The sequence below is a fragment of the Stegodyphus dumicola genome, chromosome 9 (genome assembly GCF_044657685.1).
Source record: "Stegodyphus dumicola isolate Sdum_Otavi_A_Nest chromosome 9, ASM4465768v1".
NCBI classification, from domain to species: Eukaryota; Metazoa; Arthropoda; class Arachnida; order Araneae; family Eresidae; genus Stegodyphus; species Stegodyphus dumicola.
Genome location: NC_140776.1, coordinates 132,305,800 through 132,449,978, shown reverse-complemented (window position 1 = coordinate 132,449,978; position 144,179 = coordinate 132,305,800). Strand labels below are relative to the sequence as shown.

The 144,179-nt window shown below is 32.2% G+C and overlaps 1 protein-coding gene across 1 annotated transcript; it reads right to left on the bottom strand.

The window, feature by feature from the left end:
• Positions 1-32,918: 32,918 nt before the first annotated feature.
• On the bottom strand, positions 32,919-135,788 carry LOC118201133 (nose resistant to fluoxetine protein 6-like). The gene is made up of 15 exons (XM_035373169.2): positions 135,425-135,788; positions 82,359-82,603; positions 77,523-77,634; positions 74,583-74,670; positions 65,137-65,246; positions 60,104-60,283; positions 58,349-58,442; positions 55,031-55,126; positions 54,580-54,745; positions 51,293-51,372; positions 51,047-51,169; positions 50,763-50,886; positions 46,460-46,646; positions 43,002-43,144; positions 32,919-40,881 (listed from the first exon to the last, which is right to left on the bottom strand). The coding sequence occupies exons 1-15, from the start codon at positions 135,699-135,701 to the stop codon at positions 40,624-40,626; spliced, it is 2,283 nt and encodes a 760-aa protein (XP_035229060.2). The 5' UTR covers positions 135,702-135,788; the 3' UTR covers positions 32,919-40,623.
• Positions 135,789-144,179: the final 8,391 nt, after the last annotated feature.

Genomic DNA, 144,179 nt, shown 5'->3' with positions numbered 1-144,179 from the left:
AAAAAGGATTTCAAATAATTAAATTTGCTTATAGCGTCAAGCGTTTTATTTTGGTGTATGGCTGATGAAAAAGTGTTCCAAAATGTCAGCCATTCGCAGCTCTCGCCATAAAACTTCGGAATCGTAAGTTTAGGAAGCTTCATATTATGACTTTCGATTTTAACGTTTTCTATAATACTTTCACTTAACTGTTCAGTGCTTCGTAACACATTAAATTTTTGTTGTTTTATATTAATTTCTTTCAATTTTTTGTTAGCCTTGTATTTAAATGTAGTTATTCTTTCACGATATTCGTTAACACCGTTTAATTCCTGATCAAGATAATTTATGTCTATTAATTTTTCTATATCGGCATCTATTTGTTTTAACTCGTTCGATTTTTCATTTAAGAGTTCTAAGGAAATTTCTAGTTCCTCTGCATTCACTTCTGTTTTTGGTAATTCAGTTTCGATTCGGCCAATTAATTTTGTAACGGCAGCCCTTATGTGGCCGCGTTTCCTTTTCAATGTATCGATGAATTCCGTCATTGTTTAATATTCAACAATTCAACAACTATCAGCAATCACTAATTATTTATGCTTATGTATCCTCTATATAACTGATATCAATTTAGACAGTTTCAATAGTTAGGAAAATAGCAGTTACTGGCAGTCCCTGTTCGGGCGCCATGTTAAAAAATTTTATCAACTTTGCACTATTAAAATTTTTTGATCATTAAATAGATAAGTGAAAGTTCACTTACCTTCTAAATAGGGCTGCCCTGAACTGCCTGCTTTTCCTTCTTCTCGGTATCTGTCTCTATGATGAACTTCGATTCACTTCGAAACACAGCTATAAACTTTTTAAGAAATTTTAATTCATATGAAAGATATCTACAAAATATTTACAAGTTATAATGATTACAAGCATAATTTATACGGAGACGGTCTATCGTTATACATCCGTTAGACGCGTCAGCCGTTCAACTGACTACTTTTTGTCTCTTTCGCCAGAGGGCGTTCGTGGAAGTAAAGTTCTAGTAAGCAAACGCGACAATAATTGCGAAATATATGATTCGTTGCATGTTTCGATCAGCTTGTGTTACTTCTGATGTACCGTTCCTAACCACATCACTATACCTTCTTCGGGTCTATTTGGTTGGAATTATTTTTGCAGAATTCTTTGTCAGCACGAGAAAATTTTCGTGTCATTTAAATCTGTCTTACTGTTTGCTTCTTCTGTTCTCGAGATTTTGGAAGATTATTGATGTATCCGCGATACACCCTATAACTGCTCAAATGGGGTCTTCGGCAGTAAAAACAAGTAGCATTTTCTTCTTTCTTCAGACTACAATCAGCACTTCTGTAGTTTAAACTACATTTCACAAATGTGTAGCATTGAAGCACAGATGCTATGTGCGGCCAAACAAACCTCTGACATTTATAGTACTGCATTGGCAAATTTTCTTCAGTTTAAATTCCTATGTCCTCACATTAATACCCAAAATATTGTTATTATAGATAACTTTCCGTGCTTTATTTTTCTCAATATCAAGTAGCTGTATTGGGAGGTTTTCATTATTGTCTCCATTTTGCTCGTATTATGAGGACGCGTTTGTTTGCTAGGTCGTCTTTGACGGTTTCTTCTGAAATCATCTTTGGAATTCTTTTAATAATAACTTTTAGTGGTTTTTCGCTTTTACTCTTAGATGAATAAAAAGGAATGTTTCATCTCTGCAGACTTTGCGCCACAAGAGATAGGTCAGTCTGATTTTTACTTTAGATGAAAAAATGTTTAATACAATTCAACAGCAAAATTGCAAAATATTTAAAAACAGCATTTATTTAACATATCCAATAGACAGTTTCACGCGCTGAAGATAAGTGTTTAATAACGTATAGAGTGCTACCGGTTATAACTAACTCAACTATTTTTAAATAATTGAGTTAGTTAATAAAAATTTATTAAATTTTTTACGTATGCATTTTCATTATTTACATCAATCCTGTTCAAAGGTAAGAAACGAACATTTTTAAGAATTACATCTATGGTTTTCAAATAGCGTAATTTGTTAATACACAACAGACAGTGTCAGTTAAAAAGGTAAATATCTTACATTTTGCTGAAAGGCAACAAACTCGAATGAAAACTGAAGCATCCCATTTAAAGTGATTAAACGCAAAATTTCATTTCCAGACTAAAAGCCCATTTTGGGCCGATTATTTTGAACATTTTACTGTTTCTCTAAAACATACATTATTTTTCTTCCGTTGTCTTATTTGGAAACATCTTTATTTAGTTCATACACGTCTTTTCTCTAATATATGATTTTTTGTACTGCAGATTCCAAATTCCTTTCTCCACACAGCCATTAAATAATTACCAAGAAATTTTATTTTGAATTTTAAATGTATTCAAATTAGTCCTGAGGTTGTCCATAAAGAAATTTCACAGAAATCAGAAAACGAGGAAAATGTCTGTTTATGGGAAATAATAAATTATTTTTCCTGATGAAAAGAAATTTCTTTAAAATCATTTCAAATACGCGAATAAAATATGAAGAAGAGAGAATTTGTTTATTTTCATTTACACGAATATCCTCGAATGAGATGAAAGTGGCAAAATTGACGATACCAATGAACATTAGTAATTCAGTTCATTTCGAGCAATGCCTTTAGTTACCGACTAGGCCTTAAGATATTCCGAATTATTGCCTCATATTTTAGAAGACTCTAGAATCATTTGGTAAAACGTTATAAACTTGTCTTTCATGAACACATGGAATACAAATGCTAGGGATCATCCGAGAAAACATCTTACCTGGCCTTACGCTATGGGGGTATGGCTCCGAATATTATTTACTGTGGTTTGTGGGTGAGCTACTTGGTCTTTCTGGATTTTCCTCATGTGTAATATAAATACGAGTTAGTTTCTGTTTGAAAATCCAGCACGAAGGCATCCGTCTAGCGACAGGCAACATTCTTGGTCTTTTATAAAAATAAATAATATAGTCTTATAACACAACTGGGAGCATTTCTAATAAAAGATTAATAAAAGCATTCAATATAATAATACTTAATAAAGAAAGTAAGAACAAAGGGCTTACCGTAATTATTGACGGAGAAAAATTAAAATAGATATTAATAATTTCTAATTTTATAGACTTTATTTAATGTTATTTATGATTTTTAGTAAAATAATTCTTCAAAACAGCTTATCATGATAAATCAGATGACTAAGGTATCATTTCTAAATTGTCTGTGAAAATTGTTTACTTAATCATGCTTCTCTTAAAATATTCGTATCATTAATTTGTCTTACGTTTTGGCGCAGCATACAATAAATTGGCAAAACATTGGTGAGAAAACTGAAGTTAATTTCATTCTAGGAGAGATGAATGAACTTGTTTTTCTTTTATTCCCACGAATAAGCATTTTGTAAAAGGGGGGGGGAAGTCGAGGTCATCGAACCTTGTTATCTGCAATGGGAGTTATTTCGGAATTTCTGGGCCTCAGATTTGAGAACAAGTTTCATAAAAAATGGATGGTCATGCCTGAAATTCTGAAACATCGGGCGCCAGCTTTCATTGGTAAGGAATACTGTTTTAGAATTCTCAGACGTACTGTCATAAATATATTTCAAGTTATTTCGAAGAGCAGATAGCGTTGGTATTTTGTTTTTGAAATAAAAATATACAGAATTTCGTAGAAGGCAGACAGACACTTCGGTTTCAGCTAAGTGTGATAAAAATAACAATTTAAATCAAATACCATATAGTATCAAGTCATCCGTTAAGTAATGCCATTTTTCGAAACAGGTTTTGAAAAAATTTTTTAAAAATGACTGAGACGCTAATTTAATTAATTATATATGTTCACATTCTAAGCTAACAATATACGTCTGACGCTATAGTAGATTTGTATGCTATTTCTTAACAAATCAGCCGGTTTATTTGGAGAATAAATCTTCCAGGTTGTTTCAAGTGCCTTACGGGAATTGTATTCTTTTCCATCAATCAAATTTTGCAAGGTTAACACCACAGTCATTTTTCATCACAAGGCACTAGATAGATACAATTGCAACTACTTCGCGCCAAGCACATAGGCCGCAACGCGGGGTTCTTTAATTCTCGATTTCTACCTCCGCACTCGCGAAGTAAGAATAACTCTCTCACCGAACTCGTTTCCTTCTATTTAAATCATACTACTTCCGCTGATAATTTGAATGCTTGCGCATTCTACTCAAATTTACATATTCTGGCATTGGCAGTTCCAGGGGAAAGTAAGGCTTGACAGGAAAGATAGTTTAAACTTAAAATAAATGTTAGTTAAAATAAATATAAACCCTACATTTGCCGCTGTCAGAATTTGGAAAACTTGGAAGCAGGTCCTACAAACGACCTGTTGTAAGTTTATCTAATTCTGAACTAACTGGCGAAAGCCTCGTTTACACAAAAAAATCTTATGTAACAATTAAAATTCTGTTAGTCGTTACAAAGCTTTCTTCTTACAGCAACTTTTCCTGGACTTCATCAATCAATCTTGGTTTTTCCTTCCAGCATCTGGAAGGAATAAGTATCAGTATCTTTCTACATACATTATAATTTACACTTTCTTGACACAATAAATTTTTGTTTTTAACGTTTCGTTTTTCTTAGTTATTGCTTACTTCACATTCATTCAACTTTTCAAGCATTAATTTAACTTTACCCTGGCTCTCCACCGTGTGTGGTGTCAAACGGGAATATTCGTGTTTTAGTCTTACAACACTTCCCCTAACCACCATGATTTGTTAGAATTCAGCAACCAAATAGACACACCTTACTCGACATTCTACAACTCAATGAGCTACTTTAACAGTCTTAAAAATTCAAATGTAGGTGGAGAACCCTACAAAACACATTCATTCTAGCTTCCCCCTCATTCATCTTTAAACATGCAGGCTTTCGCTCTAAAGCATGACTTTACAGTTTAATACTTAAATTTTGACTTCATTGCTTTTAAGCATTCACTTTTAGCATCTACAATTTTATGCTTCTAGACTAAATTCTACTTTTACATAACATGCAAGTATTTACATACATTTACAAAAGTTTAATACATATGCTTTTTACAATTTACCATAAAATGAATAAGAGAAAATAAATTTTTACTTTACTCATTCTTCGCCAAGCTGGCGGCACTGGAACTAAAATTCTTATTAGTACATACAAGAATACGAAGTTATTTTTATCTCCGGCCAAAGTTTGGCTTTAACATAACAGAATTAGTCTTTCGACCAACAGAAAATGCTTGTTTTTAGCTTTTACACTTAAAGAAAATAATACTTTTGCCTTAGCTAAATAAAGTAAAACAAAACTAAGTCTCAACCGAGACATATTGACTTTCGTCAAAACAAAGAACTTCGTACTTATGCATAACATTTCGGAACCAAAGAGAAAAAAAAATTTATAGAAGGTTTTAACTTATCTTTGAGTTTTCGATGCTTGAAACTCCGTCATCCGTTTTTGACAAAATTGACCCCAAGTTAGAGGTGTCATGGATGTCAATCTTCTCCTTGTTGATCTCCGCGTGTCGTCCCCGTTGATCTTTCTTTTGCGTCCTCTACATGCTGGTCTCTTGACGGAGTAATCGTCTGGTTGTTGGCCTTTGCGTTTCTGCCTGGGACGGCTGGTCTTGACGTCCTGCGGTCTGGAGTCCTTGAATTTCTTCTGTTCCTCGTACTTCTGTGCCTCCTGTTGGCGTTTCAGTTTCCGGAACGGCGGCCTTGCTGGCACCTGACTCTGTGGCCGTGTGCGCGTTCTCCTTGATGTGTAATTTCTCCTGCCATCTTTTATAGGTGGTGTTTTCGTCTTTACCACGGTTTCTTTACCCGGTTCATCTGTATTTTTGTTTTTCTTAAACGCCGGAGTTTGAAAATCCTTTTTTCTTTTTGATACCGACGTCCGGGTTGTAGAAGTGCTAGGTCTCTCCTCAGTTCTTTGTTTCTTGGGTGGTGGAATAGTTGTTGCAGTCTCTGGCCCTTCTATTTCGTTTAGACTTGAGTCCTGCAAGAAACTTTTAAGGATTTCAAAATCATTTGGATTATAGTATTTTTTCACCTGGTCGGGACTTGCTTTACAGATTTCCCCTCTCTCGTTTTTAAGATATAAGACTACTCCTTTGATTTCCTGAATTACATAGGGGCCTTCAAACTTTGGAGCTAGCTTTGCCATAAAATTTTCTGGGGCACTTGATAAAGAAAATTTCCGTTTCAATACTTTATCCCCAACTTTAAAATCTGCTTCACGGCGTTTTCTATCGTAATATAACTTTTGTCTATTTCTTGCCGTATCCGAAGTTTTAAGCGCCTGATCAATTAGTTTTTGCACGTCCTTTTGTCTAAATTCCTGCTCTCTTTGTTGCACAAAGAATAATTTATCTAAAGGCGTAATTAACTTTCTGCCTAAAAATAATTCTGCTGGAGTTTTTCCCGTAGTATCATGATGTGCCGTTCTTAAAGCATAAGCTAATTCATTTATGTAGCCATCCCAGCGCTTGTGATGTGTGCTAACGTAACTGCGAATTATTTTTACAATGTTTTTATTAACTCTTTCTGCTATGTTAGCCTGTGGTCTATACGGAACCATTTTGATATGGCGTATATCAAGTCCATTGCATATGTTTTCAAATATTTGACTAATGAATTGTTTTCCGTTATCGCTAATGACTTTTATCGGTGCACCGTATTTTAAAATGTATCTGTGTAAGAATGCATCTGCGACTGTTTTGGCTGACGCGCGTTTAAGTGGAACAATTTCTATCCATTTTGAAAAATGATCTACTATTACTAAAAGAAAACGATTTTTATTTAACTCGCTCTGGGGGAAGGGACCAAGGAGATCTATGCCTAAAATTTCATTCGGAAATGTAGCGCGAATGCTATTTAAGTACCCGGCCGGGCTGTAATTAATATCATTTATTAACTGACATTGATTGCAGGACCTGACATACGCCGTTACTATTTTGTATAATTGCGGGAAATATACCGCCTCGCGTACCCTTTTTAAAGTCTTTCTGACCCCGAGCTGGCCCGCTGTTTTTTTTTCGTGCAACTCCTTCAAAATGCTTAATCGAAGCGAGGCTGGGATGACTGGCTTATACTCAAGATTTTCGTTCGTTGTTTTCGTATAGAATAATAAATTATCTATTATTTCATAGTTTTTTGCTCTATTTCTTATCGCATCGATATCTGTATGCTCAAAGCTTTCGGGGTCTTTCAAATAAGCATAGATATTTCCAAATTCAGGATCAGCTTTCAGTTCAGTAATAACCGTATCTCTAGAATCTAAAATTTTTGAAGTCAACACAGCGCATTTAAGTTCATTACCTTCATCGTCCAGTTTTTTACGAGAAAGTGCGTCAGCTACATTGTTTTCCTTACCCGGTTTATATTTTATTGTGATATTATATTCTTGGAGTTTTAAAGCCCATCTTATTAACCTGGGCGTTAGGTTTTTTCCCGAGTAAAGTCTACCAACAGCCGCATGATCCGGAAAGACTGTTACTGGCGATTTGCCGAAATAAACTCGAAATTTGTGTACAGCCATTAATACGGCTAATGTTTCTCTTTCTGTAGCTGTATAATTCCTTTGTGTTTGATTCAATGTTTTACTAAAAAATGCCAGCGGATGGTTATTTTGCATAAGAACCGCACCCACCGCATAGTCTGATGCATCTGCCGCAATTTGCAGGTTTTCGTCCCCCTCAGGGAATTTTAAAACAGGGGCATTAATAAGCGCTTCTTTTAATCTTTCAAAAGCCGTGTTAGCTTCCGCTGTCCACGTAAATTTACTCTTTTTTCTTTTGATTACTAAGAGTGGTTCAACAATATTAGCGAAATCTTTTATGAAAGATCGATAGTAAGAACATAGTCCAAGGAAAGACGAAAGTTTCTTGGCGGTGTTGGGCGGTGGGAAATTCTTAATAGCTTTTATTTTTGAATCTTGCGTTTCTATACCCTTTTGCGAAATTTTATAACCGAGATATTTAAGTTCTTTAGTTGCGAACTTGCATTTTGAGGCGTTAATTGTAAGACCGGCCTCTTTTAATAATTTAAAAATTTGTTCGAGGTCACTAATGTGTTGTTCCAACGTACTACTCGTTATAATTATATCATCTAGATAAATTAAAGTTGATTTTCCTAGGACAGGCTTTAGAACAATGTCCATAGCTCTCTGGAATGTTGATGGGGCCCCACACAACCCAAAAGGCATGCGTAAAAATGCATAAGTGCCCGATTTTGTTATAAACGCGGTTTTATGTATATCTTCGGGTCTCATAGCTATTTGATAGTAGCCAGACGTTAAGTCCAAAGTAGACATATATCTCGTCGATTTGATCTGTCTAATGATCTCGTCTATAACCGGCAAAGGGTAAACTGGGAATTTAGTTATGCTATTTAGTTTTGTATAATCGATAGCAAACCTCCAAGCCCTTTTATCCGAAGGAGGAAACTCGTTCTTTTTCCTACATAATACGACTGGACTCGCGTATTCACTATTTATGGGCGTTATTATTTTATTCTTTAACATCTCCTGAATATGTTCTTCGATGATTACGTCTTTTTGTTTGTCATAGCGGTAAGGTTTAGTCCTACAAGGTTTTTCGGCATTTAGTTGAATCTTGTGAGTCACGATCTGACAGTTTCCCGGTTTTTCTGAAAACAAATGAGAAAAATTACTCACCACTTGCTGTATTGCTTTACTTTCCTGGTCATTCAAATGGCTAAGGTCCAATTCAGGTGTCTCCACCGGTTCCACCACCCTCTGGTCCATCTCCAGCACCACGGAATTATCTTGAAAATTTAATTTGGCCCTCGCGGCCCTTAAAAAGTCCATACCTAAAATAAGAGAGTGTTGGAGGTGTTTCACCACAAAAATTAATACTTTGAGATTTTCCTCTTTTACCTGTATGTTTAATGATACTTTCCCGATGCAGTGACATGTTTTTCCTTGCGCCGCTATAATTTCCGTATTTCTGGTTTTAAAGAGTCGTATCCTATAAAAATTCTTTTTGAAGAACTTTTCACTCATGAAATTTCCTTCTGCTCCTGTATCGATGAGGGCTTCTACTGGTACATCGCCAACCAGGACTTGTATAATTGGTAGCTGTGAGTTTTTTACGATGACTGTATTTAGATGTCTATTTGAGGGTTTTTCTAAAACTTCCGGGGTCTGGACCCTCCCTTTCACAGGCCCCTCTAGTCGTTTAAAGTTTTCCTTTCAATCTGTGTCTTCTGGGTACGCGGATGCTTATTTTCAAATTTTCTTTTTGGGCCTTGCCCTTCAAGTTTCGATGCGTTACCTTGATAGTTCTTTCCCCCATATGAGCGATTTCCATTTCTTGTTTCCTCCTTCCTTCTGGTACTTTGAGAATATGTTTCCCCTCTCGCTCTTTCCGCGATTCTGCGATTTTGAAACTTCACCGCCAATTCGAAAAGTTCCTGCAATGTGGTTGGGTTTCTAATTTCAAAGTAGTCTTGGACAGCGGGTAACAATCTTGGTAATATTATTTCGATAATCTCCGCATCGGGTTTCTTGCCATACAGCATATCCGTTAGCTTGATTTTTCGTAAAATAAAGTCCGTCAATTGTGCTGTATCCCGTTGATAGAAACTATATAGCTCGGCTTCCAGCCGTGCGCGATCTTTCACTATGGGGAAGGCCTTTACTAACGATTTTTTGAAATTTTCAAATGTATACGTCGGGCTTCCAAATTCACCTAGAAGAAATTTGCCTATATTTTTCCACCATAGCGCGGCCTGTCCTCTTAGTGCTGATGTGGCGATGGCAACTTTTTGTCTTTCAGGCACAGGGTAGAGCTGAAAGTGGTTTTCTATACCTTCGAGAAATACCGCCACCGAATTTTTTCCGTCGAAATAGACGTTTGGCTTGATTGATGCTCTCAAATTCTGGACCAGGTATCCAAATCCTTCTAACTGCGTTGTCATTTCTTGGTGTTGTCCAGCGGCTTCCATCCAATTTTCGGCCATTTCAGTTCGATAAGTGTTCGGGCGCCAATATAACGTTGCGCGCCTCTAACTAGCACGCAACCAAGAGGTGACTGTGAAAGCTTGTATAAACCACAGAGTCTTATAAAGGGTTTAAGTCCCTTTTTATTCAACGTACTAAATTACAATTGCGTCCTCTTGACGCTTACAAACTTTGCCAACTAGGCAGTCAAAATAAAATAATAACCTGAACAGAAAATAAAGACAAGATTCTAACTACGAGGCTCTCTAAAATAACTAACTCACCGCGTTTTACAAATACCGCAGCTAATTCAGCAGACTTGAAGCTCACTGGAACAATTGCAACTACTTCCCGCCAAGCACATAGGCCGCAACGCGGGGTTCTTTAATTCTCGATTTCTACCTCCGCGCTCGCGAAGTAAGAATAACTCTCTCACCGAACTCGTTTCCTTCTATATTTAAATCATACTACTTCCGCTGATAATTTGAATGCTTGCGCGTTCTACTCAAATTTACATATTCTGGCATTGGCAGTTCCAGGGGAAAGTAAGGCTTGACAGGAAAGATAGTTTAAACTTAAAATAAATGTTAGTTAAAATAAATATAAACCCTACAAGTTGATTATATTTAGAGCAAATAGAGATTCTTTCCTAGAGATGGCAACAAGAATTAAAATTCAAAACCTAGATGTAAGACTTCAGCAGTTTTCTATTATTGTCTTACATTCTGTATTCTGTGTGCCGTATGTGTATTTAGTGTGCATTCTGGTCTATTAAAATGTCCTTCTAAATCAAGAAGCCCCATAAATTTAATTTCTTCCGCCCACATGGACTCTACGCATATATAATATTGATCTTATTTCTACACATATAGAATATTGATCTGATATTCCGTTTTGTTATAGAAGGGTCATTAAGATAAATATGCAGGTTTAATCTCAAAGAATTGAAAAAAGAAAGAAAATGAAAAACAAAAGACATTGACATCACAGAAAGAATACTTTTAATACGTCACCTTCAAAGAATGAGAGTTGCAAAAGATGGCACGAAATGATCATACTATATGCCTAAACTTTACATTGCTTATTTCTCAAAATACTTCATTATTGGTATTTTCCTTTTCGACCTTTAATTTTTAATTGCTAATTTCTCAAGGTACCACTTAGTTTGTATTTCTTTTTGGACATTCTTCACTATGTATTTACTTTTGGTTTTGACTTTTATCCTTGCTTGCAAGAATGACGAAACACGAATTGAATGACTGAAGAGTTAGGTTAGGAGGCAACTTCCCCTTGATAAGTCTGTCTCCTGCCTGCTCAACGGTCATCCACTTATGCATTTAAAAAAAAAGTTTTTTAGATTAATTTTAATTTGCTAAATTAGTGAATTTATTTTCATGGTTTGGTTTTGCACTTGATTTACTTATGCTATCTGAATGTAAATGATATTGTAGATTAGTTCGAAAATTAAATCTTTCATATGTTTGCACATTATTTTACTTTAAATTTGCTTTTTTACGTATATACATGTTTGTTAATATATATATATATATATATATAATAATTTATTTCCTAAACAGTATTGATTAATTGATTATATTATCTCCTAAGTTTAATTAAAGTAGAATTATTTTAAAAGTGTGCATCCATACTGGTAAGTTATATTTTGAAAGATGTTTTGAAGTAATTTGAAAGCAAAATGTTAATAATGTTTTAACGGGGACTGGAGTTAAATCATCACGAGGAATAATATTACAATTGTAAAAGTAAAAATTAAAACATGTAATTATTGTCATTGATCGGAAATTAGTCGACTTTTCAAGGGGAACAAACCAACTCCCGTTCAATGATCAATAATTGATAAAAATACGTAAATATGAAAGTGTTTCATCTTTACTCGAGTTATAAGTTAAAGCCAAACCGGCAATTCTAGTCAGGCCAAATATTTCCGCGAATAGTTGTTACTCAAAGAACTGATTCTCATGAAGCATTTTAGTCAATTCAATTTGGAGTAAAAATCAATTACTGTAGAGAAATCTTGTAAAACTCGAGTAATCGTCCCCGACACTATCATCTTTATGTATTTGAGTACTATATTATTTGTAGAAATTAAACATTGGAAATTGTCATTATGAAATCGAAATCAAAGTAAAGTTGAAATAAACATAGAAGATTATAAAAAAGATAAATAATGCAAACTTTGCAAAAACAAATCAAAGAGAACATAAAAATAATATAAAAATAAAATAGAAAATAATATAAATAAGATCAGTGAATGTACATGAAGATATAAAGGCCAGAAAGGTATTAAGTAACTTACATTCTTTCTAGTGGGGGAGTTGGCAGTGTGTTCTCTTCGTGTCTGACTCAGAAGTGTAGGGTGTCCGAAAATTCTTAGCGGCAGTAGGGGCTTTGAATTATATCAGTCGGTAAGACTTGGTTGAAGAAATTTATGGTAGTGGGTGGGACTTTGAATTCTTGAGGGATGTATTTTGTGGAGTTCTTATCTGAGAGAGACCGTCTGTTAAGATTTTTTTAAAAATACTAGTGAATGGAAGTTAATTAATTTCTGGCTAATTGTCGTGTCGCAATGATTAAGAATTTAAGAAAGGAAAAAGGCATTTTCGCTATCCAAGAGCTAGTAGACAGTCTAAAGGCAGGAAATAGGCCCATTTTTTTAGTAACAGTATAGTAACAGTATATGTCTGAAGACAATTAGCTTTTTACAATATATACAATTGAGTAATTACACTATATACAAATCTTTCAACTGACAGTCATCTAACTTATACCGCCTTCTCAGGTTTAGGAATAAATTATCATATCCCTATCAGTTAAATGATTTAGAGTGAGTATTTAACGCCTGCTCTTTTAAGGCAATGGTTGATAAATTGAAAGGGAATTAGATTATTTTTGAGAATTTTGATAAGGATCAAAATTTCGCGTTGTAAATCTATTGTATCTGTGCATATAGTTTTAATTCGTTGTATTTGATTAATTATAGTATTGTTAATTACTTTTTTGGATATGTTGGAGTTCCAATTTATTAATTTGTTAGTATTGAAATTGAAGTTTCTTGTTTTGTCAAAAAGTAAAATTTTTTTGTAGTTAATGATTTGAAGATCTAGAAAGTCTATGCTATTTTGTGAATTATTAGTTTTATTAAGTTTAAGACAATTCGGATAAATGTCGGAGTTTTCAATTTTACCAAAATTATTAATTGTAATAAGGTCATCAATAAATCTGTAGGTGTGTTTGTAGTAATTTAACTCTTGTGGTTGTAGATTTTTTTGGAAGTTAAATTCTTTGACAAATAAAAAGATATTACAGATCGAGGTGCTGGAATGTAAGCCCATTGGCAATCCTCTGACTTGTTTAAAAAGTTGATTTTGAAACTTGATGTAGTTATGAAAAAGTGTGCATTTTAGGTAGGTTTTCCATTTGTCAAGAGTCATGATATTGAGTATATTAGGGAAAAGTTTTGGTAGATCAAGTAGACTGGTATAGATTTCTTCTAGAGGAAGTGAGGTATATAAGTTTTCAAAATCATAGCAGTTAATGTTTTGGATGTTAATGGTATGAATGGTATTAATGACAGGAGTGTTATTATGAATGATCCAGCAATAGTTATGATTAGTGTTACAATCATTGAAAATAAATTTACAGATTTTATTAAGTTGAATTGAAAAATAATAGTCTATATTTTTCTTGTAATTATTAGTTCCATTAGCTATAAATCTAAATTTTAATGATGTTTTATGGAATTTGGGAATCGCATAAAGATTAGTAAATCTGTTGTAGTTTGCATTGAAAGTAATATTGAGTTTCTTATGAAAAGTTTTAATCATAACTATTGCTAATCATAACTATTGCTGGATCATTCATAATAACACTCCTGTCATTAATACCATTCATACCATTAACATCCAAAACATTAACTGCTATGATTTTGAAAACTTATATACCTCACTTCCTCTAGAAGAAATCTATACCAGTCTACTTGATCTACCAAAACTTTTCCCTAATATACTCAATATCATGACTCTTGACAAATGGAAAACCTACCTAAAATGCACACTTTTTCATAACTACATCAAGTTTCAAAATCAACTTTTTAAACAAGTCAGAGGATTGCCAATGGGCTTACATTCCAGCACCTCGATCTGTAATATCTTTTTATTTGTCAAAGAATTTAACTTCCAAAAAAATCTACAACCACAAGAGTTAAATTACTACAAACACACCTACAGATTTATTGATGACTTCATTACAATTAATAATTTTGGTAAAATTGAAAACTCCGACATTTATCCGAATTGTCTTAAACTTAATAAAACTAATAATTCACAAAATAGCATAGACTTTCTAGATCTTCAAATCATTAACTACAAAAAAATTTTACTTTTTGACAAAACAAGAAACTTCAATTTCAATACTAACAAATTAATAAATTGGAACTCCAACATATCCAAAAAAGTAATTAACAATACTATAATTAATCAAATACAACGAATTAAAACTATATGCACAGATACAATAGATTTACAACGCGAAATTTTGATCCTTATCAAAATTCTCAAAAATAATCTAATTCCCTTTCAATTTATCAACCATTGCCTTAAAAGAGCAGGCGTTAAATACTCACTCTAAATCATTTAACTGATAGGGATATGATAATTTATTCCTAAACCTGAGAAGGCGGTATAAGTTGGATGACTGTCAGTTGAAAGATTTGTATATAGTGTAATTACTCAATTGTATATATTGTAAAAAGCTAATTGTCTTCAGACATATACTGTTACTATACTGTTACTAAAAAAATGGGCCTATTTCCTGCCTTTAGACTGTCTACTAGCTCTTGGATAGCGAAATTGCCTTTTTCCTTTCTTAAATTCTTAATCATTGAGACACGACAATTAGCCAGAAATTAATTAATTTCCATTCACTAGTATTTTTAAAAAAATCTTAACAGACGGTCTCTCTCAGATAAGAACTCCACAAAATACATCCATCAAGAATTCAAAGTCCCACCCACTACCATAAATTTCTTCAACCAAGTCTTACCGACTGATATAATTCAAAGCCCCTACTGCCGCTAAGAATTTTCGGACACCCTACACTTCTGAGTCAGACACGAAGAGAACACACTGCCAACTCCCCCACTAGAAAGAATGTAAGTTACTCAATACCTTTCTGGCCTTTATATCTTCATGTACATTCACTGATCTTATTTATATTATTTTCTATTTTATTTTTATATTATTTTTATATTATTTTTATGTTCTCTTTGATTTGTTTTTGCAAAGTTTGCATTATTTATCTTTTTTATAATCTTCTATGTTTATTTCAACTTTACTTTGATTTCGATTTCATAATGACAATTTCCAATGTTTAATTTCTACAAATAATATAGTACTCAAATACATAAAGATGATAGTGTCGGGGACGATTACTCGAGTTTTACAAGATTTCTCTACAGTAATTGATTTTTACTCCAAATTGAATTGACTAAAATGCTTCATGAGAATCAGTTCTTTGAGTAACAACTATTCGCGGAAATATTTGGCCTGACTAGAATTGCCGGTTTGGCTTTAACTTATAACTCGAGTAAAGACGAAACACTTTCATATTTACGTATTTTTATCAATTATTGATCATTGAACGGGAGTTGGTTTGTTCCCCTTGAAAAGTCAACTAATTTCCGATCAATGACAATAATTACATGTTTTAATTTTTACTTTTACAATTGTAATATTATTCCTCGTGATGATTTAACTCCAGTCCCCGTTAAAACATTATTAACATTTTGCTTTCAAATTACTTCAAAACATCTTTCAAAATATAACTTACCAGTATGGATGCACACTTTTAAAATAATTCTACTTTAATTAAACTTAAAAGATAATATAATCAATTAATCAATACTGTTTAGGAAATAAATTATTATTAACTAACTTTGCAGCAATTGCGCAAGTAATAATAACTTGTATTCGCACTAAATGGATTTAAGTTCATACAACATATATATATATATATATATATGTCATAATAAAAGCACAAGGAAAAGACGGAACACTGTAGATGCTTGATTAGACCATTACTGAAGAAGAATTTGATTGCGTAGTATGCTAGTAATGCTAACTCGGTAACATCTTGGCAGTCGAGGCAGTTTTAATTCCATTTTTATTTCCAATTGATATTTGTGGCCACAATCATTTGGCACTCTAGTCGTGCCTTTCCACAGAAGATTTACATTTTTGATATTGTTGAGCTAGAAAGCAAGCCAGCGAAATTACATCTTAGCACAGCACAGAGCAAAAGCTGAAGTGCGTAGTTATGCAAGATGGAGGCACGCGAGGAGAAAAGTTTTGGTTTACAAGGACAGTTTCAGTTCCCAATGATTACGTCATCAGAGCTGCGCCGATCATAGAGTCATCTAGAAATGACGCAATGCAAAGAAGTTATTACGATTTTAGAATAGAGAGGAAGAATTAATGTTTTATAGTTTAATCTATAATTTTGATTCATATATTTTATCTTACATATATATATATATATATATATATATAATATTTCATATGTATTGCTGAGGAACTGCGTTCTTCACCCAACCAAGATGCTAAGAAATAATGAGTTAGAAACTTTGACAACATGTCTAGATTCAGTCATCCTCTTTATACAACTTCTACTTACAAGCAAAATCATCACAGTTTACTGGATAAAAATGCCAAAAAAAAATGTGTTCTTCATTAAACTTCTTATGCAAATGATAATGCCAATAAGGTGCCCCAAAATGTGGTATTTTATATCTCTACGAAGTATGACATCGACGTAGTAGATCCAATAGCTGAAATAGTTTCATCGGAGTTTTGAAATAGCTAGTAATCGTGGGGAAACTACGAGTGAAAAAAAAGATAAGTAATTATCCATTTATATAATCGGAATAAATCACTGAAAGAAATTGGGGAAATAGTGAATATAATTTGAGACAAAGTAAGAACTGTAACAAGAAATTTTAACTTATCTGATAGTGTGGTAAATGCACCAAGAAGTGGCCACTTAAAGAGGCTGACTCGTAGAGAGAAGAGAAAAATTGTCACTATTGTCAAAGTGAATTCCAAAATTTCTTCAAGAGATATCCTAACAATATTCAAAGAAGACTTTTACAAAGCAATTTATCAAAAGCTATCCACAGAATTCTTTATTGGACCGGTTACAAATCTAGTGTAGCAAGAAAAAAAAAAAAAATATTCGTCTGGTACACTAATCGAAAGGAAAAAGAATACACCCTTTAGTAAGGTAGCATTTGGAATAAAGATACTGCATACTGGTCGAAGGTATTATTAATCGCTTAATTAATTAATTAAATTCTTATTAATTCGTTTCAATGGATGGGATTTAGTTTGGAGACAACCGAAAACTGAGCGTCGAGAAAAGCATGCTCAAGCAACAGTAAAACACGAGGGGAAACTGTGATAGTATGGGGTAGGATATCGGCTGTAGGTGTCGGAAATCTTGAGCTCACTAATGGCACAATGGACAGTCATGTATCTGTGTGAATATCCTTAAACGTAATCTTCAACAAAGCGCCCGCAAGCTTCATTTATGCAACAACTTCTGCTTCCAACAGGACAATAATCCCAACACAATATGGCACGTATTTACCTTCTGTGGTTGTTCTCTCATACGCTGCACACTCTAGGTCATTCGGCGCAATCCCCTCACTTAAATCACATCGACGATTTAGGGAAAGAGCTTAACAGCAAGTAAGGAAACATGATATACTGAATGTGGATCACTTAAAAAGACTTCTCCCAGAAGAAGGAGATAACATTTCTTCTGAAACAAAGAAAATATTGGTGAATTCCATGCCAAATAAACTCAAGCCTGTTATCAAAAATAGAGGTGTTTAATATAAAATGCGATGAGTTACGAGAGATAATTGGCGCTGGTTCCAAAATAAAACGAAGTTAGGCCACACAAATATTTAATTATTTACATAATGTGCAAGGTTACAAGTTAGGTGCTTCATTAGCACAGACAAAGTGGAACGAACGAACGCACCATAGGTCCGCTGCATACCTTCTTCAACAACCAACTCCACTAAATTTGGCTCCTCTCACAAGAGGGCGCTATATTAAACCGAACATTCAGGCCCCCGTTGAAACATGTTTCAATAATGCCATAAAAGTTTTACAATCAAATTCAAATTTAGACATACATATGAAATACAATGAAATGCAATTTAACACTAATTATTTCAATTACAATTGACTTCAATATCATATAATATAAAAAATAAAAATATTATACTTGCAATACAAATACATACAAATTATACACATACAAATATTATGCTTGCACGAAATGAATAATGTAATAATGTGCATTCATAATATAAAAATTTTATATTTGATAGTTGTCTGGTATGGACAAAATACTTAATTTTGCGACAGGCCTTTTAAAGAGACCCCCTTTGCCGTGCGTACACTAACTACTATAACTCTTTTATAAAATCCGGGTATAATTTCTTCAACTCAACCTAAAAATATAGGCAAATTGGTTTCCTTCACGAGCACCATAGTTCCTGATTTAACGTTATCTTTTTTAAACTGCCATTTCGTTCGCTCATGAAGTTGCGATAAATAATCCCGTTGCCACCTTTTCCAAATATTTTGAGTCATTTTGGTGATTCTTTCCCATCTGGACAATCTGTTGTCAGACTTATTTATAATTTCTGCTTTACAGGGGCTGTTATAGAACGTCCAATTAAAAAATGTCCAGGTGTTAACGCATTAAAATCCATTGCATCTGAAGAGAGAGGAGAAATTGGTTTGGAGTTTAATATTCCCTCTATTTGTGTTACTAAAGTTAAAAATTCATCCATAGTTAATTTTGAATTCCTAACCGTTTTTTTAAAATGCGTTTTGAACGATTTAACGCCTGCCTCCCAAAGAGCACCGAAATGTGGAGCCCTAGGGGGTATAAATTTCCACTCAATCTTCTTCTGACAACAGATAGTCGGATAATCCTTGTTCTGGTACTTTGGCTAATTTAAACAGCTTGCTTAATCGTTTCGAGCTCCACGAAAGTTTGTAGCGTTATCGCTAAATATGGTTGAGCTTTTCCCTCTCCTAGCGAAAAATCCCTTTAGGGTAGCAATTAATGCTTCCGAAGATAAGTCTGAGACAATTTCTAAGTGAATTGCTTTCGTAGCAAGGCACACAAATACTGCAACCTACATTTTTTGAAAAGCTTTTATTCTTTGATTTTTTGCCTTTATAAGAAACGGACCACAAAAATCGAGTCCACATTTGTTAAAGTGTGTGTGTGTGTGATTATGGCAAAGCCTCGAGGGCTATCTGCCTAAAGGGAGGGATGCCTTTCGTGGAGGACTTTCTAAGGGAAACTGGCTCGTATACACGTTACACATGGGGAAAACCACGAAAACGCCCATGCAGCCAGCCCGTTCGCGGGATTCGAACCTCGGACCGAACTACCAGTGTTCAGCGACTTTACCGCTCGCCCGCTGGTGGGCCCTCTCCACATTTGTTAAAGGTTGATTCAACTGACACTCGTTCAGCAGGCATATCATCCATTATCTGATTTACTGGTACAGGTCTGTGTTTAAAACACTGTACGCATTCATGTACTATTTTTCTAGCAAGATTCCTGCCACTGATGGGCCAAAACGTTTGTCTAACAGTAAATAGATCTTCTGGTCCAAGATGCAAATATTTCAGATGATAATAGTACATGATCAAATAAGTCAACCTATGTCTAGCTGGCAAAATGATTGGATATTTACAATCATAACTTACCTGAGATTGCGCAAGTCTGCTACCGACGCGCAAGATTCCATCATCATCGATGAAGGGATTTAACGACTTAAACTTGCTCCTACCAGGTACTTGGCTATCCCTCTTAAGTGACTCAATATCAGAACAAAACTCACCTTTCTGCACTTCCCGAATCAATGTTAACTCGGCCCCTTTCCGTTCCTCTAAGGATATAGGCCCTGAAACCCTTTCCTTATTCTTAATGATTCTGAAGAACCTAAAAATAAAACTACAAATTTTGATTAATTTCATATAATTATTTGTTCGATTTAAGAGAGAGGTTAAACTAGAATTATTTTCTAATATTGCAAAATTAGAGTCTGATAAACATTTCAGTTCCTTGACATAGTCCTTGTCAGTGCTAGGTTCAAGAGATTGTTCTGGATAATGCATGTCCTCACAGAGAAGGTCTGGTCCATTCCACCAGATATCACATGTAAGAATGTCGTTTGCATCCAGTCCACGTGATATGACATCAGCTGGGTTACATTCAGATGGCACATATTTCCATTGGTATGACCCCGTAAGCTCTTGTATTAAAGCGACTCTGTTAGTCACGAAAGCTTTTAGTAAGTGTGGTGATTTTCTAATCCAAGCAAGAGAAATAGTAGAATCAGACCAAATAATTACTTTTTCTACTTTAACATTCAACGAAGATATCACTTTATCCATCAATCTGGATAATAGAACGCAACCTGACAGTTCCAATCTAGGAATTGATAAGGTTTCTATAGGTGCAACTCGTGACTTGCTACACAAAAGTCGAACGGTGGGCAATCCCGAAACTGGCAAAGCTTGAACATAGATTGCAGCTCCGTATGCCGAAGATGACGCATCTGCAAATCCATGGAGCACTATGTGATTTTCCTGGAATACAAATCTAGGAATCTTAAGATTACTTAGTTCAGAGAGCGTGGATACGAAATTAATCCACTCCTTGGCCATATAATCTAGCAATGTGTCATTCCAATCGAGTTTAACAAGCCAGAGTCTTTGCATGAATATTTTGGCCTTTGTGACCACTGGCCCAATTAAACCAAGTGGATCGAACATTTTCGAAATTAGTGACAGAACATCTCGTTTACTATAACTGTTAGAGTGAGGAACGGTCATTGTAAACAAAAAACAGTCAGTCTGAGTATTCCATAAGACACCAAGAGTTTTTACGGACGCAGATTCTTGTTGCTCTGCAAAAGTGTATTCTGAATGAGCGGTAATCTTATTTTCAGACATGAGCAGATCTGGATGATTTGCACGCCATTTATGCAATTCCATTTTACCTAATTTGAACAAAATCTATTAATTGGGATTGTAGAATTCTAGCCTTTTCGAGTGATGATTCTCCGGAAAGTATGTCGTCGACATAGTAAGAGCGGCGGACGATGCTAGAGGTAAGTTTTGGCTTTCATCTATAGCTAACTGTTTAAGAGCTCGAGTTCCTAGATAGGGAGCGTTTGACGTCCCATACGTTACTTTGTTGAGCTTATAAGTTTGCACTGGTGCATCAACACTGTCTTTCCATAGAATTCTGAGCAAGTCTCAGAATGCAGGATGTACTAGAATCTGTCGATACATTTTTTGTACATCTGCTGTGAAGGCGTAGCGGTGTTTCCTAAATCTAACCATTATAGAAAATAATTCCTGCTGTGGAATTATTCCCTTCAACAAAATATCGTTTAATGACAATCACGATGTCGTGGCAGTTGAGACGTTAAAAACCACTCTTAAACGTGTACTACTTTTGTCTGGTCTGTAAACCCCATGGTGAGGCAGGTAGTACGAATCAGTTATGGATTCAGATCCCTCAGCTAGTTTCATATGCTTTAAATCCTTGTATTCTTGCATGAATTCAGAATACAATCGTTGTAAATTCGAGTCCCGACCCAATCGTTCCCAAACCTGATTAAGTCTTTTCTCTGCTAAATATCTAGACTCGCTCAACAATTCAGAGTCCTTCATGAGCATGCATACGACGTACTCACCTTCCGAGGTTCGATAATGAGTTTCATTAAAATGTTTTTCGCAATATTTCTCTTCAGGACTAAGTGCTGAATCCGGAAAATTAATATTTTCTACCTCCCAAAATTTTTGCAACGTTTCTTCAATTTTTTCATTTTGCGTAAGCAGACCACAGTATCGTGATTCAAGTGGTGAATTTTGCACAATACCACTAACTACGAATCCAAAAACCGTTTCCTGGAACAATAAGTCTTGTCGCGCTGCGAACTTGACCCGATTTTAATAAGTCAGAGAAACCTTCTGCACCCAGTAATAAATCAGTTTCCTCAGGTGTGTTAAATCTGTTATCAGCTAAAGAAATATCCCTGGGGATGTCAATATTTTCAATAGGTATGGGGGTAAGGGGAGTCATTTCTGTAATTTTGGGAACAATAAAAAAATCAAGTTCTCTAGAGAATGCTTTTTCCCTATTGGCAATTGAAGTCCTCAATTTATAATTTAAAGTAATATCAGTTCCATTTAATCCTGAAGTCGGAGCGAAAAACTTCGTTTTTTTAATCCCTAATTGTTTTGCAAAATGAGCAGACACGCAGTTAATCTGTGAACAGCTGTCAAGAAGAGCCCTTCCTTTGATGAATGTCCCCTTCGAAGTTTTCATCATAACAATCGCAGTTGGCAAGATAACGCTTTTATTCGTGGCTAATAAACAATTTGAAAGACTCGTCGCTTTGCCATTAGGCGCCGGAGAAATATCCTTCCCCCCAGCTGTCTTCTGCTCTATCGTCTGCGGATATTTATTTGAAACAGAATCCGAATTCGATGACTCATTCTTATGAAGCAATGTATGATGTATTGCAAAAATGATTCGATCGACATTGCGAAGCAATGTGCTTTTTTACCAAACAGTTTAGACATAAGTTATTTCGTTTTACTAGCGTAAATCTTTCACCAAAATTCATATCAAGGAATTTACTACATTTAAAAAGGGAATGTGGCGAATTACATATAACGCAGGTTCTTTCCGAATTATTTGAATGAACAAGAAGGTTTTTTGGTTTTATTTCATTCGTTTGTTTTGATTTTATTGTGTTTTGTTTTTATATTTTCCAAAGTTTGACATCTTTTTCCTAAGAATGTCATCAAGTTATCGAAATTAGGAACATCTGAAGCGTTTACCGATAATTCGAATTGTTTTCGAGTTGCCTTGTTTATTTTGTCTAAAATGACAGTAGTAATTAAAATATCAGAGAATTATTTAAAGCTCTAATGTTTTTATTCACAGCATCTACTAGACGCCTTAATTTCTTCGAATTCTAAAATAGCTTTAACGTGAATGTTAACAAGAATTCTCTTGTTTTCGAAGCGATTTTCTAAAGCCCTACATAATGATTCAAAAGTATCTTCCTGAGTTTACAACAATTTTGCTTCTCCCTTAAGAGTGGCATGCAGATAATGTAGCTTTTGTGCATCTGTTAATTGAGTATTCGAGGTAACAATATTATTAAATTCAATTTTAAACATGCTCCATTCTTCATACTTTCCGCTAAATTGCGGAAGTGGAATTTCAGGTAACTTTATTTTGCAACCACTCTTTGCGATTCAACCTTATTAATATTAGCATTCTTGCTTCTTTTCTTCGATTCTTGCTTCTAGATCTAATAATTCCTCTTCTAATTCAGAAGTATCATCCTTTTCAGGCACAGCAATATAATATTCCGATCGAAGTGTGTCCAATGCAACAGACATCTTTTCCAAGGCCTTGAGCTTGGCATCTATTACGATTTTAGTCCATGTGCTGGTACTATCCGTTATGACAGTCTCTATTCTAGTTAGCTGGGCTTTCAGTGAGCCCTTCTTTTGATTTAAAGCAACTATAGTGGCCATTCTATACTAATACGAACTTAGTTAACAAAAACAAAACAACTCCGCGAGCGGACCATAAATTTTGTTTGATATAAAATTCGATGAGTTACGAGAGATAATTGGCGCTGGTTCCAAAATAAAACGAAGTTAAGCCACACAAATATTTAATTATTTACATAATGTGCAAGGTTATAAGTTAGGTGCTCCATTAGCACAGACAAAGTGGAACGAACGAACGCACCATAGGTCCGCTGCATACCTTCTTCAACAACCAACTCCACTAAATTTGGCTCCTCTCACAAGAGGGCGCTGATCCTAGAGGGCGCTATATTAAACCGAATAAGAGGATTCATCAAAAAATTATTGACTATATTTTATTCTGATATTTCCGTCACTGACTTTTCTTTTGTACTTTATTTCGATAGCCTGAAATGTTCTATTTATTTTTGTATCTTCATTAAGTTTATTTTAGCATTTTGCAACTCTCTTTATCATATTCCAAAGATTATGTAAATGATACATATTTTAATAAAATTAAAAAATTTTACAATTCTTTCCACATTTCCTGAGAAACTGCAAAGTGTGTCTTCACTTATGTCTATCACTTCATACCTGTATCCTTGGCACCATAAACACCTTTTGTTGATGCTCGAAAATATATTCTACTGACACTGATTTCTGGTACTGACGAGCCTTCTAATGAGGTGCTTTTGTTTGGGGAGCAAACTGGATGGTGGTTTGTGGCGACCGTGCTATGGACTTAGATGACTACTTGGACGAAGTTCTGATATGAGCATTCTGATATTATGCACTTATCGATCAAGGAAGGATTAAGTTATCGAACTAGCTATAGGAAGATGTCGACGTTACGAAGACAATTTTTGAATATCCATGTCGAGAGACATCAAACATTATGTATATTTGAAAAACGGCGTGAGATTGCGTTAATAAAAATCTCTAAAAGTTAATATATCAAAATATCTCAAAATATCTCATTGTGCTACAGAGATGACGGCGAGAACTGTCAAAGGTATAATTGCTTTTGCATCTTGGCAATTTGTCGGCGTCGCTGAAACGTCATGATATGACCGCTATTAGACGTGGTCGTTTTAGCATTTTTTTTAGTTCATCAGCATTACTTTTAGAATGAAAAGAGACTAAATCTGCCCTTTCAAGAATCTGAAGTCCGCATAAGATTGACTTTGCAATGTTTCTGGCAGTTACTCTAAACTCTGGAACTGTTCCACAACAAAAGCAGTTTCAAAGCCTTAACATCCTAACACAACCTATTTCGAAGCAGATTCGTGTGGATCGTTGACCGCTGTTGCAAATTATATCTCATTAGTAAAGACCAAGGGCTAGCTGGACGTTATGTCATATGAGTATGGATTAACACAACTGCAAATAGTGCCACTGCAAGTCCTTAAACCTTCAGCGGTTGCGAATTTAAGCAGTTCTTTCTTTCCAAATACACGCATTGTCTGTGAATCTTAGATTTATACTCTGCTGTTTGTGCCTACTGCGGTGCGTAACTGAAATGGGAGGTGAGCTGGCTGATGACTATCAAAAGTTTAACAGGTGGCTTTCTGCGATTCAGTTCTTTACTGTAAATCGTATCATAATTGTTCAGATGAATATATTTTTGTTTATTTTGGTATCAGATGGCCTCGGATGGCGAAAAACGGCAGGACTGATGTCGTAAGTAGTTTTCATAATCCTTCTGATTTGACAATATGTCGTTTCCTTAGCAATCCAAAAAGTATATTGTGCGTCTCCGAATTTCTCGAAGACAGTGCCTTCAGTATCCTTGAACTGCTATGTTTATATGTACTAAACGATATATCAGTTGGATAATCGTCTTTTACAGTCTAATTATGCAGTTCTCTGAATTGTGCTATGTGTTAATGTAAAATAATACCTTATACAGGGATTCACGCCGTGGAATATACTATCCGAGTAGCCCTTATCATCTGCCTTTTTTTATGTTATTATATACCCTTTTTAGACAGCTCCTCAGTCGTCCTATAAATGGTCTTGCTTGTTGCGGTCTTTGCGTGTGTTTGCGTAATGTTTTTTTAAATTTTACTGAAGGTTTGAAATTCATTGTTTTTTCTCTTTGTTTTGGTAATAATGGTCAAATGATTCACTTGTTGAAGCCTTTGATTTAATGTTGTAATTATTTTGTTATTGGGTATTAAATTCAATGTTTTTATAAAAAATATTTCGAATAATTTGAATTTAATGCTTGGTGTGAACCATTCAGTGCTTTTTTAGATTATTTTATTCAGAGCTGAATGCTGTGCTGTGATTCGATGGCTTTTACCGACAGACCAAATTTTATTCAGAGCTGAATGCTGCACTATGATTCGATGACTTTTACCGAAAGAGCAAATGCCTTCATGTTCGTATTTGATGTGTGCAAAAATACATATGCAAGGGTTCATCGCTTTCTTCAGGACTTTGACGAAAAAAGAAGGGATGGTAATTTTAATAATTATTGATCATAGAAATAAACTAAACGATTGTTTTCAAAGGTAAGAATTTTTATTTACAAAGTTAATTTTATTTTATTTTTAAACTTTTTTTTAAAAATTACGTTTTTACTGAAGATTATTTAAACTGAAATTGCATTTAAATGATAATGCATAAATTCAGCCAATAAAATCACAAAACCTTAGAATACGTTTTTAGGTGGATCTTGGAACACATAATAACAATTAAGACCTTCAACTTCTGAAGCAACTGAAATTTTTTAAAGCAAAAATTATGAAGGAGAAAAGAGTTAAAAATTCATGATTTTTATGATGCAGCGATGTATTAAAATTCAGTTGGGAAATCATATCAGCATATATAATTTGAAGTACAACGGACATTTAATTTAATGAGTTTTTTTAATTCATTTACTAAAAGAATAATTTATCTTCTTTCTTTTGTAATATTAGAACACACATTTTTTGACTGGCAAAATAAATATGTATTTAATGCATATTTATAAAATTATTTAATATATATTCAAATAAACGTATGTTTAATATACATCTATAAATACATTTTGGAAAACAACAAAAATATTCGCATGACAAGATTTAAAGCACATAATTAGGTAGTCAGGTTTATTTACGTTTTAAATTTTTAAATGTATTTGAAGGTTAATTTTTAGTTTTAATTTTTGTATATACATTTTAATATGGTTAATGTGTGGCTACAAACAATACCTAAATTTTCTTAATCTATGATAAAAATAAATATTTTAATGTGTATTAAGTTTAATTAGTGCCGTAAAAATGCTGCTGCTTATATGTAACTAGTATTCTAATGAAAGACGTTACTTTGCTAAATTTAATATTCAGTTGAATGCTCTTATATTGAGGTCGCCGAGTACGTAATTTTCGACATTTCTCAAGTGCCTTAAGGAATCTTGCAATGGTTAAATCATTGCTTGCTGTATAGCTAGATTGGAGAGAATGCTGACATCCGCTTAGTAATAGAAGACAGGTCAGTTAGAAAAGTGATCTGGAAACTAGGTGTTGCGAAATCTCAGCTGGATATATGATGGCACCAGAGTTCATTGGACGATTCGCCGTGAAGACATGGTTGTGAAAGCCCTTTTCGATCACTTACGTTTCACCTTTTCAGAACTATGACGTCTTATGATCCCTCCTAATTAAGTCAAATGGACTCCCTGAATTTTCACCTTGGAATCAAGACTAAACGTAAGTGTTAATTATTTTCATAATTAATGCTTTTTCCTTATTCTCTTTTGAGAGAAAGATGTACATTGTACTTATATTGTACTTTTGAGAGAAATATGTATATTTACGTCTTCCTTTGCAAAATTTACTCGATATTATTTAATAGTATTTGAATTACGTTTTTAATGTTATTATCCGAATAACTACAGAAAGATTTAAATTTAATATTTTAAAGTCAACCTAAAATTGTTAATTTATTGCAGAAGCACTAAATCAGATTCGCAGTCTAAAGGAAATTCCCGACTAACTGTCATATAAAAGAGGAAAGGTTCTCTTGTTAAACATAATACTAGCAAATAAAAATGAATATCCAACAATTTTGAAGCTGTTAAATATAATACCAATGGATGGTCACTACTTTAATGTCTGACATTTCAATATCTCTTCAAGTTGCTTGCTTGCTATCACAATGCAGTGCTACAAGAGTGACTGCAGTTAGAATGGTCTTCATTATGTCGCTCGTAATTCTTAATGAAAATGCATAAAATATCATTCCGTGTATGCTAATTCAATCAATATAGTAAACTATTTCACTGGAATGATCGCACATACTACGCTATTTCGCATCTTAATAAGGATTCTTTTTGATATTACTATTTCGTAATGTGAGTAATGTGCTTTTATAATCGGAATTTATATGTAATTTATTTAATTTTTATGTTAATGCAAAATATTGAGGCATGATCGATTGACACGAGTTAACGGTTTTTGGTCCTAAATCCTTTTGAGTATATGATTTTATTCTTATGAGCATATATTTCAATAAACATGTGAATGTCGAATATACAGTGTACCGTTAATTTATCGGAATGTATCATATTACTATATAAATACATACCATTAATTGATCGCAATGTAAGGTCATGCTTGTATCTTAGAAAGAAGCTATGGAAAGCTTCCGTTTAAAGTAAGATACCGAAATAAAACTTTGAATTCTTAAGAATTACTTCAAAATATATACATAATTTAAGATATAATATTTGACTTATTTACTATTTTATTGTTGAAGATCAAGTTATGTAATCAGACCATTTAGGTAGAAGCATTTTTTTCCGATTATTTGTTTATAAAGGACTGTGTCTTTGGGGAAGAAAGATTGTTATTTTATCCATAACTAATTATCCTCGCTCTTTTTAATTATAACTGCAACGGATAGTCTAAGTAAATTTTATACCGTGGTTATTTATACGGTTTATCAGTTTACAAATAATTATTATATACATTGTAGTAAAAGTTTTCAAATTGGTATATCTCTTTATCTAAATACCTTGTTACGATAAAAAATATCTTGTTTAAATCTTAAATTCTAAAAGTCCTAAATTGTAGTAAAGTATTTGAATTCCGGACATTAACCAACTTATAAGACTAAATGGATGTACCTATGAGAATAAGCCTGAACCAACAAACAGGATTTACTGAAACTGGTGACTCTGAACTGGTGAAAGCTAGTCCAAACCAGTTTCAGACTTGTCTTGGACCTATATATTCGGTACATTGTACAATCTCGTATTTGCAATAGCTGTTTCGTTCCGGCAAGGTAAGTAAGGAGAATAAAAGGGTTTTATGAAGTTTTATAAATTTATTTATAAAGACAGGAAAATAATATTTTATGTAACAACCTTAAATGTTATATTCCGTTGATTGACGTGAAAAAAGGCTATAAGAACATCGTGTTTAAAAATGTTTGGAATGATATGTTGATTTTGGTTTCCTTGTTTTAAGCATTTTGAGATTGATTACTAATTAAATTGCGATATATCAAAGGAACATAATTAAGAAAATTTTTTGATAAGTTTAAATTATTATATTTAAGAATTAATATTATTTATATTAATTTGCTATAATTTTAACCTAAAAAAACTGCATGTGATCTATTATATGGGCCGATCGTTAAATACTGTTGGTTAAGGAAGTTCGAAACATAATTTCGCTTATTTAACTTAACCCGAAATTTATAAATTTTTACAATATTGTGATAAATTTTAATATTTATCGGTCTGCTGATGTATTAATACTTTATCGGCACATATGCACAATTTCATATTAATACACACTCCCCGAATAACATGAGTAAATAAAAAATTATCCAGCTGGAGATTATTAATGTAGTGCTTTTCCTTATGTTTAAATTTTATATAGCTTATGCGTATATTATTAATAATTAGATATTTTTATATTTGTATTTACTAATATATATATGATTTATTTTGTATACTCTTAAGAATTTTCCTCATAATATAATAATTATGAAAATATGCTTTGAGATGAAAAAACTTCTAAATCAATAATCACGCGTTTTATAAATTACTTCTATGCAGCATTCATTTTTTAAAAATACATAGCATGTATTTCCTTTCCCTCATGGTCTGCTTTTTCATTGCTTAGTTACGATATCATTTCAGTTCCCAGTGTATTGCAAAGTGACGGAATTCTATAATACGAGGGCTATCCAGAAAGTAGATTACGTTTTGGAATAAAAAAATAAACAAAGTATAGGAAACAAATTTTATTATATACAGATGAAAGCCACACTCAAATACTACTTTTCTACATAGTCACCATACAAATTAAGGCATTTATCGTAGCGATGTACGAGCTTGGAAATTCCTTCGTCGAAAAATTCGGCCGCCTGCGCCTTCAACCACTTCGTTACCTCTTCTTGCCTTCCATCTTGCACAAAACTTGTGGTAACCAAGCTTTTCGCTGATGATTTCGTGCAACAAACTTCGCGAAATTTGTGGAAAACTCAAAGAAAGTTCCGTTATTGTGAAATTTCGATTTTCACGGACTTTAGCATCGACTTTTTCCAGAAGTTCGGCGGTCACTATGCTGGGTCTCCCACTTCGATCTTCGTCGTGAACATTGGTTCGGCCATTTTGAAATCTTATGACCCACTGACGCACTCCACCTTCAGTGATAATGTTGTCCCCATACACTTCACGAAGCTGCCGATAGATTTCTATCGGTTTACAGTTTTTTGCAGTCAGAAACCTTATTACTGAGCGCACCTCGCAGGATTTTCAATTAACGCAGACATTTCAAACCGTCACAGTATCTGAACGGAGCACAGCACGAACCTCTCACTAGCACGGCTAGATGCAGACTGAGCTGCGCAACGCTCTGACCCCAAGATGGCCGCGCTAGCCCCGCCCCTAGCGGACACAGACGGAAACGTAATCTACTTCCTGGATGGCCCTCGTACATAATTTTCTATTTTTGAAACTAAAATGTGTAGAGCAGTGCTTCGAGAAATAAAATTTGAAATTGTCTCAATCCGTTGAGGGTAATTGTATTCTGCATTAAAAACTGAATTATTATAATTTTCATTTATAGATCATAAACAGTTATAAAGTTGATGAAATACAAATTTTTTATCAGCGTTTAAAGAAGCCTGACGACATTATAGTATTAAATATGTAATCTAATGCAGCTAGTACACTAAATGGTTAACCTTAGATATACGTGCTGAAAGCATTTATTTAATTCATAAAAAATATATCATGTGCGACATATATTCACGTGTACTTCTGCAATTTACGTAGCAAATTGATTAATATTGGCTTTTCGAAATTAGTTCTTTTGAGAAAAACTAATTCGAAGTTATCGAATTAGTTGAATTCGAACGAAAACTCAAGAATTGTTGATAAAGCAAAAATTCAAGAATGATAAAATAAAAAAAAACCTGAATTAAAAAAACATAAAACGTCAGATACGGTGCGTATTCGGAAACTAAGTACCCTTTCATTCTAGCGCCATCGCAGCACTGCGGTAGGCGTCCCGCGCATGCGCACTAGTCCTTCTTGTTCACTGACTTTCAATTGTCACCATTTTGGTTGCTCTATGTTGTGTTTTCAGTTTGCTGTGCACATTCAAAATGTTTAAGACAATTGGTTCTCCCGCTGACTGTGAGATTCGTGCCGTGATTAAATTTTTGAACGCGAGGAATGTTAAACCGGCCGAAATTTATCGTGAAGTGACAGAAGTTTACGGTGAATACGCGATAAGTGATGGAATAGTGAGAAAGTGGGTAAGAATGTTTAATGCAGGTCGAACAAATGTCCACGCCGAGGCTCGGAGTGGTCGGCCTTCTGTTGTCACCGATGATTTGGTAAAGAAAGTTGATGAAGCAATTCATGAAAACAGACGCTTCACAATGACAACTCTTTCAGAGGCATTTCCACAAATTTCACGTACTGTTTTGTTCGAAATTGTGTCTGACCGCTTGAATTATCGCAAACTGTGTTCCCGATGGGTTCCAAAAATGCTCACTGATGTTCACAAAACAAAGCGACTTGGTAGTGCCCTGACATTTCTCACGCGGTACAGTGATGAGGGTGAAAACCTTTTAAACCAAATTGTGACAGGTGATGAAACTCGGGTGTGTCATTTCCCACCAGAATTGAAACAACAATCGATGGAGTGGAGACACATTCATTCTCCAAAAAAAAAAAAGTTCAAAGTGACAATGTCATCACAAAAAATCATGTGCACTATCTTCTGGAATAGGAAAGGCGTTTTGTTTACTGAATTTCTTCCCAGAGGTGAAACCATTAATGCGGCACGATATTGTGGGACTTTAAGGAAACTAAGGCGTGCCATTCAAAACAAACGAAGAGGAATGCTCAGTAAAGGAATTGTGTTGCTCCATGACAATGCTCGGCCCCATACTGCTGGTGTCACTCAATCGTTAATTCGACAGTTTCAGTGAGAGCAGTTCGATCACCCGCCGTACAGCCCGGACTTGGCGCCGTCCGACTATCACTTGTTCCTGCACATGAAGCGCGAGCTTGGTGGCAAACGCTTTGGATCTGACGATGACACGAAAAATGCTGTGGAGTCGTGGTTATCGAAACTGGCGGGAAGTTTCTTTGACGATGGTATACAAAAACTGGTCACCCGCTATGACAATTGTTTGATCATTTGCGGAAACTATGTTGAAAAATAGTTTAAGACATGTATTTTCATGTAAAAATAAAATTGGATTCGAAAAATTGTTTTACTATTTTTTTTTTCAAAACGGTACTTAGTTTCCGAATACGCCTCGTATTATAAAATACAAAAATAGACTCATGATGATGCGAAATATGCAACGAAGTGTTATTAACGTTTATTTTTTTCTATAACGGCAAAATGAATATAATTTATAGTATTTTACTAAATTCATTTGCAATTTTTATGTAATAACAATAATGATAATTCGCGCAATAAAATTAAGAAAATACATGTGTTATGTAAATAAATAAATAATTGTTACTAATTATAAACTGAAATTATTTATTATCATAATTAATAACAATAATAATAAAAGTAAACTCATCATCATTTTCAACTTTCATAACTTTTGACGCATTTAAAATTACGAGAAATTGAAAGTTGTCTATTCGTAAAACTTCTTGGTATGGTGTCACCATTAAACATGTACTTTTTAGTATTTTGTTGAAAGTAATATAAATTTCGCATATATGAAGAAAAACTGGTTGCTTTGTAGAAATAAATAAGAACCACAAAAACGACTGATTCTATTTGATAAATTTTTTATTAATAATAGCATAAATAACTATTAGTTTACGTTTATTACCAGTAAAAAAATTATAAAAGCAAAGAATGAACATCAACTTGATTTTTGCTAACCGGAGAAGTTCAAACGTTTAGGTATTGATTCAAATATTAAATTCATCATACTTTAAGAAACAAACAATCAGGTCTCTCTTTGATTTCAGATTCTATCGTACTACCAGCAGAAAAACGTACACTTTTCTTAATATTTTTAAAATTTCAAATAAAGGAGGATTTATACCAGTCTCTCAATCAAAGATTATAATTTTTAGAGTAACAGTGTTACGTTCTACATAGCTATTTTTTAATGCTTAGAATCACGCAGTATTCAACTTTAGGTTGGCATTAAGTAAAACTTTTAGTAATTACGCAGAACTCATTGGTTCTGTTGCTCCAAGGAGTTAGTATAATGTGAGGAATATAAAAATGCATTTCATAAAATATATTGCTTGGAATTTTTGTCACATCCTCTTCTGTTTTCCTTTAAACTAATCTACAATTTAGGTTTAGTTCTACCATACTTTAAGGTTAATTTCTTCTCCTCATTTCATTGTTCTTGAATATCTAGCTTGAATTTAGATCCTAATTTTCAAATGACTTTGTTCATTTCTTTGTGAGATATGAAGAAACATAAAGGTTGCTTAAATATGAGAAGCTATCAAAGACTCTAATTGCTTACCATATATTGATTAAAGGTCACAATTTCACTATTGTAATTTAATATGTTTTACTGCAACGTAGATACTATAGCCATAATTTAAACCTTCAGATAAATTAATCAATAAATTCTACTATTCAAATCTGCTGGTATATTTTCTCATCGAAATTAATAACAAAGTTTCTTTAAATTAATTAAATTGCATAATTTTGCTATCATATTACACACCAATACTTTTACTAACGAAAGATAGTATTACTAATGAATGCATGAAAAATTTATATTTAGTAACCATGTATAAATAAAATCTTAAAATTATTTCTACTTCTAAATGTTTCTTAGGAAATATTTCTAATATAAAATTCAGTTTGTAAATTATTACTATCCGTTATGGATCCGAACAGGGAAAGGTTGTTAACTGCTTGTAAGCAAGCAATTTTGCGTTCAGTTAGTACTTTAGTAGCCAGCTAAAATCAGAAGAAGTTGTAAGTGATGTATATATTCAAAATTTTTATTCAAAATTTAGTACAGTGTAAAACCATTTGAATAGAATTATTTATATACAAACGCAATAATATGTTGGATAATACTGGATTCAGCAAGATAAACCGAACCCAAAGTAAGTGAAGTCTTCCATGTCCGGTTAAAGTCTTCGGTTTATCTTGAGTCACCTTATACAGTGATGGTGTAAAGTCAACCACGTGGAACACTGAGAACTCAGCATTTTCATAAACTGAAATTTAAATCATATGGCAAAAAAATCAATATATCCTTAATAGTCTCTTAAAAAATTTCTTTCCTCACTAATTTCCTATGGCAGGGAAATACTATTTTGTTTCTTTGGAGTACATGTATTGAAATGCTTTATGTCTTAAGCTCCTGAGTACTGTAGATATGTTCACAAAAGGCTGAATTTAAACAGCATTTATTAGTTAGATTTGCATAAATACTTATGACTATCTTTATATTCGTAAACTTTCTTATTCCGATATTAGGGCTAATAAAGAAAATAAGAAAACATCATATTTTAAAACAATATTATAATATACCACCTGACATCAAATTTGGTGATTGGATAAAAGCAGTCATGCTGGTCAGACAAAAATGAAAGAATTAATCACAAATAATTTACAAAATCTTTCGGAATGGTATATTGGAATAAAAGGTATAAAATTGGTATGCTACCAACACTTATTTTCTCAAATTGTGTTTTGTTTCTGCATGCTTCAAATTGGAAAATAAACATTTAAATCTGAGGTCATTCGCTAAGCAAATGATATATCAGAATGTAATATAAGTTACATCACTTGTGTTATGAAAGCAAATTTATTATGCGTATTAATATTAAAATTTCTTCGTGTTTGAAAAATAAGATTAAATCAATATTTAAATTTCTCATTTTAAAAAACAGATGGCATGACTTTATTTCTAATTTGTAAGTAAACACGAAGCAGATTGCACTGCACAGTATTTAAGAAAGAATTATTGCCTAATGAAGGTATTAATATTTGCAGAATTCAATTCAATTACTACAGAAAAGCCATAAAATTATACCAGGACTTATGTAGAATTAATCGTGCTTTCAATAAAACTAAGGAGACATAATTTTTTTCTTTTAACTTTAGAAAGTTTAAATGTATTAGGATTTACAATTTCACTTTTGTCTTTGCACAGCTAAAAGATTATGTCTAAAATAGTTGTTGAATCATTAGGTGAAATCAATGTCAGGAAATTGAAGAAATTCTCAATGCCCTCGAATTGAATTCTAAATTCCCGAATATGTTCGAACAAGTTACCAGTTACACCACGAAGGCATGCGCAGTGAGGGAGAAAATACCTTGTATAGTGTTTTCAAAAAATATTAAAACGTCCATATAAAGCATTTATTCCAAATTTATATGCTGTTTATTTAAATGCCTACTTACATGCTCCTTAAGAAATTTCTGTCTGCATGCTCATTAAGAAAATATTTTGATAAATGATTCCATTGTTATAAAATATTAACTGTTCGTTTTCAGTTTAAATATTTTCACTTAAGTGTGATCATTATTATATTGTATACAACTATATATACTATAAACTAATGATATCTTAAGTTGCTTTTACTTGAAATTGACTTATATTAATTATTGCGATTCAAAGTTTCACGGTTAACGCAAGAAAAATCTGCTAAAAATTGTCACAAAAATCCATTCTTTTTCTCAAGACATAAACGGAATTGGTCAAAATGGTTTACTTAATTTTAGATGACCTAATATCATGCCTTAATTCTGAATTGATTACTTATGCTTTAAATGTAAACGAAAACTTAACTTTTAGAATGTCATCAAAATATTAAGAAAGGTAGTATTTTCTTAATAGAGTGCTTCTTTGGCCTGCTTGAATTGAAACAGCTTAATGTTCTAGAGTTAGCCTCCTAGGTTACCGGATGTAACGCCATGCCTTTTTTTGACTTCATTGAGGGTTATGTTATGGATGTTACCGTGTAATTAAGGTCATACGGATACGTGCATAGCATCCACCAAGTCTTAGAAGCCCGGGTGATTACTGATGCGGAGACGCTTTTTTCCTTTGCTATTATCCCTTAGATATGTTCTAGCAACCTTAACCTATAAGGAGAGCTAATCTTGAAAATAGAATTGCTACTGCCATGGAGACAGTTACAACATATGTTGTAACTTATGTTGAACCAAGAGAGACAAACATATGTTGAACCAAGAGAGATGTTAACAACTTACATATGTTGAACCAAGAGAGACAAATTTAATCATCATCTTGGCACTGTTACTGAAACTAAAGGAAATAACATTAAAACACTTTGTAAGTAAATTTTCGACAGTTTTTCTTTCATGTTATGTATCATCCATTAATTTGTATTCGTTGATTTAAGAACAGAGATTATTTGAAATTGAGTCAACTATTTTTTTGACCCTAACTAATATTTAATTCACTTTAAATTCACATTTGTTCTTTGGTAAGAAACGGTCATGTAATATCTATTTTCCTGCTTCTTGAAGTTAAAAATTTGTTTCTTTCTTCCCCCCCCCCCGTTTTTAGAAAAGGAACTTAAATTTAATCTTCTCTCTCCAATATTAATTGCATCCTTTTCAGCTAATTGGCAGGGTTTATTTTGTACTTTACTTTGGTGTACCCAATTCTATTTTTCATTACATCCGGGTTTTCTGCCCGGTGAAGTACATATAGATTTATCTTTTTTCTGTATCCCGTTTCGTCTGCTGCACTAACTGTCTTATAAATGTGCAATAGAATTATTTAAAACAAAGTGCCACATATGTATTATTGATTTCGGTACTGTTCCAGGTATCGCATTAAAAATAGTTAAATCCGAATTTTCTTGGTATAAGAGCACAGAGTAACCATATAATAATAAAAGCAACTCACTTGTTCGACAGTTCTTAGGAGTAGAACATCGGTGATACAGAACTGTTTCGTTGCCATATACGAAACAGCATTATTATTTTCTTCTAAATTGTTGCGTTGAAAGACATCTATATTCAAACTTCTGTTACATATTACATATATTTATTTTAATTACTTTATTTTCTTCGCACATTTTCATGGTTTTAGTTAATACATTTGCGAAAATTATTAAACTTGAAATGAATTGCACTGAATATTCCTAACTGATTTTATTTATTTATCAAATGTCTGGCAATTGACCAGCACGTCATTAGGCAAATACTGCTAACTGATGAAAGAATTCCCATGAATTATAAACGGCCCAGACTTTTTTTTTTATTTTCTTGGCTGCATACCTATATGAGATTTTCTTGAAATGCATAATGCTATGTGATATTCTTGAATAAATTCTTGAAGTACTCCTTCTTTCATGTGCAATTTCTTTATATTGTTTGAAAAATAAATGATGATTTAATATTACATAGATTTTTTATCCAATATGAAGAGAATTCGAAATCTGTGTAAAGTTACTGTCTAGTTATAAAATAATTTGCAACAATATAATATTGAAAAGCTTAAATTTTATTGCTTAATTTATAGAATTTAGTGAATTTAGAATATTCCTTCAGTTTTCCAACTCCTAGTTCAACTCTTAAGTTTTTGCAGAGGTTATTTCTTTGACTCTATAGTCATTCTCTAGGTATGCATGCAAATTAAAAACGTCCGTTAATGTATGTTCACAGTTTAAAGGAAAATTGCTCTTTAAATGTTATATTTGTAGTATTCTTTTGATTTGAATAGAGCATTCGCTCATAATGAAGATAAACTTCTGTCTAAATCCATGTTTAAAGCTTAAAAACTATAGTATGTTTCTTTTTATTACAGTTTCAGTATAACTTTCTTCATGAAAAATTAATAATATTCAGATTTAGTTATGGAAGAAAATATGAGATCAATAAAGGTACATACGTCAGTTTTATTTAATTGTTTACCGAATTGCTTTTCAGTTTGAAGTTATTAATTTCAAAATATTTAGTTAATAAAACTGTCTGTTAAATATGCTGTGATGTAAATTGCTTTGAGTATTGTATCCGTATGTTGTGAACGCATAGATAATTCTCTATTCTAATTTCAAATTAAATACAAATTCATTATACTGTAAAGCATTATTATTGTTATGAAAGAGAGAACGAGAAATAAAATCAGAATACGATTATAAAAACGAAAACAATATTGTACTGCACACACAAATGTACTAGAAGAACATACACGTTCATTTCTCTTCAGTAACTGAAACACATATTTATAACTAGATGACATATCAGAGTCTACGCTAAAAATACATAACATTTAAAAAATCTCAAAAAGTAAATGAGCATTTTGTACATATGGCGTATAAAAATAATATAATACTTATTTACAGATACATTTGAAAACTTCTTGTTGCAATACTGATTTGTAAACTCAGAATTAGCTCCAGTAAGCAATTAAAGAATTACACTGTTGATTCAGGTTTTCTAAAACATTATAGAGGTAATAATACAATGAGAAAGGTAGCTGGGCGTGCACTGTCTATTATGTAATTATGTAGATTTTTTGATTGCTTTATTATAATTAAATTTCTTGAACAATTATATATAGTTTTGTTTTAAATGCTCTTTGAGTTCATTTTGCTACTCTTTAAGATCACCATTAACTTAAATCAATAAACATATACTTTTTTCATTTACTGTACAAAAATAAGTTAAAAATAAGTTAATTTCTTTTCCGAATTGTTATCCAAAATAATTCGTATCCGTGTATCAAATATCACTTTGAGACATTCAAATGTCCGGATCTATGTCCTAACAGATATTCCTCAAGTGCATATGCCACAAATTTCTTTAATAGCACACAAACTTAAACTATGTGCGTTTTACATAAGGCACGAAACCTTAACATTTGCTCTCCGACATAAAATTTTCTTTCGAAATAAGTAAGTCTGAATACATTGTAAATAAGAGTAAACTACCTCAAAATACTAATTGAGCACTTCATAAATATCACAGTCTAAATTTGCAGTAATACAGTAAGCTTCCACATATTCTGTCTTTAACAGTGTTAATAATAATTATACTGTGATTATTACTTTATTTATTCTAAATATAGAAATTTTACTTTTAAATTTTGTAAACCATGAAGTTTATTTCCCACTATGAAACGATAAGCTATTGTGATCCTTGATAAGTGTGGTTTACATAATGACTTAACAATTCAAGCTTCTGTATCTTATCACGCAATTCAATTAAATAGTTCAATTAAAATGTTAAGACTGGTCCGAGTTTTAGTTAATAAACATGTAAATTTTGATAATAAAATGTGCAATTTTTCACTTGTTGCGCAGCAAACTCTTAAATAATAGCCGAAAATAAGTTTAGGAGCCCAACATTTGACAGTTTTTAGTTATGCATATGTGTGTGAGAATTTTAAGATTATTCGAACTTTGTAATAAAAGATTGAATAATTGTGAAGAAATTGCCTCAAATTACACATTTTAATAAATAATAAATAATTATAACGATGAAAATGAGTTTTCCTATTTTGAAAGTAAATTAAGTTGTTGTAACAGATATATAATATCTACAATTTATGTTCATTACGATCTGCTTAATTATTTTTGGCATTGCTGCTTATCCTTTTACATACTTATGTTTTATAGTTCAACGCATTATGTGTCTTCTAAAATTTACAATCAAAGCGAATTATACTTTTTCTCCTATCTGGGGAAAAAATTGGATACCGTTTATTAAAAAGTCCACTTTCAATATTAATTAAAAGTAAACCTGTTTAAAAAACTATAATTCTCGTATCTCGGTTCGAACAAGAAAATTTTGACTTAGCACTGGAGCATATGAAGATACAATCTCAACAGTCACAGAAAATGATGTCATTACGACACTAAAAAACAACAAGAATATTCAGTGAGCCATGTAAGATTCACAAATCAATATAAAACACAAAATTGCTTAAAAATCATTAGATTGGCGTAAAATTTTATATACAACTCTATTGACTTTGAGAGCAACTGACTTAGAGGCCTCTTTTTGAAGACTGTTTCAAGGAAAAAGATATTTCGGATTCGAAGAGCAAAATTCTGTTTAAAAGAATTTTTTAAGAATTTTTTGAAAAAGAGAGGTTTACGTTAGTCGTTCTCAAGTTGATAGAATTTTATACCAAGTCTACGTTTATCTAAAGTTGTTTTGTTTCATCTAATTTTATAAATGAATAATATTTATCAGAACTGTCCTTATATAAATGATCTAGTCTCAAGATATTCAATCAGCGTTTGGCTGATATTCACCCAAAACACATGGTGAAAGCGCAATACCTTTAGCCCAAAGTAAGTCCTAGATCTTGGATATTTAACAGATTTACTTGGAAATGGCTGCATGAACGACATTTATCCGAATGGTTGGAAAACTAAATGATCTAGTTCAAAGATGCTGATTCAGCATTTGGCTCATATTCACCCAAACTGATGAATATGCAACACTTCTAGTTGAAGGCTGTTCTAAAAGATTATTCAATTATTCTACTTGAAAATGTTTCCTAGAGACCATCCAATGTTTTGGAATATGCTAGATTTATACATTCATTTTTCGCAGTAGGTGTATCTGTCGAGGAGCCGATGACTTGTATTGTTCCAACGGTTCTCAAATTAGTGTTTGATTCGAAAGTCACCTTATCACTTGGCTGGAAACACGACCAAATCTTCTCTTCTATGGCATAATATGGCTGCACAAATATGATGTGCAACAGGAAGGACACGAAAAAGGAGATCACTATGTATCCAATAGCCATGAACAGCTGAAATTCCAAATGAAATAATTAAGCTTATATTTTAGTTTAATAACATAGAGCAGCATTCAAGATTAACTATTTAGAAAACAAATGCTTTGTTTATTTCTCAAAATTTAAATAACATAAATTTAACACTTCATGTTACATTATTAAGCGAATTTAGATTGAAGACCTTTGTACATATTTAACAATATAAACACTTTAAAATCTATGCTTATGTTGAAGGTAATCTGCTAAAAATGCAGCTTTAAGTTAATTTATTGTATAAGTTTTCTTTACAGTATTTTATCTTTTAAAATGTTAAGCAAATACAAAATTTTATTCATTTTAAGTTTATTAAATAGGTTCACTCTTGTGCTTTCCTATCGTAAGTTATGCACATTTGAAACTGTGCTCTACATATTTATAATTTTCTGTCCCAGTGATAACATTAATCAAAATACCACTATGTTAGGAATTGTTTCTTAGCCAAAGCGATGCTTTTGAATACATAATTCATTAAAGTTATTAAAACATAATAACGTTGTAAACATCTTATTAAAAATTAAATATTAAGGAATTATATATTTCTACTTATATTAGAAATTATATTTACGTTATATTAAAGAATTATTGCCGCCCAGACGGTATAGTAAGTAATAGTGGTAAATGGAGCTTACTGCGGTACCGAAGGACACGAGTTCGAATCCTGGAGAAGGCATGGGTGTATGTAAATGTATAGTATCCGTTCGGCATGGGGGCACTCTAAATATGGGCCTAGCCGAAAGTTCTCTCGTGTAGTTTGGTGGCAGGGGAGAGGAATGGGGTGTTCTCCCTTAAAACTGGGTTGGGAGTAGAAGCCCAACCTCCTTGAGGCTCTGATTCATGGAAGAATGGTTACCAGAGCCTCCAACAATATTAGAAAGTTGTCGGAATAATGATGTTTCTCATTTAATTCATATAAAATTAACTTTGGTTTTTCTAGTGTATTATCTTCCTCTGAGGCGTTATTTAGCAGTAAATGTATCATATTTATTCTGTTTATTGATATATTTACAGATTGCTGATACATTCTTTCTACTGAGACATTCCCAAAAATCATTATATGAGTTTCCTGATGAAATAGCTTCGAAAATATATTTACGTTATATTATCTTCCTCTGAGGCGTTATTTAGCAGTAAATGTATTACATTTATTCTGTTTATTGATATATTTACAGATTGCTGATAAATTCTTTCTACTGAGACATTCCCTAAAAGCATTATATGTGTTTCCTGATAAAATAGCTTCGAAAATATATTTACATTATATTATATTCCTCTGAGGCGTTATTTAGCAGTAAATGTATTACATTTATTCTGTTTATTGATATATTTACAGATTGCTGATAAATTCTTTCTACTGAGACATTCCCTAAAAGCATTATATGAGTTTCCTGATGAAATAGCTTCCTGATGAAAATGTTCCTTCTTTATTAAAAAAATTAAGTAGAATATAACATTAATTTAATGTCTCAGAAAATTTATCCTACCAGAGAACTTGAATTGTAATTAAGCCTAAACTCACGCAACACACTGCCTTTCTAATATGCATGGCATAACTGTTTTTAGAGTATCAAGTTTTAATTTTTTTAATAACAAATACTAAGAATACCCACTTTTGTTTCTTTCCAATGGCAGGCTCTAGCCTTTATAGGCGTTGACCACTATTAAGGCCGGAAGCTATGGTCTTTTTATTATGGAGGCACCTAACAGATGGGCCACCATTGCCTCTTATGAAAGGACGGCCAAATTACATCTGTGTCTACTCTAGTATTCCAAGCTGGGTCCTTCGGTAGGGCATCACTCAGAGGCATTAACTACTTTCCCGTCTGGGTGTCCCCCCAAAAAATATTAAATAGAAAATATTCCTATTCTTCGTCTTGAGAAAATGGATTGCATGAGTTAATACTTATTTTAAATACTGACAAATTTAATTATCTTTAAGAAATACTTCATAAGTTTAATAAAAGACGCTTATAAATTATGATAACTCTTATTAAAGGGTATTTTCCGTGGTATTTATACAAGTTTTAAATATAATATGATAAAATCATTCGTTTAATAGATGTGATTTTCTAAATAAATGGTAGTATTAATTGACTTACAAGTTCTGTGTGTCCCATAAACCAACGTTCTCGAAGAATACCACTGTGGTAAAACATGATAGGAATGTGCAACAGAAATGCCATGTAACATAACCGATCTAGAGGAAGGAAGATTCTTGACTCAAGCACCCGAGTCACAACTCCTGTAATAGATATATAACAATATTTTCAAAAATAACTCATAGAAAGAGATGAAATAAAGTTAACTATTTAATTAATTAAAATGAAGACAGTTTTTCTAAAAGTACTGCTATTACAGCGAGACTAAAATGGAAAATATTCACCAAAACATGGATTTTCCCTCCTTTGATAACAATTCGAAGACATTTCAAAGATTAATATCCTTTTTTTTTTCATAACAGATGTGCAGGTTGAAGCTTGATTTCCGTGTGGCAAATTCAGTTATCTCAACACTATCTGAAGAAAATTTCATCAGTTTTCTATAAAAGACTCTTTATTAACTTCAGGAGAAACATACATCAAAAGATTTTCTCGAGGACGGTAATGTTGTAGAGCACATTTTCTGGAGTTATATCGTCTTTCAATACCTTCAACTCTGTCATACTAAGCATGGGTATTCATGCGGCACCAAACATGATAACTAATTAGTTGCAACCAGAATGTAAAATACTAATTACAATTCATATGTTAATATTTTGACTCTTCTCTTTATATCTCATTAATTATACAAAGTTTTCTTCAAATATTTACACTTTCCAGAAACACAAAATACGAATTTGAAATTAATATGTATTTCGTGTGATAATGCAGTAGTAAAGAGAAGACTTCGGAATCCTCTCAAGATTGTCATTTAAACCTTTCTAATGCTAAATATTTATTATATTTCTTTCAACCAGTCAATATTTTCCCACTTGGTTTTACAAAGCCTTTTGAAATATGGTTTCTTTCAAATGAAGATTAATAATTTAAATTGGTGATCTTCCCAGAATAAATATTACTGTGGGGTTCCCTAAACGTTTCTCTTCATTCTGCATGAAAATGTAATTAGATGAATTACCACCATGGAAAATAACTGGTACGCAAATTTCTTGCGAAAAAATGAATCAGAAGATTCAAACCAATTTATCAAACACACACACACATATATATATATATACTTTGGGAAATAAGTTAGGTTTTTACCTTTAACCATCTACGTGCGCCTCCTGCGATTTGAGCGTGATTATGAAGTTAGTCCGCCACGAAGATTTACGTGAAAATCGCAGAAGATTCTTTCCTTTTATTTCAATAGGAATCTCGCTCTCTCTCTGTGCCGGGCAAAACTGTTTTAGTGAGTATTATTTCGATGCTAGCTAGCTCTACAGTTCATTTCATTGTAAAGAATTTGTTGAAAAGTCTCGAATTTGGTCATCAAAAGGTTTCAGTGTTGCTATTAAGGCTGAATTTGCATTGTAGAAAGGCATTTCTGCAGTCATATACCACCAAATACTATAAAAAAAGACCTAGAAGACAGTATGCTCTGTATTGCTTCAAAAAATTCAAAATCGGATATAAATAATAGTAAAGAGACTCGCATATAGTGCGAAAAGTGTGAAGTTGGATATTTGGAGCCGAACTTCAAAGTTCATTGCACACAAAAAGACTTTGCATACCAATAACAGGTGAATAAAAATGACAGTGCTAGATTTATTTCTAAGGTCAACATAAGTAACTTATAATTAAAATAAATAAATAAATAATTTATAATTAAAATTTTTTGGTATGTATGTAATCTCTACATATAATAAAAGAAAGAGTCTGTCTGTCTTTTCGTTTGTGCTGCGCGTAAGCTAATAAACCCAGGACTACGAAATTTGGTATATAGGTGCATCTAAACAAGAGCCAAGTGCAACCCGAAGCTATATTTTCAAAATTCGAATCGGAATTTTTTTATTTTATCTTTTCGAATTTATCGCATCATTTTAAATAGTTTTATTCTTTTAGAAATGTGGTTTTGGCAACAGTTTTTCGTTCAATTGTATACTGGACTGCTGACTGTTGAAAATCGCCACTTGGAAAAATCAGGGCGATAATTCTGTGCATTTTTTAAATTTAATGTTTCTCTTGGATACTGGACGTTTGTTGAGAGAAGGCAACGGAAAGTTCGTTAATTTATTTATTTGGATAATTAATATTTTTATTAAGGGATATTGCTTATTTCATTGTAATTTTGTTATATGTAATGCACTTTTTATTTATTATTTTTTTATTTATTCTTATTTATTTATTTATTTATTTTTTGATGACGTTGATCTGCAGAGTAAAATTCTGCGCAGTTTTTAAATTTAACGTTTGATTGTTCCCTTCAGGGATTTTTTCGGTACATTTGAAAGCCAGACGAAGGCTGGCCGCGTAACTGCTAGTTTAATGTAAAGCAATACTGCCTCTTTTTACAGTTTATATACTTCATATTTATTCTATTGAAAGAGTTCTGTAAAAGGATTTGCAACAATTGGTTTAAAAATTAAATTCATCTTAAAAATAAAACTATCCTGTGCATTTTTTAACTTGATTATTATGCCTGCTGAAATCGTTTGTCATATATTATTACACATAATCTGGAATTGCAAAAAGCAATTAAAATTCTTATATTATTTAAAAGCTGTTGATAGAGTTGTGAATAGTAACAAATGCAGCCGAAGAAAATATAGAAAAATCATCTTGTGTTTCAGAACCAGAAAGTATGAAAATCCAGCCGAATGCGATGGGTTAAAATAATTGATGTCAGTTAAAGAAGTAAATAACAGTTTGCGTAGCAAAATGATGGAAAAACAGTTTCAGGGAACTGTAATACAGGTAATATTGAGTTATAAATAATTGCAAACTATATATATAAATGGCAGTGTTATTCTTAGACGATGTTATGTAGTATATTAGCTGGTAAGTGAAGTTGTGATGATATGGAATAATATTAGATGTTGTGATGGTATGGCATGAAATAAATCAAGAAACGCTAAAGGGATAAAAACCTTTAAATTAATTACATTTTCTGTAACACACGGCATTATGATTAGCAATTAAAGGTGCATTTTAATAAAACACCTGCAAGGAAGCAACATAAAAATTACTGATCTTAACAATAAAATCTGCTGAAAATATTGGATCTGAATTTTAAAAGCTGCTGCAGAATAATTGCTGCAGCTTTTAAAATATAAACCTAGCTTTGGTTTAAAATTTTTTGCATAATTAAAACAATTATAATTTCACTTTAAAATTCTGTATCTTGAAATATCACATGATTTTGTTTCGCTTTGATTTATCTAAATCATGTAAGTTTGCTTTTCTTGAAGAACTAACAAATGGTAAAATATAACTTCAGTTGAATAAAAAATATTTTTAAGCATTTTAATTTTGGATATTTGAATAATATTTTTAAAAATCTTTATAATATTTATTAATTGAAACATTTTTGCTAGTATGTCGTTTAAAAAATAAAAACAGTATTTAAAAAAAATTACCTCCATGCTTTGTTGCGCATGCAAAAATAAGCCATCCGATGCCTAATGCCCATACATTTCTATGCATGACTGCATAGAAAGCTGACAGAGAAAGATCCATTTTATCACCGTGCCTGTAACTGTACAGACCAAACATCACAGCAGAATTACAAGCAATAGAAGAACACCACAAAATTACAGTTGTTGTCTGGAAAAGATTAAATAGAATAATTAAGAATTATGCACTCAAACATAAAGTATTTTACTTAAAATGCTAAAAATTTAATATTTAATATTAATATTAAAATTATAATATTCTGTTTTCGATTAATTTAAATAGAAAATCGTGTATTTTAAAAGCCCCAATGATTTTCGTCAATAAAATTAATAAGAGAACAAATTAAATATTGAAAGTAAGTATGTCTGACATTTGATGCCATGCCTTCGGTAAACAGATGGAAAACAGAATTATGAAATCAACTATTAGAAAACTAAAATATAAAGTTTATATTAGGTAAAGTTATTTATTAAAAATAGTGTCCTATTATCGTTATCTAGAAAATATTTTTGTGAGCAAGAAAAACTTCAAGAATTCTAAATCACGATTTGTGAGAATTTTGGTAAAACAAATTATGTGTATAAAGAGGCCGACAATGATAGGTGATGATGGATAAACACACTTTTTTCTAGAATATGCTTTATAATTAATTGTAGAGCGAATTTTATATGTATAGTGTAACAGTAGATATAGTTATATATTTTGTTAATAGATGGCAGTAGTAGTAGTGCAGTCTTCATTGCTTGAGGGAAATCATATTTGCAATCATGTTTTGTCCGCAATTATAATGTTCTCCGTTACATTTTTATGTCCAATAAAAACACGTTTAAAAAAAGAGAGTATTAATTATTAATTTCTTGCTGTCAGTACAAGAGGTAGATTCTAGATTGCGATACAGCCAATGAAATTTTTTCTCGGCATTAGACCTCGCCCATATTTTTTCGCCTCGGTCATTTGAATTATTCGTCATTACATAATAAATGTAACATCGTAACAAGCAGTCACGTAAATAATATCATGACTCTATAATAAGTTAAACGGCGTCCTTTGAAATTAATTATAACAGTTTTGTTATCACGCGCACTAGAAAATTTTATATGGTTATTCACTTATTAAACATCCTCCATGTTATATTTTCTCCTATTAAACAAAATTCATCTTAAAAGGAATTGCTTCAATTTAAAAGAGGAAATTTACTACATTTCTTCCCAAAGTGGTTTGTTGTGCGGTGTTTGATCTAAATATGCTGTAAATTTACTTAAAATACAAGTTGAAAACAGTTCCCGTTTAATATTATATTTGAAAACTCAAAATACTAAGCAAAAATTCTATTATATGATTGCGAAACTGTGTGAACATTATTACACAGAATCAAGTAGAAATAATTACATAGAATCAAATTAAGAATTGCATAGGATTAAATTCATCATACTAAGCTATATATTATTTTAAGCACCGGCGGATGTTTTCGACATAATATTAAATAGAAATAATTTATTCATAATAATACAGATTATAATATCCAAATCAGAAAGGGATACGTAGTTAATTATTTATTATAATTATGAATAATGTATTGCAATGAATTTTTCAGCTTTCTTGGTAGACTTTTTATGGGTAAAAAAAAGGTTCGTATTCACGTTATAGGTGTGAAAAACCGCAAAAGCACCCTTCCCAACCTGGCCATTTATAACTAATTAATTAATTATTCTCATACTATTCTTTAATTTAATTATTGCATTCACTTATGTTTCAGTTTTTTAAAAAAATTATTTTATTTCCCATGAATATTTTCGCACATAAAATACTATTTCGCTATTTTTCACAATTCATCGTTTGCTGAATAATGATGTAGATATTTTTTCAGTTCCTTAAGTTTTTATACTGTGTTTTTGATAGCATTTGTGTCTTTAAATAACATCTGAACCTCCCCCTTCATAATAATTCAATTACATTTATGCATTTAAACCATTAACTTCATCCACGCTATCATATATATATTTAACTGAAATAAAAATTAAATAGTAAATTTCTACTATAGTTAAGAACTCCTTTTATCCTCAGTTTTTTTTTTTTTTTAGTAAAATTCAAAATTTTCTGCATTTAAAATTTTTAAGCCATTTTAAATGCTAGTGCAATCATTAACCAAAATATTCAGATTAAGATTTCTAAAAGACAAATCTCAACTATTTCTACCATGAAATCTTACATAACAAATAACTTGAAGCAAAAAATAACAACTTCTTTGCAATTTTATTTAACATAATCTTAAACAACAGCAGCTGTCGTATTTATTAAGTAGATACATTTACAAATTAAAATTATTTTAATTTTAAAGCATTGTTAGGCTTTTCGATAATGCTATAGAAAAACACAGTGCAGGATTTAGTACGAAACTGTTATTTAAATATAAGTTACAATATCTATAACACACTTTAAGAATAATTTTAATAAATGGCTGCATAAGTTTTAATACCTAATCAATGTATTAAAAAAGAATTAATTTTTAAAGTTTCTAAAGCATTTATGTGTAAGATCCGGGTAAAAAGCATAAAATTTTCTAAGTATGCAAAATTAAAACGTATCAGAATTAAACAGAAAACTTAATATGAAAAATTGCACAGCACTTTAATACGTTTCTTATACAAGCGCATCCACACAGATTTATACTAATTACATATGTCATCAATGGTCAAACTATTTTGTAGTTATAGTGCAAACTTGAAATTGGCTATACGGATGTAAAAAAAGCTTTATTCTAAGGTGTAGGTTAATAAATAAAATGTGAATAAAGTTTATGAGCAACAAAACTCTTTACTTAAAAACACTTGCGCTAGCTTTCGCCAAATAAGATATTTTGTCAAATGTGATAATTTTGCCTTGAATAAATTATTTTGCCTGATGGCTATGATTTTCAATAGCGAGTAAAAAATTTCTCATTCATAAAAATTCCTCGTAAATCTCAGCCGCATTAAACGTGTCCGCTAATTTAAAACTACAGTTATATGCATAATGAATTTTTATTTTTCTACCTTGATTTAAATGAAATTTCAGGCAATATTTTGGATTTATAAGACTTACTGTAAACATTAGATAGGACTGTAAACATTAGATAGGAATATTAATGTATTTTAGTTCAACGTTTTGTTCACTACAGATAAAAGCTCGAAATGAAATGAAAATGTAAGTGACGTGTAAATTATTTAAGGCTTTGTCATCAGACGGAGAACAATTACTAGCATTAATTTCTATGTAAAGTTAATTAATGCAGAAATCTGTAAATTTATCTTCAATCCATACATGACTGGAGATTGATATTATAATATTCTGTATTTTTGAGAAAATCAGAAGTCATGTGTTAACACAATTCACCTCAGGTTGGCAATACAGACATCATTTTTACAATAGTGCGGGCTACAAGAAAAACAAATGGTATTTCCATACTTAATGAGGCATTTAAAAAGTACGTAAATACATAAAATCTTACCTAGTATTGTAGTTCTTTGCAAAATAGAAGGAACACAAAGAATCCAGGAAGTAAATAAATACCTATTTTTCTTTTACCGATATCAAGTGTATTTTTTCCTGCAACTAGCTTTGCAGATGTATGTAGACATGTTGCTCTCACTAGTGATTTTCAGAAGTCAAATGAACGTTTATTAATTTGTACCGGATTGAAGATTCGTTCCTTTTCATGAGTGAAAAAAAAAACAGACATAGAAATGACGTAGGATGCAAATTTACATCTTTCTAGGAACCACACAAGCAGGCGTTTTTCAAGTCCACAAATACCTACTTCACTAAAATTTTGCTTTATTGCTGGGTCACACTGAAGTTCTGTTAATTTCGTTTATTTCGTTAACAATTTGCCAATGTCAGAAATACTTTTGTAAAGAGACCATCTCAAGAGCTCTTTTCAGAAACCAAGTTTTGTTTATATGCTTCGATAAAGGAATTTGAATTTTTATCACTATACTGCATTCTAATTTAGTGGAACGGTAGCTTTTAGTAATACTGTATTACTATATACTTTTTGTTATTTTCTCAGGGAAGTAAAGAGCCGCATGAGACCGGCAGGCTGCGGGTAGTATGCCTGTATTTATGTAAAGCTAAATGAAGTACTTCTAATGAAAATAATAATTATTTGCAATAAAACACAAAAGAGGAAAGTAAAATGAGCTAATGCAATATAAGAATGATAATTAAAATTGTATATTTAAACAGAAAGTATTTAAAAGGAGTTCGAAATGCTCTGCAGTATCTTACCCGACTGATTTCGAGTTGATCTTTCTTCAAAGCAAGAAAATATCCAGCTAAAAGGCCTATGCAGAATGGACCCATATGGTCGTATGGTAACGTATAAACATCCCTCCATGTAATGGGTGCAGTTCTGTTAAAAATATAAAAATAAGTACAATAAAATAAAAAGCTGAAATCTGTAATATTTTATATTACACCCAAAGGCAAGTTTTTTTCTATTTACACACACACACACGTTTCGAGAGTATTTGGGTTCAAGCCCCTTAATTTAAATAAAAATAGTAGATTACCTGAAATCCAACATAAAGAACGCCATACTTCCTGGCAATTCATTAATGACTGTAATAACAGCGACACCAATTATACCAGCCAAGATGATTGCAAGCATACAGAAGATTCCATATCTGGCTGATCTATGAAAAAACATAATTAAACACAAATGTTAAGCAATGAGTGAGATAAAATAAGAGATTTTTCAATAAGTTTGAAAATAAATATTTTAATAATAAACATATATATTTTCTAAGATCTCTTACTTTTTAAGTATCCATATTATTACAACAGAGAGAAGAGTTAGTTGCATGATAACAGCCAATATCCATGTGTGGTATAGGCACTAGAAGAATGTAGAAATCATATATTAAATTAATCCGTTAACATCGTTATTTCAAACAATAAAAATTGATGAAAATAATCAAAATTATACATTAAGAAATTGCTTTTTTTTTTTTTTTTTTTTTACCTTTTATAAAATTTGTATAATTAAAAAATCTGAAAGATTTCAGATTTTAACGGTCGCCCCTAAGGTATTGTTAAAGTTTTTACGATCTTTCTGAGTTCACAGTCTACAAATCTGCTACTGCATTCAACTTCTGCTAACCAATTTTTTTTATAGTTTTAGCTTTATTATAAAGCACCGTTTTCTACGCACTTACAATATATATAATTCAGCAGCAAAATCACAAAAATTTAAAAGCAGTATAACAGCTATGTTTAGAATTCCCAGTGCAATGCAGTATTAAGTGTTGACATACATATTTCTATACTTTTCAGTACTTTCTGAGTTTGCATCATATAAATGTTCAGTTTTCTTAGTAAGAGGGCTTGCAAAGCATTTTTTTTTTGTGTGTGTTTTTGTCATTAACGTTTTGTGTGTTAAATTTATTAATTAAATATCATGTTTTTCGCACTTACGCCACATCAAATTCAATTCAACAGCAGTATCGCAAAATATTTAAATACAGCCTGTCTTCAGAATTTCCGACAGACAGTCTGGCGAGCTTTAGAATTTGGATGTACAATTGGCATTTAACTCATTAAGCTTTAACCAGTGTTGTTTAACCAACGGTGGCAGATAATTAGTGTTTAAACTTCCAAGCACGTCGCCGATAAGATGAAAAAAAAAATAAATTGGCGAACCATGTGCTACCATCTAATGGCACAAAGAAGGGCTGTTGGTTTCGATTCCATTTGTTGCTGCTGTCGAGCAGGTAAGGTAGCAATAGGCACTTATTCTTCTCCTGCAAAATCTATGATTATATACGCTTTCAAAAATAAATTCATAATATCAACCAGTTACTTGACCTTCCTTATTTCTTTAGCAGGGTGAGGATTTCCTTCTGACAGTCGTGAAATTCATGATTAGTTCATTGGTTGTACATTTTCATCAACTTGTGTTGCTTCTGATATGCTATTCCTAAGCATATCACTACAATTCCTTCAGGTATTCCTGGTTAGGATTTATCTCTTTAGAATTCTTCGTCAGCGCGGGAAAATTTTCGTCTGTCATTCGAGTATGTTTATCTGCTTCTTCCTGTTTTGCACATAAATGATTCAGAATTTCCTTTAAAAAGAGTTATAATCCAGTTGCTTATCACTTCAATGTTCACTTTTAGAATATATTAAAGTTTTTTTATCCCCAAACGGGCTGTTAGTCTCGAAATGAAATTTTGCTTCGAATCCTTATAAATGCGTCGTTTCACTTTTCATTTCAGTCTTTTGCCAATCAGCAAAGTATAAGATATTTATCTTTCAAATTGAATTTGACTGTTGTGGATTAACAAACTAAGTTATTTGAAAGTACAGGATACAGTTTTTAAGAATATTCGTTTCTTACTTTTGAATCCGATTGATTTAAATAAAAGTGCATTGGATTCAAGATCTATATAATTAAAAATAGTCAGTATTTCCACAGAATAAAGCTATTTTTTTATTTCATAGTTTGTAAAACGTGAGTAAATTTTTAATAACAAACTCAAATGTCTGAAAGCGAGCAGTAACGACTCTGTACGGAAAAATCATTATCTCCACCACATGAGACAAAAACCTTCAAAACAGGAAGAAGCAGATAAACAGACTCGAATGACAGATGAAAATTTTCCCGCTGACGAAGAATTCTAAAGAGGTAAATCCTAACCAGGAATACCTGAAGGAATTGTAGTGATATACTTAGGAATAGCATATCAGAAGCAACACAAGTTGATGAAAATGTACAACCAACGAACTAATCATGGATTTCACGACTGTCAGAGGGAAATCCTCACCCTGCTAAAGAACTAAGGAAGGTCAAGTCACTGGTTGATATTATGAATTTATTTTTGAAAGCGTATATAATCATAGAATTTGCAGGAGAAGAATAAGTGCCTATTGCTACCTTACCTGCTCGACAGCAGCAACAAATTGAGTTGAATTTTACCGTTACTTAAATTTTCCAGCGTTTGGTAGATATTCATTCACATTTCAAAAACAAGTATCACTTAATGGTGAAATAATTAGCAGCGCTTACTTAAATACGTCGGTTTAAATTTTGTCGGTTATATAAATAAGAATTTCTGTATAAAAGAGGTATTTTAATTGATATGAGGTTTATTAACCAATGTGTTGTAATTTTTACTTTTCGCATTTTGGGTTTTATTATTCAAACATTCATAATCCTCCTTTTCATAATGAAATATTTTATGCTTCTGATGTAATTTTCTTTTAGTATTTCATTTTTTACCTGAGTATTTTTATCATTTTTGAAAGCGTACTTTGTGCTATTCTGATTAGAATATTTTAATATAATTCTGTTTAATATATTGCTGTTTGGTATATTTTAATCTTTCCCAGTAATCACATCATAGCCCTGCAAACCAGCTAACACGTTTTACTGTGACTATACTCTTTCTTTCATTCCCCTCTAACTACAGTCACCACGGTTAAGTTAAACAGAAACTAAATTGTGTTCCAATAATTAAGCCATGCCTCGAACAAAAGTGGTAAGCGGTAGAAAGTTTAAACTGAATTAACTATAGAGGTCTCCGCTGGTGTGAAGACTAAATGGGTTTCTTATTGGCTATTACTTTTTGCGTCAGTTCGTGACTGCTCTAATATGAATCCAACTTAAACATTCCTTAGGCATTTTGGAGAAGAACATGTCAAAAATAATTTGCGTTTTTGCCGGGATTCGGACCACGGGTTTTTTAATTGGCATTCAACATATACCTCAAAAACTGATAATTCAGAATCCATTCAATACGTAAAACGAACTTGGCATTTTCATGTGTGTTAAATGGTAAATCTGATTGACCAATTGCGTCTGAAGAAGAGCAGTATTTGTACCAATACAATTCTGTTTTACCAACTATTTCGATTTTAGTACAACCTAGCCTCGAGTAAACATTATGAACTATCTTCATGAAAAAATTTACAGCTTCTGTCATTTAGAGCATCGCAGAATTAAATTTAGCTGTGCACTTTCTAATGTAACTGTCAAGCTTATTAAATTGTATTGTTGAATTTTTTATACTTTCACGAAATATTAAAAGAATCTAATTATACTTACGACATCTACTGACTGGAAAAAGTTATTTATGTACAGTATATTTAGCCACCATCTTTCTCTACAATTTTTCAACATCGGATTCATGTAAGCTTCCCAAAACGGTCCAGATCCAAAGACAGGAAACGTGAGGAAAACACATATTGTAAGAAGCTGCGCTGCAGACATTCTAAAATAAAGTTGAATAACGAAAATAATTACAAAAAATGGCAGTTTTATAAATTCAACATTAAAAACTGCGAAATGTATTCAAGAGAATATCCTGTATCCACTGTTTAGGAAAAATTATATTATATGTAACACGCTGACAATTTTTTAAATAATTTTTTAAATAAATAATTAGGCCATTTAGTTTTCTTAATTAAATGCTTAGGGATTAAATTTATCATCTGCCACTTATTTAATATTCAAATGATTTAAAAAATAGTTACAAACAATTTTGTTTTCCAATTACCTGCAGTAACGATGCAAAAGTAACTTGCAGATGTTCAAATTCACTTTACTTTTCTCTGTCAGGTATCTCCAACGAGTGTAAGTTATCGTAATTCCCCTGGAATATAAATTTTAAATTTTATAAATAGAAATGAAACATAATTGTTAACTTTTATGAAAACGAAATAATTGGAATAAAATCAAAAAACGTTCGAAGCAATGCTAATCGAGGTTTCGACAATTTTCTTGGTACACTATCACTTTTAAAAACCAATTTAACATGTGTGAAGTCATCATCCTACTATACGTTTGTTTTATTAAAGTTTTCTTTTGTATAGTAAACTATAAATTATAGCAGAAACAAGCCGTTTTATAATGCGCGTTTAAATTAATTAAAAAAATTAAATATATTTTTATAAATAATCATTTGAAAAAATTTTAAAATATAGTTTTTTAAATAATCATTTGAAATTGTTTTAAATAATCATTTTGAACATACTTTTTTATAGCGATGGTTTTCTTGCTTTCTTCTAGAGTTCTGCAGTCATCTCAGCTCCAAAATATTAGTGAATAATATTCCTCTGATGCAAATCAGGGTATAAAATTGCTACATCCATGGTAACTTGCTTGAGAAATGAAGTTTAGATGCTCTGCTTATTTGAGTCGTAAGTACTTACGACAGTTTTTAATTGTATTTTATACACTATGAGAAAAATATTTTATTGTACTCACACGATTGCTTTCGGCAACAAGAACGGTGTTAATCGTAGTGATATAGTTGAAATTCTGCTGTAGGTAAAAATCTCTTAAAATCTCAAATTTTGTTTGAAAATAGATATTTTCCTTTGTTCCCAGATGTTATAGTGCAGTATGCATAATAATTCAAAAATTAATTTATACTAATATTTTTTGCATCTTACTATTGGTTGATTTACTTTATGCGATAAAAATTGAAATGTGATGCATATAAATTTAATCAATAAAATATTAAATTGTAATTCCAACAGGGCAAAAGAACCTTCTATAAGATTTGCGTATTTAAGAAATTTTCTGAGTTTAATCATAAGTATTGATTCATGCACATTTTTTAAATAGTAATAATGCTGGCACGAGATTTTAAGATAAGCAAATCTTATCTTGTACTTAGTTACTTTAAAACAGGCATTTCAAGGTCGTAATGGCCCTTCCTTCATTTAGGATAGCAGTATCATCACACACAGATAGACTTAAGGGATTTTAGCAAAAGACGCAGTTCTCTACCGTGTTTACAAGATAAGTCAGAAGTGAGAAAAATTGCCTTGAAGTGTCTATTCTGGAGAAACAGACTGCAATTAAACATTTAAATTAATATTGTAATTTTTACAGCTTTTAATCACAATCCTGTCATTTAATGCAAAGGTATATTATTAATGAATAATATGAAACAAAGGTTAAGTTATCCATCTTTAGGAACCTACCGTAGATATACATTCAAAGATAAATTCAAATCAACAAAGTATCAGGAAAATCATTTGTTCTACAAAGTAAGTATAGTCAAAAGCAGAAATTTCTCTCTGCTATTACAACTTGCACCTGTGTTTTATTTATGAATTCTCATCATGTGCTTGTAATTTATTAAATAAATGCGTCTGTTTATACTTATTTATAGTTTTATTCTCTTTTTTTTAGCAGAAGACTGGATTATTTTATTTATGAATTCTCATCATGTGCTTGTAATTTATTAAATAAATGCGTCTGTTTATACTTATTTATAGTTTTATTCTCTTTTTTTTAGCAGAAGACTGGATTATTTTATTTATGAATTCTCATCATGTGCTTGTAATTTATTAAATAAATGCGTCTGTTTATACTTATTTATAGTTTTATTCTCTTTTTTTTAGCAGAAGACTGGATTATTTTATTTATGAATTCTCATCATGTGCTTGTAATTTATTAAATAAATGCGTCTGTTTATACTTATTTATAGTTTTATTCTCTTTTTTTTAGCAGAAGACTGGATTATTTTATTTATGAATTCTCATCATGTGCTTGTAATTTATTAAATAAATGCGTCTGTTTATACTTATTTATAGTTTTATTCTCTTTTTTTTAGCAGAAGACTGGATTATTTTCCGCATCAAATTGCTAAGGTAGTACAAGATAAGCAAATAGTGAGAAAAGATGCCTTGAAGTACTTATTCTGGAGTAACAAATTACAGAAAAATATTTTAAATTATTATTTTAAATTTTACAGCTTTTATCACAGTTCTGTCATTTAATGTAAAAACAGCCATTTTATTAACGAATAATATAAAACAAAGATTACGCTATTTATCTTCATGAATCTACCATAAACATACATTTAAAGATAAATTCAGATCAAGAAAGTCTCATGAAATATTATTATTTGTAACTAATCAGTTATTATGGTTTAGATCTTTACTATAACTTCTCCTTTCCGTTTCTTCACAAGAATGTGAATTGAAGTAGAGAGTTTTTGAGCTAAAGTTTTTTTAGATTGTACGACAGAGCTTATTTCTGCCTCTCAAGGCCACTTTACATTAGTTCTGCCATCTCTGATAAGTTTGTAATTATTCGGCTTTGCGTTGTTCCCTGCCGACATTTATATTGTTACGCCGATTAGAGTTTCCTGAGCCAGCATAGAATTAAATATAAGTAGTCTCATGTAGAATAATGTAGTCTCTGACTATTACTCCACGTTTTAAACTTGAATTTAACTTTTACTTTAATTTCAGCTTCCCAAGTTGTGGTTAATTTTGTTTAGCCATGCACTTACGTTCGAGTTATGTTTTAATAGAAGTGTTGTTTTAAACCTTTTCAAGTCTTGGTAGTTACTTCAGGCACAACAATAATGTGCTCTACGTTTGTTAAGAGTTTGGGTCTAGTCTATGCTCCCAAAGCTAGTCAAACTGCAATGATAGATAAAGGAAAATGTTAAATTATCCACAAAAAAAAAAAAAAAAAAAAAAAAAAAAAAAAAAAAAAAAAAACACTATTACAATAAGGGAAAAATGAAGCCAAATTCTTAAACTTTTTTATTCTTTTTATGGATTACATCACATTTTATTTTACATTATTCTTTTTATGGATATATTACATTTTATTTTAAACCACCTGAAATCGCTATTTGACTTGAATTTCATTATTGAGCATAACATGGTATATTATATATAGGGCTTTTTGTTCATAATATAGTGTTAATCGTTTTCATCTCGTTTACATTGAAAACTTTTGGACACAAATCTTTGCTAAAACTATAATGCAAAACTTAGGTCTCTAATAATATTGTAAGAAATGAAGTTCACCAAAATAACACAGTATAAAGAATATTTTTACTTACGCTACAAAAGCTACGGTGTCCATGCCTACAGAACCATTCGCTATTCCTGAGAAAGTGAAACTGTCGAAGAATTTCAGGAAATTAGCAGCTTTGCCTGAAAAATATATAACTATTTAGTTAAAACCTGTTTTATTTTAAAAATATTGTGTTTACTTTTTTGTCTTAGATTTAAGGATTTTCCTTAATTTCGCATTATGAACTTGATGGGAAAATATTGGTTACATGATCAGCTGTAGTCGGATTAAGCCATATTGGGAAAATATAGAAAATTCTGTAAAAAACTTTGATTAGGACTATTTCATATGACAAACGGACTTCAGGAACAATCAAAAGCATGAACCGATGTTTCATTGTAGATCGCTTGTGACTCAAAAGCTGTAGCTATAAGTTTAATTGTAAAATATATGCAAAATATAGCATGCATACTTTAGAAGATTGCGATAAATTCGACATAACTGCAACACTGTAAAATCGGAATTTTGTTAAACACAACGATATTTATCACAAATCAAAATTCTCTAAATAATATCTAATAACTTTTAAATCTTATAACATGAAATAATATTCTGGTATCTTATTATATTAGTAGAATATCGCTAAAATTAGTACATGATTTCATATTTTGTTTTTCAATAAATATCCAGCACTGGCATAATAAAGAGGTCACCGATGAAAATCCTTACATTTTATGAACCAAAATTTTTTCTCAGATATTTGTTAGACGTAATATTTTATGTTTCTGTTTGTCTATTTTTATTGCTTGTTTCTGTTTGTCTATTTTTATTGCTGTTGTTTGTTATAAATTAATATAAACGCGTATTTCGCTGAAATGTAATTTTTTTTAATAATACGTACAAAAAAGCACATTTCTAGAAAATATGACTTGTAGTTAATTTACTGTGTTATAAAAAATAATTACGTTTTATACAATTAGCTTATTGCACTGATTAGAACTGAGTTAGTTTGAATTAATACTAGATCAAGCAAAATATTTATGTAAAATTTTAAATAACATATAACATTAAAATTAAAATAAAAGAGGTAAAGAATAAGCTCTCATTCAGTCTAGTAGCACCCCCGCATCCACAGGATTCTAAGATGTACCACGGACAACAATGAAAACTATATAGATTAGTATAGTCATGAAACATATAAATTCGGTGTGGTCTGATTTATAAATCTTGCACAGTAAAGCATCAATAATAATAAATAATAATAAAACATATTGTAAGTTACACATATTCTATAGAGTATAATATATTTTACTACTACACCACTTTATATACTGTATTGTTAACACAGTAATGCAAAATTAACTCACTAAAATGTTTCTAAAAATGTGTAAAAAAATGTGCATATGAGAGTTAAAATGTCGCTAATAAGAATACGGAGTTTGTTAAAAATTGAGCTGAGAGAAATTTAACCAACAGATCTATGTAACTGGAAAAGGAGAAGGGGCTGGACACCAAAAGATCAGTTAAAAAAAGCACAGTTCTGAGGATGGACCTTGTAACCTGAAAATCTACATTTGATTCCTATAACGATCATTTTCATCCCCTCTCCTTTTTATTTAAATCCGTCAAGAAAGTTAATGCACGCAGATAATTGTGGGAGTGCTTGGCTTGTTTTAGTGGCTATGACGCCGGATATTGCTGAATCCTTAGATACAGGTATATATGGCTATATTAGCAACTTGCAGTAAAATATGAGACTCAGTAACTTTAATAACTTCGCATTGAAAGAGAAAAATCCTACTGAATTTCTGGAAATGCAGTAAATGGAGGTGTCCATAGGTGTGGCTGTAGATAGTGAGCATTACAGTAATAGTTCGAATTCCGCACAGGCATTTTATAGGTTCATGAACTTTCTTAGTGCTCAGGACTTCCAAGGAATTAGTGTAGAGTGAAGCACTTCTTATCATCTGAACATAGTAATCTGAAAGAAAAAAGTGCATTCATTGTAATAATTTAGGGAAGCAAGTAGTAAATAAAAAAAATTAAATTAACGCTAATGTTTATGAAATCGCTACTTCATAATAATATGCATTTTAAAATATATGTGTATAAGAAAAATAATTGAAAAAATGTATACTTAATCGGTGGAAGAATTATTGCTCCCAATGTTGTTTACTCTTAAACTGAAAGATTTATTACATGGCGGGTTGCTTTTACGTCCTGAGATTCACATAAAACTTAGCTCTCAAAGCTTTGCTAAGTATATTCTTATATTCAGTACATTTTGCTTAAAAATTAAAAAACTATGAGTTGATGAATATTTTGTCTATTTTCGTATAAAATCAGTATAGATTAATAATGTGAAGTTGAGGAGGTTAAGTAAATAATATATAATATTAAAAGCATAATGATGTCAACCTTTATTGACTTATCTCTAAGTACGATGGAACCGTGCATTTATTTTGTAAAAAGGTGTTATAGGTATGATACACATGTCTTACTCAATTTATCTAAAGGAAGTTGACATTTATTCGTAATATACTTGCGGAAAAACAATCGTTGGTTAGTTCCGATTTAAGGACTGCAAAAGTATTAAATAGCCTTCCAGTTTTTCTATAATAAAATAATTCTAATTAATTTTGTTATTATCATGTGATATTATTATTGCGATGAAAACAACTGATTCTTTGTTCCGCAAACCTAAAAAATTAGTATTTCCACAACAGGATTTTGATTTTGCTAATTTCACATCGTCTTTATCTCATAAAGTTTGAAAATTGGCGTCTGCCGAAAATTTCCTTTTAAAGTTCATTTCTGTATTTTGTTAATGCAGTTCAATACGTGTCCTTAAAACATATCATGTTAAGAATTAATACTATTTTCTTCCGAAAGTATTGGATGGTATTTAATTAAAAAAATAATAGCTTTTTGGACTTTGCATATCTGCCTTACCTATTTCAATAAATCTATAGAAAGCTCTAAGGAAGTATGCCTAACTATTTTAGATTCTGTGCTAACGAGATGTACGTAGCACAACTCCAGCGATTTATGAGATTATATCACATGGTGGATCGATAGATCTAAATTTCAGTTCTACTGCATAGTAGGCATAGTAAAGATGTCTACACCACACTGGAATTTGCTAGAATATTTAAAGCAACTTGAATGCCTAATGAAAATGTAGTATTCAATTACGAGGAACGGAATTGTAACATCTATGGCCTCTTCCAGACAGAGGATACGTAGACAGCCGCCTGAGGCAAGGAGTTTCGTAGGGTATCAGCTAAGTTTTTACAAAAGATATAAATACGCCTTATCTACAATTTGTACGAAGCGACAACTATATCGAGCCCACCAGTGGCCGAGCGGTAAAGTCGCTGAACACTGGGATTTTGGTCCGACGTTCCAAATCGGCATACTGGGCTGGCTGCATGGGCGTTTTCGTAGTTTTCCCCATGTGTAATATGAATACGAGTTAATTTCCCTTATAACGTCCTCCAGAAGGCATCCTTCCTCTCAGCAGATAGCCCTTGAGGCTTTGTCATAATTACATAAACCAAACCAAACTAACCCAACCAACTGTACTCATGGCCTAGAGTTCGGAAAATGTTGAAACTATTCATCCTAACGCTTTCAAAAATCTTGCTTTGAACGAATGCTGGAATGTTAACTAACATACTCATTAAGTGGTGAGTTAAGATTCGAGCAAAGTTTTTAATATTAATAACATGATAATCCTGTAAATTGATTACAAAATATTGTAGCAAAAGTTAGCTACGAAGTTATATTTAAATAATTAATTTTTCTAGGAACGCTTTTACATAATATTATAGCTTGGTGTTCCTAATTTTTTATCGTTGCTTTTGTTCCCAAACCCAATAGGTACACCTCGAAAAACGCATTAGTAAACCGTTTGATGAGCGAAATTTATTAATTTTTTATTTTGTATAATTAATAGAAGAATAATTTGAAGTATTAAATTATAATTTATAAAGATCTACTAAAACTATATAAAAGTAATATTTCTAAAGTGTTAAATTTATTGAACAGCTTTAAGTTGAATTTATCATTTTATGTAATGTTAATTATGCTTGAAAACGTAATTACGTTTTTCTACGAATGTTTGATAAAAATCTGTGTAAGTATAAACATTCTGAGTACGCATTCATTATTCACTTCTAACTTTAATGAAAATGTTGTGGTTCAAAATATGTTTTGCAACAAAATCATGAAGATTTATATTAAATTTACCACATGGTATAATCAAATATTTGAACTGAAGAAAATATATTTTATAAATTATTAATTTGAATTTCATTCTAAATGAGAGATCGTCATATTTGCAACTTTTTTTCTCTCGTTTCTGTTGGCTCTGGACACTTGAATTGAAATGGAAATGTTGTTAACCTTAACTCTTCTCAACGAAACGTGTAAGCGATAAGCAAGAGCATAGATCATAACTAACAGACCTTGCCAAATGATATATTTTCTTTGCTAACCAGTAAAGAATAACTAACAGACCTTGGTAAAGGAATTTTTATCCTGTTAACCAGTATCACTTTCAGGATTCAACATGATTAAGCATCTTGTTTCCAGAGGAAAACAAGTTCTTTGACATTCAATTTAGCCTTTTCTTGAACTCTGAGCTGGTTGTAAAAAGTAAGAATATTAAGTATGTCTAGCTGCCTTAACCTGAGGCTAGATATAAGGTTTCCTCAATATTCTTAGTAGTGTTTGCTGCAATTTTGAAGAATTAAAGCAAGAATCAATAATCTTTTAAAGCTACTGTGCTTCTTTTTTCTTTAATTGCTTGTACAGTAAACCAACAGAAAATCAATAGTGCACCACTCTTATTTAAATTTCAATATAAACCAATGAAAGAAAACATACTGTATATGATTCTTAAGGGTCATATTATATTTCTGTATTTGGATATTTAAAAATAATTTGGAACTCAATTATTTGATTCTGAATAAAAGACATTTTTTACTGCATGAAATATTGAGAAATAAGGCTGTAAACATTAGGAATTAATGCTGTCTCATTAATTATAAGGTATTTCTCCAGCCTTCTTCGCATGCCTTCGTTGTGTGCTGCACGTTGGACGCGTATTTCAGAGGTCGTGGTTCGATTCCCGGCGAAGGTGTTGCTATTTTTCATTTTCCTGCTTAAAAAAAAATGTCTCTACATAATTATCTCTAAATATTTACAAACACCAAATGCTCTAATGAGAAGTATTTCTAGGCAATTACGATTAAAGCATTTAGTAGCAAACTCGAGCGGAAAGATTTCCGTTTAATGTTAAATTATTAGAAAGACAAATTTTGTATTAGACTTTGCTATAAACAATACGGTATGGATAAATCTTATTAATTAAAGTTCTGAAACTTCTGAAATTTTAAATGTTTGCCTTCCTCTCCCATTACCTTTTGATTCAAGGTCACGTAATTGTGATGTATATGTAAAGTGATGCCACAATAACTGTTCACGCTTTAGACTCTGCTTAAATAAAACATTAATGACATTCATGATTATATATCTAATGCAGGAATAAAGATGTTTTTAATATTTGAGTAAAATGCCGTACAATGCCGTATTATTATTTTCTCGAAGCAAAATTCTAAATTTTGAAAATTAAAAAGTCGATAATAAAAAATCCCATCGAAGAAAAAAAAGCTTCTGAGCATTTAATCTGTGTTAAAAATGTAAAGTTCCAAAACAGAGGAACTCAAACTATGGGTTTACAGTGGGGCATAAGGTGGATAAAAATCGTAAACATTTGAACTGATGTTATTTGACTTAACAGTCGCTGCTCTGACTGGTGTCCCGAAATTGTTTTTGTGATCGTCTGGATGCCACTGGCATAAAGTTTGAATGCCACTATTCTATAGAATCATAAAATAATCGCGAGTGGTACTGCTGTCACAATTTTAAATAAAGCAGATTTCTTATTTTATAGACTTTTAAACATATGGCATTCAGTGTAGAAACGAATATTAAATCATATGTAAGGGAATGGATTTTTGACAACTATCTGGCTAGTGAAGTTACTGTATGGTTTTCAAACAAAGAATTTTTCTTCGTTTCCGGTTGAAATAAATGTTCTTTATACACCTTACTCTCCCCACCTATTAAAATGGTAGGTTCAAAGTAGAAAGGCTGAAACGGTACGATTTTTGATGTTCTCAACCAGATCACCTGTAGAAGGGAACGCCTGAAATGGCAAGATATTTGTTGTATCTTCAGTAAACCCGAATCAGAAAAGTTCTAAATAGGACATTACGTAATAAATAATCCAGAAGAAAGTTACGGTTAAGTCGTTATAATTTGAATTTATTTAATTGCGATTTTACTTGGAGAAACTGTGAAGTAAGCATGTTTTTTCAGGTTTTAATTTATGAATCATTTTGGAATTTTCATAATTGTTGTTTGATGGCAAGATAATGTAAATCATATGTATTTTTAATTTTGCAAAGCCGAAAAGTGTTACGAAAGAAATCAATGGGTTATATTTAAAAATTCTATGAATTTACTTAATTTTCTTTGTTTTATGAATTGGCATCTCACAAAAGGTTGATAATGTTTAAGATTTAGTATTAAATTTTATGTATGTATATAATGATTTTTTTCTTATATGTATCATTTTATGCATATATATTTACGTATACTTCATTTTAAGTATATATCATTTAATGCATGTGTGTTTTATACATCATGTATTGCGAAGTAAATAAAAATTCATAAATGTATAAAAATGAATACAAATGAAATTATGCGATACCTCGGGTAAACTTTTTTTCTTTGTGTATATGCTATTCACGGAAACATACTCACTGTTATGACATGGAGCAGCTTTTGATTGGCTGTCATCATGCCTCAGCCGCATCACAATGTCAACCACTGTTCCAATTATCATAACTGCAAGAACAAGACCCAAAAGGCATCTGAAAATAGGTATTAATATTTAAGTATTTTTCATTTTTAACGCATTTATAAAAATTAACACCGTTTATAGAAATACAAGTAATAATATTTAAGCATCTGAAAATATTTTCAGTTGCTAAAGCAAAGAAAAATTTAAGACTATATTCTGAATGTTTTAAAAAATAAATGTTTTTTATGTTTCATAACAGTCATATTTATCTATTAAAGAAAACTCATTAAATTCATCTATTTTTTAATTTTATTCATACATAGTTCTAGTTTTCATATTTTAAACTATTCATTAAGCCTTTAATTAACAAAGATATAAATACAATGTTTTAGGGAATGTTTGCAAAAAGGATATTTTCTTATCACCGCAGATAATGGGAATTTATTCAAAAGTAAATAATGCTCTCATAATAAAACATTTCATCTTCTTGATTCCTTTTTTTTTCTTTTCTGCTCACTCCTCCTCTAGGGATTCAGAATCTAAACTCGGATATATTTTCCTAATTATTTAATAAAACCAGTAATCTTCAGTAACTGCTTTGAATCCCTTTGATATTGACTTAAAGTGGAAAATTACAGTCCAACAACGTTAAACTCTTTTTTCTTTCCATCTGCATTATAGTTGATTAGCTGAAAATCCTGTGCAAAGTTCCACAAAGTTGTTTTGAAAACTCTCATGAAAATGATGAAATTTTTCCCTCTCAAATAAAAAACAACATGCCTGTTGTATTTATAAAATATTGAGCATATCATATGAATAATGCGGGAAGGTTTACGTTGAAATGAACCATCAGAAAAAATATCGAAATGTAATATATCAGTTTCCAAAACAATGATTACAGCACATTGAATTTAACTATTGTTATTGTTGAGTCCATATTTCATTTAAGAAGGGTTGCCAGAACCTCGAAGAGGTTGGACTTCTACTTTCCACTCCAAATTTTGAAAGTGGGCACCCCGAAAGGATAGTCCAAAGGTTTCCTACCTTCGCCCTTACCATTAAACCATACGACAGAACCTTCGACTCGCCATGTATTTAAAGCACCCCCATTCAGCAAAGACTCTATAATTAGAACTCGTGCTCTTCGGTGCGGCAGTCAAGAGTCACTAACCACTATTCCAACTGAGTGGTGAATTTAACTAATGTTCACAGATTAAGACTGCTGTTAGTATAAGGCAATTTGATTTACTGCTAGTTTATTGTATTCTTTGCATAAAATAGAGCTGTAGTGTGCCCTGCAGAAAAATGCACTTTCTATTTCTTTTATCTCCGTGTGCAACATTTTAAAAATAATTTCCTCATTGAATTATTGCTGTATTAAAAATTTCTTTCAGATGAATTCCCCAACCTCATAAGATTATTCGTAAATAACCATGCATTCCGTCCATTGTTGTTAGTAAACCTGAGGTCAATCAGGTAATGTGAACGTGAAAAATTCATTTTTCTATTGGTGGAAAATGTTAAGTCTATCTAGGAAGACCTAACAAAAGCTTGTCATTTTTAAGCAACAAAATTATTCACCATTTTCTAATGCAAAAGTAATTAAATAATTAAAAGTTTAGCTATATTTCTGGAAAGAAATGAGCAACATGTTTTTGACTAAATGACTCAGATATTTAAGAAGGTTGATTTCCCCAGAATCACTCAAAATGTGTACAATTAACACTGAATAAACCTTAATCTGTATCTGCATTTTGCATAATATTAAAGTCATCATTGATTTTAATAACTGATACAAAATACTAAAAAACTATTTATTATTCTCTTTTGCTTTGTTTTTGAAATATGCACATTAGAGGATTTTTTATATTTTGAAGTAATTTGTTAGTAGTTTGTTTGATTTAATAAACCTACTTGCATATGCATTATTTAGGAAATTGCCTTAAATTTCTATATTTCTTATGTGCCAAAATTGTTATAATATATGTAAACATTTTTTTGATTGTATGTTCTATTTTATATACATTTATTTCTTTAACTGTTAAGTATATTTTTATGTAATAATTTTAGCGTGTATTTTTGTTTCATCAAAATCGTAGTAATGTATTTTAAGTGTCTAAACATAGTTCTGTTAGAAGGAGAAATCGATATTAGAAATCGAGATCTAAGCAGAAATTCTCCTGTTACGCCTTGTAAAAATGTTTTGTTGCGAATTTGTCAGTATTTGGTAAATTGATCGCCAACTTAGTGCCATTCTGGAAGCTTCCTGGAAAACTCATTTTTGAGACCCTATGAGCAAGGTTCTCCACAGCTTCAAGAAAACTGGGCAACCTTACATATACGACTCCATTTTTGATCGACTGAAATCAGTTCACTTTAGCGTTAGCTGAAAAGTATATATATAAAGACTGAGTGGTATTGGTGATCTGCGATATATCTTGCATGTAAGGGAAATTTGGTTTATCCCTTTTTTCTCCTTCAACTGTTTACAGCTGTTCACTGTGAGCTGTTATGTATTTAAAAAAAGTGATCATTTATTTCTGCTCAATAACTGTTCATATCTGCTCATCAAACTCGTAACCCACAACAATATATTTTGCTACGATTTAACAGCCTACGTATACTTATTTGCCCATCATCTCCTAAATGTAATACATTACACTTACTTTAAGGGATTATGGGCGGATTAGTGTATGTTATAAGCAACAAAGATCTTCAGCATCTCACTGGCCTGCATCGAAGCGAAGACAGACGTCTAAATGTATGTCCATGTATACATGATCTAAATGAGTACAATTTTGAATTATTAGTAATATATAATGTGCCCATTAAACGTTTTTTGAAATTGTTGTAAATAGTTATTATTTTAATTACAATTATTTTTAATTTGTTATTGCTAAAATTTAAACTGGTAATACTTTTCATTCAATTTTGTATCATTTTAGGGATTTTGTTTTCCATTAATGGACCAATCTAACAGTCACTTATTAGCCCAAATATCAACAATTCATTATATTCGAGTTGAGTTGTGGATTGTTGGGCTTATTGGTGGGTGTTGTGATCAACGATGTTTTAGCAGAAACAAAAGAAAGCATTTCGAGTTATTAGCAGTTTGAGTTTACCAAATTATCGAAAATTAGTTGTTCGAGACATTCAATATTTTATGCTGGTGTAATAAATACACTTCAGAAATCAAGAAGCAATTACATAATTCGTGCAAAACATTTATTAGATACATAAGTAATATTGAAACATGCTTAAAATCAATGAATGCATTTTCTTAACATTATACAGTCAAAAGTCGTTAATTCGGACACCCATAATTCGGAATGTTCTATAATCCGGACCTCAAAACTAAAAACTTTCTGCGCATGCGCCGCGTTGACACATGCGCATAGGTGTTTACGCGTGCGCGTAAGACCTTTTACGACTGCGCATATGAGTGTGCGCAAGTGCAGAATACGTTTTCGAGTGCGCGTTTTATGTATAATGGACGTATAAGCTAAAATTATTTAATTATCTATTTCAGTTAATGTTGATGATTGCGTTGTTCCTTAATTTTCGAATTGGATCCGGCTTATTATTTTTTGCAGACTGTAATGCAATTTTATAAAAGTAAGCTTAAACTTTCGATTATATCAAATAGAATTTCCCATATATATTTGTTAATATGTAAAGGATCTAAAGCGAAAGTATGTTTTGAAATCCGAAATCTGTTTATCAATTTCACGCTGCTCGGCGGGGGAACGCCGCCCGGCGTAATGAATTGGAAGTTGATCTGTCAACACTATCCTTATCTTCAGGGCAGATGTTTTTATTTTATTTGGCTTATAATTCCTTACCAAATTAGTATTTCATCTCGATGTGCTCCGTCTTTGATATGATTTAAACCAAATTCCTCGTCATTATAATTCGCTTCCGATAGCGAAGAAAGTGACAGAGGTTAGTGAAAACGAAAAAATTTCGATTGACAAATTAGTCGGTGTTCTCGACACAGCAATTATAGGTCTTGAACAGCGTAACTTTGTAACTAAACAAGAAATTATGTCTGTTTAATAGAATTAAAAAGAAAGTATTATCACATGAAACGAAGCAACTTAAACAACTTACATTGAAAGAAATGTTTAATAAAGTAAACAAATAAATATTAAGCTTTTTCTTTTTGCAAATTTTGATACCCTTTAGATCATAATTGTTCTTTATTTCATAAATTACGGTTTCATATTTTTAATTTTAGAATTTCTGCATGCCATCTTACGAGATTTAAACTGATGATCTATAATCCGGAAAAATCGATAATCCGGAATCGCCGAAGTCCCGACGAGTCCGGATTAACGACTTTTGACTGTATTAGTATTAGAAGTATATGTGAAGTACTTTCTTAAAAAACAGCCAAGATAGAAATTTTGTACATTAAATGATAAAAATTATTTAGACGCAGAATAAAATGTTAGTCATATAAATCATATCGATGCGTTGAACTTCTCTTCAGCATATTTACTTAAGCAAAATACCTTATAAATTGGTACTGGTATGAAACCGGTTTGGTTCTGGTGAAGTTACACGTCGCTTTAGAAGGAAGTTTCGCTTTCCTCACCTCTTTCGTGGGTAATTGGAAGCACGTTCGTTTAGCAGTCAGAAAATCCAGAGTTCAAATCCCATCAAGGATATAGCTGATGTTTCATACTTGCTGCTCTGATAATACCTAATCTTTACGTTACACGTGGATTTGGCGACTGGGTTCCACTCTTCCCTCATCGCCCTCTATATAGAGGAGAAAATACGGAATTTTCTCCTTTCTCAGTGCAGGCCTTCGTGATGTAATTGGAAGCAAGTCCTGGAGAAGGCATTTATTATCTTTCATGTCTCCTATTCCGATAAATGTCTAATCGCTTAACAACTTTTCTAATCGAAATTGGTTAATGAAAGTACATTTACTAAGAAAATGCTTCTCAGTAAATGTTAAAAAAATACAAAGAAAATGTTGGGTTGGTGGGAACCTGAAAGAAAATATGTCTCTGTATTTGAACAGATCGTTTTCGGTCAATAGCAAATACATTGTTTGAAAACATTCATGCATGCAGTATGCAATACATTAATGTATGCATGTATTAATGTAATAATACATGTGATGTTTTCTGATTATCACAAATATTATCTTTTCATTTCTAAAAGAAAATATATTACAGGCCATTTCACCTTTTGGGATTATACGAAAATACAAAGTGAAAATAATTCAGAATTTTGACCACCTGACGGAAATATTTAGAACAAATACAGGTATAAGCTAGCATGGCACCTCTGTAGTATCACAGGTGATTGAAAAGTATTGCTAAATCTTGCTACTTGTTATGCTCCCACCCCAGTTTCGAATACCAACACTCCGCTAGGCGGTTCGAGATTCTCCTTCCAAATGTTTAATATAGAATTCCAAATATCAAATTTATGTTTGAGTATGGAATATCAGGCAGCATGTCGTTTCTATTATTTAGTCCAAAGTGGCAAAGCACGCAAATGCTTTCTATTTAAGAAGAGATTCCTTTGTGGTGGAAACGTGGCTTCTAATCATGTTATATGCGGGGAAATCTATGTAAGCATCGTGTGGATATAGTGAACTTAATGAGAGACAAATCTTTAGTAGTGTTTTAGAGGCCTTATTTCATCGGTTAATGGTGAGCGAATATCATTTCAATATGCGGTAGCAGCTACTCATATACTGCAGTTTTGCAATAAAAAATTTCACAGTATATTTTGATACACTTTTACAGCGCCAGCAACAAACCTTAACATTGTTTTGTTCATTAACTTGTTCATATTTTTTTTAATTTCAGAATTTACCCAGAGTGAGTGTGTATCGTTAAATCAGCAAAGCTTTCCTCTAACAAATACTTTGTTGCCTATGACCCCATAAAGACGCAACATTTTCTTAGCTTTATGAGATTATAGGCAGCCTGGTATGCGTTTCAATCAACGAAGAGCCTTTAGAGAATTCTAATGCGTAAACAAAAGGTAGTTATTACTTATGTTTTAAATATTTGCTTTGTTTCTGGAAATTATTCGTTTAAAAGTGACCCAAAATGTAACTTCTGTTATTTTTTAAATGTATTTTCAGCATTGACCATAGTATTGATAAACTGTTCTTTAATGTAGTTCGTATTACAAGATTTTTTGCATGATTTAGTGCAACTACAGGAGGATTTCACATGACAGCTGTATAAAATTTTCAGAAAAAAAAAATCCGAAAGAAGTTTCGTAAATTAAAAAAAATATTTATGCTATACAAAATGGGAACTATTTTTCATTTTTGGCTGTACCTATTTATCTCAAGCTAATGATCACTGTTCATTTCCAGAATATGAATTTTAAATTATTTCATGTATTTAATATCCAAAGATTATTTCAATGCATATTTCTCCATTTAATATTTCCTAAATTATATAATTTAATTTAATTAATTTATAGAGACTTCCGGTAACCTATGTTTGTTAATATCCACGCAAAGCATCAGTGGATCAGAGGACCCCAACGGATGTAAAAGTAAAAATAAATTGTCGTTTTTTATAAAGCCAGTACAAAACAGATAAAACGCGTCAACAATATTTTAAAGTTCATGCTTAGGAACACTATTTCTGCATTATTATTAACATTTATCAACTATTAGTTTCTGACTTAAAGCATTTTCTGTGAAATAGTTTGCCTTGCGCATAAACCTAAAATGCTACGAAATGTTTATTTTATGACATAATTGAAAAACCTGAGTTGCTGTTAGTGAAATAAGTTACTGAAATACCCCACCGGATAAAGGAAGTAAATAGACAGAAGATGAGACTTAATGTTTGGAAATGCGCGTTTTAAATTCAGTTGTTTAACTTTATTTTAAAACTGCATTAAAGCAATAAATATTAATGGGCAGCTTCGTGTGCTTGTATAATTGAAGAGTAAACACCCATCTTTTCTAGAACAGTAATTTTTAAAAATACAATTCATAGTTCATTAATTTATTTCTAGATACGTTAAGATAAGAGAAAATTTATCGGGGTACTATTGCATCTTATCAGGGATTTAATTGTTTTATTTCAGAAAATTCAGTTTGTAAATATTTTAACTTTATATTCAGAAGTGTTCAATAACTTTATTTCCTAAGAATATTAATGAGGCTTGAAAAACTCAGCACTCAAGCATTTATAGCATGCATTTTTACTGATTATTGCCTAAATTGCATTCTTAAAAATAATGCATTCCAGAAACTTGACAACATCATAGACGTAAAAGCAGCTATTCTAATCGTCCAAGATCTTCAACGAAGAACAACATCTGATTAATAGAAACACAGTTCTACATATTACTTAGTACAAAATATGTTTTAATAATACAAAGAAGTATAACATCATCTGCTAGAATCGCCTGCATCTTATCATACAAAGAATTATATTTATTGTTCTCCAGCCGTATTATTTAAAAATCATAAATGCCATTAATCAAGTTTTTTAATTTTTCATGAAGTTTTTATTATGAAGTTTGTATGCTTTTATCATAAAGAAATCGAAGTAGCCTACGCTTCTTCCTTAATGAATAATCTTGTAAAAATGTCTAGCTTTCTTTCTTTATGAAATTATTTGAAAATTGGCTTATGCTGTGATCAACGAAGAAGAAAATATCATAGTGTTATTACGAGTAACATTACATCTGAACATTGCATAGGACAAAATCTGTCTTTATTTTGAATTTTCTATTTAACTTAATGATGTTCTTTACTTTTAGCATTATACTTTTACTTAAATTAAGCATTTATAATTATACTTCTATGGAGATTTTCCAATGTAAATGTTGTATTCCATTGTTATCAGAGGTGATAGGTAAGTTTGGTATGTTGCGATTAATAAAAGTCTTCTTTAAACTAAGACATTCAAAAGGACATGAACATTTCTTGAATGGATTTTTTCTTCATCTGATAGCGTGATAAAAAAAGGTAAGAGGTAAATATTTCTTTGCTAATAAAAACTTCTCTCTAAACGATTCCAGCTGTGACATAAAGTAGTTTAAATGCCAAACGTTCAAAGTAAATTTTTAAAAAATGCATTAGATACTTAATTTATAGCGTTAGAAGTATCTCTTATTAGTTACAATAGCAGTGCAAATTTAAAAAAAAAATATTAGTCCGATATAAATTTAGAACATTTTAATATACAAAAATCTGGCATATTAATAAAACAATTATTAACGAAAGTGGTTATTGCTTTTTAAATTCCGCAGTTTTTTAAGTAATTAGATTGATTTAAGTCATTAGCTAGTTAAGTAATTAGACTAGTCGGTAATTAGATTAGTAGTTGTTTTAACAAAGGGCAACAGTCTGAGTAGTAATTATGCTCAAGATCGAGAAAAAGATAAAGGCTTCTATTTTGCTTAGGTGGATTAAATTTATTTTATGCAATGAAATGCATGATTTTGCAGAGTACTTGTTTAATTTATGAGCAATCATAATCCTTTTATGTAATCTAAAATCAGTGCTTTTTAAAAGGACGAATACGTTTTACCCATTAACAACTTTAGAAAACACTTTACTAATACGTAATTATATTCTCTTACATTCCAAATGCGACATATATGCTATAAAAATAATATTTTTTTAGATTATTTCGTAGCATTGATGGCAGACCAAGCTTAATATTCTTAAATACTGCATTATGGGACTAAACTGTCCATTTTGTTCATCGACTTACTTATTTTATATATCATTACTACATTTTCCCTTTAATATTTTTCAAATATAATGTTTATTTACGTAATATTAACATACTACCACGCGAAGATCAAAGTACTTTATTGTTTTTAAGCAAAACAGGTCACCATAGCATTCAACCTAAGGCATTTTTTGTTGTTTTCCGTACAAAACATGCACTACTGAAACGCAGACCTTATTCTCTCTTATGAAATTTAACGTGCATATAGATTTTTTACTATGTATTCTTGAAATAGTTATCACCATTATATTTTAGACATTTTTTATTATTAAACAAGTAAAAATATTCAAATCCTGATATACAAAAGCATAGTCTTCAAGATCGAATGGGTATGTATTAATGCTTTTCATTTTTGCTCGCCAACAAAATGCATTAACATGCATTTTCTTGCGAATACCTTATAAAAGTATTGCATTTGATTACTTTATAAGAGTATTCGTAAGTTAGTGCATGTTGAGATCAACAAAGTTTCTCTGGAGCACTAAGATGCAGGAGAATTATGCAAGCTTCTAAAAAATGCGATAAGTATATTTTTTGTATAAACCAGAGAGCACAAAATATTATGTGTTACTTAAACTAATAAACAGTTTTATAAATTAAGCATACTAGCATTCATTTCTTAAATAATAAATTCTCATTTTAAAAAAATTATGTTTAATACTCACAGTAAAACAATTTGTTCTGTTGATGTTTCTTCTTGACCTTTTTGTTTGCAATACGATACTGTAATTTTTCCTGCAAATTGCATTGCTTCTGAAAAGACAATGAATAAAAGCAAATTTATATTCAATACTTCTCTATTCCCTTGCGAAATTAATAGTACAAGATATTCTCACAAAGATGACCTGCCCAGCATTTTTCATTTGTTGTCCTGACGTAACAAACATATCGGAATTGTGTTCCGGCAAATGGGAATGAGAAATGAGATGACTATCAGTGTTATGAAATTTATGATCATAATAACTAACTGAAAATTATGACGAATATGAAAGACTGTTTTAAATGAGGAAGACTGTATAGCTTTTATTAGCCAGATTAAAATTTTACAACAATTTTATCAATTAAAATTTAATAACAATTATAACATTTTTATAACAATTTTATCAACATTCTGATTGAAGATGCTGTAGTTGGTCTTTAAATTTATTCATGATAGGTAGATCATTAGAGACAAACGGTATGTCCATCAGTTCCGAGAATGCTGCTTAAATTTATATTTTTTTTCTCGTTGTGCATCCAATATTTTTAGAAAACATGTTTAGAAATAGTGCGAAAATAAAGAAACGAGAAAATTATGTAGAAAGTGTACAGAAACAAGTAAACAACTTCAAAATTATGACAATTTTTAAAGAAGATAGGATGTCATCTTTTAATGCATCTATGTGTATTAGCAGTTTGCATGCAGAAAATATAATACTATTCAATTAATGATGATAAAATTCTGTGGTCGATTTAAGTTTAAAAATGCTCATGTTAATGAATTTATGTACAATGAATTCTGCCACGGCCAAGTTTTACCTTTTGTCTAAAACATTTACCCTTGATAGCGACTATGTTTCTGAGGACATAAACCAGTATTGGTATTAAAGTACAACCTGTCTATGAGCACATATGAAATATGTAATTTATACAGCATATATGGAAGTATTAAAATTATCTCAGTACATATGAAAATTATTATATTATTATGAAAATTATTATTAAAATTATCACAGCACATATGAAACCACTGTCCTTGAAAATCAAGTTAAACTAATGACATTGCATTATCAATTTTTTATGTTACCCTTTTAACCATTGTTTACATTACCTTATTCTTTACATTCTAGGATCACATTCACTATTTCATAACTTAGCTGATTTTCAGGGGCGTAACTAGAGAGGGGCAAGAGGGGGCATCTGTCCCCGGGCGCAGAATCCAAGGGGCGCCAAACTGATGTTACGACATTTTAGAATTAAATGTTTTCCATCCTTGGCAAGCAGTAGGGGGCGTAAAATCTTCAGTTGTCCCTGGGCGCTGAAAACCCTAGCTACGACTCTGCTGATTTTATCGTTTGATCATATGCCTTTTACATATACATTTCATATTCCAATGTGTCATGACATTGTTACAAGCTACCTTGTATTAAATCAACCTGTCTATGAGAACTACTTCCACAGAAGACTAAACAGTTTGCCGCTTGAGAGAGAGTGTGTATAGTACAACTGCTCAAGATAGTTGAGCTACATAACACTTCAAGCACAAAAGCGTCTTTTTAATACTATGAAACTTAAATTAAGCTTAAGTAAGATTCATCTGTAAGGAAAGCTAATTTCAGTTTTATGAAATTTAACACAATAATCAAACCGAACTTCCAATGGATAAACAAATGGTCATATCAGCCGCATTCTAACTTACTTTGTTAAGAACTTATTTTTATGCTATTTAAATGCTCTATGAATAATTTTTATTCCCTGAAAATCTGAATCGGAAACGTCAGAATCAAAGAAAAGAAATCAGTTAAAAAAATCACTTATTTAACATGAAGCCTTGTAAGCTGGGTCCCAAGTATTAAGCAGAAATTTGATGAGAAATTACCTGAAATATTTCTGTTAGTTTCTGTTTTTTTTTCTTTCAGAAAGCAATTAATGAATTAAACATATTTTCAAGCAAGAGAATAAATTGCTTTTCCGATTGATTGCAGCATTAAGAAGCATAAAAATAAATCTAATTGTTTGTTTATTTATTCGAAGCTCATTTCGTGGAAGCTTAAAATGTTCGCAGAAACGTAATGTGACGGGCTGAAATTTGTAATAATTGAATTTAGCTGTAGAGGCATTCTCCTGTCTGTTGAAGAAATGTACGAAGTATCATCACCCAGGATAGCGACCCAGGATAGCGTAGTTTGCGTTTTACTACAAACATAGTTGAATAAGCATTAGAAAATTCGGTGACATCGCGTTTTAAGTGAAAAGCGTATGAGTCAAAGGATCTGATATTCTTTGATGAAAATCGAATTTCTGCCATGCTACAACGACTTTTATCAGATTTTGTACCCTCTAACCGCATTATTAACTCCTTTTTAGCAATATGTTTCTATGAGTCCATCATTTCAAGAAAATTCAAACTATCCCATAGTGCCATCGCTCATCTATGAATTGTTAATTACCAAAAGAAGTAATCTGCCGGTACTTCCTGGAATGCTGTGAGAGTTGAAACAAATGTGTGGATGTGAAATCGAAGTTCATAATTAAGTACACAGTTTTTACACTTCAAATAGAACTGCTCCACAAGCATATTTTGCAATCTTGTTTAGACTATAGTATTTAAAATTAACGCAAAATATACTTAAGAGAAAAAAAGTTATAATTTTTTAGCTTATACTGATCACAGCTACTATGCCTTATATTATGCCAAACAAAAGGCTGTGCAAAATTAAGAAATTAATCCATCACTTAACGCATTTATTTTTAATTATTATTACATTTCCATTGACTGTTGTAAAGAAATATTTAAATATATATTGTATGCTATTCCATAAACAGAAATTTTGAAAGAATGTTTGTGATTTGTAATTTTAATTGAAGAAAATAAAAATAAATAAATAAATAAGTCATGGTGTTACCTGTTCCTAGAATGCTTTCCAAATCTTCGACTGAGCATTTTGAAGGGACACAAACACCCAGCTTAAATGTAGAATTTGTAAGATGTTTGTACCTGACAAACATATTCAGAAACTGAAATAAAAACATAAATATAAACTAAGTTTCTAATAAATTACCTTAAAAATCACTGTTAATTATTTCATTTTTACAAGAAAATTTAGCACAATTCTTGGTACTTAAATTTATTAGCTTGTAATTCTTTTAACTCAAACCGAATCATATTTTAAAATTTTCCTTTGTTTTTAATTAATATTTAGCTTGGCTTTTAATTTCAGTTTTATGTTTCCCACTTCTTTCTTTAGGTATATATTCGTATTTCGAACAAAAATATTGTTCTAAAAGCAATCGAAAGTTTCCTTTCAAAGAAATCATGTTCCTTGTAGATCAGTTGGGTCAACTCACAAATATTTTCATGTGGTTCAGAGACCACAGAAGTGGAACGAGAAATTATTTTTTTTTTTTTTTTTTTTTTTGCATCTGACATTCTGGTAAGAATTATAAATTGAAAACATGAATCATTCTTTGAATTAAATCACACCAGGAAAGAAGTTTAAATCTTCCTTTTGTAGTAAGCAACAGAGCTATGGTATATATGGAGACATTACGAAAAGAAAGCAGTTTCAGTGACTTATTGACTTAGTACAAGGGCATTACTAACTATATCCTTGTGCTAAATAAACCTACAAGGGTATCGGAGTTCTCTTAACTAGTAAAATCCTTGAATCAAATAAGCCTAGAAAAATAATACTTTTTATTTTGCTTGTATCATCAGGACAGCGATTTCTGGTCAAATGTCCCTAAGATCAGCACGGAATGTTTTTATATCGGAAAATCTCTTTTCATAAAAGTTTTTATATCGAGCAATATATGTGAGAAAGTGTAATTTTTAAATTATTTCCCTTTTCCGCGCTTTCTTTTCATTTTGTTTCTTTATTTTAAACTAGCGGAAGTACGCGGTAAGCACTCAAGTTAGATTGAGATAAATGCATCTACCAACAGAGAGAATGATATCGCTGTAAATAACGATGCAAAAAATGCGATTCATAGTCATATATTTTTAAGTCTGATGTGATATGATGTGACATAAAAAATTTCGATAGAAAAATAAACTAATTTTCTCTCATTATATCAGGAATAATGGCACGCAGTTTTTAGTGATTTTCGTCTTTCTTATCAAATGATCGTAAAAGCTCACGTTCCATCCAATATTTAACCTATATTCCACTTTAGTCAATTAAATGTTGCGAAACATTGATTATAATTCATCAGAAATGAATAACGCGAACAAACAAACACACAAACAGGCATTCTTCTTTATCTATACAGATTTCGTAAAACTTACAAATTGTTGATTAACAAACTGTACTATTTGAAATGGAGCAGTAGCAACACTTTTCGAAATAAAGCATTTTTATCTCCAACCACGCAATGTTGTTGCTACTCGGAAAATGAGTGCGAAAATTAGCATTTTCAGAGTTTTTAATTAATATCTCGGGAGATGAAAGTCGCACGAAGATGGAAATAATCGAAATGGCTTCTCACGAATATTTGGAATCACGGATAATGTATTTAATATTTCGCAATGCTATTTTTATTTCATTGTAAAACTTAGAAATTTTTTATTAATATACTCAACGATTTGAACCAAACAGTGGCAGAGCGCTTCTCGAAATAAAGCAGGTTTTTATCTCCAGTGCGCGAGAATGTTGCCACATGTAAAAGTGAGGGCGAAAATTAGCTTTTTAAGAGTTTTTAATTAATATCTCTAATTTTAACTTTTTTTTTGGAAAAAAGTGGACCCAGAGCTCACGTGCAATTATGTAATAATTAACGCAATGCAATTAATAATTTAACGTTAATACTAATAATTAACCTAATGTAACTGTTTCGTTTGGCACTGCTGTTTTTTACATGTAGTTTAAATACATGTTTTAATGTTCTGTATTTTGAATTTATGGAGATTAATTATTTAAATAATATGCATATCTCAGTTAAGTTAAAACTACTTCAGGTATTAAATAGGAACCTGAGTATGAAGACTGCAGAATTTTTCTTAAGGTCAGTGGTTTAAAATTGTGCCTGTTTTCAGGCACGAGAAACCGTTTTATCTTAGAAGAGATAATTTGTGTATCCGCTTCCGAGAATATTTCCACTTGGATTACAGCGGGATGTTTCAGGTATTTCTTACCTTTACTATACATTAGTGTTTAAAGCCTGAATTCTATTTACTTTATTTTTTTTTTAAGATTCTTAATCTGAATTCAAATGAACAAATTTTGCAGAAATTTTGAAACAAAAGCACTTGAGTGTAAACGAAAGATGTTAGATCAGAAAAGGGTATATATTTAACGAGTGCTTAAGAGAACGTTTTGAGTAGTGGTATTGATCATGCTTTATAGAATAATAGCTATTGAAACATATTCAGTAATTTTCTTACTGAAGGTATATGCTTGTTAATTTTTCGAAGGGAGAATCTGTCAGTATTCGGCTGCAAAACATTCGAAGATGAAGGCATTGTGTTTCTTCACTAGAAAGGCATTCTGTATCTTCACTAGACATTTTGTCCAGGCTTTCTTGTCTTATCTAATCATTGTATTCTATCTCGTTCATTTGCGCTTTTGCAGCTGAGGATGATGGTTCGGTAAATCCATCGAAACTAGCCCTGTGAACATTTGAAAATATAACGCTGATTTTTGTTGTTTGATTTCTGAATTAGTATTTGTTCGGCGTGTTATTGTGTCTTAATTTTAGAAAGTCTTTAAAAATTACCAACATGTATTTACAGAATTAAATTTCATTAAAATTCAATAACAAGCGTAGTTAAATGTTTTTTAATAATCACACACTGTTTATAAAGGAAAAGAAACTGAAAAATGATTGCGTCTATCTCTCTTCACCTATTGTAATTAGTGACTGCCTTTCTAATCGATGTAGTGGTTAGTGATGCTGGTTTCCGTACCGTCGGGCCTGGGTTCGAATCCTGCAGAGAAGATGGATGTTTGTGTAGTGTCTAAGACACGGCAGGGCTTAAAATACCAACTAGATAAAATTCCTTTCGAGTGATTTAGTGGTAGAGGAAGAGTGGTAGGAGACTATCTAATCCATTCCACGAGGAGTGCTCCAGCAAATTTAGGACGTACTAACAGTTAGTGCTATGATACTACAGTTGTGAGACAATTTGCTATTTCAAACCATTTTCTCTGTCTAATTATTAGTGACAGAAATTAATCATACTGTTTCTTTTAAATGTATATATTTATGCTAGAGGAACAAACAAGAAACACAAACTGCTAAAGCATCTCAGCTAATAAAATAGCTAAAGAGTAACATTCTGAAACACATATTATCTAATAAAACCTAAAAATTCATTTTTATATAGCTCTTGATCAATTATTGAAGGAAAAATTGTGAATAATAGCCAGCATTTTATGATACAGTTATTACAATAGATTTCAGTGATTTACTTATATGAAAAAATAATAAAATTAACATTTTATGTAGAATTAATTAATTTTATTACCATTTTATGTAGAATGTTGATAATAAAAAGCAGGATAACTGGTTTTTATTATTAATATTCTACATAAAATGCTATTTTTACATGGAATCAAAAAACGAGATTTTATTTTGTTTTAAATTTTAGTAAATTAAAGTTCCTCAAGTTACAAAAATTGAGTTAAAATGAATTGCAGTATTCTACATTATGCAGGCGTATTCTGTAATAAATTTTAATTAAATCTTGGTTGAATTCAACTTCTAAAAAACTTCTCATTTAGAAAATATGCTTGGAATATAAATTTTCTATTTATTGCATTTCTGCTTTACATCAGATGTAAATTTAAGGGATGTACTCTCTTAGATAAATGAAGAAAAGTATTATTATAAGAAGAGAAGAATAAATTTAAAAAAATCTAAAATGTTTCAGATTTTAAATTACGCCCAAAGACGCGTTTATTTAACGTTTTGTGCGTTACCTTTATTTATTAAATATCATGTTCCATATTATTCATGTTCATATTAAATATTATTCATGTTCATCATCAAATATCATGTTCCCTATTCCATATTCATTAAATATCATGTCCACTTAAACCATAAAATTTAGTTCAATAGCAATGTCGCAAAATAATTTTAAAATGAGCATATCTTTAGAATTTCCGATACACAATTCGACGCGCTGGAGATAAAAAGGTGGCTCTATGGACCGTTGTTTTATCACAATGCGAGGAATATGCATACATTTATGCAGAATTTTCATTATTTAATTTCGTCAAATCTAATGCAGGACTCTTAACATGTGGTGGCAACAGTTTGAAAAGTGAAACGAGCATTTAGAGTGATTCAACGCAGAATCGCAAAACGAAAACAATAGTCCTTCAGGGACAAAGCCCCTTTGGACTAATAATAAAGTAAAGCCTTATAATTCCGTTTCTATGATTTCCTTATAAGTTAAAATATCTGTAACTAAATGATAATATTTTGCAAGTAAAATGTTCGAGAGGGAAAATGAAATGTCATTTTGGAATTTATTAATTTTATATTTCATAAAACTAAAAGGTCTCATATTTGAATTGAAGTTAAGTATAGTTTCCCTGTGTAAATTAATTGGAATCGAAAGTTCAAGTTAAAAAAAAAGTGATGCTTTAAGAATTTTTAAAAATTACAAGCAGAAGACGCTTGTTACTTTATTTACCATCCATTAATATATCCATCAAATGGTAAACAATGCATGGTAAAGAAATACAGCAATTAAATAAAGTTATCTAATATGCGCAAAAAACGAACTTAACACTTACAGTTTTAGTTTTAGCAATAGGTGATTCTTTATTACCATGCTGAAAATCATCGATAGCTTTCTGAATTCCTTCCGGCCTGTGACTTTCCAGTAAACAGTATTGTCCTCTGAAAGCAACATCTTCTGGCCTAAGTGGACGATCATCCCTTCTTCCTACTTCTATATCCAAACACTCATCATAGTCACCAATAGAGAGAGAAGTTCCTTCCAAGATACCTGGAGGTATTTTTCCAGAGGCATCGATAACTGAAAAGATATAATTTGATTGCAATAAAATTTCACGTGCGTAAATTGACATAAAAGTCTAACTACAGTACTATAAGGCAATTTTCTCCCTCCTTTTTCATGCTTTCGTAGTGTAACGATAGCACACTCGATGTGTATTCGAGAGGTCCTGGTTCGAGTCTCAGCAAGGATATTCCACATTTTTCATATCACCTGCTTCAAAATAACATATGACTACAGTAAAATGGATAGAAATTAATTATGTAAAATTCAATTTTTCAGAGGCAGATACATCTAAACGTGGTGTGCGGTGAAATCTGATTTTAGGTATTCTGTAACAGATCCAATTCACTGGATGACTGAGCTTGAGATTAGTTTTTTCTTTTTTCTTTTTTACTCTGGAGAATTCGCTATGTATGTGTTTTATGGAACTAATTAAAATCACAAATAAAATGAAATGTATAAACAATATTGATGTTAATCAGGTTTTAACTGGACATGGTAGGTTTCTGTTCTATTTCAACCGATTTAATCTGCAGGAAAATAAATTATGTAATAGTTGTCAGGTTTATGGTGATGCTAGGCATTTTGTGGTTGATTGTAGTTTAACAGCCCCTATTAGACAGATTTTTAACATTACTGATTTTAATGAAGTGTCATTAATTTTAAAGTTTTTAAATCATATTCTATTGCTCTAATGAAGTTTATGAATGAAAACAGGGCACTAGTAGGAATCTTCTGTTAAAATTGAATTTTGTATTTGCGTGGGTTTTGGATATCTGTGGTGTTCTGTGTTGTGAATTTGTGTTTATGGATTTTTTTGTTTGTTTGTTAGTCTGTAATTTTGTGTTAGATGTGCTTATTTAGTTTTGATTTAGTATTTTTGTTTGTTGTTTGGGGGTGGCTGGGTTACTGGCTGCCCTCGTTTGTGGAGATACGGGGCCCCTTCTTTTGAGCTATGGGGACACTCGTGTCCAGGTGGGCTGAAGGGAGCCTCCAATCCTTACAATTCTTACATATATCTGCATATACTGGGTACCTGGGAAAAAAGTGATGAAAAATGAATGACACATATATCTGCATATACTGGGTACCTGGGAAAAAAGTGATGAAAAATGAATGACACATATATCAAAATTAATGTGTTTATTACGCTGTAGTTAACATTGTTGGAAAAAACTCAAAAAGTTTTATTTGCCGGGAAGACTGGCGCGGAGCGAACTTGACCCCTTTTTCTCTCTGTGGCGTTGGCCGGTGTTGACCTCTTTGGATTTCTTCATGTGATGATTTGTAAAGGAAAGAGATTATTGAACTCGCTGGAGATTTTTTTGCCCGCGTTGCAAAAGCGAAAGAACGGTAGGCACTGTGGACGCATTTATAATGATGGGGGGGGGGGAGCCGTAAGTGGTCTACAATACTTTCTAAAGGAATCAGATTTAATTTCATCGAGTGATGTAGTATGTTGTTCTTTGTGTCTTCTCTCTCTCTACAAATATATATGAGACAATTTCTGTATATCCTGAAATCCATAGGAGTCAAGCTGAAGATATAAGATCTCAAGGAATCGCTGATGCGGTGGTTCCAGAACTTTTTTCATTGTTATCTTGAGAATGTGTATAGGAATAGTTATATTTTCATGCGAAATAAACATTTTAAAAATGACATTAAATATAAACTGTTATTGGATTTAAAAATATACCGGTAATTTGTTTTTCGAAGAATAATTTAATGGCGACATCTCAGTCTTCTCTTCGCTGGATCCGAGGTGTCTGCGCATATTCTGAAATGCTGAAGTAATCGTTAGCAAACTGCAAAGGAGCATTCGAACTACTGCATGATGATCATTGTCACATTCTTGCCACTAGGTGGCGGGCATCTCTTCCTTTACTTTTGCTGTAATTAAGTTCCGAGAACCAGTAGAGATTGGAACCGCTCGGAGGAGCGTAAAGACTCAGAACTAAAAATGTACTGTCTTAAAATAGTTATCACCTACCTTGTAAATAGTGTATATTAGCTTTTTATTTCAATAAATAATTAAAAGACAAGATAGCTTGTTAGCAGTAATAGAAACTCTTACTGAAAACGTGATTATTAGAAGCCTGGCGTCGTGAACACTAAAGATTCAGCAGGTAAGGAATTTTACATTAATTTTATTGTAAATAGAAGAACCTGATGCAGCATTATTATGGCGCCCGAACAGGGACGCTAGGTTTTTTGAAAAGTTCTAATAAAGTGAATTCAAAAGCTGAATATTAAAATTGAAGATTTTAATACTTTTTCTTGAAGTATTCAGCAAAAGAATAATTTTGTTTTCTAAGTAAGAGTTAAATATTTGTTTTTCATGAGACGTATATTTTTGTGTAAGTGTTTGAATCTAAGAAAGATAATGGCTGAAGTAGATAAATTAAAAAAGAAAAGAAGTATCTTAAGAACTGCCGTTACAAAACTATTTAAGAAAATCGAAAGCGAATTAAATAAATCTGAAGGTAGTATTAATGAGCTCGAAGAATTGTTAGAACAGCTTAATGCTAAAACCGAAACGCTATCTAATGCCGATGTGGAAGTTGAACCAATTCTGAGTGTAGATGAATTCGAAATTACAGAACAATATCGCGAGAAGATAACGTTATGGAAATAAATTCAGGCTTAAGAAACGGATTAAGGAACTTAATCATGACTTAAATGCACCGAACACACAGCAAAATATAAAAGGTACACTTAATGTTAAATTACCAAAACTTTCGATTCCCGTATTTTATGGGAACAGTAGTCAATGGCTTACTTTTTGGAATAGTTTTGAGTCCTCAATACATAATAACGAATCATTGAACAAAGTAGACAAATTTAATTACCTGAAAGCATATTTAGGAGGAACAGCTGCTAGCTGCGTTCAACTACTTCCTTTATCTCCAAAGCATTATGATTCAGCAATTCAAATCTTACACGACCGTTTTGGAAGGAGAGACATTCTTATTAATGCGCACATGAATAATTTGCTGAATATTGAATCATTAAAAAATGCGAATGACATAAAAACATTTCGTAACTTGTATGATAAAGTACAAACACAGATTAGATGTCTCGAAGCGTTAGATGTTGTATCGGAATCTTCAGCGCTTTGCTGTGTCCGATGATTTTGAAGTTATTGCCTTCAGAATTAACGCTTGAATTTCATAGAACACAAAATGTTGGCACCGATTATAACATAAAAGATTTAATGTCATTTTTACACGCAGAACTTTCATCCCGTGAACGCACGAGGTCAACGGTTTCGCAACAGCAAAAAGTATCCGATCGGCGACAGTCTTCTTCCCCCCCTGGAACGAAAAGCGCATATGGTTTCTCAAATAGACATAATAAACCAAAGATTCCGACCGCTACTGATTTGTTTACAAAATCCGAATGCAGAGAGGAAAATATGAACTGCGTCTTCTGTAATCAATTCCACAAGATTTATGACTGTAGTTTCGTTTCCGGCTTATCATTACAAGAAAAAAGGGACATTTTAAAAAGAAAATGTGCTTGCTATAAATGCCTAAAATTACACCATTTGGCTCAAAACTGTAGAACAAAAATAACTTGTTCTATTTGTAAAAAACAACATGCAACTATTATGTGTAATAAACAAAATCCTTCTGTCGAAGTTTCGGAAATTAAAAAAGGCAAACAGATAGAAAATAAAGTACTTTCAAATCAAGCATGATGTTCAGAAGTATATTTGCAAACTTTAATTGTTCGCATATATGGAAGAGGGAATAACCAATTTGTTCGAGCGATAATTGACACCGGAAGTCAAAACTCATACATAAGCAGGTACGCAGCAGAAAGGTTACAATTAAGAAGCTTAGGTGAACAAAGTGTAACCCACGGACTTTTCGGTGGCATAGAAGTTTCGGGAAAACATAAACGTTATAGAATAAAATTGGGTAGCGTAGATAAACGGTATAATTGCGAAATCAATGTATTGGATGAAAGAAAAATATGTTCTTCGGTCCCTAAAATCAAAAATATACACTGGATTGGGGAACTTAGAAGAAGAGGAATTTACGTCAGTGATGTTTTTGAAAATGGAAATTGCAGATTATTCCAGGAGAACCCCCAAGAGATTCATTTGTTGTTAGGGGCAGATATTGCTGCAAATTTATTTACTGGTAAAATCGAAGTTCTTCCTTGGGGAAGATTAGTTGCTGTAAGTACAAGACTTGGGTGGACAGTCATGGGGAAAGCGAACACTGACAATTATGAAATAGAAAATTCCTTTTCCACGCTTTCGTTATCTTTACATATTTCTGATGCCACGTTGTCAGAACTGTGGAGGCTTGATGTTATCGGAATAACAGATCCAGTTACAAAAAAGGCTAGAGAGGAAAGGGATTTGCAAGCAAAATTGCAATTCGAAAATTCTGTATCTCTAAACGAAGAAGGGCGTTATGAAGTCGCACTTCCGTGGGCGGAGAATCATGTACCACTCTCCACCCACAAGGATTTAGCGTTGAAACGTCTACAATCTACTACCCAGAAACTTTTATCTCAAAATTTATTTTCTTCATACAATGCAATTTTTAATGACTGGTGTAACTTAGGAGTGATCGAAGAAGTTAAAGAAAATATTGCGGTTGACTATGGACATTATTTGCCACATAGACCGGTGATCAAAGAAAATGGCTCAACACCAATTCGACCGGTGTTTGATGCGTCTGCGAGGAAACAATTGTCTCCTTCTCTAAATCAGTGTGTGGAGTGTGGACCAAATTTGATAGAACTAATTCCTTCTCTTTTGTTGAGATTTCGGGAAGGCAAGTTTGCTGCTATAGCAGACATTGAAAAGGCTTTCTTACAGATCAGTGTAAGGCCTCAAGATAGAGATTGGCTTCGGTTTTTCTGGTGGGATGATGTGGAACAAAAGAAAACGAAAGTATTTCGTCATACTAGAGTAGTATTTGGGGTTAAGAGTAGTCCTTTCCTTTTGGCAGCTGTTATAGAATTCCATCTACAAAAGTACATGAAAAATTCCTCATATGATACGGAGATGATAGCTAAACTCTTGCGTAGCTTCTACGTAGATAACGTTGTTGCCAGTTTTGACAAAGAATCCGAGATGATCCCGTTTATAGAAAAATCTCGAGAAATAATGTATGAAGGAAAGTTTAATCTTCGAGGTTGGTTACATAACGGAGACAACCTGAAACAGGAAACTATTTCACCCGTATTGGGTCTGTTATGGAACTGTCAGAAAGATAATTTAACTTTGAATCTGAATTGGCTAGAAGATTTTGAAATGGGTATAATAACGAAGAGAACAATTCTCGCTGTAACACACAAAATATTTGATCCTATTGGTATTGTGAGTCCTGTTCTCTTGTATCCTAAAGTATTGTTGCAGAACCTATGGAAAACAGGAATTTCTTGGGATACTGAAGTCGACGAGAGTACAAAACAAAATTTTGTGAATTGGTATAAAAGCCTTTTTCTCTTAAAAGAAATATCCCTCCTACGTTGGATACATTCCAGCAAGGACAATAGGAAGTTCTGCAGCATTCACACATTCTGTGATGCCAGTAGTAATGCGTATGCTGCTGCAGTTTTCTTGAGAACTGTGACGAATTCTGGAGTTGAAGTTCATCTGTTGGCATCGAAGTCTAGAGTAGCTCCCGTAAAATCTATTACGATCCCTCGTCTGGAATTGATAGCTGCCACGATAGGTGCCAGACTATGCTCTTCTGTTTTAAATGGTTTGCAATGGCAAAATATGGAAACGCATTTTTGGACGGATTCTACAACAGTTTTGACATGGATTCAAAGGGAAGAGATTGTCTGGGCTGTCTTTGTGGAAAACAGAGTCAGGGAGATTAGGAAACTGACGGATCCAAAAACGTGGAAACATATTGCTGGAACAAAAAATCCAGCTGACCTCCCATCAAGAGGTTGCACCGCTAAACAACTTTTAGTAGTTAGATGGTGGGAGGGCCCCGACTGGCTGAAGAAAAATCAGGAAGAATGGCCTAGACAAAGGGAAATACCGGATATGGAAATAGTAAATTCAGAAAAAAGGAAATCAGTCATTTCTGCACTAAATACGCAAAGGGTAGAACATTTTTTTGAGAAATATTCATCTTACCATAAAATGTTAAGAATAACTGCTTGGATATGCAGATTTATCAACAACTGCAGAAGACCAGATTCTAAACAATCAGGAGAACTCACGGTCCCTGAAATAGAAACTGTAGAAAAGAAAATATGCAAGATAATACAAATAGAAGCATTTGGCAAAGAACTAAAAGTTAGCAACCTTTGTACTTTTTTTGACTCAGATGGCCTTATTCGGTTAAAGACCAAGATTACTAGAAGAGAAGAAGAAGAAAATTTTCTCTGTCCAATTGTATTGCCCTCAAATCATGACTTAGTTCATAGGTTAATTTTAGATTACCATTTGTGACTATCCCACGCTGGTGTGCAATTCGTACTAGCCAATATTCGACAGAAATTCTGGGTCCTGAGAGGAAGAAAAACAGTACGTAAAGTTCTTATGAAGTGTGTTCGCTGTAGAAGATATAGCGCAAAGAATATAGAGACTGTTCCAGCACCTCTTCCTGAAGATCGAGTTAGAGATGCTCTGGTGTTTGAAGTGACCGGAGTCGATGTAGCCGGTCCTCTTTATTTACGAAAAGGAAAAAAGGCATGGATCTTGCTCTTTACTTGCGCGGTCTATCGCGCGATACATCTTGAACTGATAGAAAGTTTATCAACAAATGCGTTCATCTTGGGATTAAGGAGATTTATTGCCAGAAGAGGTCGTCCAAGTATTATTTACAGCGACAATGGCACTAATTTCGTTGGAACTGAAAATCTTTTAAGATCGATAGATTGGAAAGAAATAGAATGTAATTCAACTAGTATGAGAATACAGTGGAAGTTTAATCCCCCAACTGCTTCATGGTGGGGCGGTTGGTGGGAGAGGTTGGTACAAACAGTGAAGAAGATGTTGAGAAATGTTCTCGGCAAGTCCTGTGTCTCTTACGAGGAAATGTTGACTATACTTTGTGATATCGAATCAGTGATTAACTCAAGACCCCTTACGTACCTTTCAGAAGATCCAAATGATCTTACGGTACTAACTCCTTCAATGTTTCTACAAGATGTGCACGACGTCGGAGTACCAGACTTAGACTACCTGGATACCATCAATCTGACAAAAAGATACAAGTTCTTGCAGAACTTAAGAGAACATTTTCGCAAAAGATTACGTGATGAATATTTAGCTATCCTAGTGCAAAAACCATCTAAGCGATCTACTCGGACTATCAACAAAAATGACTTGGTGTTTGTCAGCAGCGACAACAAGAAGAGAATAGATTGGCCAATAGGTCGTGTTGTAGAACTATATCCTGGGAAAGACAACGAAGTACGTGTTGTCAAAGTGAAAACTGCAACGGGTGAACTCCTAAGACCTGTGAAACGTATTTATCCTCTCGAACTTGATAGACCTAACTTGTTTAGTGACTTCACCATGAACAGAAAAAACTCTGCCGATAAGTGTGACAGTGATATGAACTATCAAACTAGATATGGATGTAAAACTGTAAAACCTGTTACATATTTTTAAATAGCTATACTAATTTTTGTTTCTTTTCAGTATTTTAGAATTTTAATTGTCCTAACAGTCGTCAATTGGAACATGTTATCTGGATATGGTATGAATGTAATGCAGAAAATGTTTAGATGTGTAATCCTTCTTTGTAAGTATTAATTTTAGAGCATTTGTTACTTTTCATATTTGTGAAAGTTGTACTTGAATTTTTGTTTGATTATTGATAAATTTTGTTTTGATTTTCCCATCTTATCGAGGTAAAATCAAAAGGTGGGAGGATGTCACATTCTTGCCACTAGGTGGCGGGCATCTCTTCCTTTACTTTTGCTGTAATTAAGTTCCGAGAACTAGTAGAGATTGGAACCGCTCGGAGGAGCGTAAAGACTCAGAACTAAAAATGTACTGTCTTAAAATAGTTATCACCTACCTTGTAAATAGAGTATATTAGCTTTTTATTTCAATAAATAATTAAAAGACAAGATGGCTTGTTAGCAGTAATAGAAACTCTTACTGAAAACGTGATTATTAGAAGCCTGGCGTCGTGAACACTAAAGATGCAGCAGGTAAGGAATTTTACATTAATTTTATTGTAAATAGAAGAACCTGATGCAACAATCATAAATGACACAAATTGTGCTAGGCAATGAAATCGTGCTACGGTATCAAATCTGGTTATAGCGGACTTGGTTTTAAAATTCTAAGTCTTCAACTCACTGCTAAGATTGATACAGAGAAAAGTGCGTGATTCGTTTTGATTTTCACAAGGTGTTTTGTTTAGTATCCGTTTTCGGAAAAAACTCCCCGTTTTATAAAGAAACTTGAAACTTTTCATGTAAATTTTTATTATACTGAACATCGGGATTGATTACGGTTTTGCTGCGATAATAAGCATTTTTAACTCCTGGTAAAATACTCGCGTGTATACATAAAGAATACTTGCAATGAAGTAAGTATACGTTTATGGGGCTTGGAACATCTGGCCGGGATAAAATACGATAAGTATTTTCTTCCATTAATGGTTACTATGACACGACTTATGACAATAACAAGCACAGAACGCCCCCATGAAGCGCTTGCGCTTAGGTTAATCTGGTAAATCATTGTATCATAGCTTGTGGTGGAGAGGTTGTAACCTCTCCCGTTGCAAGTTTGTGATTAATTCCATTTTGTAGTGGTTTTCGTCAAATAAATAAGCTGCTTTGGAATTGTCTGGATTCTTCTTCGCATACCAAATTTATCACACTCGGATGACGTTTCTAGGTCAGTGTGTTTTGCGTTTTTCTCCTCTTCTACTTCGTTTTTATCACAACAATTTTTGCTTTTAAATTACCCCAGGACTCTAGATGATTGCTCTTGTTAGGGGATAGCAGAACCCACCTATAATTTAACTGTCCCATAATGAAGAATATTATCTACTCCAGGAGAAAGAGCAGGAGCGATCTGTCTGCAGAAAAGCAGCACACAAAACACCAGAGCCTTACTAGGGAACTCCACCACAATTCACGCTTTCAAGCACCAGTTAGTCTTTGCTAACTACCAAGCCGTGCGGAAGAACTACGCAAAAAATGCATAATGAGACAAATGAATACAAAAAATCTGAAAGTTTCAGATTTTAAATTACGTCCAAAGGGGCGTTTTTTTAACACTTTGTGTGTTACCTTTATTTATTAAATATCATTTTCTTCGTAGTTAAACCATAAAACTCAGTGTAAGAGAAATATCGCAAAATAATTTTAAAATGAGCATACATTTAGAATTTCCGATACACAGTCTCGCGCGCAGAAGATAATTTTTTTTTCTTTTGTACAACGCTGCCATTCTCGCTTTCAAATCCTTGAGTTTGTTAATGAAAAATTCGTTAAAGTTTTACAAAATATGAAATCGATAGTAAAACAAATTCCAAATTTCAAATTTGGGCTTCCAGATGCCCATATTCGGTGGAAGATTAATTTATTCAAAATTGGATGGCTCTAGGTACCGTTGCTTTATCACAATGCGAGAAACATACATACATTTATGCAGATTCTTCATTATTTAATTTCTTTAAATATAATACAAAGCGATAATATTTGGTGGCAACAATTCGAAAAGTGAAACAAGGTTTGTAGTGAATCAACGAAAAATGCCAAAGCGAAATTAATAGTCCTTCTGGACAAATAAACTGTGCATGATTTCAATTCCTCTTAATGATTAATCGTAAAAAGAAATAAATTTTTGGAAATTTAAAATTTTAGCTAAAAATAGCTTAACATACTACAAAGAACCATAACTAAATAATGTCTGAATTTTCATGTAGTATAGACATATAATTTTATACTGGTACTGTGTATCTAAGTTAATAGAAGAAAATTTATATTTTTTTAGCGATTCAAGTCTACTAGAAATTGGTTAATCTCTATGTTATTAAATAAAATTAAATAAATGTCAGTATTCATATTAACGAGGTGAATGATCCTGCCGATTCTTGCATTACTGCTATTTTATCATAAAGAAATTCTTGAACGATAACAGATAAAAGAACGTAACTGGCTTTTGAAGTTTATTAAATTACATAGAAATCCAACAAGCTTCGTGTAGGAAAAAAAATTTTGATTCTCAAGTAACATCTGAAATAAAAGTATATAAAAAGTTAATAAAGATAGGATATTTAAGAATGAAGAAAATACTTTCCATTCACATTGATGACAATTTTGCATTTTCTGAACAGCATCACCACTTTGATCCAGTCATAAAATTTTTACTTACCTAGTGTACGTTAGCATTTTATTTAAAATATTTCTTCTTATATTCTGTATTAATTTAAGAATTATGCTAATGAATGGAAACATATGAAACCAAAGGGCGAAATAAGTAATTATTAAAATCTGAATTAATACAATTATTTACATACACTTCTTCAGTCTAACTCATAGGGTTAAGTAGCTTCTTTGATCCTGATGTCTTTTTCTTACTAACTTTATTTCTTATTATTTTATTACCTGCAGAAGAAGACATCAGAAACCGGTTTAAACTGCTTCTTTCATTTACTAAACAAAAACTTTGTCTCAAATTTATGTTTTTATCTGTTATGTATTCTAAATTGAAATTAAATTTTCAGCAATTATATTTTTTATTTTGGGATTTTTATTTAAATCCGCAATTTGAATGTAAACCTTGGATTCAGTTATCTAGACTTACTCAGTGCTAAACTAAAATTCTTTTCCATACCTTCAAGTTTTATTCAAGGAAGCAAGTAAAGGAAAAGAATAAAAAAGAGTTTGGATGTTGAGTTGATATATCTAACGTAAGATGCTAATTTATTCTGAAAAAGGAAAATTGAAATAATGCGAATTATAATGTGTCTGTTATTATTTCATGATACGAAGAGAAATAAAATTTTAAATGACGTTAATGAGTTACAATTATTTTGTCAAAGAGTTAATGCTGACATTTCTATGCACACATCTGTAGAGTCGTTAGACTTATTTGAGCAAGAAACAGGAAAAATCAGTGAAAATCGACAGAACTGAAAGACTGGATCTCTCGATTTTTAGCAGGACGCACTTATTTTTTTTCCTTTGAGAACATACAGACTCCCCGTGCACCACATATGTACAACACGGGGCTTACAGAAGTAAGTTAACTAGAATATTAAAGGTTACATGTATAAATAAACATTAAAAATTACATGCATAAATAAAGCGAACAAAAGCAGATTACAGCAGTCTGGACTTCACGAAAAGGGATAAGTTCACTGGCCAAGTCACTCCGAACATTTTCAAATCGTTCTGTAAGCATAATCTAGGGCCATCAAATGTAGGGCACGAGTAAATCAAATGTTGCATAAGTACATCATGAAGGCATGCGATAACGAAAGTTCCTTACATGTTATTCCATATTAAAAACGACTGGAGAGAAGGGAAATCAGTTTCTAAATTCAAGTACTAACTAATTATCTTCCACCACATTTCAGTTTTGGGAACTTGGTGAGACTTGGATTTTTTAAAGTCAGGAAACGATAGAAATTACCTTGAACCTCTCTAGCTTTCGAACCCCGGACGTCGCGATTGCTAGTCGCACGTGTAAGCCGCGAAATCAATTGGTAGGGAAGAATACAATTCCTTACAAACCTTAAACTAAAACAGCGTTCCTTAAACGTTTTTCAAATGAGAACCATTTTCATAAATCAAAATTTTCAATGGACCTCTTTACTCTTATCTCCATGGAAAAACTTTTTAAGCATCTGTTACTACCAGTATAGGTATACTTTTACAATACAATTATACAAAATTAATTAAATTTTATACTGGTACTGAGTAACTAAGTTAATAGAAGAAAATTTATATTTGTTTTTAGCAATTCAAGTCTAGTAGAGTTTGATTAATCTCTATGTTATTAACTAAAAATTAAATAAATGTCGGTATTCATATTAACGAGGTTAATGATTCTGCCGATTACTGAATAACTGTTCTATATCTGATGCACGCTTGCAGAAAGCTCCATTTTTGCTGCCACGGCTAGAGTGGGAAGACCGTAGGTAGAGTAACGTAATAAATTTAATAAAATCATTCTTGGGAGAAAATGGGACAGACCATTGCTATATGTAATTTCTAAACGCTCAGAGTGGCTACAGTAGAATAACTACAGTATGGTATATGCAGTTACTTTCAATTTTACGTTTGTCATTTTGGGAAATGTAGGAAATGGCAAACTCTCATGGGCAAACTTCGAGAATTGTTTGTAGTCCACGGATTACAGTTTCAGAAAAGCTGAGCTAAAGGATTCGATTTTGAAAACACGATTACTTATAGAGCTTAGCAATAAATTCGCACCTTCTTGATTGAGTTAAATTTAACTGATAAGTTCCTTTGCAGAAAGTATCATGTAACACAAAATAAAGGTATAAAATTCAACTAAAATTTATTTGTAACCAGTCTGAGGTTATTCATGTTAAAGGTTCACAAACCAAATATTATAAATAGCTAATAAAAATTAAAGTGAATAATTATATCTAATTTCACGAATGTACGATTACTCTCAAGGGATATTTATCTGGCTTGTCAGCCTAAGGTGAAGGTCACATCACGTTGAGGGAGGTATTTTTTACGTTTAAATAAAGCATTAACTCTGTGACAAAATAATTGTACCTTATTAACGTCATTTAAAATTCTCTTTATCTTCGTATCGCGAATTTTAATTACACAGACATTATAATTCGCGTTATTTAAAATTTCATTTTTATAAATTTATTTAAAGTTAAACTGAATCATAAAATAAAATATCCAATTTCGCATTAACAACAAACAATAACGACAATAAACATCTTCATCTCTTTTTACTCTTTTAAGCCAATCTCAGCTTTCCCTGAAATGGAAGAAATCGATAGCAATAGGTAGTTAACATAGTAAATGTTAATTATATCGATATATATATTCCATTATATATTTCTTTAGTTGACACCAGAATAAGTTCATTTCCAATTTACAAGCTTTGGAAAGGAATTTCGAGGAGTAATGCTGTCATGAAACTTTATTCTGATTAATATTAACAGTTTGCTATTCGGTTCTATTCATTGTTTACGGCAAAAATATGTTGCATGTCTCAAACAAAATAACTTTCTTTTTGAAAGTCATAGAAAGATTTGGGGAAGGGAAAATTTTGTCAAGTTCGGTAGATTGGTAATCATACACACTGATTACCATTATCGTGTTTTTTTGGGGTTGATTAGGCATTCTAGTTTGCTACCAATTATGAAACATATCAACAGAAACCCACGAGATGATCAACATGTTTTACTGTGATAATGCCCTAACTGTATGATTATGTATTTGAATGATATGCTCGATTTTACGAGAGAGGCCTAAATATTGGAAATGATCTGAGGAAGGTATGACTATCGTCAACCATTCCAAAGAAGATGTAGCGAACATTAACTAAGCTTTCGGTCCGTAAGTTCTCAATCATTTGCGAAAGAGTGTTCATTATTTGAGGCCACGTATAAGAAAACATGGATATTATTATATCATCTTGGATGACAATGCACCAGTACAATCAGCATTGGCTGTGATAAAGTTCTTAACCACAAGGCTATGATGCTAAGCCACATACCTTGTTTCCTAAGTATATCTTCAGCAATTCTTTTCTACTCCCCAAATGTAACTAGCTCTGAAATCCAAATTTATAAATAATGAAGAAAGCTATGACCGCTGGAGTTAACAGGAATTCGCGAAATAACTTCAAAAACAACTTAACTATCTGGCTGAGGGATTAAAAATTGTGCTTCGAGAAGATGGAGAATTACTACAGTTGACTACAGTACTTTTACTATCTGCCTCAATATTAGTAGCATTCGTGGAATTTTATCATCGAATTTTGAATATGTTTCCAATATTTAAATTAAATATAAATGTCTTGTTGGTGAGACTGTCAAAATTTAAAAAAGTAACTGGTATGACAAGGTGATAACCCGTCAGCGCTAACTCGAAGGACGCATTACCTTAATTGCCAAAAGGTGTATTTTAAAAATCGCTTATGTTATCCTTGAGGTTTAAGGCGTATCGATCGTTCGAAAACAATTACGACTCAGTTTTTATGATAGTAGTTACTTATTCTGAACCACAAATCTTGAATAAGGAAAAGGAAATTGTACGCCGATTAGACAATCATAGTAATTCAAATGGTAATTTTATCTAATACAAGGGGGAAAATTAGTGTAAGAATCTAAACAGAGTCTCAATAAATAGCGTAAAATGCATATTCAAAAGAAATTAGTATTCTACTTGCGGTCTATGTCTAGCGCATCAGGACAAAAATGAAATAAAACGAAAAACTGGTTTCAGGATTCCAGAATTTTTCAAGGGTGTTCATTCCGTTTATTTTCTATTTATAAATTAAGGTTATTGCGTAGAACTAATCCTTAAAGCACGAATATAATAGCTTACGGAAGCATCTAAATTGAGTTATTTTTATTATAAAAAAATCTAACGTGTACACCACATGACTTCCTTGTACGGAATATTAAATTATACGCATTTTTTCTCGCATTTTATTTAAACTTATTAGATTGAATTAAACCTACTTCGCCAAAAGCGCATAAACCACAATAGAATAAACGCATTCTTTAAAATTCACTTTGTTTACCATAGCGACACTCTGGCGCTAGGTTTACTTAACAGTATTATATTTCATTCATATTATAACTCAGAATGCACAAAATGTATATCATTTAAAGAATTATCTAATCGTTGCCACATGTTCTATTCAAATACTATAATAAAGCTAGAACGATGTATAAAAGAAATTAAGCAAACAAAACAAAACAGAAACAGTTTTTCACAGACGATTGAGTATTTCTCATTGAATTAATTCAGTTCTCACTTCGCGAGAAGGCAAAAATACATAAAAACTCAAAATATCTATATTAAAAATTACGAAGTAAATCTCAAACGCTTATTTCCTCGAAAAAATTCCATAAAGAATTAAGCATGATTTAATTGGCAATAATAAATGAATGCGTTATCTTTGTTGTTGCGAAGCTAAGTTTCTCTAGATTGGCAACAAATCCACTAGTCTCCTGTTTCAAATGTAAACATCGATGGCCGCCATTAAAAACAGGCTTAGCGGCAATTAAACAACTTTAAAATTCCTGATAATTCTAAAAATATTGCACACAGATTTACTAAAAGCATAAAATCCTTAACCGGAAGATAAAAAAAAAAAAAACATAATTCAATCATTTTTAAAGCAAAAAGTGTACAATTTACAAACATATAAGAGTAAAGAAACTGAGATCACTGAGCCGGGTAACAGAGTGGATATATATATATATAAATATATTTATATACGTTTGGTGCAGCCGATTGCAATCAAAATACGAGGTGCACATCTACATGTTATAGCAGTCCTATATACAAAATTTCAACGTTCTGAGGCTACTCGTTTTTGAGTTATGCGAGATACGTACGTACGCACGTACGTACATACGTTCATACAGACGCCACGAAAAATTCTCTTCAGAATTAATTTTAAAGCAGTTTTATAATTTTTTGAAGGAAAAGAGTATTTTATTCTGTCCTTACGTACAGATATGACGCAAAAAGATCGTTAAATTGCATTCGATAGCGGTCAAAATGGATATTTTCGTTGAAATATGTTGCCTGAAACTTTTCGCAATTACAATACTTCCTTTTTACTTCGTACAAGGAAGTAAAAAGGAGGAAAACAAAACAAATATAAAATTAAATGCATTATATTCGCATTCAGTATGTAATAATTTAAGATATTATGAATAGTTTTCAAACTTTTTGAAATTGTTTTCTTCTTCTCACGTGAAATCTTCAGCCATATCTAAGCGATTTGGCTTTTCTAACAAAGTAACATAAAAATTACATTTTATATTATTTTTATTTATGTAATTAACAGTTACATTATTTTCCAGAATCGGAAAAAAATGAATCCAAGAAATGCAATACCACTATAACAATACATGCTCTAATAAATAGTTTTACGTTTTACATAATGTTATAAGCATCATTATAATGTAATAAGCCATATTATATTAAGATAACCTAATGCTAAACGCAATATTATAAAACTTTTACGTCTTTTCGGTAAGCCATCAGATACAGTGAGCTACTTCTGGAAGCTAAAAAATATGATGAAGTAGAATTTGAGAAACTCTGATTTACATACCATCTGAGAGCTCAAAACAAAATAACAGTAATGAAACATTTTGCGTTGTGTAATATAGTTACCAGTTAATAGTCCACTGAAAAAAAAATATAATTGTAGAAATAAACTACTAAATAAACAGGTTTGTTTAAATTTAAAAAAATCACAATTATTTACTTAGTATTGAAAAATTCAGTTCCTCAGTTCATGACTTACAATATGACGATTCTTAGATGGAAAGTCTTGTTATAAGTAAAAGATAAAACCTATTAGCAACATTCTTGGTACAACACTTTGAGGATGGCAATCCCAAGTGCTGAACATTTACTTTTCAGAAATGGTTTTTGAGCTACTACTTAAAATATTCACGTCTGGATCCGATGCAGAAGGAATTAGGTATATATAAATTATTTTATCAAATTAATAGATTCCGGTTATCGCCTGTTATACATACTCCAAAAAATAATATCTGATAGATGTAGTATATTCTTAAAGGGATAACTTCACATTTTACTGTCTTTCAAAACTGTTAAAGACCAGTTAACACCGGGTGATCATTAAGGTTTTTAATTACAAATAAAACATTTGTACTAGCCAAAAATATAAAGGTTTCATTTTTTATTTTTATACTATTTCCCTAATTAACCAGGTAACAGCAGAATAAGTCTTACCATGACCATTTCAAATCAAAGTATCATATTATTTCAGTTCGTAATTTTCCTCTTTTCCGTGTAATAATGATTTCAACAAAACAAACCTAATTTCTTAAAGCAGGTTTGATTTGATTTTGTAAACATTTTTATAATACTAGAAAATTTACTTGGGCTTCAGCTTTCTCCAAAACGGTGGACATTTTCACTGGCTTCATGCAGATTATTTTGTATCATAAAAGAAAAACAAAAGGGATTATTATATTTTGTGGTGGTAAATTGAAGGGACTTTTCCTTCGATCATGGCACGGCCCTCATTCCTTCTTCTCCTTCTTCAGCCCAACAAAAAATAAATAAAAAATAAAAACACGACTTCACGTACTAGGACTGCCTTTTCTCGGCGAGGAGACTACCACTTTAAGTTTAGGTAATCTCTAAGCTGGCTTCTCCAGTAGAAACAGTGTGTGTGTGGGGGGGGGGGTCATAGCAGAAAAACATCTGACAGGGGTGTTCCAAGTTTGGCTGAAATCGCTTTTTTTCTCTTTTACCATAGTACGCCTCTTTGGAATGGGTCAACGGCGACGAAAGTGCGCCGCCCGACACCTAGGCCTCCATGTTTTCACGTTTCAGACTGTAAACACATTCCAGCCGGTAATAAACTGGAATTCCCAAATGTCGCCTCCTTTCCCTCTGCACTTTGCAGGTAAAAAACGCATTTATTTTCAAGCACCTTTTCTCAACAGTCAGAAGTAGTTCCAAATTCTTTTTTCTGGGAAATGTTACCCAGGAGAGAAAGCCCCTCTCCGTCCTTCCAAAAAATGCAGTCGCAAAAAGAGATAAGAAAAATAATTCCGAGCGTTTCTGGAGTTCAGACACAGCTTTTCTAATTACTAAATTCTTTACAGTTACATAAAACCTTTACCATAGTTGCAAGTTGTGGGAATATCAGAGAGCCAGAAACTGAAGTTTGCATATTTTACAGGAAAGAAGAAGAAAAATTAAAGAAAAAAAAATAAATAAATAAATAAAAAGAAGTCTGAGAGCTATCAGATTTTAAATTACGTCCAAAGGAGCGTTTTCATAACATTTTGTCTGTTACCTTTATTTATTGAATATTACGTTCTTCGCACTCAAACCATAAAATTCAGTTCAAGAGCAATATCGCAAAATAGCTTTAAATTGAGCATATCTTTAGAATTTCCGATACAGAGTCTAATGCGTTGGAGATAAAAATGTTACTTCAGTACAGCTGCCATTGCTCGCTCTGAAATCCTTGAGTTTGTTAATCAGAAATTCGTTAAAGTTTTTCAAAATATGAAATGGATAATAAAACAAATTTCAAATTTGGTCTTCCAGATGCCCACATTTTCAGGAGGATTACGTTATTCAAAATTGGATGGCTCTAGGTACTGTTGATTTAGCACAATTCCAGAAACATACATGCATTCATGCAGATTCTTCATTATTTAATTTCTTTAAATATAATACAAAACGATAATATTTGGTGGCAACAATTTGAAAAGAAAAACAACTCTTGTAGTGAATCAACGCAAAATGCCAAAAAGAAATTCATAGTCCTTCTGGCCAAATTGCTTCAGGCGTTTATTTCTCGCGTATGCACACATCGGTAGACTTTTTTTTTTTCTCGCCATATGCGCAGATTGGTGAAGAATGGCTTTCGTTTCTCACCAATGCCGAAAAATGCGAAATCTACTTTCTCACTAAGGCCAGTCCAGAATACAAGTACCTTATTGCATTTGATTTTAAGCTCCTTTTTGTTTTAATCCAGATAATTACCAGGGATACAATTTTGTTATACCGAAAAAATTAAAATTATGTATAATACATTTAATCAATTAAATGACTTATTAATTTTTGCGAATTAATGAATACATACTCGTATATTCAATTAATGGACTTTTTGTTGATAGCCTTTGGTACGTTTTGGTTTACCTAACGTGGTGACCTATCTTTTCGTTATAGCAGTTGATAAAAATAGAATCATAATACGAAATTACATAAACTTATTATATTACATGAATAAGTTGAATGGAATTTCTGCTCGATATATAACTAAACAAATATAATTAGCAGATCTTTCCTTTTATTATGTCTAGTAAATGTGTCCAAAATGATAAAACTTACTATCTTTAAATAGCATTTTTTTCTCCAATTGTTTTGTTTTTATTCGATTCTAGAAAGTTCTATAACACGGAAATCCTACGCAGGTAAGTCACATAAGGAAAACTCATTTCAAGTTTAACTTATTTAATAGATTATTGCAAGTGAAAGTTAAGGTACAATATTTTTGACAGTAAGCCGTGACACGAAACTCATTGTAAACTTTAAGGATTGCGTAATCACTGTCTGTATTTTCCTGTTCGTGATTTTAAACACTTTACAGGCACAGACGGAGAGCAAGTAATTCCATTGTGATGCATCCGACCTTTTCCTCTGTTATTCGTTAAATAAAATGACAGAATTGTACCCTGAAGCAGATCTTCTTTAATTTCTATTATTAGGTCGGCGGATTCATAATAATGCGGATTCATATACGTGGTCTTCTGAAAATCACGTATATGAATCCGCATTAGTTTGGTTTTCAGAAGAAGGTGTCGTCATAAAGAAATTACGCAAAGTTCCAATGTTTCCTTTTGTTGTCCGAAATACCATAAATACTAGTCACTTTCAGAAGTGATTACTATTGATAAGGTTTATTATACATCAAAAGCCTAATAATACAATTAAAGGGAAAGTAATTGGAACATCTTAGAATTTTAGATTATTTTTAGCGAAAAATTATGCATGTGAGAGATTTCTAAAAGCGTCATAAAGCAGGCTAAGGACTATTTTTTTGGATTCTCAAACTATTTAAGAATTGCTGATCCTGGAATACTATAAATACAAGATTACTGATCCCCCCAATTGTGTATTTATTCTATTATTCCAAGAATTCGTCCTTTGAACTAAACACATCCTCAAAGATGTCTTTCCCGTCGAATCGTTTTCAGTGTGAAGCCTAAACTATCATAAAATTGTCTGTGCTTTTAGATAAGACAGATTAATTTTCGTAAGCTACATTTGTTTTTCGGAAGAAGGATATAAATTAATTGTTATTTATCAGTCCTCCCCTCACAGTTTGAATAAGCAATTAAAAATCTGTGATCTGCATTCTGAAGTTAGCTACGATAAAATTGCAGTAGAAAAACTAAATTTTCTAATATTAAAATTAAATATAATGAATAAGTGAAATATTACAGCTGATTCCATGGAAGAAAAGAAGAGATAATTTCTCCTTCAACATTTAATTAATACTAGCAGCGTTTGCGCTACATGTTTACTTTGAAGGTCCTCTTTTGCATTATATATATGTAAGATAGAATTCAAAAGGGTTTGATTATCTTATTTGAGGAAAGGCGTAATGCCTATTTATATCGTCGTTACATTAAAATTCAAAATATTTTTGTATTCAAAGTAGAAAACCAAAAATTTATTGGTAAAACTAAATTATTTAAACAGCGGTGTAATCATTAAAATTAAAGACAAAAGGAAAAGTAAATTAATCACCCCTGCTTAATTCTTCAAATAGAACTTGTCAAGAGGTAAGTATTTTAAAAATTAAAACACAATTCCCGATGTATCATTTAAGGGGAAGTATTTAAAACATATGTACATCAAAATCAAAATTTTTATTGTAATATAAAATTTTAAATAAACGTGGTCCCACTGAGTGAGCAATAAAGCTGAAAGTCTTCATGGCGGCACAGCTGCTCACCCAGTGGTCTCCTGTATTCACTCCCAAATATTTGGACTATGTCATTTGTAAAGTATAAGATCATCCTTTTAGAAAAAGGTTCTTGAAATTCTTATTTCTGTTGATGAATATTAAGCAATTTTGTTTTATTAAGAGATTGCATCTCTTCAAGCTTATGATAGCTGCTGGATAAGAAATTGAACCTTTTGTTATGATTATATCACAGACTGTTTTATAAACCTGAGTTTGGTTATATAATGAATTCTAGGGACATACGAATACGAATAACCTTAATTAATAAATTAATGCTGCAACTAAATGACTCGGTTAAAAACAGAACTCCAGAAATTTTTGTCACTTTATCAGGTTCTATGTTCCGCCTTACTTGCTTTGGGAACATTAAAAAAACCTGACTCGGAACAGGGGGCTTACTAAAGCTATGTTCAATAAATGTGGGAAGTAGACAAGATACACAGGAAGGGTATACGAAACCCTTTATTTTTCACTCTTTACAATGATTTCCGGACTTCGGAATATAGAGACCAACCACTTGTCTGAACGTAAGAATATAAAAATATTAACTAAAGTCTAACTTAACTTTGGAATAACAAACAAGGGCCTCCGAGGAGATTGGCCGTATATTAACAGGAAGCCGTATGTAGTACAGAGAACTGTTAACACTACAATACGTTTAAAATTATTAAGAGGATTAAACCTCTGGCCTGGAAGGCAACCAGCAACCGAGTAAAACTGCTAAGGCAAGCGGCCTGCTTCTACTAACTCCTTCCTTTCGCTTGCTTGGCAAGCCACAACTTAAGTACTTGGCGTTCGCCAGACAAATTTGCATAAATAAGTTAAAGCTTTTAATTCTGGCCGGAAGTAGAAAATAAGAAGTGATAGTAAAGATTTAAAATAAAATAAACGTTAGTAAAACTTAAGATCCTTAAAACTTTCGCTATTGATTATACGGAGAAGCGTATTCTGCTGGTATCATCTAAGAGCCAATCAAGCGCTCAAGTGTGTTTAGGTAGATGTTAACGTTTTCGCTGTATTTTAAGAGTGTGTAATAGCATAGATGCATTAGCGAATGTAGTAAATTCTACTTTTTTGTTGCACATGTTTTAGGAATATTGTTTCAAACTTTTCGGATAATACAGAAAACGCAAATTAGAATTTACTACGGTTTTTTTTTTTCGTCTTAAAGAAGGAAGATGTGAATACAAGCTATTAATAACAGATGAATAACTTGCAAAGCACTCAGAAATAATTTACAGATGAATGTATGAGTTCAGTGCTTCTCATGAAGAAGATAATGTCCCTGAGATGAATTCTCAATATTCGGTTAATGATCTGCATCAGAATATAACTCAGATATTTCAACATAACAAGAGTCGGTTTCCCTAGGAAATGTGATACGGAACGACGGGTCAACATCTATGAAAATCTTTCCTTATATAACAGTGGCTTACAGTGGAATTTCGTTTTCCTACTCTGGCAGCTAAAGTGTCCGTGGGAATAATTAAAATTAACTTAAATTAAAAAAATTAATAAAATTTTTAAAACACAATTAAATTGAAATTTAAGTTTCACCTAACTAATTTTTACCAAGCTATTAGTTTATATAATTATTTGCTTTGGTTTCATTTCTAACAGAATACCCATTTTTATTATTTTAGCCGTTATTTTTAGCATTTATTATACTTTCAGAATTGAACCATTAGTGACTTGTAATGTTCTCAAAGGTTATTTCATCAGTTTCTTCTTCAGCTTATACATATGCAATTATAAAGTGCACTCTTGATACTCTTGAAGTCGAGGTTAATATGGAAAGAAATAAAAAAGTTAACCTACAACTATTCGTCTTCATATGCAGAATTGTTTACTTTGAGAAACGTAATGTCTAGAATAATATAAAAGCTACTGAAAATCCTAATGGTATTTATATTTTATCTAAGAAATACTGTTAGTACTTCTGGAAAATGAGAATTAATTTAGAGGAATGTTTTGCTTAACATACTACATAACTACGATATTTGCAACAATGAGCGTATAAATTAAAGCAGTGCTCCGCAACCGGTGTGCCATGAGTAGGATATAGGTGTGCCGCAATCAGATACATGTATTTGACATTTTGCAATTTTTAATCATGTATTTAATACACAATGACAATTTTTTTTCCTTAAGAATGTCTATTTTAAATGTTTTTATATATTTCACTGTTGTGTGGTTGTGTGTGTGATTGTAAGTGTGTCAGCATTTGAATTTTTTTGGACATTTCCTGATAACTCGGAACTCAAAACTATATAACTTTTTTTAAGCTCAGGTATCACATTGATAATTATTATGATTGCATATAAATAAATATGTTATGGTTTTATAATTGTATATTTTTCAAATTAAAAACAAAAATTTATTGTAAATTTTGTGTATAAATCAATACATATATACATTAGCTTTTGGTGTGCCACGAAATTCCAGAAAGATTTTTTGTGCGTCGCAGGTGAGAAAAGGTTGCGAAGCACTGAATTAAAGGCTTGAATCTCGGTGAAAATAGACTGAATAATAATTCCAGTAAATGTTACGATACTTAAACCAATAATACTGATTGCCTATCGAAATCGCGATACTTGTAAATATCCTGAATAAATGAATAATGAATTGCTCATTAAAAACTAGAAATCACTCATCTTATTGCGCCAGGGAAATAATAATAATAAAAAACAGCATTTTTCCTGTTTTGCTCCTAGGAACAGTTTTTTCCCCCTTAGGAATATAACGCTAAAAATATCATCCTGCGCGTAACAGTGGTTTCTGAGTTAGAAAAACAGGTTTTTAATCAAGTCTTTCTGGGAAATAATTGCAAGGCCAGACATGCTTTATTGCAAGCAATAAATATGTGTTTCCCAAGCCCAAGCCTGAAGATTCATTATGCTTTTTTTCTGCTTTAGGAATAGGAATTCAGATGCAAATGATTTTGACAAATAAATAAAAATAAAAGAGTTTGTCGAAGTCTCTAAGCAGGTGGTAGTAAGTTACTAGGCAGGGTGGTGGCATATTTATAAAAATATTTAGAAGACACTTTTTCACGTATAATTTGTGATATAGAAACTCGATTACTCGCTTATTCGCTCTGAGTGAAATTAGGATGAGTTTGGTGTGATCCAATGTCATAGCTAGAACTTTTGTGGCCCGTCGCGTGCCCTGAGTGTGCCACCCCTCTTAATATACAAGCAAATAGCTAGAAAAATATCCAAACTTTATGTAGGGAAATAAATTAAAACAATAATTTTAGAAGAAAAACGTTAATTCCAACATTTTAAAATTATGTTTCTGTTTTGCTTTTTTGTTCTCAAAATCTGCTCTTGCTCTTATGCAGACAGTAAGCTACGCATTCAGAAGGATTTCTTAAATGCAAAATATATGTTTGTTCGAATAACCGATTTGTTTAGTTAGTAGTTTGTTTAAGAACATTACTTAATTTATTTTCAACCATTCAGTTTCAACGTATTTTCAGACGAGAAGAAAAAATATGCACAAGAAAATTTAAGTACTGAATTTCTAATAATATAACCAACAACTAACTCACATAATTATACTTATATTTAAAGACCTGGTAGTTTTGTTTAAATAATTTTATTTTTTTGTTCTTAGATGGCAGAATAAATGGTCGAACATAGCGGATTATTTTATGTGGGCCAAAGACAATGGATGAAATGTTAGGATACATGAAATGCAAGAAAGTTAATTACAAAAGCCAATAGAGATAAATAATTATATTATCGATCTCTAGGATTAGAAAGATCGGAAAATATTCGAAACTTTCATTCACCATACATCTACTTTACTTCCAGAATTTCTCCGGAATCTTAACCAACATCCGAATGGACAAAATTAGGCGAGTTCGAATAGATAAAGCTTTAATATAAACTATTACATTCAAAACCTGGGAATGTAATAACAGCCTTTAATTAATACTTTAGCTAGTTCATCTAATATTAGGCTAAAAATTTCAAATCTAATAATGTGTAAGGTAAAGAAAATCTATATAATAGTTAAATACATCATTTTAACTTTACGTACAGGGCTCCTACGGCAAAAAATGATAATTCGTGCAGATATACAGTTAGAAATGTGTATCATATTTTCCCTTCACCCTGCCTTCTATTCAAGTGAATTTTAAGTTGAAATATTCGTTTGGTTTTATGTGGTCAACCCTGTTGTAGATTCAAAACGTAAAAGCGATGAGCAATAAGGTTTTTCTTCTAATGATGTAACTATCATCAAGAACGCTATGACAGTTAATTTATAAATGTCTTATCAACTCTACTTACTAAACAGATTTGGAACCTAAAAACGTCCTCCTCATTCCCTAATATGGAATTTTATTTTAAAGTGCATTTATTTGAAAAGTATTTTGGAAGTTCTTCGAAATGTAACGAATGAATGATTTTACTTGAATAGTTAATTTTAGCATGGCAAGCAGAATTTCTTTGAATAGGCAGATAAGGCAAGTTTTTTTGACTGAAATGCAAATTTTTGAATACTTGAGTTCAACGTCATTAGATAACTGGATATATATCTTCTCCATCACCATTTAAGAGAGGAAGAAGTTAAAAATTTCTTTTCCTTCACTGCAGAACTTAGTGGTGCAGTTAGAAGGACGTGCGAATAGCAATCGGTAGGGCCCGAGTTTGAATCTTTCCGAGGGTCTAGCTGATTTCGTAAATTTCTGACTTCTAAAAAATTGAAACTTCTTTACGCAGTCAGCATTGAAAATATTTCTGTCCTACTTGATACTGAAGTATTTTTTTTCAAATTTTCTACCTCAAATCTAAATTAATTAATCTAATCTAAATTTTAAAACCATAAATCAAAAATGGAACGTCTCATCCTAGATTGTGAATTTAACCTAGTGTAAATTTCAAAACTTACAACTTAAGGAGCAGTCTAACTTTTCCAAAAAGGTGGTTATCATTAGAAATTTCATAATAATAATAATAATAATAATAATAATAATAATAATAATAATAATAATAATAATAATAATAATAGAAAGTTAAAAAGGGTATCATCATAAAAATAAAAAAAAATTATGTATGCCAAACAACGTAACGAATGGTATTAGAGACATCTATTATCAATCGTAACAAAGCTGTAAATATTCATAAAAATTCTAATTATAAATTAAATATATTTCAGTTAACAGCAAACCTTATTAAAACATTACATTATTAAAAACGTAAAATAAATAGATAATTTTAAATGTTTAAAAGTGGATTAAAGTATGTTAAATTGCGTATTGAAAGATAAATTTAACACCTTATGCTTTTCTGAATGTCAGTTCTCTAAGAATCGATTATGAGTGAGCGCGCCTAGAAGATAAATTGAAGATCTTGTGTTTCGCTCAGTAGTAAAAGTAAATGGATAATAAAAACTGCTTCTAATCTCTTTCCACTCTTTTTCTCTTATTCTTCATCTGTAAATTTCTGAGCCATGATTGTATCTGTAGATTTTATTTTACGAGGACGCCATTTTAAAGGCTTACTAAAACATTGACTTCTTTTAAAGGTGATAAAAAACGTTCCAATTAAAAGGGTTTTAAAGAACTTTTGACCTCAAAATCACAAACTCCGTTACTATTGGTGGATTTCCACCGCATCGTAACAAGAAAAAAATATTTGCAGCTTATGAATGAAAGCGTGGAACAATGAACTGAAACAAGAACCTGGGGGTTTTGCGAGAAAATACGCACATACGTCATGAGGAAAGTTTTGCAATCAAACGAACAGCGGTATCAGAAAAATATGTTTGCGGTTTTGAAACTTCCCGCTGCGTTTACGTAGGTTGATGAATTCTTCACAGTTAAAGAGTGAAATAAAACGTTTAAGGTAAAAGATCAAAATAATAACATGAATAAAAAGTTAATTAAATACACATTCTCTCATTTAGGTAATTTAAAAAGTGTTTTTTGGAAATAAATAAACGAAATTTTCTGGCGAAACAAAACGAAAAGATTTGTTCAATATTGAAGTGTTAATCCAGTGAAAAACCGTGAACTTCAACATTCAGAATACCTTATCTACTATGTCCCGAATAGTGGCCGATGTGTTAAGACCACTGAGTACTAGACATTCGATACGGTTTCGATTCCGGACAAAAGGACTGGCTGCATAGTCGATTTTCATTGTTCTTGTCATAAACGTGCCAGTTCCTTTTGAAAAAAAATTCTACGAAGGCATTACTTCCCTCAGGCAGACAGCGCTTGTATGCTTATTCAAATAACCTAACCATATCTACTTAAACTAAACTTATCCAAGGCTAGTTTAGGAAATTTAGGGAGTGGGTTTGGTTTATTAGTTCATTCTATTACGGGAAAGCTCTGAAGGGCAATTTACTTAAGGGAAGTTATGCATTCGTGAGACCTTTCTAAAGGAAACTGGTTCGTATACACATTACACATGAGCAAAGACACGAAAATGCCCATGCAGCCAGCCCGTTCGCCGGGATTCGAACCCCAAACCGAACTATCAGTATTCAGTGGCTTTACAGCTCGACCGCTGGTAAGTCTGAAGGACTAGAAATGAAGATAATTGTGTAGAAGCATTTAGAATCAAATATATGTTAGGTGATTCAAACTCAAAAGTACATTCAAAGATACGGAAATTATTATTTGATGAACAAGCCACTTTCGCCACTGACCTGCATATTTACAGAGGTGAGAAATTGCTTTTATTATTTTTAAACACATCATGTTTTAATCAATAAAAACAATTAAGTTTGAAGGAAAAACTAAAAATCGTATGTTCTATCAAGTGGTGACATATTTCTTTCAAATCGCTAAGTCCTCGGATTTAAGAAAATTAAAAAACTAAATATTTTATGCTAAGCCAAGTGGTTACACACTGCTTTTAAATCACTGAATTTGTGAATCAAAATTTCATCAAATTTGCCATTAAAACATAAAACAAATCAAACTAATTTAAATTTCGGGTTTCAGCTTCACATATTCGACTGGACGATTATGTGTAAAATCTGGTGCATCTAGGTTCCGCAGTTTTTTTCTCGAACACGAATTCAAGGAACGTACACACTGACCTACAAATTCTTCATTTTTGATGGTAAAAACACGTATGCTCAAAATTTATAGATAGGATTATTTTGTTATCAAATGTTAAATGTGAATTCTGTGCAAGTTTTCACATTTCTAAATCTCGAGGTGTTTAATTTCGATGGATTATTCTTATTTTGAGGTGTTTTATTTCAATTCGATATTTGGGATCTCGAGATATTAATTTAAAATCCTTATTGTAACGATATATGGAGGAAAACTTAATTTCAATAGACTTTAAACAAATTTTAAAGGCAGGTCAGGATGCAGACAGAAACCATTTTTATCTAGAAGTAACATAGTAGCGTTTACAATTAATTACCTAGAAGTAGGTAAATGTAAATGCTACTGTGTTTGCTGCAGAGCGTTTTTCATTGCGTTGGCAGCGTGAGTCGTTATCATAAGAGCCATTGATGCTGTGAGACAGAAGACTTTCTGCCTTCTCATTTTGGCCATCATAATTATCCAACTTATTCTCCATTGATTTTATTTCTTGGGTGAGCTCAAAAGCTTTGTGTACGAGAATCTCTTAGCCTCTGACAGCTTGTTGTCGGAGAAGCCGTCGAGGGGTATAGCCTTTTCGAATATTGTCACGAAGAAAACGAACTTGTCTGAACATACTTATAAATAAATTGCATTAGCTTACTTGCTGTCTTCTTGTATCACTCTAGTATAGAGCACTCAAGTGGATAGAGGCACGTAGAAAGGTAATGACTGCAAATTTATATTTCTGTAAAAAACTGATTTATTTTTACATTATTAAGTTACTTTTAAAGTTCAGCCTTATACTTATCTTTTTCCCATCGACCATAAATATTAGCTACCAATGAACCATGAAAATTGTCTGCGATTCCGCCAAAGCTGAGCAGTCGTTCCTGCAGAATTCTGAGCTGCATATCTTCCCGCAACTATCACAATAACATTTTTAATGAATTGCGTATAACTAAATTTTTGAGTTTTTTATAAATGTTTTTGATGCTTAAATGTTTCCCAAACATTCTTTCATTCGGGTGTTTTTTCTTCAGATGTAAGGCAAATTGTATTAAATCGATCAAAAAACTATTTAACAAAAATGAAAACACATTTTCTAGCTAAGAAGAATAGGAAGAAAAAATTGGTCCTTATTTATTCCAGGCCAATGAAAGTTAAATATATGAGAAAACAATGGGATGAATAAGACAATAACTTTTCTCTTTCGAAAAACTGAAAGCAACATATCATCAAGGAATATGAAAAGAAGAACACTCGTATTTCAATTGTTTCTTCTCCATTGTGTTTTAATTATGCTAATAATTCCTTCTCGGAAATAAAATAAAAAAATTTTATTGAACTTTCAATTACAGTACTTAGATTTATTTATCTTAAAATAAAATAAAATATTCCTTTAAACTTCTGCTGGTGTCAAATACTACATTCCAGACTTTCGTAAAAATATGTAAGCACGCACTAAGTATGTAAATACAAGGAAACGAAATTTAGATTTTGATATAGCATCATGCTATTTATACATATCTCCTTTTCTACTGAGCAGATTAACAAAATTCAAATTGCGTTTTTCATGTCTCGAAAGCACGATGTAGGATATATATTAGATTCATATCTCGCATTGTTCTAACATAGGTATTTTGACACAAAATGAGACTTTTTCTAAAATATTATGGCGAATTTGTTTCCCATATTTCAATTCTACAACTCAGATTATGTCTTAAATTTTATGAAATTTGGTGCAAAATTTACAGAGAAACTAAAAAATTTGTCTTGGCGCATATTTTTCAGTTTGCGCCAAGAATAATTCACTTGGCGAACTTCTTAATATATGGCAACTTATTTCTCTTTCCCTTCCATTGTGCAGAAGTGGAAAAAAGTCAACATCGTTCTTACCTTTTTACATTGTGCATTGAGCGGAAAGAAAGTTACATCGTTCCTACTTTCAACTAATTTTAACAAAGTGCCTAAACCACATTTGATGTTATTATCGTTTTTAGCAAATATGCCAAATTTCAAAACGAGCCAATATATAAATTCACGTATACCTTCGGAAATTTTGAATAACAAAACTGTAATTTTTTGCAGGTGTGCTTAGAAATACATCTACTTTAAGATGATAGTAAAAATCATATAAATTATAATTCAATTTTTTTACTGAAAGATTTATATAAAAAATATTTAAAAATACAAATTTAAAAAAATAAATCACAAAAAATGGCAAATGTTATTTGGAATGAACCGAAATTTCGACATGTGAAAGGAAGAATCAAATAAGTCTAATGAAAAAAGAGATATTAATAAATATATACCAAACTCAATTAACATTGAGACTCTAAAATTTCGAGAGATAATTTTTTAAAAAAGACCCGTGAGATTTTTACAAAACTTGGCAATTTGGCCTAATTTAAGTTATAGAATTGAAATATTGAATGAATAGAATTGAATTGTAAAGTCGCGCTTTCGAGACATGAAAAACGCAAATTCAATTTAGTCAATCGGCCTAGTAGAACGGGAGCTATAAAACATACATGAAGCGGCTGAAACTAAATCTACTTAAGTCGCATCAGTTTCAGAATTAACTTATGCCTCTTTCTGTTAAGAAATGAGTTTGAACCGTCTTTTGTAATTAGATATATGCAGACAATTTTGATAGTTTTGCTATATAAAAATTTGTATAAAGAAATAATATTTGTTTGTTTGACTTTGACTAGAGGTCTGTCCGCTTAATAATAGGTCTGCCTTCATGAAGAAGCGCAAGGAGACTGATTTTATGTTACTTTGCATGTAAAAGAAAACAAAGAACGTACCTATGTATACAGGACTTCGTCAGTATTTGAATTATCCTGTTTATGTTCAGGCAGCAACTGGCGAGTAGAAAAAGGTAACAAACCAATCATTTTTTGGGAAAGATTAAAAAACTGGAGCCAAAAATGTTAACCCTAATGAAAAGAGCAAATACATTGTCTTTTTTTGAACTTGATTCTGAGTATTTGGTGTTAAACATTCTTATAATTTTGCTATACCAGAGATATAAAAGCTGCCTGTCAAGATGAATTTTGATAACTTCTATCGACCTTTTAGTATACCCTTCAATTTCTCCTCAGGATTGTTGGATTAGTCGAGCAAATCTCGATCATAACAACATTCGCAATGTAGAAGACATATTTTGTTTTATTTTGCTTTTATATCTGTTGCCCTTTTTTATGTTTTAGAAACATAATAATAGTGTCATAAAAATCTCATTTCTAGAAAGATTTTAACATTCTCAATAATTAATGCTACATCTCCTCTTTATTTTCTTCCAGAATATTCTGTATTAGATCTGCGTCATATGCTTAATCCCATTCACGTAGTTGAGTTGTTTCTTTAACGATGATAAAATTTAAAGATTGCTTTAAAAAAAAAAAAAATGCAGCGAAGAACTTGAAGGCTATTTGCCTAAGAATAAATGCCTTTATTAAGGATTTCTGATATAAACAGGTTCCTATTCACACTAACAGATTGCATAAATAATGAAAACGTCAGACAAGTGCGCCCGTGAAACCTTCATTAAATGAGCCCAACCCTGTTATTTAGAGGGCTAGATACAAGGCTCGAAAACCTTTAAACCATTAAAAATTCAATTCTTTGAACCGCTTTCTTATCATTCGAATCATTTTGAATCTTAAAGACAGGAAAAACGTAAAAAAAATATTTTTCGAAGTATATCTTGAAGTAAATATTTTTTTAATATTACATGAACACTAAAATACATTTTTCAATAAAGAGCTAAGCTTAATCAACTTCTCAGTGTAATTTTCACCTACATTTAATACATAATAATAAAATTGTAAAGCGCGATGATGAGAGATGATATAGGTGACTATCCATCGTTAAAAGTGACTCGTTGCAGAAAGTTGACAGAAACGTTTGAAGGAACAGACGTTTTAGGATTTCATCATTATTTACGATGTTGCCTTAAATTTCAAGAAGTCTTCTGTGTTTCCGGAAGTTTCAAGAAAATTGTGATATTGTAATTGAACGCTTAAATTATCGAAACTATTGCTCACGTTGGGTATCAAAAATGATTATCACACTGGGCGGTAAATTTCTTTGAAGATGGAATTCAGAAGCTCGTCTGAAGATACGATAAGTGTCTCTATTGAAAAGTACATTAAAACCTTCTTTCGATGTAAAAATACAATTGTTTGTCCTGGTGTTTATATAACATCAAAGGAATAAAAATTATACCTCATAATTTGAGCATTTCAAAAATTATATTTATTGTTGATGAGCTGTTTCAACAAATTTTCATTAAAGAAGAACGTACTTGGTTCAATTTTCAGTAGATCTGGATCATTAATAACGCTTTCATGACCGACCTGAGAGCCGAAATCTTAATTTTTAAAAAATGTTTGTGTCGAACGTTTAGTTTTTATCTGTGTTAACTCTTCAAAAATTTTTCCCTCTTCATACTGGCATTAATTCTCTTGTTCATTCTGATTCTTTTGCTCCAGATGAGAGGTTCTCAACTTGTGGTACGCATACCCCTGGGATATACGATGGCTAAGTCAGCGAAATGAAAAAAACATTATCGGAAAAGTTAGCAATGAATACTGATTATACGAAACATTTTTGGAATGTTTATATTTGTCACTGAATAAAAAGGAAAGAAGCTGAGAGGATTTTCGATATGACAACTGCTGACTGAAATGTTTAAGTAACAAATGCAATTAATTATAAATAGACCTGTACAGTGGTGGCCAAAATTGTGGAAATTTTTACTTTTGGATATTTTTATGTTTTTCAACTTTGTATGCTTATAGAAAACGTTACGTTTCACAAAATGCAAACTTGTATAAATCATTTTAAAGAGAATTTATTACTGAATTCAATACAAAACACACAATTCAATTATTTGCAATACAAAAACAGTTAAACGATAATAGTTATCGATATACATTAGATAGTGATGATTGCAGTGAGTTATCAGTACTTAGTAGGGTACCCTTCATTTTTGATTACAGCTTCACATCGACGTTTCATTGAGCTGACAAGAGTTTTAAGCTCTTCTTTCGTTATTACATGGTGCCAGGAAACAATTATAGCCTCAATTAGTTCCCTTTTATTTGATGGGCGCCTCATACGGACGTGAGTTTTGAAACGGTGACACAAATTTTCGATAGGATTGAGGTCAGGACCTGGCCATGACAACAATTTAATGCTCTTTGTACGAAACCACTCTTTCGATATTTTGGCTGTGTGGCAAGGAGCAGAATCTTGCTGAAAAATAAACGAAGCATTGTTGGGAAAGAGATCTCTGATGGAAGGTAGAAGTTTTGGTTCTAGAATAGTGTCAATGTATTTTCTGGCATTCAGTGTCCCATCGATGACATGAAGGCGATCAATACCATCTGCTGACATGCATGACCAAATCATAACACTAACTGGGTTCTTCACAGTTGCTTGAATGCAGTCAGGATGTAGCTCTTCTCCTATTCTACGTCTTACATATTTTCGCCCATCACTACCAAATAACGATATCTTAGTTTCATCACTCCATATAACTTGTGACCACTGATCATCTGTCCAATTAATGTGTTCCTTTGCCCACTGTAGTCTTTTTTTTTTTTCGTTGCTGAAAATTAAGATAAGGCTTTTTTCGTGGAATTCTACCTCTGAGTGGAACATCTGTTAATCTTCTCCTGATTGTTCTTGAACTGACAGAAACACCAGCATCATTCAGATCACTTCTGATGGCCGCTGATGACATTTTTCTATCTTGGAGACATAGTCTTTTCATTCTTCTGTCATCAATAGATGTGGTGCAACTTTTTCGACCTTTTCCTTCTTTGTTTTTTATTGAATTGGTCTCCTGATATCGTAAACAAAACTTTCGTACTTCAGATGTAGTCACTGAACCACCGACCTGTCTTGCAATTTCAGCATAGGAAAGACCACTTTCTCGTAACACAATAATATTACATCTATTTCTAGGTGTCCAATCTACTCTTTTATTTGATGTCATTGCTTCTTGACTAAATATTAAAAATTTTTACAAAAATTCCTACTTGTAATTGCAGTGTATAAGAAACAGGAGGGTCCTTCCACAGAACAAAGCAAAATAATGAATTGTTTCAAGTGTAAACATGATGTCAGCTTCTACTGGCAGTTACTAACATTTGATTGGTTCTCAGAACAAGAACAGTGATTGGCCAGGAAAGCTAGACATTACAAACCACTTCATAACTGTATTTTTTATTTATATTAAAGTACATATAACTTTTTTTGTATTGCAAATAATTGAATTTTGTGTTTTGTATTGAATTCAGTAATAAATTTTCTTTAAAATGATATATACAAGTTTGCATTTTGCGAAATTGTATATATCATTTTAAAGTTCAAAAACATAAAAATTTCCTAATGTGTCCACAATTTTGGCCACCACTGTACATACTTGTCATATTATTCAACTCCAGCAGCATTGTATACATCTACTTCCTTCTGAGTTTTTTGCTGGATATCATATAAAGCGATTGGCAGCCAACCACTGTTTCAGTTTTGAGTAAATCATCAAGTCAAATATATAGCTTTGTTTTTTTATGAGCGTGTTTGATATTCAAGCCAGTTTGATTATGAAATTTTGTTTTAAATTAGTGTGCATTCTTTTAATAAAATGTTTAAATGTAATGTGTTGATTATAAAAATGGATAGTGTTAAAAAATATTTCTTCTCCAGAAATGAAATTGTCATGGATGAAAACTCAGATTTTAACATCAGATTTTTTTTTTTTTTTTTTTTTTTTTTTTTGAAGACTATGCATTTTAGTTAAGCTTGAAATGTTGTAATGATGAATGGATTCAAGGGCTTACATAACTATCTGTTGATTTTTCAAAAATATTATTAATTTAAATTAATATTACAGATCAGTTCCAAAACGGGTTTCATACTGTATGACGAAATGAATTGTATGATGAAAATGCTAGATTCTTAGGAACTGTGTATTGAGAAAAATCAATTTGAAATATTTAAGACAGTTCACAAATTTGTATCAGAATTTGTGAACAGCTTCAACTTACTAATTGGGGCTAACTGACTACGAATTGGTCCACTGTACGAATTGAACCTGAATTAAACCTCTTAAGAGTACCCCCAAGAGTTATTGAAACTTTTCCCTGAACAAAGGGAGATGGATAACTAGATTTTAGATCCTTCCAATAAAGATTTCTCTAAAGCAGACTTAAAATTAAGACTTTCTAGGAGAAATAACACTATATTGGTTATGTATTAATTCAATGAAGTTTATTCATTTTATAGTTTTAATAATACAGTAGTAAGATATATTGTGGGAATAACGGAAGAAGGTAAGAAGACATAAGACTTAAGAAGGATTGGAGGTATCGATAACTTTAACATTTTTGTGCTGGTAAGCTAAAAGAGTAGGGATCCACTGTTGTAGATGGCGGAAGTCACTAACTGAAATGTTATCACATCTACTATTCTTAGTATGTTCATGTTTATGTATTGCTATGTACGTAATATTAAAAATTTTTTATTGTTCTTATCTATTCTTAACTGTCTTTCTGGGCTGTAATTGTATATAATTGTTAAAATCTGAATAATATTTTCTGCTAAGTAACATAGCTAACAATCGATATGTTATTTCAGAAAAAATCCGATTTTGTGTCAAAAGACCTATACTAAAACAATGCTATATATAAATCTAATACATATTCCTAAGTCGCTCTTTCGAGACATGAAAAATGCAAGCTGAATTTCGTCAATCGGTCCAGTAGAAGAAAGTTGTAGTTCCAGAGAGAGAAAACTGTTTTCTTTTCGCAGTGTACATATGTATCTGCCCCTCATGGGGCTCACTTTTGTGAGTACGGGTGTGGCAATCCCGAGGTACCCTAGCCCTTCAGGGGATCATCTTCTTGATGAGACGGGTGTCACGATCCTGGAGCCCCAGTGATCTATCCTCTTTTCCGTCTCTTCTCCTCTTGGCTGGAACTTTTTCCCTTCCCTTCTCCCTTGTGGTTTCTCTCTACGGAGTTTGGGGCCCGTCACGAGAGACTAGAGCAGTCCTTGCATCTAGTTTTCGAGTGGCGAGAAAACTGCCCACGTGTCTGCCGTGCGTGGAGACCCGTGTCGCTGGAAAGGAGGGTCCTGGTAGTTGAGGGGCGAGGTACTGTCCCCAACACACTGCTTTGGCCTCTGCTTCAGCTAAACGGGAGGCACCTTAGTCGTCCTCACGGGTGTCAATCGGCTGGTCACTAGTCCTTGTGTCAGTGGCTTGGGGTCAAGCTCTCGGGAGTACCTGCTTTCGGGAAAGCCGACTGTGGGGCTTCAGTTTGCGTATAGGTCCGGCTAGCCCTAACACAGGAATCTGTGTTCCCTTGTTGGGCTCCGTGGTGGGTGGGGCCGTCTAACCCGAATCTTATATTTTTCAATCATGGCTTCCCTTTTTATTTTAAAAAAACCCGAATCAAATGATACCAACAAAGATATAGAAATTGTCGACAAATCTATTAACAAGAAGATCCGTGCTGATGAAAATACCAAAGATATTGAAGTTAGTGACAAATCCATTACAAAGAAGATCCGTACCGATGCAAATGCCAAAGAATCTGCTGATTGTCCGCGCTTTGTTGTTGTTTCCAGTGCCTCTGGAGAATTGCAAAAGATGTCTCCTTTCCTGGTCAGCAAATACATTCATTCCTGTGTAGGTGAGCCAAGGAACATAAAGCGTCTCCGTTCAGGAGACTTGCTCATTGATACCCTTTCGGCCACCCAGTCTGCTTCACTTTTACATCTAACCAAACTTGGACAAGTAGCTATAACAGTGTCAGCACACAAAACAATACCTGTAGAGGCGTGATTTCGGAGATCGACCTTCTGTGTGTTTCAGAAGAAGAGTTCGTCTCCGAGTTAGCTGACCAAAATGTGTGTGGTGCCAGGCGGATCAAGATGCGAAAGGAAGGTCAGTTGATTGACACGAAACACGTGATCCTGACCTTCAAATCGCCTTATCTGCCGAAGAATATAAAGGCTGGGTATCTTAACTGTCCCGTAAGACCATATATTCCCAACCCAATGCGATGCTTCCAATGCCAGCGGTTTGGTCACTCTAAGACATCCTGTCGTGGCACCCTTACGTGCGCCAGATAGATGCTCGTTGGTTGGCCAAGATAGTGAGAATTGCACCGCTGCGCCATTGTGTGTTAACTGCAAGGGTGATCACCCAGCATTTTCTCGCTCTTGTCCAAAATGGAAATCTGAAAAGGAAGTTCAGACCCTAAAAGTTTCTAGGAACATTTCATATGCCGAAGCCAGGAGACAAGTTCAAAGCACGCAGCCTCAATCAAAGAAATCATATGCCAATGCCGTGAAATCAACCCGCACTATAGCCACTCAAACTTCCAAAATCACACAGACTCCACCAAATAAAACCCAACAATCTGCAAACAAGAAAAAGGAAAATGCAACACATGTCGTACAAAATAAAGAAATAGTTATTCAAAGCACACCAAAACATATCCCTCCAAAACCAATTAACAAAAATAGAAGTCCCAGCAATAGTTCTGTAAATGAAACGATTTCTGAATCCGCAGATTCAGACAGTATGGAAGTGGAGGATGGATTGGAAATTCCTGAACATCTGCTCCCGCGCAAAACTAAAAAGGAACACAGGAAGAACAAACATCAATCATAATGGCCGTCCTCGTCTCATGGAACTGTCGCGGTTTCCACCGAAATTTCCTTGACATCAAAGCTATGATCAATACTTATCATCGTATGTGCTTCGCAATACAAGAGACAAATCTGAAACCAGATCAACATGCAAAACTTCGGAGATTTTCTCTCGTCAGGAAGGATAACCTTGCAGGTGAGCGTGCCAGTGGAGGTGTATGTCTCCTCACCTCACTGGACTATCCCTCAAGTTCCTTTCCTTTGACGACTTCTCTCCAAGTTGTCGCTGTACAAGTAAACTTTCATATTGTAGTTTCAGTCGTTTCTCTTTATTTGCCTCCTAATGAGCACATTGATCAGCAAGATTTAAATGATCTTTTAGAGCAGCTGCCTGAGCCTTTTATAATAATAGGGGATTTTAACGGCCATAGTCCGCTCTGGGGTAGTAAAGATACAAATTGCCGTGGAAGACAAACTGAGCAGATGATCGAAGATCATAGCCTTTGTCTCCTGAATAATGGGCAGAATACTTACTTCCACGAGCCTTTAAGGACATTCCACGCTCTCGACCTTGCCATCTGTTCACCATCTCTGCTGCCATTTTGCACTTTTAGTGTGGGAAATGATCTTCACAACAGCGATCACTATCCCATTTTTATATCTCTTGCACGAAGAGGAGCAAACCCCATGTCGAGATTCCCTCGATTCATACTCGATAGGGCAGACTGGGAACTCTTCTCTTCCATTGCAGAGCTCACAGATGAAATGGTAGAAGATGCGCATATCGATGATGCTGTTGAAGCTGTTACAAATACTATTATTGAGGCAGCTATGCTTTCCATTCCTAGAACGTCAGGAAAAATACTGAAATATTCGAAACCGTGGTGGAATCGCGATTGTCATGAAGCACTGAAAAAACAGAAAAAAGCATGGGGTATTTTTCGTAGATATCCTACTCTGCGAAACCTCATTGCATTTAAAAGAGCAAAAGCAAACGCACGAAAAGTAAGGAGGCAGAGCCAAAGGAATTCTTGGATTTCCTATGTGTCGTCAATTACATCCTCTACGCCTAGTAAGCGGGTTTTGGAAAGAGTTCGAAAAGCATGCGGAATATATAAGGACCACTCACTTTCCTTTTTGGAAAAAGATGGCCGAGTGATTAGCTCCATAGAAGAAATTGCAAATACTATAGGTGAGACATTTGCTGCCGTTTCTTCCAGCAGAAACAATTCACCTGCATTTCAAACTATCAAGCAGCACTCGGAAATAAATCCCATCGCATTCAACTCTTCCAAATCTGAGCCTTACAATAGAGCATTTACTATGGTGGAATTAAAGAGAGCTTTATTGCAGACACATAGGTCTTCTCCGGGTTTTGATGGCATAAATTACGAAATGCTAAAGCATCTGTCCTATAAGTCACTGAAAGCCCTTCTCGCTCTTTACAATAGAGTGTGGAAGGAGCGTACTTTTCCCAGTGCATGGAGGAGAGCTGTTGTCATTCCTATTGCCAAGCCAGGGAAAGACCCAAGGAATCCCTCGAACTATCGGCCAATTGCTCTTACCAGTTGTGTTTGCAAACTGTTTGAAAAGATGGTAAACAGCCGCCTAGTCTACTTCTTGGAAAAGAATAATATTATATCGCCTTATCAAAGCGGTTTTCGAAAGGGGAGAACAACCGTAGATAACATGCTCCTCTTAGAGACATCCATTCGAAAAGCTTTTGTCAGAAGAAATCACCTTGTCTCAATTTTCTTTGATATAGAGAAAGCTTATGATAAGGCATGGAGATACGGTATACTTCGCGATCTTCACGAGAGTGGCTTGCGTGGCAACCTACCAATTTTCATTCAGAATTTCCTGAACGCTAGAACTTTTCAAGTAAGAATTGGCTCTGTTTTTTCGGACGTTTTTCAATAGGAAGAGGCTGTGTTCTTAGTGTAACGCTTTTCAGTTTAAAAATAAACTCTGTACTAAAAGAACTTCCTCCCACCATCTTGGGAACACTATATGTAGATGATTTACAGATTAGCTGTCGAGGAGCAGACATGAGATACATAGAAAGGCAATTGCAGATGGCTCTGAATAAGATCCAAGAATGGTCAGACAAACAGGGATTTACTTTTTCGAAACAGAAAACTGTGTGCGTACACTTTTGTAGGAAGCGAGGTCTCCATCCTGAATCTAAGTTATATCTAAATGGTACAATTATTCCAGTTGCGCCCGAAGTAAAATTTTTAGGAGTGACGTTCGACCAGAAATTGACTTTCCTTTCTCATGTGTTAAACCTGAGAAAGAAGTGTCTAAAAACACTAAATATTTTAAAAGTGTTGGCGAACACCTCCTGGGGTGCAGAGCGTTGCTCTATGCTTCGCGTTTACAGAGCGCTCGTCCGCTCTAGACTGGATTATGGCTCAGTTGTTTATGGAGACGCTCGGCCATCAGTATTGTTAAAACTGGATCCTGTTCACCATCAAGCTCTGCGCATTTGTTCAGGAGCTTTCAGGACCTCTCCCGTCCAGAGCCTGTACATTGACTGTAACGAACCGTCACTTTATCCGAGGCGTGAGCAAATGTCCCTCTTGCAATATTTTAATATTCTATCCCAACCTGAACATCCCAATAAGCTGTGCTTACTCGATGATGCGTGTAACGTTTTATTTGAAACGCGTCCATCCTGCGTTCCTACCTTTCCTTTAAGAGTTCGCCCTGTCATTGAGGAACATTCCCTCTCTGATATGCGCCCCCAAGCAGTACAGAATTTCGAAATTCCACCTTGGGAAAATTCACGGATTCAGCTTCTTGATGTTTTCAAACATCACGTGAAGGCGAGCACTAACGAGATCGTTTACAGACAACTCTTTGCTGAGCACAGGCAGAAATATAGCAGTTATTATCCGATTTACACAGTTGGATCGAAGTCAAATGATCATGTCGGGATGGCTTTTGTATTTGAAGATTACATTGAGGGCAGATGCCTGCACCATGCTTGCTCAGTCATAACATCTGAATTAACTGCAATATATTATGGTCTTTTGTACATCTCGAAGCTCTGCCACAAAAAGTTCGTAGTTTATACAGACTCGTATAGTGCTCTGAAATCTTTGGAAGCTTTTCCCAACACTCAGAATCCTGTGGTAGTCGATGTTCTCAAAATTCATATAAACTTAACGATTCGAGGATATGAAGTCCTGTACTGCTGGGTTCCTGGACATGCTGGAATAAAGGGAAATGAGCTTGCAGATATCGCAGCCAAATCTACTGTTCAACTGTCTAGTCGCCTTATCCCTTTTAGAGATATCTGCTGTGTCATCAAGGGAAAGGTCCGAAAAAAATGGCAACAAATTTGGGATGTTCAGCTTCAAAACAAGTTAAGACAAGTAAAACCTAGAATTGAGGATTGGGAATCTACCAAAAATCGTAAGGAGGAAGTTCTTTTGACTCGCCTCAGAATTTGTCACACTAGAGTGACACATAACTACCTTTTAAAAGCTGAGAGTGTTTTAATTGTAATGTTTGTTTATCTGTTCGTCATATTTTAATTGAGTGTCCATGTTTTAATAGTCTTCGCCAGAAATATTTTAATAGCTGTGACTTACCACTCGACCGTTTAATCGGAAGAGAGGTCAATTGTAATTTATTTTATTATTTGAAAGAAACTGGCTTTTATCACCTAATGTAATTTGTTTTAAAGATTGTATCTTAAATTTTAAATGTGTGGTTTTAACTTGTTCTTATATGACTTCATCCTCTGGATTTGATACATTTGTCTACTTGTTTTTATTTATTGTATTTTAATTTCATCAATTGTACTCACCCCATCTCGTGTTTGGCGCTCTATAATCATTTTTGGTTTTGCGCCATAATCTCTCACTCACTCACTCACTCACTCACTCACTCACTCACATATGTATCTGACAGAGGCTTATCTTGGCTCTCCTGGCAGGGGCCTATCAAGCTGTTAAACCCGAAATTAAAAAAAAAGTCTGCATTAATTAATGGATATTAGCATTACACATACTCTCTATTTAGTTATATGTTTTATATATATAATAACACATAAATGAAGTTATAGGGTATAAACAATAAAAATTTAAACCTCACCAGTTTTTCGGGTTTTCAAACTATTATACAATCTATTAATGTTTATAAACAAATTACCTGGAAATGCATACATTATTTAGTTTATGGAAATAACACTATATACCTGAAGCTTATGTTATAATCAAAAGTCTAGCAATAACAGTGCGATTACATCAACTGGAATTAAAATTATTTGAACGCGAATTCTGCCCTTCTACCTTTAAAAATAATTGCCTTTATAACACCTTCTCAAAATAAAGACAATGCTTTAATTCTTGAAAAGTTGTTTCTCGATAGATAATATGCTATTTGCTCTTAATCTCTCCTGCGACTTCAACACCTCAGATAATTATTAATTCTTCTCATTGTTTAAAATGATTGTTCAGCTGATGCATTCCAAGCTGGTATTGATAGAATGAGTGAAGACAAATTGTACGTTTCAATCATAATGCTAATACTAATGTTATATATATAATGTCATATATGGGTTTAGTTCACATAGAATTAAATATTCAAACTCTACTAAAGAATGTATAGCAATCAGATCATTCTTAAGCTTTTAATATATAGCAATCAGATCATTTCTTTAAGTCAAAACTTTTACAAGATGGACTGGCACTTAATTTATTTAACAATATTTCAGGAAAATTAGAATTACAAGTAGTAAAATTATTTTCATTCAGAAGTTCGTAAATTCAAGTTTTGTAAGGGAACAAATCTTTCGACAGTTTATCTAGATACGTTATTAAAATCCTGTTGCCTGAGTTCACATTTGCCAGCATACATTCTTCCTGCTGACAAATTCTCTTGCAGTTAATTTGTCTCTTATGCACTGGCATTTTTTCATAGTGCTTCAAAATCATTTTTCTGTGACTTAAGCACATTACTGAAATTTTGTCTTCCTCAGTAAACAGTATTAAGGATTTTTTTCTTGAAATCTCAAAAAAATGTTCTTGAGTGACAAATGTCATTGACAACAACTCTAGGATAAAACAGTTCTTACATTCGGGATTTAATGTAATGTGAAAAATTTAATGTGCTCATGCGCTTGTGATACACATAAAGTATAACAATCATTTAAGTTCTCTATAACATTTTCAAAAACTTAATAACCATTGTTTTTTTATTCCATGTATACCGTGCTTGAGCAAAAATTCCTTGTTGCAAGTACAGCTTCTGGTATCGTTTTTTCTATGAACTGTTTTAGTGCAGTTTTCTTTGTAGACGATGAAAAAAAATTAAGACGTACTAGTCAGTGTGTTAAAAAACATGCGGCATGCAATGACACATGTAGAGCTAACGCTGCATGCATATTGATGTAAAAGAAAATTTTAAAAATGTCTATAACAATGTATAAAATTGGCTCGCGGATACTTTTCTTGCCCTCCTTTGTGTAGTCCCAATACTTGCTCTGCTATAACTGCCATCCTGTCACAGATATGTTCAATAAATTTGGACTCAAAATCAAATTCTCTTGCAGTTTTTAAACACATACTCATATAATGATTTAGGCTGGTCATGAACCTTTATAGATATTAGTTGTTTTAACTGCAGATCTATTCTTGATCGTCCAAATGTGGAAAGCTGTAAACTTGCTTTAATGTGACCAAGATATTTTTATGGCTTGAGATGGATATTAGTAATACATATAGATTGCTAAATCCATCCTTAATCGACACACATGGATCGTTACTACCAGACAGCAGACAATGCCAGCAGAACAATCCTTAACTTCATAGCCAGCTAATCACTTATTTTTCTGCTACTAAGCGGCTTTCAAATTCCTGTTTTTTATTCTTATGTTTACTAGATGAATAGCTTAAAAACGTAAACGTAAAGGACTGTCATTTCTCATTTCCTCAAGGAAAGATTAAAGGCTAAATAATTTTTAATTTAGGTATTGTTTCTCACCCTCCATTCTATTTTCACTCATTCTCTAAATGATTTTAGAAAACATTAACTACTGTAACTTTTATAACATTATTTTGTAGAAATTCAAAGATGCCCAGAAAAAAAATAATGAGGCGTAATCAAATATTCATTATACTGCCGTAATAAGAAAGTATTATGAGCGGCATCGATAACACGCAATGATTAATTTGATTTCAGTCAACGCGACAATCATTCTCTTCTCTGTAGCTGCGGAGTTAACCGCGTCGAAGTTTGCGGCTTCTGGTTAGACGAAATATTTGCCGGAGGTTTCTTGCACACATAAAGCAGCTCGTAGCGAAACTTTCCGATTTTAATGCTTTCTAGTTAGCAGTATAGAAAGTCTTCTTGAAAGAGGACAAAAACCTCGAGGAATGAAAACCCGCGCTGTGCCTGGCATCTGTTCAATACCAGGAATTTGGTTATTTTATTTATAACCCAAGGTATTATTCTGTCATTACCAAGTAATTGAAAAGAAAGCATTGAGAAAAACCCATCTTTAACATAACAACTCCTAACCGGTTAATTTTATTGAATGGTTTTTCCTCGGTTTTAAATTTATAGGCACTTGCATCGCATGTCCTAAGGCAATGTTCCTAATCTGTGGATATACTATACGTACATCATGATTCTTATGAATAGTGGGTTTGTAATTCTGCGTCGCACAATATATATATATATATATATATATATATATTAATTTATTAAAGAAATATAGATTATATTATCTCCTAATATTAATTTTAGTAGAATTATCTTAAAAGAGGGAATCCATAGTTAGTAAGTTCAATTTCGAAAAATGTTTTTAAGTAATTTGAATGTAAATTGTTAAAAATGTAACAATTTACTCAAGTTGTTACATTTTTAACAATTTACATTCAAATTACTTTAAAACATTTTTCACATTTTTCGAAATTAAACTTATTAACTATGGATTCACTCTTTTAAGATAATTCTACTAAAATTAATATTAGGAGATAATATAATCAATATTTCTTTAATAAATTCATTATTATTAACTTACTTTGCAGCAATTGCGCAAGTAGTAGAATAACTCGATTTTGCACTAAATTAAGATCATACAACATTTATATATATATATACCGCGTCCACAAAACCCCTTTCGTGGCCCCTTTTTTTTAGCAACCGTTGAGAGTAGACATGTGCTTTCAATCATTTAAAATGTAACTACAAGTAGGATTTTGAAAGAATTACATGAATTTTGGGAGCAGATATAGAGAGCGCTAGTAAGCTTCGGTATTGGCACACAGATAATTCTTAAAATTACTAACATAGGATATTATTTGTATACTTAGTCGCAAAGGAATATCACCGAATTAACTTAAATGGAAGTTTAAGCAACTTAGATTTGTCCTACTTCAGGTTTATCCTTAAACAGTTATAAACAGAAGTATCTCGGAGTAACGGATGAGAAAATAAAGTTTGGATAAGGACTTTTGCAATATACATAAAATGTAAATAAGCACATTATTTCGTCTATCTGTCCAGTCACTTATACAAAAGACGTGGAATCAATATTAGTTTGCTTGCATAAATCCTCTTTCTGTTTTACTTACCGATCTCCTTTATTTTGAGTGCCGATGTTTATACATCTAAAAGACTTAACTTGGTGTAGAGTATCTGATTAAATATTACTTAATATCCTAAGGAATAAGTGATAAAAGTAATGTAGTTAGGTTATAGAGATAGTAGGTTATTTGAAGCAGGAGTACGTGAAAAATGAGCAATGCCCTCGCCAGGACTCGAACCTAGACCTCTCGAATACGCGCTGAGTGTGCTACTATTACAACACAGAGGCTTGCGGAAAGAAGGAAGAAAATACTTCCTTTCTTTCAAAAGGAGGAACGTATATATATATATATATACTCTCGTATATATATATATACACTCCCTTTTAAAGGGTGACTAGGGATTGGAGGGCCCAATCGCCAAATCCTGGTGGTGAAGAATCTTCATCGACTACCTTTTAGTTTCGGGTGCCACTGTAGAGTCATTAGTTTTTTGAAGCGGAAGACGTGAAAAATGAGCAATTCCCTCGCCGAAACTTGAACCTGGATCTCTCGAATACGCGCCGTGTGTGCTACCATTACACTACGAAGGCATGCTGAAAGGAGGGAGAAATTGCCTCATAAGGTAAGAATGAGAACTTAGATGTTTTGTTTAGTTTAATGAAAGTATTCTATTACATGTAATCCTATTATCCGACTCTGGCAAAGTACTTGTTGCTAAGTTTGTTAGTTGTTGCTGCAGACGAATGTTAATTTGTAGAGTTTTCAAAGTTGCTTTTATTTATAATTTTATTAGTTGTTTAGATGCCAGATGATGCAACTTTTTACACTTATTGATAAAAAAGACATGATTACATAAACAAACTCCTATAAAAGATGTAGATCCATAATATAAAGATACAAACAAAAACAAACTCCGGCTGTTATAGCATATGCTTGCCGAAAAGAAAAAGAATGAGGTTTTGCTCATGGAAAACGGGTAGAAGGCAGAATAACGAGATTCGTGATTTATTTGGCTTTAGCATTGACCTCTGTCAGTTCCCTGTAACATATCCTGTTGACATCACAATGCATACATAATTCGGGAAATAACTGAAAGAAAAACCCATAAAATGCTGTAACTTGAAATTGAAAAAATTATTTGCAGTTACACGTCTTTCCGTTATAACAAAAATATATTTAATTCAGATTTGTCATCTGAAAACCGTGAACTTAGCTTAGCCCGCATGGGAATTTGAATTTGAGACAATTGTTCCAGACAGACTTATAAAACAAGTCTTAAAACAACAACTATAGTTTATCAAACATCATAATACTACTTTAGTATGTATATTTTGTCCTGAATAATAAATAAACACAATTTTAGACTCCGGATGTCTAACTTTTTCCTCTTTCAATTCAAAATATAGCCAATACTTTTCATTGATAATAATCTGGTACCCCGTTTTACTGGGTTTTGCTGCAGTGTAATTAGCAGATAAGATAAATTTCTTTAAAAATTCTCCTTAAGAGTCTCCCTACTTTCAGTATTTTAAAATATGAAGAAAGGATATTTGTCACATGTGCAAATATTCAGATAAGAGTTAATATTTTTATAAAAGAATAAATGAGTAAGTCTCATGTAAACAAAATAAAGAATTAACGTCTAGACTCAAAAAATTGTTTCAGTTTGCAAGTTTCCTGATTTTTTTTTCCAATGAGGAAACTTAAGGTCTCTTAGTCTTTATTCCGCTATTATACGATGTCTATCACATTTTATTGTTATTATGCTCTTAGTGATAGGAAAGGAGAGATCGGTTTTTGTTGTCAAACATTTCAAACCAAGTAAGCGTTCTAGAAACTGAAACGTTTACATGCCAATCAATTACGATATTTTTTTCTTTCTTCCCAGGTTAGAACTTTCCATCATATGTCATAGTGTAGGAAAAACACTGAGTTAAATAACAGCAGATTTAATGGAAAAAACATTATAATAAAAAATGTAAAAGAAATAATCGGAATGTTTTCTCGTCTTCTATGTTACGATTTCTGCATTCAAATGTCAACAAGAGTTTTTAAAGGGAATTAAGACAGCTTAAATAAAATTTTAAAAAATCTCGGATGCTTGTTGTAAGAGCATTAACCTCAAATTAAGTGAAAATGTTTATAGCTTCTTTCTTACATCTTTATTTAGAATATTTAGAATAGAAGACATTTTATGTGAATAATTTATTACCTAGACCAAAATTAAAAGCCGGTAATGATTAGTTAATATATGCATTATAAATGTGTAATGTATAGAAAACTTGAGAGATAAAATTAGTATCAAAGGTATGCTGTTTCAGTACTTTTTCTAAACTGTAATACACAGCATATGCTATCTTTAAAATTTGACATCTCTGTCTCCCTCTTTCGCTGCCCGTGTGCGTGAATGCAAGACAAGAAATAAATATGATTAAAAAATTAATATGAAATATTCCCTTAAATTTATTTTAAAATTTGGTAATTTCCACTTTTTAACCAAAATGGTAACGCTTATAATAAAGCACATCATTTCAAAATTAATTTTTCTCGTATGGTTCTTGCATTACGCTAAGGATGCACATAATTACATAGCGCTTCAGTCAATAATGATTTTAAATTTGTCATCCGAATCTTTATAGTAATTAAAATAATCTGAAGCTAAATAATTCTGAGATGGGTGTTTATGTTTGACACATCACATTTCTGCTCTTGCTTGTTGTCTTACATGTACGTATGTCGCCACTTGGCTCTTTTTCCATGAATTGTACCGTCCATAACGATTAAAATGCGCAAATGTGATCGAGGCCAGGAGCACAGATTGAGTTCAGCCTACTTTGTTATTCAATTAAAAAAAAATACTTCTGCAGAACTGTTTTTTTTTTCAAAAATAAATTTTATTCAATCGGCCGGAAATGTCGCTTTCGTTTTCAAGCCATCAGCTTGGCGTGAAATACATTAAATGCTGCCATTGTTTATATTAGTGTTCGCTTCCCCGTTGCATTTCCATTTTGGAACTTATCACATTTTTTGAAACAGAGTTCCACTGTATTCTTGGCTTTCTATATGTTGGCTTCAGTTTGATGTGCCACTTCGGGGCACGCTTGTTTCTGGTTAGGCAGGTTTATGAAACATAAATTAATGGGTTCAAAAATTGACGCAAAATACAGATTTTAGAAAATAAAATTCAAGCTCATGAATAAACAATTCATTCAGAAAAAATTAAGAAAAGTACCAGATTATTTAAAAATTGCATTCTTGTCCTTTATGAACTACAGAGTTTCATAATCGTTTCATTTTTTGCTTTCATTTCGAATCTTCCGTTAATTTCAATGGGATTATCTTTATTTAAGAATTTACTATGCTTTCATGGTACAACATCCTGATTCGCCGGTTCATATCACGTGATCTCAAGTCATCTCATCTCACGGAAACTACGCTACAAAAATCTAATTCTTTCATTAATTTCAGGTTAAATCTTAATTTGGAATACATGTTTAAATGCAAGAATTATTTCAATTCGTAAGAATAGGTTACTCAGAAATTATGTAAAACCGCTTTACATCGCTAGTGCATTCTCATTAGAATTGATGAATTTAACCCTTACTTTTCCTTTCTATATTTTTGCCCTCGGGTGAGCGGTCTGATTTGAGGCATAAAACTGAACTATCTGGTAAAATTCTATGTAATTGTATGTCAGTATTGAAAGAAACAATCTGATACGAAATGGCTGCGACTAGTTTTGAAAATGATGAGTAAAAGGTTACCAGCGAGGATATTCCGTTTGCCATCGGTTGTACCATTATTGGCGATTTTATCGCCTGCCCCGTCAAAACGGAAAAGTACTGATTTTTTGTTTCTTTTTTATTCACTCCAATTTATTTATTTATTTATTTATTTATTTTGTGTGTGTAATCAAAACCACATCGAGCAAAGTGGAAAAAGAATATATATATAAAACTCTTCTCATGTACATAGACATATGGGCAGTATATATTAAACTATATATATGTGCGTGTATTATAGTATATATTAAGAAGATGTACCATAATTAAAGTAATCATATTTCTTAGTACCCTTTGTCAGTACCATTTCAGTAGCTTTTGTCAAATAGCATCCAAACGCGAGATACTGAACCTTCTTCGGAAACCAGAAGAGAATTGAATTATTTGTTTTTTGACAGAAACAGAGTTAATCCACCTAGCCAGCCACGCGCAAAACGTGAAAGATATCCAGATACGAGAGCGGTCGGAAGCCATTCCAGTGATGAACTTGACCTAAATAAGCCGAATCGAGCTGTTCATTTAAATATGTTTCCACGTGATTCCGCCCTCTGGATATTAGGGTCACAGGTGAATATTCTTTATTTATTATTCTTCCAAGCCTTACAGGCATAAACACAAGGCTGCCCACAGTTTTTTATTTTAGATGAAGCGTATTCTGAAAAAAAAATTTCGAATTCTTTAAGTCCTCTTCTTGGAGTGCAAGACTTAAAGAATCATTCAGTACTATTTGTATACTTTTAAATTACAAGAACAAATTTTAATGCGACTTCAATAAGCTTATGCAGGAATATGATTTTTCAACATTCTTGAATTCTATCTAACTCTCAAGTTGATGCATTTTCGTCACGACGACAGTAAAATGATAGTTATTTTCTGTCTAGAGCGTACGTTTATGTATAAGTAGTAACGAAATTCGTCAATATTTGTAGTATTTTACATTACTATGTTTATTTTGATTAATGTTTGAAGTTAAGAGATACCTTCAGAGTTGAATGCTTAAGGTTAAGAGTTTTGATAAAGATTTGAAATGGCGTTATTTTCCTGATATTTAGTTATATACCATATTTTCCCACTAATTATAAATAGCGTTTATGTGCGATCGACAATAGAAACAACGCTTAAAACGTAGTCAAGAGATTAAGTATAGCCAATGTGTCCAGCCAATGTAAGTTAAAAAATTAAAGTACCCTAATAATTTATTATATTTCATCGAATAAAATATGAGACTTAAAAATCATTTGTTATCCTTTTCCTACTATTGATGTATTGAAGGGACACCTTCTTTCTCGTGGTTTATTTAGTTATGGCAAAGCACACGAGGGCTATATACCTAAAAGGAGGGAAGCCTTCGAGGACGACGTTTTAAAAGTAATTGGCTCGTGCAACGTTATGAATGGAGAAAACCACAAAAATTCCCATGCAGCCAGGCTGTCCGACGTTATTCGAACTCCGGATTGAACTCCAGTGTTAACGACATTACCGTTGGACCGCTGGTGGGATCCCTATTCCTTATGACACGCTTTCAGAGAAATTTTACGGCTATGTTGGGGTTTTCGTGATTTTTCATACATAAAGCTTAAATGTTATGTAATTATTTATGTAAATAATTTTCCGAAAAACGTTCCAAACCTCCATGCCAAGTTATCGTCTTCAAAAGTAATATTAATATTCATAACTGATTGACCAAAGCGAGAGTGTTTTTTCAAAATAAATTAATATGAATTACTTGACATTACCACAAATTTTAAGTATTTATCTATTTATATGTCCTGCAATTCTGAGTTTAAGCTTACATTAAATGTCATTAAAGGTCATTAAATTAGTTCTTTGTTCAACTGAGTGTATGAATGTGCCGAATATGCAACAGGAAATAATTTACTGTTACAGATGAAACAGACCAAAAAGAATCAACACAATAAAAGTCAAGACTGTTATACTGTTTCCTTTAAAATTAATGCATGTCAGTGTGTAATTCTTGTGTATTTGTGTCACCTATGGACTACTACGATCATACTGTAGAATTCTAAAGCAGTCAAAGCATATTTGTTCTAATGATCAGCTTTTCATGCTCATAAAGTAGAATAGTAAAGTATAGATGCAGAGTCAGACAACACCCGAATAGGCTTAGAAAGCCGTCTGCCCTGCTGTCACCTTGTTACCGGTTTCCTTTTATCACAAAATGTTAGAAAAGAAAAGACGAATGGACATTTCTACTTTGGTGGCTAAACACTTTTATGCAGCTCAGCAGCAGATTATAAATAACAACTGTGCTGGCTAGTGAATTATAAATTAACAATATACCGTGGTTACCGCAGCTATATAGCAGTTCAACAACAGCTACAGATACAGGTCCATTTTAGAGAGGGCTCTCAGACTGACCTTATCTAAATAGCAATAAAATAATAACTCTACGAGTCAAAGAATGCTGCAGGTCAGCCCAGAGAGTTAATGTTTTTACATGAGTTTCTTAACAGAAGAAAATTACAACACTCTTACTGAACTTTTCTATTTGTTATTTATTTCGTAATTCCTATTCTTTCCAACGAAATTAAGCAAAAGTTAAAAAAGAAATAAGTTCAGAGAAATTAATTATTTCAGAAAATGGGATAAAAGCCATATGTGTGCTCGATTTCATAACGAAATAAATATTTATTATACTTAAAATGAATGAATATTGATATATTTGTTTTTCTTTATTTATTTTTAATGAAGCAAAATTCATTCATTTCTTTTTTTCGTCGTTAAGGAATTTTAAATTAATATTATGCCATTCCTGCTTCTTTGCTAATATGTAAGCTCCATTAACAAAATATTCGGCCGTACAATCTTATTTTTATAGGTGAGTACTGTTTATATCTTATTTTTTTCACACACATGTATGTTCCAGTAATATAAAAATTATGACTCTACTGAGATTTTAGCAAAAATGCTTCAACAGACTAATGTGAAATTATCAACAAAAAATTCTAACAAAATGCTAAAAAAAGAACCATAAATAACTCATTTAGATTGCTTAACTTTATCAAAAATTAGTTAGTAAAATCTATTTACTCATAGCATTTGCACTCATCATTGTTCGACATGTAAGAGAAACTTACTTTTGAAAACACAAGTTTATTAACATAATAAATAAATAAAAATAGAAAAGAAAAGGAAAACTTAAAAAGATAAAATCATAGCACCAAAGAGTTTGTTAAGGTTTTTTAAGACCCTAACAAACTCCCCCTGACCTCCCATTTTAACAATCTGTTCTTGGATTCAATCCTTCTAGCATGATTTGTTTTGTCCTTTTTAACTTTGTTATTAAAAGATTGGTTTCTTGGTACGTACGCCATACAAAATTCAACTGCAAAATCTCAAAATTTTTAAGCGTATGACTTTTTTATATTACCCGAATATTATGTTTTGCCACACATTTTTATCATATCAATATTGAGTCCTCCTAAGAAAATGACTTATTTCTTCGACCTTTTTCGTCTTTTTTACTTTATTATTAAACATCACTTTTTTGAAACTTACGCCATATAAAATTGAACAGTAAATTACAAAATTTTTAAAAGCTGCATACTTTCATAATTCCGATAGAATGTTAATTATTGCCATACATTTTTTCTTTAAGGATAATACATGGCAATAACACTAGGAGGCAGCATCCTTTTATTTATGTTGCCATACATTCCATTTTATTCGCTATATTATTTCTTTAAGAATATTATATGAGGATAACATTTGGTGTCAACCTCCTCTTCTTCGAAAAGTTAGACGGACAAAAATGTGAGGATCAAGATTAATAGCCTCTCTAGTGATATAAATGTTAAAAACAAATTCAGAAAAAATATCGAAAGTTTCGATACTATTTGTGCTAACACCCGTAAAACTCGAAATCCTTTAATTAGTGAATTCTGATTTAGAAAACAGCAATCACATTTTACTTTTAATGTGTTAAATGAAATTTTATATATTGAAGACATCTGAAAGTTTTGACAGTGGTTATTATCGCTAGCTACTGCATAGTAGTTTTGATTGAAGGTTGAGGGAATAATACGGAAAATAAGGAAACATGTCCCATTTATCTAAAAATGATTGAAACAATAAAACGAAAGCACTTACATCTTACTGCCCACTCACGAAGACTGCGTACACCACCTATAATTTTCATGATGCTTGCCGTGCATTGTCCGGATACCTTAGCATCAGAACTACCTCTCAGTAAATAAGGTAAAATCTTCTTGACGGCTGAGCTAGCGGCATTTTTGAACTTCTTTTCCACATCCTCGAAAGATTCTTCTTCTTCCGCATATTCACTCCCATTATTATTTACGATAGCCAATGTCAAAGTCCAACACACCACGAGTAATAATAATCCTAAAGTAATCTTCCCTGCCATACTTTTCCGCGAGGCACTTCAGGTATCACTTTCTCTCTTGAACTCCTTTCCGCTTTTAAGCTCAGGTTGCGATCGCTTTCGATATGTTATATAGAGACCTTGAACGCGTCTTGAAGGTCAACGGATTGCTATCAGAAGGATGACAACCTCAGAAGCGGCCTCCAAGTCTACTGGTCGTTTCAGAATCTCACAAATCTTTTGAAAAACATATTGCCGAAATATGGTCTCCATGTTTTCCACTATAAAAAATGATGTGACTGTGAAAAACTACATGAGTAATACTTTTTCTTTTTCTTTTTCTTTTTTTCTTTTTTTTTTTTCTTTTTTTTTCTTTTTTTTTTTTTGAATTCACAGAACTTTTTTTTCTCAATAAACGTCATTTGTGGTTGCTCACGCTAGAGACGAAACCGAAACGAGTTTTGGAGTTAATGATATGCTGGCGGGAGAACAGCCATCGATGCTTTGAATAGTTAATGACTTTTCCATACATCTCAACTACTTAAATTTATGTTTACTATAATTAAATAAATCAAGAAATTTAGATAAATAGGAAAGAAATATTTGCCGCCTATTTATTTACACAAGAATGTATGTTAGTCTTTTCTAATTTGCTTTATATTATGCGCGAATTTAATGAAGTTTTGTTTAACAAACTAAAAAATCTGATGTGTACACCACATGACTTCCTTGTATTGGAATATTAAATTACACGCATTTTTTCTTGCATTTCATTTAAACTTATTGGATTGAATTAAATCTACTTCGCCGACAGCGCATAAACCACAATAGAATAAATGCATTCTTTAAAAATTCACTCTAGTATTTGTTTACCATAGCGACATTCTGGCGCTAGATTCACTTAACAGTATTAATAATTATATAACAGTTAACTTATATAATAATTATATAACGGAAACTAATTCAACTTTTATATAATCCAATAATTATATAATAATTATATAACGGAAACTAAGTTAACTGTTATATAATCCAATAATTATATAACAGTTAACGTATATATTTCGTTCATATTATAACTCATAATGCACACAATTTATATCATTTAAAGAATAGAATTATCTAATCGTTGCCACATGTTCTATTCAAATACTATAATAAAGCTAGAATGATGTATAAAAGAAATTATGCAAACAAAACGAAAAAGAAACAGTTTTTCACAGACTATTCAGTATTTCTCATTCAATTAATTCAGTTCCACTTCGCGAGAGGCAAAAATACATAAAAACTCAAAATATCTATATTAAAAATTACGAAGTAAATTACAAACACTTATTTCCTCGAAAAAATTCCAGAAAGAATTAAGCATGATTTAATTGGCAATAATAAATGAATGCGTTATCTTTGTTGTTACGAAGCTAAGTTTCTCTAGAGTGGCAACAAATCTATTAGTCTTCTGTTTCAAATGTAAACATCAGTGGCCGCCAATAAAAACAGGCTTAGCGGAAATTAAACAACTTTAAAATTGCTGATAATTCTAAAAATATTGCACACAGATTTATTAAAGGCATAGGAAGATAAAAACAACATAATTCAATCATTTTTAAAGCAAAAAATGTACAATTTACCAACATAATAAGAGCCGAGTGGAAATATATATATATATATATATATATATATATTTATATACGTTTGGTTGGGCCGATTGCAATCAAAATACGAGGTGCACATCTACATGTTATAACAGTCCTATATACAAAATTTCAACGTTCGGAGGCTACTCGTTTTTGAGTTATGCGAGATATGTACCGTACGTACATCTCTCTTCAGAATTAATTTTAAAGCAGTTTTATAATTTTTTTGAAGAAAAAGAGTATTTTATTCTGTCCTTACGTACAGATATCACGCAAAAATATCGTTAAATTGCATTCGATAGCGGTCAAAATGGATATTTTCGTTGAAATATGCTGCCTGAAACTTTTCGCGATTACAATACTTCCTTTGTACTTCATACAAGGAAGTAAAAAGCAATGAGATTTAAAAGCAATGTGTTACGGCTCGGCAAAGTGTAGGATATTTATATATCAAATTTAATCTACAGACAGTTAACCTCCCGTTTTGGTTGCAATCGGCGGCACCAACAGAATATATATATATATATATATACCTACTCTGTTACTCGGCTCAGTGTGCTCAGTCTTTTTTTGTTATTATATTTTGGTAAATTGTGCATTTTTTTGCTTTAGAAATAACTGAATTATGTTGTTCGTATTTTTCAGTTAATGTTTTTATGCCTTTTGTTAATTTGCATGAAATAGATGTAGAATTATCAACAATTTAAAAGTTGTCTAAATGCGGATAAGCCTAATTTTTTTACCATAGCAGCCATATTTTTTTACATTTGAAACTTAGCGGAATAGTGAAATAAGTCTTCCTGAACCTTTTTTCTTGCCGAGTGAAAAAAAAAGAAACATTAATTTTGTGCCTTCTTGTCTACTGGCTGAATAGCTTGTTTTTCTGCGTTTTAACTGTAGAAATCGTTTTTTCAGATGTTTTAACTGTATTTGTTTCTTCAGGTTTTTGTATATATCTTTCAATTTTTAATGAAAATATTTTGAGTTTTTATGTATGCAGCGAGGTAAGAACTGAATTAATTGAATGAGAAATATATATCTAATGAAATTCGTGGAAATAAATTTAAATGTAATGCAGGAAAAAAGTCGAAAGTTTATATTTTAGAAGCAAATATGTTGCAACTACTCAAAATAAAACATTTTTATCTTCCACGCGCTAGTTTTCTGCCGATCGACAATGCGTAAACTTTAATTTTCCTTCCAAATTTAATCTGTTTGTTGCTAATTAAGAAAACAATTGATTTAAAAGTAGTATATGCAGTTCTTCATCCTATTACAAATAAATTACTAGACCTGTGAAATTATTCTAGCTAGACGGTTTTACATATCTTTTCGCTTTCATAATGAATATTTTAGGCTGCTGCGGCACAAGCGGTTAGTTGATTAACATACCACTAGGAGTTCTATCGATAGACAACAAATATAAGCAATAAACTCCACTTGTATGATATAAACACTCCTTAATATTTTTATAAGCCTAGAATTGACAATACAATTTCTTGACTTATTAACAGGACATAGTTTGGCATTTCTGTTATTTCATCTTGATATTAATTTAATTTTAATTTCTTGTAATATAAAAGCAGTATTTCATGTCTATAGTTACTGCATCTGTGATAGATGGTACGTTACATGAGACCGTAAGCTGCTATAAATATCGAATCCTTTCAGAAATGTTTGAAAAAAATAAAGTATAATTTCTATTAGATCATTTGATTAATTTTCAATGGATTTCGCATTTGTGCAGTTTTATTAGATTTTAAACTTTTGAATTTTATTCGCAAAATTTTATAATATTTCATAAAAATCATATACTTAAAAATGATTGATTAAGAATGCTTTTATAGTATTAATTTTTTTATAATTGTTAGTGTAAATCTAGTTAACTAGTTATTAATGAAACACTAGTATTTAATGGCATCAATAATAAAGTTATTTGAAATAATTTTTAACTGGGGAAAGCACAGAATAGGAAAAAGTCAGAAGAATTTAAAGATATATTTTCATAAATGAGTTGACTGTAAATAATACGGCTTAAATAATTTAATTAGATTATTAAGTATATTATAATCTGTGTTCAAATTAAAAAAGCTGATGTGTACATCACATGACTTACTTGAACGGAATATTAATTATACGCATTTTCCTTGCATTACATTTAAATTTACATTAAAACTGGAAGATAAGAAAAACATAATTCAATTATTTCTATGCACAATTTACCAAAATATAACAATAAAAAAAAGACTGACCTCACTCAGCCGAGTAACAGAAAGTGGGTATATATATATACTTTTGGGTACCGCCGATTGCAACCAAAACCGGAGGTGCACAACTACATATTATAGCAGTCCTGTATACAAAATTTCAACATTTTGAGACTGGTCGTTCTTGAGTTATGCGAGATACATACATACGTACAGACGCCATGAAAAAAATCTCTTTTGAATTCATTTTAAATCAGCTTTATAATTCGTTTGGGTAAAAAGAGTCCTTTATTTTGTCCTTACTTACTGACGTCATGCAAAAAGATTGTTAAATTGCATTCGATAACTGTCGAAACGGATATTTTCGTTGAAATGTGATACCCGGAATTTTTCGTGATTACAATACTTCCTTTTCTTCTTTTACTTCGTACAAGGAAGTAAAAAAGGATTGGTAGCTGGTGAGAAAAAAATTTTTCGTCACTTTCGATAAAGATAAAAAACAAGATAGCTATCATTTGCATATGTATTATACAAAGGACTTATATGCCGTAATTATATTACGGAACATAATTTGCTATAATCGCAGAATATAAATTTTAAGCTTTCGATTCAGGAACACTTGAAATCAAATAATGTTATGAGATGGAGCTTGAAAACTACGTTCTTCATTAATAACACATAACATCCCATAATACGGTTTTCTTAAATATTTTATTTACATATTTACAGGTAAACAGACAGATAGATAGACGACATAGAAATACATATACATGTAATGAAAAGCAAACGTATCTAACATATATACATAAAACATTTCAGAAAAGATTCTGTCTTATCAATATATTATTACAAAATGTACAGGCGCGGTGAGATGGTTTTCCCGCAAAGCAGTTTTAGGGGGCCATAAAATGGCAAAGGAGGGCAGAGTGTCTACATTTGGCGAAAAATCGCCCATTTGGCGATATTTGGCGACAAAATTGGCGATATACCATGGACGGTTGGAAAACTTTCTGGAACAAATTCTTACCGGTTTAGCACAGAATGTTTCCAAATACAAGTCGAAAGCTATATAAACCCTGCTGGTCCGCAATCAGTTAGTGTGTGTGCCTCGTCTAGAGTGCGAGTTAGTTAGCATCGAGTTGGTAACTCGTCTAGCGAGTGAATCCCTGCGAAGTCGATCGAGTTGACAACCGGGCAGCGAGTGCCGTGTGGGTCGTCGAGTTCACCGAAAGAGTCTCATAGTGTATCGCGGTTAGAGCGTGTTGAGCTCCGGGAACGACTGAACTGAAGAGTCAGGAGCTACGCTCTGTGTGTCGTCGAGTGCATCGCGAGTTGTAGCGTGGAGAGTATGGAGAGTACGTGGAGTTCCCAGAACGACTGAACAAAGTCGGGAGCTGTACTCCGGTGCTTTGCAGTAAGGCTGTCTCCACCGTTATTGCCTGACAGTGTGCAGGCTGTGTCGCTGATTGTTCCAGCGTGTTTATTGTAGATCTTAGACGACTGTAAAATGATTTTGGAGCTGTCCTGATTAATAAATAAATAAATAAAGTGTGTTTCGATATTTCATCCAGTGTCGTCCTTATTCACTCCAAATCTACGAAACCCGTACGAACGTGAAGGGAGTAAATAACGTAACACGTGGTGTCAGAAGAATAAAAGAAAAAAAACGCAACAATATTAAAAAAAACTGAATAATCTTTTTTATTTAATTTATGGCATCGTATAAGCATTTCACTCGCATATTGCGCTGCATTTTTGGACTCGATAATGTTAATTATATATTTAATGTCATTTAACCAAACGAAAATAAGCAGTTACAAATGATGGAGGACGGCAGACACTGTGAGCGTCTTTTTCAGTGATTACCTTTGATCAATTAATGCTTATTGCATTAGAACAAGTTTTCGTCCGTCAGAGAAATGAGAAGTGAGTCAGATTTTGGGAACTTTATCCCTTAGTGTTAAATCAGCGGTAGTTTTTCATTTTATAAATTAACAATATAGTACAGATTATTGTATGCCTTATTGATTTGATTAATAAATTAAAGATTATTTCCTGTAAAAACTGATATATAAGAAAAGTGTGACCGTATTTTAATATTTATTAAGCAATGCTGAATAATAATAATTGGAAAAACATAAAATAAACGGCGAAATATTCTATATAATTGTATAATAATGTTATTCCACACTGGTCTCCTTAAACTAAATTAACACGCAAATACTTAAATAAATCTTGAAATAAGGCATCAAAAGTGTTATTTCTTAAAGGTAAAGTGTACATCTGCTTTATGCATTCTTTTATGCAATCTACTTATTATTGTATTTCAAATTATAAATACTTTTAAATTCGAATATATTAACTTATTATATGTGACCCATCTTAAATTACTGATGAGTTTTCGAAACCATTAGAGTTTCCAAAACAGAACATATGAGGATCAACTGTGCTCTTTGCCGGGTTCAAACCACGAAGTTGGCCTAGTCCACGAAGTCTTTTAGTTGCTAGTTACATATAAATTAGCAAACAAAAGAAATGTGATCGTTTCCTTACTCATTTAATCATCAGTTGAGAACCAAGTCTAAACTCAGTCAAGCCCAGTCGACCAAATTCAGGTAATAACGTGCTATCGCTAACTATATTTTTCAGTTCGCGAGCCATTGTAGAGAGTATCCGCTGCTGCAAGCAATTAAACGTAAAAAATCCACTATGTCTTCGTCTGGATTCCAGAAATGGAATTTTCCATTTTCGAGCTGGACGTGTTAACTACTTGCAACACAAGAGTACGCACGGAAGGATATGATTTGCTCTCCACTGGTAATTAATTACTGTAATCATAATTTCTATGTCTTTAAGTGTAAGTAATTTGAGGAATGCTTTTTTATTATATTAACTGATGTAAGAGTGTAAGAAACTTGCAGGTTTTGAGATGACGTTTCCTGTTATGTAATAACAGAATTTTTCCCCCATCAAAAGCATTCTTTTCTAATTTTCTAAAATGTATGCATTAATAATAAATATATTATTACATATTACTAATATATAGTATGTATTAATAATATATAACAATATATAATAATATATAATATGTACTTCATATTATATATTATTAATAATTCATATTAATAATATGTAATATGAAAAACATTTTATGTTAGTTTTAAAATTAAGAATATTTAAATAAATCAGAGAAATACTGAGATTTTTGTGTAAAGTCTTTTTTCCTTCTTTACGGGGCGTCTTCTTATTGTAATTAGAAGTATGTCCAGCTGGCAGTTGGGAGCTACATCGTTCAAATTCCGAAGACGACGGCACTAACTTCTCTCATTTCCTGCTTCTAAGAAGTTCAGAAAACTCAACAATGGTCCCCGAACTGAAATGAGGTGAATAGTACTCGCCACCGCCAGGATTTGGTGACTGGTCCCCTCCTCCCCAGTCACCATTTAAGTGGGGGATAATATAAGAAACTTTCTCGGTCATCACGACATACTATCAGTGTGAAATTGACAGCGTGTCTGGCTAACAGTCAGAAGTTCCGGACTTTAAATCCCGTCAGGGGTACAGCTATATTTTTCTTTTTCTTGCTTCAAAAAAAAAAAAAAAAAAAAAAAAAAACTGATAGAGTCTACACTTGTATAAATGAATTTAGTGGTAAGACAAGTGGATTAAGTTGAATGATTTAAAATTTTAATTGTTTGGACTATTTAAATATAATTTCCGTAAACAATATATTTAGAGTTCTGACATAAAAACTCAAATCAACGCCCATTTAAAAATTTACTTGGAGATATGATTCGTCTATATTACACCAAGTTGATAAGGAATTGTGCTGGTCTTCCACTTCGATTTGAACCCAGAGCCTTCTTTCCGACTCTACATTCATGCTAACAAAGCGAAAATTTGATGTTTATCTTTCCAACCGACTTAATTTTTACAGTTCACCAAGTGCAGCAAGTGAAAAATTGAAATTAATATTCCATCTTAAAAATTGCATTAATTATAGGGAAATACAGTTCGACTGAGTGCGCCCTTCAAAAGATAATTTGATAACTTTAGTATTGATTAAGAATATGGTCGTTATTAGATGTCAGTGTGATTATTTGGCTCTAAAAAGGTCATAAGAAATGATGTAAAGCTATAGGGAAATCTCTACAACGTACCTTTGTACCATTTAATGATTTATGCTTTAGGAAATATGAATGGTATAAAAACATTTAAATGTATGTGATAATTGATAGTGCAAACTTATGATATTTTCCATTTATTTGAAAATCAGATCACAAAACATATTGTTTTCCCTGGCTCGTAATTTGGTTCCAAAACGAATTGTAAAATGGATTCAAAAGGGATTTTTCCATGAAGTCTCTACTTTCGTATGTATGTATGTATTTATCTGGCATAATTCAGAAACGTTTAACCGTTGAACATTGAAATTTTATGCATGGGACTGCTCTGTCACATCTAGTTGTGCACCTGTTTTTTATTGCAATGAACATATCGAAACGTATATACTTATATACAAGATTGATATATATATATATATATATATATATATATATATGTGTGTGTGTGTGTAATGATTTCAAATGCGTAGATGAAAGCAGTGGAACTCTCAACAGCTTACGATACTGCGTAGATAACCGAGAAGACCGTAGTGGCTTGAAGGTGGCAGAGTGGAA

Coding starts and splice junctions, on each gene's coding strand:
- LOC118201133 (XM_035373169.2), bottom strand. CDS start 135,701: ATGGCAGGGAAGATTACTTTAGGATTATTATTACTCGTGGTGTGTTGG. Junction 74,671..77,522: donor GGAAAGCATTCTAGGAACAG/GTAACACCATGA, acceptor TTGTCTTTTCAG/AAGCAATGCAATTTGCAGGA. Junction 40,882..43,001: donor TTATGGGACACACAGAACTT/GTAAGTCAATTA, acceptor TTGGAATTTCAG/CTGTTCATGGCTATTGGATA.